At 46.6% G+C, this 144,179-nt stretch overlaps 4 protein-coding genes across 5 annotated transcripts in view; 3 read left to right on the top strand and 1 right to left on the bottom strand.

Moving 5' to 3' along the window:
• Positions 1 to 6,110, top strand: part of mipol1 (mirror-image polydactyly 1) — a 295,842-nt gene extending 289,732 nt beyond the window's left edge. For both annotated transcript variants that reach the window (XM_028821473.2, XM_051920033.1), the window contains one exon: positions 4,015 to 6,110. In XM_028821473.2, the coding sequence (XP_028677306.1) occupies positions 4,015 to 4,081 (67 nt within the window). In that variant the 3' untranslated portion in view covers positions 4,082 to 6,110. The remainder of the gene's footprint in view (positions 1 to 4,014) is intronic.
• Positions 6,111 to 23,017: 16,907 nt separating this feature from the next.
• Positions 23,018 to 27,764, bottom strand: foxa1 (forkhead box A1). Its single transcript, XM_028821883.2, has 2 exons — positions 27,385 to 27,764; positions 23,018 to 25,064 (listed from the first exon to the last, which is right to left on the bottom strand). The coding sequence occupies exons 1-2, from the start codon at positions 27,454 to 27,456 to the stop codon at positions 23,808 to 23,810; spliced, it is 1,329 nt and encodes a 442-aa protein (XP_028677716.1). The 5' UTR covers positions 27,457 to 27,764; the 3' UTR covers positions 23,018 to 23,807.
• A 10,815-nt stretch (positions 27,765 to 38,579) lies between these two features.
• ttc6 (tetratricopeptide repeat domain 6) lies at positions 38,580 to 105,476 on the top strand. The gene is made up of 33 exons (XM_028821427.2): positions 38,580 to 38,763; positions 41,984 to 42,781; positions 44,955 to 45,032; positions 47,673 to 47,783; positions 52,392 to 52,550; positions 57,778 to 57,896; positions 60,772 to 60,951; positions 63,247 to 63,406; positions 64,034 to 64,138; positions 65,155 to 65,256; positions 68,382 to 68,456; positions 69,158 to 69,555; positions 69,954 to 70,449; positions 73,914 to 74,043; positions 75,425 to 75,600; positions 77,967 to 78,103; positions 79,050 to 79,219; positions 79,301 to 79,421; positions 82,463 to 82,613; positions 83,899 to 83,981; positions 85,065 to 85,141; positions 85,902 to 86,059; positions 87,565 to 87,699; positions 87,827 to 87,976; positions 88,066 to 88,206; positions 90,604 to 90,717; positions 92,530 to 92,649; positions 93,484 to 93,557; positions 95,413 to 95,623; positions 96,502 to 96,654; positions 99,673 to 99,846; positions 100,950 to 101,175; positions 105,145 to 105,476. The coding sequence occupies exons 2-33, from the start codon at positions 42,173 to 42,175 to the stop codon at positions 105,306 to 105,308; spliced, it is 5,457 nt and encodes a 1,818-aa protein (XP_028677260.2). The 5' UTR covers positions 38,580 to 38,763; positions 41,984 to 42,172; the 3' UTR covers positions 105,309 to 105,476.
• A 24,010-nt stretch (positions 105,477 to 129,486) lies between these two features.
• Positions 129,487 to 131,180, top strand: sstr1a (somatostatin receptor 1a). Its single transcript, XM_028821493.2, has one exon. It carries the CDS (start codon positions 129,760 to 129,762, stop codon positions 130,864 to 130,866), a length of 1,107 nt encoding a protein of 368 aa, XP_028677326.1. The 5' UTR covers positions 129,487 to 129,759; the 3' UTR covers positions 130,867 to 131,180.
• The last annotated feature ends 12,999 nt before the right edge of the window (positions 131,181 to 144,179 follow it).

Genomic DNA, 144,179 nt, shown 5'->3' on the forward strand with positions numbered 1-144,179 from the left:
TCAGGCGCTATTGATAAATACAGCTGTGTGTCGCCAGCATAGCTGTGGTAGCTCACGTTATGCCTTGAGATAATCTGACCTCATGGAATCATGGAGATCCATATAGCAAAACAGGAAGTAGTAGAACTGTAAAGGATCGTTCCTGGGTATGACGTGAAACTGCCAGTGGTCCTCCAACTTGCAGGGAAATCATGGGGGTTGGTGGCAGGATTGGCACTCCAGCTAACCGTCAAATAAACTTCACGCAGCTCTAAGGTGACAGACAGGACTCCTTACTGCTCGCTGCGTGTGTAGCTCTATGGGCGGCTGATCGAATTATAAAAGGGTTTGGGTGGAAAGCCCTCGGGAGCCCCACCCCCTGAAGAGTCAAAACTGTTTGGAGAGCCAGTGGGGTCAGGCCTGTTGGCGGTCAGAACTGCTGTGGTGCTGAGGTGTCACCGGGTCACAATTTAAGGCGGCCCATCCGGGTAGGCGCCTGGAACGTCTTGTCTATAAGAAAAGTGACATCTTACAAATACAGGTACCCCACAGATAGTGCAGAACCTTGGCAAATTGGGGCACAAATAATTTGGGTTCTACTGTAATGAAGAATTTATTATTTTAGTATAAGTGGTTAAACACCTCAACAGTAAATAACTTAATACTGCTGTCCACTTGGGGCATACAAAACAACCCCAAGATACGGGCCTCCTTATAACGCTGAGGATAAATTCAAACTGGTAGAGGAGTCTGAGCCTTGAGCTACATCCACGCTTGCACTTTTTTCACAAATTAGACTCCATTTTTGTGTTTTATCCACACTGCCCTGGTGTTTTTAACCCCCGAAACAGTCACCATGGCAGGTGCTCTCCAGAGCCATATATCTCTATAACTGCAGTAAAGATGGCTGAAAATGGAAAATTTAGTAAAAGCAGACTCTAATCGCATGCTAAATGATTTGCACTTCTTCCGTGACCCTTCTCTGATTGGCTCTTACTCGGTACGTTATCTCAGCCACTTTGCTCGCCTTATATTTGTGAGTTACTCTCAATAACAGTTACACTTCATCGACAGTCCAAACAAAACATTTTTTTTTATTACCGTAGCCATTCTCCGTGTGTAAATACAAACTGCAAATGAATGTCTAGTGTGAAGGACCAATCCTCTGCCGATGCATACACACCCACTGTAGGCGAACAGCCATGTCTTGTGTTTCTGGTCATTTTAGTGTGAGCTGAGAAAGGCTCGCCTTCGTGATGTCTCATGTTGTTTTAAAGAAACCCATCTTCTGTTTGTGGGGTCCAAAACACCCACCTTCATCGTCACTGCATTACATCTACTGTACATACGAACAAGCAGTCATTGGTGATCAGCGACACGGAGCCCACCACTGAGAATAAAGACATAATAATAATAATATAATAACATAAGGCTACCGCAGGAGAGTCTCAGGAAAACACTGCGGGGGCTCCTTTAGACCAACAAACAGTGTGCCGGTATAGCCAATCACTGGGACTGGCACTGCCAAGTCAGGAGTCTTCTTTCTTTTTAATTTTCTTCCTTTTTAGTCACTCAGGTGTGTGTTCAGACTATAGTGTGTGTGCGTGTGTGTATTTCCCTCTGGGGACAAATAAAGTTATCAACTGTTAGAAAAGTGTTGTAGGTGGCTTTGAACTTCATCAAGCGGGTTAAGAGAAGTCCAAGAGTGTGTAACATTGTCATGAAGGCAAAGCGGGGGCCGCTTTGAAGGGTCTAAAATAGAAAAGAGTTTGGATCTGTTTGGTCACTACATAGAAAATAGGAAAACAATTTGATGAGTGGTGATGTCTGTCTGTCTATCTATCTATCATATAGTGCCTGTCACATCTATCTATCTATCTATCTATCTATCTATCTATCTATCATATAGTGCCTTTCATATCTATCTATCTATCTATCTATCTATCTATCTATCTATCTATCTATCTATCTATCTATCATATAGTGCCTGTCATATCTATCTATCTATCTATCTATCTATCTATCTATCTATCTATCTATCATATAGTGCCTTTCATATCTATCTATCTATCTATCTATCTATCTATCTATCTATCTATCTATCTATCTATCTATCTATCATATAGTGCCTGTCACATCTATCTATCTATCTATCTATCTATCTATCTATCTATCTATCTATCTATCTATCTATCTATCTATCTATCTATCATATAGTGCCTTTCATATCTATCTATCTATCTATCTATCTATCTATCTATCTATCTATCTATCTATCTATCTATCTATCTATCTATCATATAGTGCCTTTCATATCTATCTATCTATCTATCTATCTATCTATCTATCTATCTATCTATCTATCTATCATATAGTGCCTGTCATATCTATCTATCTATCTATCTATCTATCTATCTATCTATCTATCTATCTATCTATCTATCTATCTATCTATCTATCTATCTATCTATCTATCATATACTGCCATTCCTACCTAACTATCTGTCTATTCATCCATCCATCAATCCAGCAGCCATATTAAATATGCTTTAGAACAGATGATCTTCTTGAAGCTAAGCATGTTTAGACCCAGCCAGTTCTTGGATGGGAGACTTGCGGCTGGAAGAAGTTTTGGCGAGGCCAGCAGGGGGCACTAACCCTGTGGGCTGTGTGTGGATCCCAGTGCAGTGACAGAGGACCCTGTGTTGTAAAAATTGTGCCATCCTTTGGATGAGACACAAAACTGAGCTCCTGACTCTCTGTAGTTATAAAAGATCCCTGGGCATCTTTCCTAAAGAGTAATGTCTATCTTGATGTCCTGGTTTAAATTGCCCACCATGGCCTACTCATTCTGGACCCCTAATCATCCCCTGTCTCTAATCTCTCTCTTACCACTTCATCACCTAATAGTTCATGTGAGGTCAGTGTACTGGCACAACAATGGCTGTCGTCACATCATCCAGGTGAGTGTACACATTGGTGGTGGCTGAAGTGACTCCTCACTCAGTGAAGCACTTTAAGTAGTGAGAAAAGCACCATATAAATGTAAAGAATACGTATTATTATCTATCCAACTATCTATTATATAGTCCACTATCTATCTATCTATCTATCTATCTATCTATCTATCTATCTATCTATCTATCTATCTATCTATCTATCTATCTATCTATCTATCTATCTATCTATGTCTCTCCCTCCTTTGTTAATCTACTTATAGATGATTCATATTTGTCCCTTATTAGCATACCTAAGATTATTATCATCCTCGTTCTTTATATTTGTGCCTCTTCTTCTTGCTGCTGTAGCCCTGCCATTTCCTGCAGGATTCTCTATCAGTCTGTCTCCTCACTTACTGCTAACAGCCTTAGGGGTCATCATGAGTGGAGAGTGGAGTGTGTGTGTGTGTGTGTGTGTGTGTGTGTGTGTGTGTGTGTGTGTGTGTGTGTGTCGTATCCTATGCTCCCCTGGTTGTTGTTAGGACATTAGGTTCTCTCGATTTGTAAGCCGTCTGGCATTTGACCTCCCCGCTCGCTGTCCCACTCATGTCTGCACTGGGAGACACTTTGTGATTATTTGCTGACGAATGTGCGGTGCGTTACTCAATTTTTGTGCGTCTTCTGTGTCTGTTGTTTTACTCAGGCATGGACTGACAGATGACGTGTTACTCGAATTTGTACGCCTTTCATGTCCTCATTATCTGCCATTCTTCTTAGGATCACTTAGAATTGAAGGAAGGCCAAAGCAGAGTAAGAGGATATGTGTAAACATCATGGACGTTACTGCTGCTTCCCATCTCGTCTGTCTCTGTGTCTCACTGTGTCTGTCACTTTCTCCCATGGGGTTCTTCTGATTGTCCCCAGCCCCTAACCCCCCGACACGACCCAGGTGACCCTGCACAATGCCTGGCCTTTGCATAGAAGTGAGCCTGAGCCAGCGTTTCAATGGCAGACGGCTCGTTCTTGGTGGATGGTGACGGGCCGGGTGTCCAGCGGTGTCCCTTTTCTCACTTTTTCCTCTTTTGGTTCTTTGCAGGTTAGAGCGGCTGGTGGATGTGCTGAGGAAGAAGGTTGGAGCGGGTGCCGTCAGGACAGTGATCTGATTGAAAGGTTGAGTCTGGAGAAGTGGTCACATCTGGTGACCAGGCTGCTGCGTTTAGCGCTGTGTAAACACTGAAGCCTTAACTCAGCAAACAGTTGTTAGAAGTGGTACACTGGGACGACATTCCAGGCCGAGATCAAACTGAATCATAAATGTTTAACCACTCTGCTGCTGACTTGGGATATTTAACCTGCACCCACCCCCCTAGCGCCCCCATACAGCCCACCCTTGTCTGTAACGTCTGAGGAACTGGCGACTTTCTGTTTGCCTTAAGCCTGCATTTGAAATCCTGACTGGGTTTTGGCTGCTGCCCCCGGAGCTGCTTTGCATAATCACTAAAGAAAATGGAAATGTGGAAAGGCGGCGAGGGAGTGTGTGTGTGTGTGAGTGTGAGTGCGTGTGAGTGTGTGCCGTCCCGCCCGCTGAGCGGCTGCCCACATCCTCCACGTTTTCTCTCCCTCACCCGTGTTGTCTTTTCCCGAGTTGACGATGGACGTCTGGCTTGGGTAGAACTTGTGGTGTTCGGGACGCCAAAGCCCAAGCTGAAATGTTTCATTCGTTTCACTTGCTTACCTTTTTATTGTCCTATCTGCTGGATCAATGTGCCCCCCTCAATCAAATAAGGAATCCCATGTTGTCAGGTCCCCATGGTGATTAGGGATGGCACTGGGCACGGCAGGACAGATGACAACTTCCTTGTGGCACCGTGTTGAGGTGGATGGAGGCGATTGACTGCTGTTCTCGCCCCTTAGATTCACCAGTGTGACACACTTGGGTGGGTTCTCTTTCGTCAATGCTGCAATCTTATGGAGGGGCGTCAAGCACATCGGCGAATCTTTGGTGCACGTTTTCATACACTAAAACACCCGCGTCATCTTCATTTTCTGTTGCCAAGTGTGTTTGCGATGACGTGGTGACGTTTCACTGGACCCCCCGACTTCATTTTGGCTGGGGTCCCCGCTACTCCCTCGTTCTTCTGGGACAAGCCTTCTACCTCAAGCCTGTCAGATTGATCGGCTTCTCTTAATTGTCACAACGCGAATAAGAATTGAATTGTGCCCTGTAATAATTGGCAGGGGCTGTGTGGGTGAAAACAGCAGCTGACCAACCCGCGATCTGCACCAGGATTAGGTGGTTCAGGAAAACCAAGGCGTGGATATGAAGACGGACACTTCCTAAAAATGGTGAGCCGCCGGCTCCAATTAGTTCGTTAATTAAACTCTTTTCCAACAAATGGCGGGCCTGAGCATCGAGCACAGCAAACTCACGCAGCGTCCGTTATCATCCAGCAGTGCACCAGTAGAAGGCTGTGTGTGCAGTGAAAGTGAGTCGGAGGATCAAATAACACTCACACACTCACATGCACGTACGCACACACATACACGCACACACACACAGACGTACACACACACTCATGTACACACATACACAAACACACACATACACGTACACACACACACACAGACGTACGCACAACTTTGTGATGTTATTTTTTATAGTTTGACCCCCTGAGACACTGACACTTGGGTTTTTTTTGTCTAATTACATGAACTTTAACCTCAGCACAGCGCTCAAGTCCTTCCAGGCGTTTGTCACCATCATTCATCTTGCATTGGGTGGCTCGATGACAATCCCTTTCTGAAGACCCATCTTGTGAATGGAGCCTCATCACATACAGGATGGCTAACTGGGGCTCTGGCCGGACTGAGATGACTTTAAAATGCTAGCAGGGCAGGTGGAGGCCATTAGAGATGGAGACCTCTGGCCACCTCAATCCTGTGACCGCGCTGGCCTCGAGAGCACGTCGTCATGTGACTTTACATAACAGGTGATGGCACCGTTCAGACCGTTGTGTAATGTAGGGCTTTTCGTTTGTATTATTGTTTCTGTTTAAAAGGACACCTTTAGTTCTGGGGAGTCTGAGTAGGACTTTATTAGATTTATTTGTGTATTCGTAGCATCTGTCATTCTGCTGATTTTAAATGTTTGCTTTTCTGTTTCTATTTATTAATAAATTGTTCATATCTGTTGTTCTACCTAAAATGTCACAAATTATATAACATATGTAGATGCCACATGGGCTGGACGAGCATCCCGGCTAGAAGAGGGTTAGGGTTGGTTCCTTACGGGCAGATAGGCATCCCAGCCGGGGATCAGAAGGGATGGACGGACAGCCCACTGGAAAGGAATAACGTCGCTGGGGGCTTTTTTTTACTCCCCCACCACGCTAGATGGCAGCAGCGCCACCCAGTGACCCCAGTAGGGCTTCCCACTGGGCGCTGATATCCGGGGCTGCTTGAAGACCCTTCAGTGTCAAATGTGAAAAAAGATTCCTGCAAAGTGGTTTAAAATCATTCTAACTATACCATCCCGTGCTATGCCAGTTTCAGAACCAGCGGAATCCTGAGCAGGGGCTTAGGTGGGGCTGAAGCATGGGGCACAAGGCGGGATCACCCCCTGAATAGGGCGCCAGCTAATGAAGTGTCGACAATCCACTTAACTGGCACAGACTGTCTGGTCGCCGACGTATTCAAGTCAATACTTTAGTAGGTGGCACCCACCATGGCCTTGACTGTGTGCCCACATCTCGCTCGAGCAGCTCTGCCATTGTGTCCCCATTGCTCCAGCCCTGTCAGGTGTCATGGCTTATTGTGAACCTTTTTTTTCCACAAATTGCCAACTGGATTGAGATCTTCAGTCTGACCCCCAAAATGGCAGGACACTCGCGTTGTTGTTGTTCTTCTGAAGCCATTCCTGAGTCGCTTTGGCCTCAAGTTTGATGTTGTGGTCTTGCTGGAGAACATCTTCTCCCTGAGACGCACGTTTCTTGCAGACTGGCCTCAGCTTTTCCTCCAGGATTGCTTTGTATTTTGCTGCATTCCTTTTTCCCCCTCACAAAGTCTTTCCTGGTTCCTGATGCAGAGAAGCACCCACACAACATGCTGCTTCTGCCACCGCCGCCATGTTTCGTGTGATTCTGATAACGTGCAGCGTGACGTGGCGTTTAGGCTCAGGACCGAAGAGCTCGATTTTGATCTCGTCAGACCACAGCACCTTCATCCCCGGCTGACTTTTTAGAGTCTCCCAAGTGCCATCTTCCAAAATGTCACGATGCTTCTGCCACCACCGAGCTTCACAGTGCTGGGGATGGTGTGGTTTTGATGAAGTGCGGCATAATGTGGCATTTGGTCTGATTGGCAAAAGCTCTCATCAGACCACAGAACCTTCTTCCAGCTGATGTCCGCGACCCCAATTGGGCCTTCTGCTGAGCTGCCCTGTGTGTTTTTATCTCTTTGTCTCTCTCTAATAAAGCTGCGGCATCTGAAGCACTTGGGTTTAGTTGTTGTCTGCGCAGTCTGAGCCACTGTAGCTTGTAACTCCTTCAGCGTTCACATGGCGGCCTCCCTCACTCATCTTGCTCAATTTTTGTAGACTGACAGCGGTGCCATACTCTTTCTGTTCCTTAATGTAAAGTATCTATCTATCTATCTATCTATCTATCTATCTATCTATCTATCTATCTATCTAATGGCTGATTTAACTGAATTTTCAGTGAGTTTGATGTTTTCTCGTCTCCATCCACGGTGCTTTTCATGGAGTTGCTTGGCGTGTTCTTTAGTCTTCACTGTGTGGGTTAAGATTAGGGGAAAGAACACCCGAAGGTGTGTACTTTATACTTTTATACTTTATTCATTAGAAATTAACTTTATTTATTATTCATATTATCATATATAAGACGTTTTATTCTGCTGGCACTGCCAGGCAGGTGGCACAAGGGCATTTAGAAGGGTGGAGACTGCATTGAGAAATGAATGACCTGATCAGTTTTGTGAAGTTTTGCTCCATTTTCTAACTTTAGCTCGACCCCCCCCCCCCCCTCGTATATTTTATCTAGTTTTTAATGTAATTGTTAAGTTTGGTCAACAGGGGGCAGTCAACTTGAACCCCTGGCTACATACCCTGAATTGGGATTGTAATCGCACAGATTTTTAGACCCCATTTTTAATGAAGCTTCTTACACCTCGCCTGAAGAAGTGGCGCCTGAGTTGCCTTGAAAGCTGGCATACTGTAAACTTTCTAGTTAGCTGATCAAAGTGGTCATTTTTCTTGAATTCTCACTGCAATGAATAATAAATAAAGTTTATGATAATATGAATAATAAATAAATGAATAATAGTTTATTTCTAATGGCAAAAATAAAGTATTTTTCTAACTTTTGCTTGACTCCCCTTCGTAACGTTCAAACCGACATTAGACCTTAAAATTTTTTTTTGAATACTAAGAATAAATTATAGAGTTAACAAAATGATTTTTAAATAAGGCACTTTAAAAGTTTAAAATAAAAAACGGTAAGCATGAAGGTTCAAATTAGGGCCTTGAAGTGACATTTTTAACACTAGGGCCCTGTAAATGATTTTTTAAGATTAGGGCTCTCCTTTAGAGACTTTAAGACTAGGATTTTGGAATTTTAGGTCATTAAAAAAAAAAAGGGAAAAGGTTAAGGTTGTGATGGGGGGGGGGGGGGGGGTTTAACATCAGGGCCCCGTAAATTAATTTTGAACTCCCCACAGCCTGCACTGGCCACACTCAGGTGCCACTTGAATCCTCAGACCGGTGAGGGGTTTGGGGATCTCCTATTAAAGGTGATGAATACGTCTGTGAGCGATTCATGATGTGCTTTTTATATATGTAATTAATCGAGATGTTTCCAAGTCCCTGTGGGTCAGTGTCAGAAAAGTCCAATTAAATCCATTGGGATTTCATATGTAACAAAAACAATTAAAAACATGAAAACTGATGACATTTTAGAAGGCCGTTACACACAGGAGTATCAGCCACGGTGGGATATGCTGCACTGAACAAAATCTGAGTGGTGGTCAGTCGTGTTGCAGATGACGTTCAATGGAGGGTTTTACAGATGAGAGCCAAACGTGTGGGGTCCCCTTGCATCTCATTGAAGAAAAAGTGAGGACGTGACAAGCGGTTTGTCACCGGTGCCAATGACATGCCATCAAGTAAAGCAAAGCAAGTGTGACAAGAGATCAAGTGTGGCTTATCCTACAGCTGTGGGCAAGAGTTGTGAGAATGACACAAATATGAATTTTCACAAAGTTTGCTGCCTCTGTTTTTAGGATGGCCGTTTGCATCGACTCCAGAATGTTCTGACGAGCCATCAGATGAATTGCTAACTCCCTCTTTGCCATGAAAATGAACTTCATCCCAAAAAACCACTGCATGTCAGCCCTGCCACCAAAGCACCTGCTGACATCATCTCAGTGATGGTGAGAGTGTCGACAAGGATGAGGGTGGAGGTCACTCTGTCACGCTGATGGAGTTACAATGGAGAGGTGAAGAAGGTGTCACGGCGCCCAAGAAAGTCCATGAAGCGCCAGGTCTGTCACCCAAAGGTGATTCAGCTGCAGGCACCACCAGGGCAGAGCTTACTCAGGAATGAAGATCTAAAAACACTGAAGCAGCAAACTTTGTAAAAACCAACATTTGCATCATTCTCAAAACATTTAGGCCACGACTGTACAGAGATCTTCTGAAATGGCCTGGACACATTGGTCGGGACCTCTTAGAAGAGACCTTCAATCATAGGAATCGAGCGATTTATCAAACTGGCTGTTTTCTTGAATTTGTGTCACACGCGTCTACAAATGTCCTATTTAAATGGAGAAAAGTCGTCCCTCTGCCGTTTGGTGTCATTGTGTGACCCACCCTGAAGGTGGAGCAGAGAAAGTAAAGGAGAGAGCTGAGGAGATCGGAAAGAAAACGACAAGACCAGCATATCAAAGGCTAGAAGACCATCAATGAAGTAGCCTGATGTTCCTGTGTCAAATTATTACTTATAAAGAAGTTTACGGTCCAGGACACTGTAGCCAACCCCACCCTGATGGGACGCAAAATCAACCGAAATGTTCAAGCAAATTATGGAAAAAAAAAACCCAACCTAAATCCGTGAAGCGAACAGGCAGACAGATGTTGGATTTTATATATAAACGGCTCAATAAAATGAAAGGACCACTTTGAGAACACATCAGACCTCAATGCTGGCCATCTCTACTGCTATGGACTGATGTGGTGATGTGTGAGGAACGAAAGGATGGAAATGAAAAGGATCAACCGACAGAGGGAGACCCCGAAAATCAAAGGGAACAAAATGATGTAGCAGGCAGGCAGGCAAGTCCATTTGGCCGAAATTTCCTTACAGCGACTCCAAATGGTACTCAGTACTTTGTATGCCCCCCCGCCCTAATGAGATGACAGATGGTGTCCTGGGGGATCTCCTCCCAGATCTGGACCAGGGCATCACTAAGCTCCTGGACAGTCTGAGGCGTCGAATGGACCCAAACATAATGTCCCACCCACCCAGAGGTGGTCTATTGGATTGAGGTCAGGCAAGTGAGTGTGTGGGGGGGCAGTCAATGATATCGAGTCCTTCATCCTCTCACCACAAGAGGCCAGGCATTGTCAGGCACCAGGAGGAACCAGCATAGGGTCTGACAATGGGTCCAAGGATTTCATCCTGGTACCTAATAGCGGTCAAGGTGCCCACTGTTGTCTAGCCTGTAGAGGTCTGTGCATCCCTCCATGGATATGCCTCCCTCCCCAGACCACCAAACCGGTCATGCTGAACGATGTCACAGGCAGCAGAACGTTCTCCACAGCTTCTCCAGATCCTTTCACGTCGGTCACATGTGCTCAGGGTGAACCTTCTCTCATCTGTGAAAAGCACAGGGCGCCAATTCTGGTATTCTATGGCAAATGCCAATCTAACTCCACGGTGCCCACTAGAGGACATCGGGCCCTCAGGCCACCCTCGTGAAGTCTGTTTCTGATTGTTTGCTCATTGTAGGCTCTGCCAGTGCTCATCCTGCTCTTTCTTGGCCAAAGGAACAGATACTGGTGGGTCCTGCTGGTGGGTTAAGGACTTTCTACGAGGGGCCCTGGCCAGGCCCTGGTGTCATTAAGGTCTTGGGGGGGTGGGGGGTGACACTGCAGCAAATTGTCTTTTTGCAATGGCTTTTATGGTGTCAGTTATGTGCGCCCCCAGCGTAAGAAAACTGAACGAGGTAGGGTCTCACCAGTCAGCTAATGGCCGCCAGCACAGCAGGGCCTGCTGGAGTGAAGCTCTGCGGAGAAACTCCTGACATGTCGGCCAAGTACTGTATGAAGTGACAATGGGTGGCCGATAGAAACACACAACAAAAGATATCCTTTGGTGCAAATACGCAGCATTGGCCCCCTTAGAAGGGAACCGAAATATGGCCAGCATGTGACATTGGTGACTTTTGAGGTTTAATGTTGTGGCAGATTGCCGGGACCCTCGATAATGAAAAGGACCGGGGGGAGAGAGAGAGTTTTGTCAGGACATTATCTCCCTGGACCGATAGAGGGCAACCCCCCCCTAGTCCCCAAAAGGCTTGCAGCGAGGCCAGGGGTTTACAGCATAGAAACTCGACCCTGCTGGGGTCCGTGGCCACCACCGGGGGCACCTGGACATTTACTGAGCCCTGTTTTGCACCCACCACACCAAGAAGTGCTGCCGGAAGAAGGTCACTGGGCCCCTGGAGTCCTACTGGGTGTTTGTATTGTGCTGCTGGGGAGGGGGGGGGGGGGGAAGTGAAGCGTCGCCCCCCGGAAAGCAAAATGTGTGCTGTGCGACTGTCTGCGTCACGTGCCGGTGGTCCACAATGTGTTTGTCATGTCGATGACCTTCTAATAACAGTTTGGTGACATCACTTATTGAAAGCATCTGTTAGCCCAACGGGGTGTAATTGCATCCCACGGTACCTGTGAGGTCAGCCACATAAAGCCCCCAACATCACTCAACGCCAGTCACGAAACGGCCATCGCATTACACTGCGCTTAAGATTACAGTTCTGGGGTGGGGGGGGGTTGTCTGACTCAAAGGGCATTTCATGACTGACATTGTGGTCCATCCGTCACCTACATCATGCCTATGGTGGGCTGCAGTCAGACCCTTCTCCCTTTAAGCCAGCAGAGTGTAAATTGCACCCCACGGTACCTATGAGGTCAGGCACGTAACACCCCAACATCACAAAATGGCCGCCAAACACCGGCTTACACTGTGGCTGCATTTTTTTGGGGGGAGGGGTTGTTTCTTGAGTGATGTCATGCCTGTGGTGGGCTGCATTTAGACCCCTCTCCCTTTAAGCCAATAGTGTAATTGCAGAGACCGCAGTACCAGTGAGGCCAGCCACATAAAACCCCAACATCACAAAATGCCCACATCACCAGTCATGACAGCCATCTAATGCCCTCTAACACTACACTTACATTTTGGGAAGGGGGGGGGGTTCTTGACTAACGTTGTGGTCTATCCGTCACCTACGTCATCCCTATGGTGGGCTGCAGTCAGACCCTTCTTACTTTAAGCCAGCAGAGTGTAATTGCAGAGACCGCAGTACCAGTGGGGTCAGCCGCTCAACGCCCCCCAAACACCACCTAACATCCACACCACCAGTCATCAAAGGCCCGGTTGGGGGGGCCGGGCGCGCGTTTCTTCAGTGACGTCATGCCTATGGCAGGCTGCAGGTAGACCCTTCTCCCCTTAAGGTGGTTTGACTGCATTTCCCTACTTGACCAAAGGTGTCGTCGTTTCCCAGTTTTTCTCTGCCTGCCTGGGTCAGAGTTGCCTCTCTCTGGGCGTTACAATCAAGCTTTATAATTGAGACCCCCTGGTCATTTTCATGCAGCATATTTCTTAACCATCCCACGTCATGTTGCCCCTGCACATTAATATTTTTAATATGGCGCCTTTCTTTACTGTCCCTGCCTTACTGAAGCAGCCAACGTTAAGTGCCGGCATCGCAAAGCAATTCCAAAGCGGCCATCGGGAAGGTAAAGGCCACTTGTGCGCCCAGTCTGATGACAAGAACGTGGCCAGCTTTGACCTGGGACTGCACAGCTAAGCCAGTTCACTTCGAGCCTGAGCCACCTGATAGATAGATAGATAGATAGATATGTGAAAGGCACTATATAATAGATAGATAGATAGATACTTTATTAATCTCAAGGGGAAATTCACATTCACCTCTGCGCTTTTGGGTCCTTAATGGCAGTTTGCTTTAAACCTAGGAAGGGACCTTTGCATGTAAAGTTGGTTCTTTGGGCTTTTGAAAGGTCCCGAATATGTGGACAAGACAGAAATCTTCATTTAGCAGGATGCCAGAAAATGAAGAAAATCTGACTGCAGTCTTCGTTGTTGTATGCGGCGAGCGTCCATTTAACATCAGGAGCCCATCGGGATTCCCAGATCTGTTAACGTCGTCGTTAAAATCTGCCGGCCTCCCTCTAAAGACCCAGTTTGGCTCCTTTACTTATTTATTTTTTTTATTTTATTAAGTGATCGATTGTGGTCCTTGAAGCGCCGAAGCGGCCCCCCGACTTCAGGCCGGGCGCTAGTGGCGCCCCCTAACGGCGCAGCGCACGGCTAACTGGACCGCCGCACAAGCCCGTCTTGTTCCCCAGCCGCCCCACCGAGCTTCCCCGCCCCTCCAATAAAGGCGAACAGCCCTCCGAGCTTGTCGATTCCGCCTCCTGCCGTATCCGTGGTGATGGCACAACCTGGGTGTCCCTTTGTGCGAAGCCGCCCAGTCCCCCCGTGTGTGCGTTGTCTTTGGCGGCTAATCCCGCGAGTGCTCCATGCCGGCATTGTCACAGCTGCTCGGGCGACATCAAAAGTGCAAAAAGGGATGACAAGTGTGGGGGGGGGGGGGGGGACCAAGAACAAGACAGGACGGGATAGAGACCTGCCTTTAAGATGTGAGCGCCCCCCCCCCCCCCCAATGGGGGCTTGAAATTGAGAGCTGAAGGTGCCAAAGTGACAGGCACATCGAGTCGAGCGTACAAAACAACTTTTTTTTTAAGACGCTTTAATTAAAAAACGGGTCCGGGCGCGCATCCTGTTACCATACCAACGGGCAGCGCCGCGCGCTCCTTCACGCCCCCCCCAAACCCCCCCCCCCCCTAAAACTGCGTTCCTTTCATCTTTCGGGGAATCAAATGAGGCGCTATATAGCTGGGAGTGAGCACGAGTCCCAAAGGGTCCAAGTCGGGGGCTTGTGTGTCCGCGCAGGTCACTGAGCATCTGTGTTCGAACTAAATGCGTTAGATCCTGGTGACCGGAGCCTTTCATGGAGCCCCTGACCATAAAGCCGTTGAACGTGTCGCCGTATGGCCGCACGGCTCCGTTTTTTAACGGTCATTCCTGCTAAAATAAAAAAGAAGTGGACTGAGCGCCGACATCAATGATCGATCAATCTGAAGTGCGGGCTGATCGATTCGAAAGAGACCCTCACATAGGTGACCAAATAAAAGTCACAAAAGATGACAAAGTTAGCAAGGTGCCTCGAGGGGCGTCCGCTCCCCTTGATTCATTGTCTTGTTTGCTGTAATAGCATGGCGCTATATTCAGTCTTTCGAAAGAGGCGTCGCGCTTTTGTTGAGAAACTCGTGCGCGACACCAAAAAATACAAAGGCCCAAGAATGGAAGGCTTTGTGCCCACCCGAACAAGAGAAAAACGCTCGTCTAATTAGTGGCCGGGCTCTCCCCGGGTAATAAAGACACCACGTGACGGTGGGGCGAACGAGCGGAGACCACCAACGTCAGTGAAGCAACGCAGATAACTCGGGGGCACAAAGCCCTAATAAACTTCCTCCGTCCGTATCATTTTTAATGGAAAACCAGCTGCTTCTAAAGCTGATTTCGGATAGAGATCTCTGTCTCTTCTCTCTGGCCTTCTCAAAGCGTCTTTCTTTCGCCTGTGATTCTGAAGGGGGTATTACTTTGCTCTTTTCGTTGGCCAAGCACAATTGTGTTATTGGAGATAATGAATTCAATCCCCATCAAAAGGTATTAGGAGCGCCTCGGCCCTGTAGCGGCTTTTTAAACTCCGAATGAAAAGAGCGAGAAGAAAAGTCTCCGGGTAGCCTCACTGATGGCTGCTTTTGAAGTAAAGGGACTTCGCTATTGTTGTCGACATTTTTGTCCATAAGGCTGAAGAAAGAGCCGCAGCCTTTGATGAGTATATGAGAAATGCCTCATAAGTTGGAAAACAAGTCTCTGCTCGAGTCCCGGAGATGGACGCTGCCTGCTGATAACATATGTTAGGCATTAATAGGGGCTCCGCGAGAGAGGGGGCGAGGACGAAGGGGTTAATAAAAGAAAGAAACAGAACAAGACCCGTCGACCCCACATTTCAAATATCTGCCCCTTCGCCCCCTCACAGAGCGCTCTTCGCAATCCAGCTGTCATTTCGTTTAATTTCCTCCTCGTTAGCCGGCATCTCAGTTCTGATGATACGGGAATGCAACGCCGGCCACCGGGACCTCGTTACGCTTTGATTTGTCGTTTACATGGAAGTGCGCGTTTGTGTGCGGAAATGTTGGAAGGCATCACTGTCACCAAGTTATCAAAATGTGCGTACAGTATGTGCGAGTGACGTGAGCCGTGAAGAGCGCTATATAGGGACAGTGACGTCAGAGATGGGCTTATTGGGTGGTGTCTTATCTATTATATCATTGGGATTAATAAAGTATCTATCTATCTATCATGACACGTCTGTCTGTCTGTCTATCAATTATAGTAGGTAGATCGACATATTTGTTCCCATGGGGAATTGCGGCTTTTTAAAGAAATAAACAAATATCATTATAATATAAAAACAACCCCCCAAATACACACCAGAATGACTAAAAAGAAAGCAAAGCTTCTGACTTGGCTAAAGAGAACATCTATCTATCTATCTATCTATCTATCTATCTATCTATCTATCTATCTATCTATCTATCTATCTATCTATCTATCTATCTATCTATCTATCATACTTTCATATCTGCCTGTATTATATAGTGCCTTTCAGTTTGTCTAATTGTCTGTCTTTCTATTTAATTGTTATGTAGTGTCTTTCATATCTCTTCATTAGCTACCTAGTATGTGTCTTTCTTATCTATTTCTATTATATAATAATATTAATTTTGTATCTATCTGTCTTATGTACTGTATTTCATACCTGTTTTTTATAGTGCCTTTCATACCTATCTATTTTACTGTCTTTAATATCTACCTTTATTATATAGTACCTTTCATTTTATATTTATCTAATTGTCTTTCTATTTACTTGTTATGTAGTGTCTTTCATATCTCTTAATTAGCTATATACCTAATATGTCTTTCTTTTATATCTATTATATAGTACCTTTCATTTTATATCTACTGTATCTAATTGTTTTTTTATCTTTTATCTTATCCTCTACCTTTTATATAGTGCCTTTCATATCTATCTATCTATCTATCTATCTATCTATCTATCTATCTATCTATCTATCGTACTGTATTTCATATCTACCTCTATTATATAGTGCCTTTCATTTTATATTTATCTAACTCTGTCTTTCTATTTGTTATGTAGTGTCTTTCATATAATTATATACCTATCATGTCTTTATCTATCTCTATTATATTCATTTTATATCTACTGTATCTAATTGTTTTTATGTTTTCTTATCTTATCCTCTACCTTTTATATAGTGCCTTTCATTATCTGTCTTACTGTATTTCATATCTACCTCTATTATATAGTGCTTTTTATTTTATATTATGTAACTGTCTTTCTATTTAATTGCTGTCTTTCATATCTCTTAATTAGCTATATACCTAATATGTCTTTCTTTTATATCTATATTATATAGTACCTTTCATTTTATATCTACTGTATCTAATTGTTTTTTATCTTATCCTCTACCTTTTATATAGTGCCTTTCATATCTATCTATCTATCTATCTATCTATCTATCTATCTATCTATCTATCATACTGTATTTCATATCTACCTCTATTATATAGCCTTTCATTTTATATTTATCTAACTGTCTGTCTTTCTATTTAATTGTTATGTAGTGTCTTTCATATAACTAGCTATATACCTATCATATCTTTCTTATCTATCTCTATTATATAGTACCTTTCATTTTATATCTACTGTATCTAATTGTTTTTATGTTTTCTTATCTTATCCTCTACCTTTTATATAGTGCCTTTCATTATCTATCTTACTGTATTTCATATCTACCTCTATTATATAGTGCCTTTTATTTTATATTATGTAACTGTCTTTCTGTTTAATTGCTGTCTTTATATCTCTTATTTAATGCTTTTTATTCTCTATCGTGTGTTTTTATTTTCTATCTCTGTATTATAGTGCCTTTAATTATTTATTTAGCTATCAATCTAATTGTCTGTGCGTCTATTTAATTTCTGTGTTTTATATCTGTCTCTATCATTTATAGTGCCTTTCATTATCTATGCGTTGACTCCAGATGTTTCAGTGTTTTTTAACGTTTTAGTTAAAAGTATTAAAAGTCGATTTTGCATATTATGGATTGATTAACAATATTAACACTTTTAGTGGGCTATTGCGGAAGTGTTGTCCACAGTGGATGAGTGGGATCAGTTTACGGACTGGTGACGAAGGGTTGTTTTTGAACCGCGGCCATTTATATTTGTTTTTTGGTTTGTTTATTTGTTTGTGACGATCTTCAGGTTTGTTGTTTATTTGTAATTAGATGTGTAATTGTTCTTATGGTTCTTTTCTCTTTTAATAAAGGCATTTTAAAAATAAAATATCTGTCTATCTCGTATATAGTGCCTTTCATATTCTCTCTTTGTTGTGAAGAATTTGGCAACAGAAACTGATTCCGCTTACAAGTCGAAACCGTTGTTGTTATTAGTAGATATTGCTGCTGTTTTAGTTTAGTGTAAACATTTAAGAAGACTCCAGATTTTCAACAAATCTGACTAGTTAATATTATTTTTTTCTTTGAGAATGAAAAGAAGGTGCATAATTACATCTGCCCGTCCACTTCCTGAAGCTCCCTTCTCCTTTACAAAGTCGCGAGTCCGAGTCCGTCGTTTTAAAAAGAACTTCGAGAGAAACTGCGCGATAAAATCGAAAGTTAACCTTGGGCTACCTAAAGCTTTTCATGTGCCGAGCAAACTCCGAGCTCAACCGCCGTCTCGCACTCTTCTTGTGTCCCCTTGGACGGCTTCAAAACAGCCGAGTAGCGGGGCCTCAGAGCAAACCCGCGTGCGACAAGACCCTCCGAAAGACCGGCGCTGCTTTCTGCCGATGGGCTTTAATCCGCGACTCAACAAGCGGCCCTGGACGGGACCCCAAAGCGCGCTGTGGCTCCGTTTTAGAGTCGACACTGAATACAAGAAAACGCATCGGATAATTAGAGGAGCGAAGGCGCAGAATCGAATAATAATAAATAATAAGGAACACCGAAAATACTGCAACGTGAATGGAAGAGGAATACTTTACCAACTGGGCATTACATCTGATTGAATTAGAGGTCATATTTACTAACACATCAATTAGGTGGTAATGGGCGATTGGTTTTGTTTCAAAAATGAAATCTGAACGAAGCTGTTATCGCGATTTGATATTTACCATCTTATTACTGTTTTAAACTGGGGCGGATTTTTGTAATTCGCCTCGGGTTAAACCATTAGCAAAAAAAAAAATCATTTTATAGAGACTTTCTTTCTTTCTTTAGATATTAGTTAGTCAAATTATGTTAACAGACTTAATAACCTTTCTCAATTATTAAAATGTAATGTATTATTATTAGTAGTAGTAGTAGTATTACGGCATTTATTATTATTATTAGCATTATTATTATTATTACAAATATTGTTATTGTCATCATTATTATATCATTTCTATTGAGCAAAAATTAAATGAATAAATAGCATCTCTGCATTTAATATTAAACACAAATGTATCTTTACAGGAACAGGACGATATCTTTTATATACTTCCTTTCACATCTATCTGTTATTACTTGATATCTTTTATCCAAAGCAATTTACAACATTTGTAATATAATTGCTGATATTTCTTTCTTTCCCCAATTGCAGCACACGCGGGTGAAGTGACTCGCTCAGGGTCACACGATGTCAGTAGTCAATCTGTCTGAACCCACAACCTCGGGGGGCTGAAGTCTAGAGCCTTAACCAATACACTAATCTATCTATCTATCTATCTATCTATCTATCTATCTATCTATCTATCTATCTATCTATCTATCTATCTATCTATATTTATGTATTACTTTATATAGTGCCTTTTCTATGTATCGACCTTTTTATTATATAGTGCCTTTCATCTATCTATCTATCTATCTATCTATCTATCTATCTATCTATCTATCTATCTATCTATCTATCTATCTATCTATCACTAATATACTCAGACAATTCTTAATGCGCTGAGCTTTAAATCCTTTGTAAATATACAGGTTTCTCTGTAAGTGTGAAATATGAATGTATATAAATATAATAGAAATGTATTCGATTATTCCACTTGGACATTCCCCTTCACCCCCGTCCTTCTCTTGTCGCTCGTGTTTTCAGGTGATTTTTTCATTTCTTTTGACAGTCGTTAATCGTATTAAACGTTTATTTTTTTTAAAAACTCGGCCGTGAAGCCCCCCCCCCGATCTGCGAGTCCCCCCGTGACGCCGCTCGGTGCCCGTCTGCTCATGGATGGTCCTTTTCAGGTTCAGGTGAGCTCAGGTAAGTCAGACTGCGAGGCTCCAGCTTAGATGGGTGCTGGTGAGCAGAGGCCGCCGGACCCTACCCCACCCTAACTCCTTTCTTTATCGGTGAGTTGGTATCAAAGGATTAAAAACGCCGCCACGTTTTCTCCAGCAACGGATACCATAAAGACCACCGTCTCATAGCAAGGCGCGTGTAAAAACAGAATTCTGAATCAAATCAGAAAACGAGACGACCCTGCGAGTCCGTGCGCACGTAAAGAACCAGCGGACGGTGTGCCACACAGAAGGCTCCGAGCCCGCCGCTGATCTGGTGATGGCCCGCTCGCCCGACAGACGACTTTCTGGTTGAACTCTTCACTCTTATTGTGAGAAGTTAAATTGTTATTAAAATCCAAACGGGAAAAAAAATCTTGTGTAAAAGTCCTGGGGGTCACCTAAGGCCTTAAGGTGAAATGAAGAAAGGGGTCGTCTTTATTATTGAAGATGCTGAGATTTTATTAAATAGACTTAGTGTGTTTTATTCCTTACTGCACTGAATAAAATGTAATAACACAATAATACATTTATTATCTTTTAATGTGTTAAGTATTTCAATAGACGGGTTAGCTTTGTTTTTGTTGATTATTGTAGTTTTGCTCAACATAACGAACAATTATAACGGCACAGTGCGGCGCTTTTCTTTGTTTTCGGGCAAAACAAAACCGAACTGAATTCTTTACATTCGCTTAATCGAATTCAGGCTGGCAGGCCAAACAAAATCGGGTTAGAAAAAAAAACATAAATATTTGTTTTAAGTGTGCCATTTGACAAATAAAAGAAATGTGCACAGGACAACAATAAACTTGACATTCTGGCAGAGAAATGAATCCGCCATTCGTTATTTAATTGTCAGCCAAGAAAATGTTAACAACACCGAAAAGCAAAAGCGAAGCGAAGTGGGGCCGACAGAGCCAAGTGAACTCTAATCGTGTCGAAGTGGCCCTTAGAAGTGCAAGCTGTGCACGGAGACGTTCTTGTGTCATAAAAACACAAAAATATCACCACGGCAGTTTAAAGTGCGCGTAAAGTGGGATCGCTTTGAACTTTCGTCCCGACGGGGAAATGCGTCTTTTCGTTTTCATTTATTTTAATGAGCGCATTCTCTCTAACGTCAAAAACAGAAGATAAATGGAATTCGGTTAAAAAAAAGAAAAGGGCAAATGCAGGAAACGAATACCGGACAGGAAAATGACCAGTGCCGAAAAAACTGCCATAATGTCAAAGTAACCCTTAATAACGAATATATGGAAAGAGCGCAGCGGGAAGCCACTTGAAGGGTCCATTTAACGCAGACAGTTAGTTAGAAATCATTCATTTTTTAACGAAGATGAAAACGGATTTCCGTTGGTTTTTATTATAGCAGCCCCAATTCCTAAGAATCGAATTTCATTTCGTTTTTTAAAACAGTAAAATTTCCCCCTTGGGAAAAGTAAAGTACCGTGTGTCTGTTATATAGTGCCTTTCACTATCTATCTATCTATCTATCTATCTATCTATCTATCTATCTATCTATCTATCTATCTATCTATCTATCTATCTATCTATCTATCTATCTATCCGTCCACACTCTTAAAACTCAAAAATGATTCTCCAGAGCGATGCCATTCTTGGTTCCTAAAAGACCCATCCGCGCGAAGGTTCGAGAAAGAAGCTTATTTTATTTCGACCTGCCTCCATAAATAACCAGGAAAAGGTTAACACTTTTGTGAAATACCAATGGGCTCCTGGTTTTTAAAAGGACTCTCAAGGCATAACATAACGCTGGTTAAGTTCTGGTTTTCGCGATCTTTTGCTTTCCTGCTAGATATCTTACTATAATTTTTTTTTCTTTTGTCCACATATTAGGACCCCCTTCGCAGCCCAAAGAACTCATTTCATATGCAAAGCAGCGTTCCCAGAATTAAAAGGTCCTTTTGTCAAGCAATGGATCGACGGAGAACCACACAACCCAGTAAAGTGCAATTCAATTGTAAGAGTGTATCTATATATCTATTTATCATATAGTGCCTTTCATAACTATTTCTCTTTCTAGCATAATGCCTTTCATATTCTACCTATCTATTTAATTGCAAATATATTTATCAGTATAACTAACACTTTTATGTTCGCACATCCGTCTTTTTATGTTCTGGAGATTCTGTATGAGTCGCTCTCGTATAATATAATATAATATAATATAATATAATATAATATAATATAATATAATATAATATAATATAATATAATAATATCTAAATGCGAGCCGCTCCTGCGCTCCTTGTCCTCCCCGTGGCTCATCATTCATTCTAGGGTCCCCCCAAATGTAACGGAGCAGCAACCACCCCGGGGTCGCAGTTCAAGCCCCCTGATCTCGAGGCCCATCTTCCAGGCAGACGGCACAGATTTTAGCGGCGCACACTGAGCCGAGTGCTCAACTTCAGTTAAATTGGCAAGAAATGACAAAGGCGTTGTAACCCCATCCCCTTTATCATCCTCCCCTGATAAAGACTTGGAGGCTAAGTGGTCGTTTTGGGTTGACAACCACATCCACGTTATGAAGTAATAAACAAAAAATAAATAAAAGAGTGAAAGCTAGAAGTGCGGCGACTCTTTAAACAAGGCGACTTGTAGCTTTGTCGTCGCTGCTCGAGGGGGCCATCGTCTCACTTCATCACCTCGTGTTCTTCTCCCACTGGGGTCAATTACATGGTGATTAAACGAATGTCACGGTTATTCGGCTAATTTGCCACGCGATCAAAGGGAAAGCGCTTCGCGGTTTCAATCTCATTTTCCGGCTGCTGTGAGTTGCGCGCTGGCGGCGTGTGGGCGGCCGCGCTGCTCGTCCACACAGACACACACACGCGCGTGCACGTGCGCTCGCTCACCTGGCCCTCTCACGCGCGCACTCACTCGCTGGCTCTCCAGCGGCAGGTAATCATTTCAAAAGTGAGCCACTGTATCAGCGTATAAAACATTAAGGAACTCCCGATGTCGTTTGCATTCTCTACTAGATTGTTTTCCAGCGTGAGGTGGACCTTTGAAAACGAAGGAGTCTGTTATGGGCTCAAGAACTGAACCAAACACCCGAGTGTACGCCGAGCCGTGTGAACTACCGTTTAAAAGTGCCGATGTAACTTAATTCGCAGCTGCCAAAGGGAGCAGAGCTGTCTTGTCCTGAAATTGGCGACATTCGCACACTTTTCTTTCTTTTTTGAGAACCAAGATGCGAGATCGTGGGGGTCCCTTTCAAACCGAGTCCCTTTAATCAATGTAAAAGACACAAGACAAAGGCCGCCTCTGCCCGGGGTTTATAATAATGAAGGACCACTTGTTATTGTTTGTAGCTTTAACAGTTCAGTCCATATTTTATTTAAAATGAATGAATGTGAGCATATTCCAGTAAAAATGCTTTGTCGTTTACAACCTGTGGAAGTGTTACTGCGTGCAGACACGTTTGACATTAAAGAGCTCGATGGATACTCAAGGAAAAATGAACGGAGGCATGGAGGAAGAAGAGCAAACGGACAAACGCATCATCCACGCCGCTAGCAGGGACGCGCATACAAACAGACATTGACGCACACACAAGCGGGCGCACACGCTGACGGCCGTGCACGCGCGCGCGCCCCCACACACCGTTTCTCTTTCTCTCTCGCTTTCCCAATTCCAGCCTTCCGCGTGAATATCCATCCCGTTTCCGATTCCACATATATTGCAACATACATGTAAACAAGATTTGGACAAGGGTAACAATCCTCCTCCTTTTATCCGCCGTCGTCTTCTTTTTCATAAAGTTGAACAACACACGTGTCCCAAGTCTGCAAGTTTTCTTTCAGAGTACACTGGACCCGCACTCTCTTGCACGGATTGGGCAAGTCTTTAGGAGAGGGAATTTGTACACAATATGATTTGATATATTTATATATATGTATATATTTATATATATATACACCCGCACACACACGTGTCTTGTCTTTGTACAGTAATAAAGAAGTAACAGGTCCCCGATGAGTGCAAAAATGAAATGAAATGTTTGCATTCCATGTCTCTGCCTGTCCGTCCGTCCGTCCCCCCGCCTCTGCTCGTCTGTCCCGTGCCGGGTCTCTGGGGTGTCAAGGCTAGGAGGTGTTTAGCACGGCTCTAGAATACACACCTTGATAGTACGAGGTCTCCAGAGAGGACGCGTCCATGCCGTTCCTGCCAGCCATGGAGGCGCTGCCCAGCGGCAGGCTGGCAGAGATGGCGGAGCCGTAGGGCGAGTACTGCAGCGCCTGCTCGTAGGCTTTCAAGTCCAGCTTATGTTGCTGCTCCGAGGACGACATCAGGTTATTGATGGAGAAGGGGTGATTGAAGGAGTAGTGGGGGTCGCCTTTGAGGTGCAGCTGCGGCTCGTGAGACAGGGGGTGAGGGGTCAGCGGAATGGACGCCAGTGCCGTGGCCGAGCTGACCGCCGGGTGGACGGGCGCGCCGCTCTTCAGCTCCCCACCGCCGCCTCCGCGCTCCAGGTTGTTCTGGGGGCTGCCGGATGACTGGTTGGAGTTGGACATGGAGCTGGAATCCTGCATCTGGCTGCCTTTGCTGCCTCCGTTTTCGTGGCACGGGGACCCCGAGCCGCTGGACGGCTCCTTGCGATCCTGGGACGATTTGCCGGAGAGGCGCTTGTCGCACTTGAACCTTTTCTGTCGGCGCAGGTAGCAGCCGTTCTCGAACATGTTCCCCGAGTCGGGGTGCAGGGTCCAGTAGGAGCCTTTGCCCGGCTTGTCCGGAGAGCGGGCCACCTTGACGAAGCAGTCGTTGAAGGAGAGCGAATGTCGGATGGAGTTCTGCCACCTCTGCTGGTTCTGTCGGTAGTAAGGGAAGAGGTCCATGATCCACTGGTAGATCTCGCTCAGGGTCAGCATCTTGCTGGGCGACTGCTGGATCGCCATGGTGATGAGGGAGATGTACGAGTAGGGCGGCTTGGCGTGCGGGTAACTTCGGCGGAACGTCTTCGTGTCCCGGCTGCGGTTCAGGCTGGGCTGCGAGTAGGCCATGGGACTCATGGCCGGGCTCATGTTCGAGTACGGGGTCAGGGCGTTCATGGAAGCCTGGGGGGCCGCCATGGCGTTCATGCTGCTGGGGCTCAAGGCTGCGCCCATCGCCGACACCCCCGCCGCCATCCCGTTCATTGCGTTCGTGGCGCCGTGGGCCATACCCGCCATGGAACTGGGGCTCAGTCCTGCCCCGAGGCCGCCGTTACCGTAGGACATGTTGAAGGAGCTCGGGGTCATGTTGCCTGCGCCGCTGGACATGTTGTTCATGCTCATGTAGCCGTTCATGGAGTTCATGGAGCCGAGCCCCGGGTTCATGCCGCTGTTGGACACCGATGAGTATACCTGGGAGGGGGGAGAAGCGGAGGGGGTATAAGTGACAAAAAGGAGAAGCAGGGCATGCAGGAGACATCGCGGGCAGCACATGGGCACTGTGTCACTTCATCTTAGCCACATATAGCGACATTCGTTAAGGCGGGCGTGAGGTTACAAAGTAAAAGAGTGAAGTAGAACACAGGACTGAGAAAATGGAAAGGACAGGGACAGGCGACAAAGAAGGGACAGTCAAAGGCGACAAAGAGTGTCATCTTAGACAGATGTAGCGCCATTCATTGAGGCGTGCATAAGATAACAGAGAGCAAACTAAAAACCATAAAGGACAGGGACACAAATGACAGCTTGGCCACATAGAAAGGCATGATATGAGATTCACAGAAAATTACAAACTAAAGCAATAAAATCAGGAATAGCGCTGAACGAGAACGTAAAGGACAGGGACGCTTAAAGGGGACAGAAATGACATCTTAGATAAAGCGCCATTCTGTGAGGCGAGCGTACGATGACAAACTAAAACGGCTGACAAGAAAACAGAGCTGAACGACAACAAGGACGGGGACAAAGGTGACATTCAAAGGTGACCAAAAATGTCATCTTATAGAGCACCGCATTATCAGGTGTACAAAAAATAATGACAGCAAAATAAAGAATAAGAGCGTAAAGGACACTTGGAGGGGAGAAAACTGTCAGGCAGCTGAATAAGAACTTAGAAAAGAGAAGAGAAAAGTAAAATAATAATAATATAATAATAATAATAATATAATAATAATAATGGCGTTTTTAAAATGGATATGCGTATCATACATAATAATAATTTTATATAGTGGATGTGCAATCATAGTTTTTATTATTGTGATGATTATTATTTGTAGTAATACTAAGCAAATTACTAAATGAGTGATTTTATGATTAGAATTATTTATGCTGTTATTCTTCCTTATCATATTTGTTGTTATTATTTGGTATTATTATTATTATTCTCCGTCGATTTGCAGAACCGTCTAAACCAATTTTGTGCACTCCTGGAGTCTATCCCGGGATCTGGAGCAAGACAGGAACCATTCTTCAACAGGTCCAGTGGAGTTTCTTCTAAGTTATCGTCATTATTATTATCATTATTATTATTTGTATTATTATTATCGTTTTTATTCTTACGTCTTGCCACAGATTGGTTCCTGCTGCCGAAATAAATGTTCCACCCCATGACCATAAATTGAAATACGCAGGTTCAAAATTGTTCAATTATGTTCAGAATTATTATTATTATTATTATTATTATTATTATTATTATTATTATTATTATTATTTAGTCGTCCACTCTATTTGCTCTTCTCCTGTTATTTCATTTCTGTCCCCGCTTGTCGCCGCAGCACCTACAGACCCCCAGCTCGTTCTTTTAATCCCAAACTCGTTTCCCCGACCCTTTTCTTCACGAAAGTCGATTTTAAAACAAGCAAAGCTCAGACAGCAAACCCGAAAACTCGACTACGTCTTACAAAAAACTAAAGAAGCCACAGAAACTCAATAGTGGAAAACGAGAAAAGGCCGAAGTGCGGCGAGCCCGAGGTGGGCTGACCGCTGAATCTCGGGACTCGGCACAAAGCGGGGCAAAATAAAAAAAATAGAAAGAGAGAACGAGGCGGCTTGTGTAATGAACGACACGCACAGGTCAGTCAGCGCTCGGGTCTCCGCACAGACAATCAACGTGTAAAAACGAAAAAATGAGGTGTTAGTTAAACTCTGCGACCATCTTTGTATATCCTGAAAGACAACAAGCGCCACATCCCGCTTAAGTGGCTCGATGTGGCCTCCGGGTTGGCCTTTTCGTGTGGCCCGCCTGTGTACGGCCGGTGCCCCCGGCGGGCTGCGGGCCACTCGATGTTGGTAACTTCTACCCCGCAGGCCACTCAATCTGCCGCAACGACGTTTCTAAGTTGTGACCAAGTAGCGACTTTCTTTCTTTCTTTCTTTCTTTTTCTTTTTCTTTCTTTCTTACTAAACGAGTGCCCCGGCTGTCACAACCTGCTCGGCGTGGAGGGGACTTTTTTCACAACGAGCGGCTGCGGTGTAACAGCCGCCAAAGCCACGGGCGAGTGCGTTGAAATTCCTAATCCCGTCCATGAAGTTCCAGCTCTGAAGTGGAGCCACGCGTCTCCGCGGTCAGTGCATGTTGTGGACACCCACGTGAAGGTGCGCTGAGCGGGTGGGTTTACCCACGTATTATTATTATTATTATTATTATTATTAATAAAAACGCCACCTGGAGAGAGTGGCTCTTGGCGTACAGGTAAACCCAAACTATAAAGTAAAGCCGCCGGCCGATACGAACCTCTTGCGCGTCATTGTAGTAGCTGCTCCAGTCTGGTGTTTCGTGTCCTTCCATTTTGACGGTCCCCAGCATTTCGGAGTGAGGCTGGAAGCGACACCATCCACGGAGAAGCGGCGGAGTTGTCCGAGTTTGTCGTCCCGCTGCTGCCTGCCTGTCAAGCAGCTCTGGAAAGCCCAAGCTGGGAAGTGGCGCCTGGCGCTTAGTGCCGGCCTCTTACGTCGCAGTGCGCGGATCAGCCCACTCCCTCTCCATTCGTCCTCTTCCAATGTCTTTTTCGGAGTGAAGGAACACCTACAATTGTGTCTTTTACACCTGCAGCCCGCCGCGCCGCGTCGCACCGCAGCTCTCACGGGGGTGTCACGCGGCGTCCATTCAAAGACAGAGACGGAGAAAGAGGGCGGCGGCCGACAGACGCTATATAAGCGCTCGGCGGGCAGGAGGGGGAGCGGCTGGCACTCCGACGCGCGTGAACGGACAGTGAAGAACTTGTGGATTCACACATCCACGCCACTGAGTCGAGTCTTTTATTTATTTTTCGTTTCTTTGATTTGATTTTTTTAATAGGAGTTGAAAACGAATGACAGCAAAAGGGAAAATGGAAAGAAATAAACGTAATCCACTTAACAACACTACCTTTAGAAAGACATTAGATGGGGTGTGCCAGGATGAACACAATGAAACGAATAAAGGCGATTCATAAAACTCTCATCTGGGAGTCGCAGGTGCCCCACTTCGTACAGAAAGCCCCCAATGATGCTGACCCCCGGGATCAATGCCACTGAACGCCGTAAAGGTGGCAGACACAGAGAATGAGGGCGAGTGGCCCGGCGCTTCTCGAGGGCAGACTCGGTGTCCTGAAGCACTAAGGGTCTCTCCCACGCGTGCCCGCTGCCCCCCTTCGCATCACTTTTACTTATTGTGTGTGTGTGTATGGGGGGGGGGGGGGGGGGGGGGGGGGGATTCTAAGAAATCACATTTCGCCAGGGACGGGCACCCCACTCGCGTGATGCAGATCCCTGTCAGAACTCACAAGGACCTTAAAACGGGCAAAACATCGAAAAGCCCGGCGCAAAAGTTTGAGGACCCTCTGGGCGAGACGTGAAGACAACACACGAGCGCCCCTCTAAAAAAATAACCATTCTGACCAATGAGCCGCTCGAAGCTGTACGGTAAGGCGCTATAAACACATGACGTGTGCGGAGGACAAGTGACACGGGCATGGAACTCACTGGACGGGACGACCCCCAGCTGTAAAAAAACACGCCGTGCTGTGGAATATTCTGTGGTGGTCGCAACAATTGGAATTGCTCTGCACATGTGAGCTTATCTTAGGTGTTTATAGAGTGAACTGCGATGGGCTTCGTTAATATTAATGCTATACGGGATATTATTATTGTTATTATTATTAATATTATTATGATGAAAATTTTCGCCATGCGTTGACAAGACTGGCACACAAGGGCGACGTTTGAACTATTTCAGTACATTTTTATTATGTCGTGGTGTGCAATTCGTTCTGTTTCTGTTAACATTTTGAGCGGTAATGCAATATTGTAGTGTATCGTGTGCTTCGAATATATCAACACTTAATGGAGTGTATAATAGTAATTATTATTATTATTGATTATTGTTTATAGATGGTGAAGAAGTCATGGAGACTGACGTTTTTGAGGCTCTTAAAAATATTTGCCCAATATTAAAGTGTATTATTCGTTCTGTTTCTAATTTACACGATACTTTTATTATTATTGAAGTGAATTGTTACTTCAATAATGTTTGGCACTCACTCATTGCAATTTAATAATATTATTATTATTTAGAAGATTGCAAACATGCATAGATAATACTGGCAAGCAAGTGGAGACTGAAATTTTGAAGCGATTTCAATACAATTTTGTTTTATTATATTACAGTATGCAGTTCGATCTGTATTCATTAAAAATAGCAATCCTGTGATAAAAGTGTTAACTTTTTTTTTTTGCGGAATCCTGTGCTATATTATATTATACTAATACTATATTATACATGCATATATATACATATATGCTTCGAAAATGCACTTAAGGGAATGTATTACTCGGAACCTATTATTATAATTATTGTTGTTGTTATGATGATGATTAGATAGATAGATAGATACTTTATTAATCCCAAGGGGAAATTCACAATTATTATTATTAATAAAATATTCTTATTATAGATGGCTAATAACCGGAGACTTTGGGGCTATTAAAATACATTTTTATCTTGTAACACTGTATTTTTCGTTGTTTATTAAAAACTGTACTTTTTCATTTTGTTAACATTTTTTAAATTAACTTTACTTAATCATGTATACTATACTATACTAATACTATACTATACTATACGTCAGTACTCATGGGAATGGTAACCAATTATTTGCAGCCTATTATTATTATTATTTTTATTATTATTATTTTTATTATTATTATTATTGCGCTCTCCCAAGCCCGGATAAATGCGGATTGTTGGCGTCATGAAAGCCATCCAGCTGTAAAAGTGTCGCTGAAGCCTGTAAAACATCGACCTCACTTAGAAGTGGGACAAGATGAAGATTCTTATGATTATTGTGATTATTGTACTCTCCTGTACTCTACAGGAGCCCCGTGTACTTTTATTGATCTTTTGTTTTTCTTTCTTTTTTTTTCAAGCCGACATTTCCCGTTTTGTGTCCCCCGCTAATCCCGATTGCATTTCCGCCTTATTTTCACGGCCTTTGCCCGTTCCGGTGTTCGTATCCCATTTTTGCTGCCAGGACCCCAAACCCAGCACGCTATCGCTGATTCCCTCGCTCCCCCCCCCCTAAAGTTTATTCCATCCAATGCAGTTTTGGGCGCCAGCGTTGCTGCCAACTGTCGGCTCACAGCGCCTCCTGTCTGTTTATTGTCCTCTTTAAAGCGAGGACCTCTGTAATCGAAGAATTAAAAGAGCAAACGAATTCTTCAAATCCAAATGGTCTCCAGCGGTCTCCTCTCGCCTCCTTCTCGTTATCCGCCATTCTTAACGGCAGCACCGCACCCGTGGAGTCAGTCGCACTGCCGTTCAAGCGACTCCTTTTAAATGTCACTCGCTTTTCTAAATAAAGTCAGGCGACTGCGACAATAACAAATGACCAGAATGGCGCCCGGCAGTCACTTTCTTCATGCACCACTATGGGGGGCTCAAGTCCTGTTAAAAGCCGTCTGTCCATCTGCACTTTGGGTCAACCCTTTTTCCAAAGACGGCTAAGGGTACTTTAATGAAACATTTAAAGCTGGCAGTTTTAGTGCGTGTTACCGTGAATGCCGCAAAGTGACTTGTAATGACCGTCACCCTCACCTCATGACCAACACCAGCGGGGACGTAGAAAACCAAAGGCCGGACCGGGCTACACGGGACCCCCGCGCCTAAAGGAGATGAGGGGATTCGTACGGGGCTTGACCAGGTGATTTCGATGAACTTTTACACGCCGTGACCCTCAGGGGTGTCCGTGAACGACGCGGGCTTTAGAGCACAAGGATGAGACAGACGAGTGACGTCACGAGGTTAGCAGCCAACGAGCCTCCTGGGATAAAACGCGCGCTGAGAGTCACCTGACACCCCGCCGGACAAGCGGCCAGCAAACTGACTGACAGGCTGACCATTGAGCGCTAACGACCGCTTGAGGTTCAGATGAACGAACGGGTTAAGAAAACGGAGCCGACTCTTCAAAATGCCGGGTCAGTAATGGCACTTCACCGGGCCGTTGCTTGCCAAAGAGCCAGAAAGGTTCTTTGAAAATTTAGACGTTGGTTCTTTGGGCATAGAAAAAGATTCCTAATATTTGAAAAAAGAGAAGAAAAGGAGAGCGAGAGAGACAGACAGACAAACAAAAGACAGAAAATATAGCAGGATACCAACACGTGAAGAAAACCTGAAGGTAACTTGTGCTATGGGAGGTAGGCAGCGAGAGTCCTTTAAAAAAAACAGGAGTCCATTGGCATTTCACAAACCTGGCATCATCTATTCGTGGTTATTTATGGAGTCTGTCACCGAGCTCAGTAAATACAAGTTCTTCCTGGACCCTCCCCGTGGACGGTCCTGCAGGCCACCAAAATTGGCATCACTCAGAAAAAGCACTTTGACACCTAAAAGTGGCAGGCACTACTAAAAACTAACAAAAGAAACGTTCAATATCATGGAATGAATGACTCAGGCCTTGCTTAAAAAATAATAATAATAACAGAATATAATTATAATTATATATATAATTTCAAATAAAATAAGCGAGTGCAAGCAAAGGATGACGTATATAGCGCCTTACAGCACTACTGTAATTACTGATAATTCTGTCACCGGAACTTCACTTTGAAGCTGAGGGGTTGAGAATTTATTGACGAATGATTAGGAAAAAAAATCTGACAATTGGGGTGTTTGTCCAAATAATGATTTAACTTGACGAGGTAGAAGCACGTAATGCACAAGAGCCAACCTATCGGACATTTGAAATATTAAATCGCGTGCGTTTCATTGAAGTCTTTTAAAGTCTAAATATGAAACATTTGCCAATTTTTTCAGTCACTCGAGACGTGCTGCCTCTTTAACGGCCCGTTACTGGCTTGTGTGGCTTAACGAAGCGCAGTTTAATTCTGGGACCTGCAGCTCTCTGCATATGATGTTGGTCCATCGGGGTCTGCAAAGACCCCCCCAACATGTGGATGTCTCGTATAGACGACCTAGCAAGAAGTAAAGCTACCCGAGTGATGGTGTAGGCAGCAGGAGTCCTTTAAAAATCGGGAATCTGCTGGGATTTCGCAAGTCAGTTATGAATTCGTGGTGATTTAAAGAAAGAATCTTTCCTGAACCTCCATTCTTTACGAGAATCAACAACGGGTCCCCTGTGCACCACGTTGGCACCCTCGTTTTAAACGAAAAGTCCATAGAGGGCTAGATAGGGGGGCGAGAAATGTAAAATAACCTCATATTCGCAATCACCGACCTTGAAATAGTCGGAAACGACACCCCACATGCCTGTGTTTGAAATTAGTCACCTTCTGCTGGAGGTCCACGGACCCCTAGTAGAGGGTTAAAAAATCGAAAATACTCTCATATTTGTAATCGCTGACCTTGAAATTGTCCAAACCGATATTATGTTTGAAATTGGTCATCTTCACCCTCTGATGGTGGTCCCATGGAAAGTTAGATCCCAAGTAAAGGATCAAAAATCGAAAACGACCTCGTAGTCGTAATCCCTGACCATACCCCAGGTGCTTATACTGGAAATTGGTCGTAGTTTAATTTCTGGGAATGGCCCTTCGTGTAGGGCTACCGGTAAAGAATCACAAATGTGATCATATTCGTGTTCTTATATAAATAATTCAATAATTTCTTTTCACTATTTAACTAATTGAAGTTGATCTCACTTAAAATAATCATGTGTGTTGCTATTACGTAGCGTCTTCTGGTGACACTGAGCTCTTTCTCTTTAGATGTCACATTAACACAATTAAACGACGCTGAAACAAAACCTCCCCAATTGTTTGATTCTTTAAAGAAGACGTTTAATCAGCCTCGGAGGTCGCTGTCTTTACTCGCCTATTTTAGGTTAAATTTGGTACACTTTATTAACCCCACGGGGAAATTCAGAAGCGTACAGCAGCACAAACATAAGAAACGAGGATAAAGACTCGCAAGGGCAAATAATAATACAGCCAATCGATCGATCGATACATAAGTAAACGAATAAATGTATATTGTGCAGAAATTTCAAAATGAACTTAACGAGTGCCCCAGGAGGCAGTATTGAATTGCATGATATAAGTAGGCAGAAAAGACCCCCCACCCCCCCCCCCCCCCCCCCCCCCCCCCCCCCCCCCCCCCCCCCCCCCAAAAAAAAAAAAAAAAATCCGAGGCGCTTCTTAACACACCGCAGTGATGGAGTGAGCCTGAGTCTAAATGTGCGACATGAGAGCGCCACCTGGAGGGGATGGAGGGGATTTTTCATGATAGCATCCAATTTCCAACAAAGCGTAATTACAGACCGCAGGGGTTATGACGTCAAGTCATGTAACCCCCCCAACATCACGAAACGCCCTCAACGTCAGTCACGTGACATTAGGGCCCCGTTACACTGTCGTTAAGATTAGAGCTGTAGGAGGGCTATCGGAGTCAAAGGGCGTTTCGTGTCTGACGTTGTGGGCACTGAGTCATAGGCATTGTAAGGGGCAACTAGACCCTTCTCTCCAATTCTGCCGCCGTCCTCTTTTCCAAAACCTCTACCAGTGTGCCCACCGTGGAGCAGGCGCACCTGAGAAGTTTATTCGGGTTTTGCGCTTCTTCTGAGCTCAGGTTGCTTCCCCCAGGGGACCACAGCATTGAACACCACACTGGCTACTGTGGACTGGTAGATCATTCCCAGCCACAGACCCAATCTGTTGTTTCTACGCAGGTAGTTGTAGCTCTGCATCACTTCCATGTCCTCCCCCGCACACCTGAAGTCCTCCACGAGCTCTTTTGTCTTGCTGGTGCTGACTCTTACAATTACACGCTTTACAATTTTGTATTTTTTTTTAATACTCGAAGCACCGCGCGCCCCTCTTCACTCCACAGTTTCAGGAAGGCGATTTACCTTAAATAAACCCGCTCTCTCCACGTGGCTATCCTAAATTTGCATAAAGACCCGCCCCTTTTGTTGCATTGTGGTCCAAGGCAGCGCCACAGCTTCGCACAGCTGCCGTTTTTAAGGCTTTTTACTAAATTATTATTTTCCCCAATGCCGTGGGTTTCGTGTGGTTGTAGAAGCTCATTTTGAATACTTTTTTAAAAAAAATACACTGGCAAATGTTTGCCCACCCGCCATCAGAAAAGCATCTTTATCTTCGCTTCCTATACAACAGAGCTGTTAATGTGGGAGATTAAAAAAGTGAACTAATCCGAATTAAATTACAGCGTTATTTAAATTGGTTGAACATAATTTGGTTTAATAAAAGAGCACTTTATGTAAGTAATACTGATTTATATAAAAAATTATTAACCAGGATCTAGTTTCGTTATAAAAAGCTGGTGTTAGTAGAATTACAATTACTTTGTAACCATTGAGTGGATTTATTCGAGTTTAGTTCTGTCCGCAATCGTACTTTACGCTTACTTACAGTGGCCGTGTGTGTAAAATCAAAATATGCGATTGAATGGCGGCGCCTGACGTCACAGACAGCACTTCGTCCACCTCGGAATACGCAAAACGACCCTCCACGTGCCCACAACACCGATCCCGTTTTCCAGATGTTTTACGTAAAGAAGCCCCGTTGACCCCTCTGTGGTCCACACAACTGCAAGTCCTTTTCTGGCCGTTGGTCCTGTTGGCAGACCGTTTAACGTCAGGGGGGTCACCGCCTGCACAAATGAGGGGTTATCAGTTTTAGTGGCCAAAAATAGAGTGTGGACACCCCCCCCCCCAAAAAAAAAGCTCGACGTGCACTCTTAAAAATGAAGGTGGCAGAGTGCTTCCTCCGCACAGTGCCATAGAACAGAGGTGGGCAATGTCGGTCCTGGAGGGCCGCAGTGGCTGCAGGTTATTGTTCTAACCCAACTGCTTCATTAGAAATCAATGATTGCCAATCTCAGACCTTATTTAATTTTATGGCTTGTTAGTCTGCAATGTTAGGTTCTTATATCGAAGATTTGTTTCCTTTCCAAGGATGTCATCCAAATGATTTGAAGCCTAAAACGTTCAGTCTGTCACATTTTTCTATGAAGTGTTTTATTAAATCAAACAGTGCGTGATGAAAACACACAGAGATGTAAATGGAAACAAGCGAGATGGGGAACTGCTGACTGCTTTGTCACATCTTATTGCTAATAAGGAGCCATTAAAACACTCAATGCAGATGTTTAGGATTGAAATAAGCAGTCAAGGGTGGGGAACCTTAACAAGCGAGACCACTGCAATGAAGCATCAAAATGTCATTTAAGCAATAAGGGCTTCATCAACAAAAACCTGCAGGCACTGCGGCTTTCTAGGACCGACATTGCCCACCCCTGCCATAGAAGAACCATTTCTTGTTCCCAAACCACATACATGAAGGGTCCAAAAAGAGCTTCTTCTTTATCTATAGATCTGCAGGGTCCAGAAATGTCCACGAGGAGATGACAAAGAAATTTGTGAAACGGGTTTCTGATTTTCAATGGCCTCTCGCTTCATCCTATAGCACAGACTGAGTTCACGTCTTCTTCATCTGTTTTATGTTACTTGGTCACCCGCTGCACTTTAAAGATTCCCGTTTTTTTTTTCACCTGCTAGTAAACTTTTGAAAGCCGAAAGAAATAAATACATTTGCAAAGACTCCTGTCCAGCAAAGTTCTAAGGGGAACCACGAGACCCAGGGAAGTGTCATCATGGAAGCAGCGTGTTGGGGGGGGGCATCTAGACAAGTGGAAGGACATACGTTAATGGGGGGGGGGGGGGGTAAAGAAAGACGAAGTCATCTGAAAGCGTTCATAAATAATCAGAAAACAACATAAAACAATCAAATAGATCATCAACGTTGAGTTAAAGGAACATCCGGGGACGAGCCGCGGATCGACAGATGGTGCGCGTGCTGGGCAATCGACACGGGAAAGAATCGCGCGCTTCAGCCGCGTCTGGCAGGATTTATTTATTTATTTGATTATTTGTTTATATATTTGTTTGTTTGCTTATGTCTATGTATTTATTTTCTGACAGATATTTATTTATTTACTACTTGATTTATTTGTTTGTTTGTTTATGTGTTTAGTGATTTGTTTTCTGACCGTTATTTGTTTCTTTCTTGACAGGTTTTTATTAACTTATTTATCTGTGTTTTTTAATTATTTATTTATTTTTATTTTATTGCCGGCGACCTCGTTTGTCGGAATGTCATGGCAAAAGTCACTCGAGTCCTGCCAGCATACCTTTTCCCGGTGGTCGCGTTTACCCCATGTTGCCCCCCTTTGCATTTCAGTGCGCAGCCTCTTTGTATCCTCTGAGCTCAGAGTGCTAGAGACGAAAGAGGCCGCCTCGTCTTTTTATTTTACTTTTCTTTTCTTTTGAGATCGACGCACTTGGTGTGAAGTTCTAACGCCTTCTCATTTGACGTTGACGGTGATACGTCAGTTTAACAGACACCTCAAAGACTGAGGGACTGCAGCGGCGTCGACACACACGGACCCCCGGCCCTTCTCTTTACTTCGCAATTTCTTGTACTCGGCGCTGGCTGCTTCGTTACAAGGCATCGATATTCTAACGAATTATACCATAAAAACGCCAAATGATACGTGCACATGGCGGCTATTTAAAGAGGGGTGCAATGCAAGTCCACTTTTTATTTGCCTCCTGGGCTTCTGTGCAAAAAGCAAAGAGAAAAACTGACAGGAGGACCAAAGCGACACGCACGCCAGTCAAAGTCGAGTTTGACAGCGACAGACACGCAAACGCGCCCCTGTGTCCTGTAAATGCCGGGCCGCTTCTGCTTAGAATTCGCGGTCCTTAATAGAAAAGCAAAAATAAATAAAGGCAAGCGCAGCCTTCACACACAAACCGGTGGGCTTCTGTACGAATGAAAAGCCAAGCTAAACTGCCCGAATGCAAGTTCATCGAAATCATCTCTACCTGCAGACAGCCCACTTCAATTTACACAAACAACAACGAGTGACAAATGAAAAGAAAAATCAGTTAACCTCACTCAGTCGAAATGAGCCACGATTACCGAATTAATACAAACTTCTGAATAAAAATGGGGGTCTGCGTAAAACTTCATGCAGAATCGAAACTAACGGGAAATGCGCAGAAAGACGAAAAACAAAAGAACCGGGAAATCGCCTGTTTAAAAAAATGAAAAAGAACTGAACAGAACTGTCATCAAATGAATACTAAATAATGAAATATCGAAAACTACGAAAGACTCGTTACAGTCAAGTAGCTCGTTAAAAAAATATAAAACGTAATCATTACATGCTTGCATCTTTCTTTTCTTTCTTTCTTTCTTTCTCTTTCTTTCTTTCTATTATATATTGCCTTTAATATTTATCTATTCTTACAGTATCTATCAGTTATATAGTGCCTTTCATAATCTATCTATACAATACAATATAATTTATTTTTGTATAGGCCAAAATCACACAAGAAGTGCCGCCATGGGCTTTAACAGGCCCTGCCTCTTGACAGCCCCCCAGCCTTGACTTTCTAAGAAGACAAGGAAAAACTCCCAAAAAAACTCTTGATGGGAAAAAATGGAAGAAACCTTGGGAAAAGCAGTTCAAAGAGAGACCTCTTTCCAGGTAGGTTGGTGTGTAGTGGGTGTCAAAAACAAGGGGGTCAATACAATACAATACAATACACAGAACAGAACAAATCCTCAATATAGTATAAAAATAAAAAAAATTCAAATACGGACCAGAATTTAATAGTAGATGAAATCACATAATATGATCTATCTATCTATCTATCTATCTATCTATCTATCTATCTATCTATCTATCTATTAGTTATATAGTGCCTTGAGCATGGGAAAGGCGCTATATAAATAAAGTGTATTATCTATCTATCTATCTATCTATCTATCTATCTATCTATCTATCTATCTATCTATCATATACAGGGCCGTATTTTCCTATAGGCTAACTCGGCTTCAGCCTAGGGCCTCAAGATCAAGAGGGGCCTTCATTCAAATTGTTAGCAAAATTTTATTATCTCTCATGTAATTTACAAACTTAAAAATGGAAGGTGAAAGGGCCTCATAAGTGGAATAGCCTTGGCCTCTTTTCATATAAATCCGGCCCTGATCATATAGTGCCTTTATCTGTCTCTCTGTCTCCCGGTTTCTCCCAGACTGAGCTCCACGCACCCCGCCGGACTGCAGGTATTCCAAGTCCTCCCAAATTGTGACAGATGAGCTCGCAGAACACCAAGCGCGCCGCCCTCCAGTCACTTTAACGTTCACTTATCGGTGGGCAGGAGGCCAGCAGAAGCCCACTCAGCGGAGTGTCCGGTGTTGGACTAAACGGTGGAGTCCGTTTATATGGACGCCCTCTTTCCGCACGCGCAGTTTTCTGGGTCCCTTTCAGGCTGTCGCAGTTTGTTTCACGCGGTCCGTTTCGGCTCCCGCACGCACGCGCATAGATGAGTGACGGCGATCGGACGCGTTGACGGAAACACCCGAAGGCTTTCCCGCACTTAGCACGTGGGTACGCGTCTACTTGGTTGCTAGGTAACCGTCCGCAATCTCTGTTTGCGGCGTCCCGAGCCTGGGGGTCCTAGAAGGGAAAAAAAGTCGTCGTGAGTTTCTTTAATATTTGCACAGTTGGGGGGTACCCCCCAGGACGGGAAGCAGCAGCCCACTTTGCAAATGCTGTCTGCTCGTCTCAGGTGTTTCCTCTTTTAAGGTAAGGAGCAGCCATTTTCTCACGTTTAAATGTTTAAAACAGAAGCAGGGGGTCTCGAGTCAGCCGGGGGGTTTCAACTGTGTAACAGTAGACCTGCAATGCAGATCAGCACCTCGACCAAAGAGCAGGATGGGATGGGGGCTTGGCCTCTACACTGAGTGGTCTTTTAGTATATGCTTAAAAACCTGAAGAGTTACCTGACTAGGGGGTCCAAGCTCCAGTTCTTACAGCACAGGGTGTGACTTCAGAATTATGAAACACTAAATGCAGTTTCTTGGCGAGGGGCTGTCAGGGTCCTGGGTTCAAATCCCACGCCTAACCTTTTTCTTGGTGTTGTTTTCATGTTCTCCCTGTGCTCCTGCTGGGCACATTAAGCTAAAGGCGACCTGGTGTCACTGTCTGCATGACGTGGGTCCTCCAATGGACTGGCATCCAGGCTTTCATCTGACGCTGCCAGTGTGGGCTCTGCCCCCTGCAACCCTGAACTGGATTAAACAAGTTTCCAAATGTCATGTTATTCTGTGTTGTTCACCTTTTTATTTGAGGATGAGCAATGCTGAAGTGAATGGGCTTCAATGGCAGGGCTGGCCGGTGGTACAAGATGACAGGGTCCGGTGACAATTTTCATTTGCATCTCTCAAGGATGGTCATTATTGCCTAAATGTCTGATGCGTCACTTCACCTCAGAGGCAGAGAAGAACCACAGGAGTGAATGTGTTGTGGTGGGCCGGAGTGTTTGTCACCAGCCACCCTCATCATTTCACATTTCCTAATGTCAGTGCCCCTTTAATGTGGCACAACTTTCAAGTCACAAAGCAAAGTCCAATTGTTTTTAAAGTGAATATCAACAAGTGAGGTGGCCTCAGAACCCCAAATTTTAAACACATCCCACAAATTGTTACTTTAATAATAATAATAATAATAATACATTTTATTTATATAGTGCCTTTGTCCTGTCAGCTTCTCGGGATGGGGGGGTGACACCATACCTGTTAATGTGACTTAACTATGTCCTGACATCATTGGACACACACTGGGCACACAGCATTGTCCTTTATAGCCACTAGGGGGCACACTGTGTGGGAAAACTGTCAGTGTTTGTATGAAGCCATCACTTTATATAGCGCCTTCCTTACATGTACAGTAGAGATGTTTTCATATTTTCACAGTGGGTGGGACGCAAAGTCAAGACACCCACACTTTGATACAATATATGCCACAGCCGGGCCACAAGTGCCCGATTGCTTCAGCTAGTCCACATTTTGTAGAACTCGCCTGACCCTGTCCCAACCTGCTTTGTCACTGAAGGGGATCACTAAAGTGTGACAGCGTGATCAATAGATGAGGGGAAGCCCTACAAACCGGGCTGAGAAACCCACCCCAACTGTGCCCTCCTGATGGCACTCAAATCCGATGCTCAATGGGTTGTGGAGACAGACAGTGAAATAAAAGGAAAAGTACAAGTTGGGGGACTCGGCACAGTTAGCTGAGCTCTGGAATTAGGACCACTGAGTCACAGGGGGACACCAAAACCTGATGACAAACCTGCCGGCACTCTGCCTGTATAGCAGAGCACTAGTATGGATCTATCTATCTATCTATCTATCTATCTATCTATCTATCTATCTATCTATCTATCTATCTATCTATCTATCTATCTATCTATCTATCTATCTATCTATCTATCTATCTATCTATTGTGAGATGTTCAGCCCAGACACAACCAAACGAACACCGACAGTTTATAAAACACACGCTCTTTATTAAACAAGTGTCCCCAAACACACGTCCCACACACACAGTGCTCCTGCACCACAACACCCTTCCTCGGGCCTTTTAACGTCCGTGGGCCGCCTTTCTTCCTCTCGTCACTGGATCTTCGTCCACCTCCAGCTCCCGACTAGCTCCTCGACTGTAGGAAGGTAGCCCCTTTTATATTCACTCGGATGTGCTCCAGGTGCTTGCTGATGACCTTCTGGCGGCACTTCCTGGTGTGGCAGAAGTGCCGCACTAGCACTCCGGGCGTCCCTAGAAGGTTCTTCCTCCACCTGCCCAGGTGTGGCGGAAGATGCAGGTTTCCCGGGCTCCACAACGCTCGGGGCACCTCTTGGTGGTGGCCACGGGCCCCAATGGGTTTGAGCCTCTCTGCTCCGTCCCCGTGGACCCCTCATCATCCAGGGTGGTTGTCCCCTTGTGGCCCCGGAAACATATAGACTGCCTCCCGGTCCTTCCAGGCATCCCAGCTGGGTCTGGCCCCCAGCCTCCTGCCACACTATCTATCTATCTATCTATCTATCTATCTATCTATCTATCTATCTATCTATCTATCTATCTATCTATCTATCTATCTATCTATCTATCTATCTATCTGTCTGTCTGTCTGTCTGTCTGTCTGTCTGTCTGTCTGTCTGTCTGTCTGGTATATAGTGTCTCTATCTATCTATCTATCTATCTATCTATCTATCTATCTATCTGTCTGTCTGTCTGTCTGTCTGTCTGTCTGTCTGTCTGTCTGTCTGTCTATTATATAGTGTCTCTATCTATCTATCTATCTATCTATCTATCTATCTATCTATCTATCTATCTGTCTGTCTGTCTGTCTGTCTGTCTGTCTGTCTGTCTGTCTGTTATATAGTGTCTCTATCTATCTATCTGTCTGTCTGTCTGTCTGTCTGTCTGTCTGTCTGTCTGTCTGTCTATTATATAGTGTCTCTATCTATCTATCTATCTATCTATCTATCTATCTATCTATCTATCTGTCTGTCTGTCTGTCTGTCTGTCTGTCTGTCTGTCTGTCTGTCTATTATATAGTGTCTCTATCTATCTATCTATCTATCTATCTATCTATCTATCTATCTATCTATCTATCTATCTGTCTGTCTGTCTGTCTGTCTGTCTGTCTGTCTGTCTGTCTATTATATAGTGTCTCTATCTATCTATCTATCTATCTATCTATCTATCTATCTATCTATCTATCTATCTATCTATCTATCTATCTATCTATCTATCTTATGAAAGGCCCTTCCTATCTATCAGTACGCCCGTGTTATCTTTTCTTGTGCCGTTCATTTCTACCTTTCTCTCTAGCTGTCTATTAACTTGTGCCTCCATCTTTAGATGGCTCCCTCCATCGGACTGAAGTGTCCATAACCGATTGCCACATTTGTGCTGCTCCTGAAGTCTCTCTGTTTTTTAACTTATGGCATTTGCTTTCTTTTAGCTCCCATGCCAAGGAGAACGTCTGCCAATGGCAAGTGAAGAGTGGGAGCCACCGAGGAGCTCCGAGCCGGTGACAGTTGCAGATTCTTTCTTTGATCCCAGACTGTGGCCATCGCCATCCCACTCTGCACTTCTTATTTATTTTGCACCTTCAGACTGAATTACCTGAAGAGAATTCTCCCATAAAGTGATGACGTCGAGAAGTCATCAAGAGGACATGGACAGGTGTCTGTCACAGCTGTCTGTGCCCAATGACAATTCAGAGGGTGCTTCCCGTCGACCCGCGATAGCCGGCACTCTTGGCACTACGAGGGCAGCGGTTATCTGCAGTCGGCCGAAGCCCCCGGCTAAGCCCAGGTCTGGCCGAGGCGCTGAGTGGAGCCAAAGACGTGTCATCAAAGCTGCAGACAAGGTGGCATCTCAGATTGCAGATGGTGATCAGTCTGCCACGGGAGACCTCGGACTTGCTGTCCGCTCCGACTTGCAGGATTCAGCTGCGGGTGGTGACAGGCAAAGACAGAAAGAGGCCAAGCAGCCGTCCGGCCTCAAGAAGGCTGCAGCTGTGGAGAGTGGTGGTCACGGTGTGAGGTCCCCTCAGGAGCTGCTGGAAGAGGCCAGGGGCATCGCCGGAGTGGACTCCTTGTCTTTCAGCCCCCAAAGAGTCGAGCTGAAGGGCCGTGCGAGGACCGTGGATGAGATTATAGCATCCTTGAGGTCGGGGAGCCACACGGACTCAGTGTCGGCGTCAGAGCGTATGATTAAAGAGCTCCTGCAGCGAGTGCTTGGCCACGGCCACGAGGTAGGTCAGGCAAAACAAGGCCCCCCAGTGCCCGCCGTCGACTTTGTTATCATAGGGAAGGCAGACAAAACAAGCAGTCGGAGCGCCTGGGATCTGCAGCATTAGTCATCTGTCTCCTCGGACGACGGCCACATGGCGGGCAAGGGAAAGGATAACAAGAGCCGGGGGCTTCACACCAGCGAGAGACGCCTGGGAGTCCTTCACCTGCTTTGGCTCTCGCTGGATGGACACCCCACCATCTTTATTTAACTCATCCACCGCCGTCATGGAATTTACCCGCTAGCTGCTTGTGGGCCAGTCATAGTTGTACAGAAGGCCCTTAGTGTTCAGACTGGACACCACAGAAGTGCAGAAAGTGGGCCGACTTAGAGGGGCACGAGTGATGGGGGGGGGGGACTCATGTCACACGTACGGTAGGTGGGCGAGTCGCGCCCCTGATCTTTACGGTGATCAAAACTGAGTGTAAAAACTCCAGTGAGTTTGGGCCCTAAAACCCCAGAATGGGCATTGTGCAGGGGGTTGAAACCAAAAAAAAAATATCTCGCCAAGCCAGAAACGTAAAAACGAAAATCAGAAACCGTTGAAAGAAACGAAAGTCGGAATACCAAGAATTGCATGGAAAATAGTTTAATGCGAAACACGGATATATGAGAATCTCCTCGACTCACATCGCTCTTAGGAGCGTTGCCTTGGCAACAGGCTGACACTCCTTCCACAAAATGGCGGCACCCATGAACAATCCAAAATGGCTTTCGTGGGAAGACGATAAAAATGGTTACGTTTTAGAGGAAGCCAGATGGAGAAAAACGAATGTTGAAATCGGTTTCAGTTTACGCAAAAGAGACGTCAGAACGGAAGGTTGGGGCGTCGGGATGGTAACATCTCTTCGCCCGATGAGGGTCCCTAAGTGAACGGTTCCTTCCTAGTTGCTCTGGGAGTCCTAATTGTGGATTTCTGGAAGGGGCGGGACTACTGTGGTGAGCGATGAGGTGAGGTCAGTCGTCCTCCGGCCGACATCCTTCTGAATTGTGGGGCAAGGAAGACACTATTAAAGATGGCGTCTCCTCTTGGTTCAGGGATCCCTGGAGACACATATATGTTGCCTCTTAGATCACCAGGGAATGCAAACGGAAAGGCACAAAAAAAACAAAAATGAATAACACGTACCAATCTTAACACATTGTCGAACCGAGAAGGTTGATCACTGAAACACTACTCAGCTCTGTCCTTGAGACCCTGGGTGACCCCAGCCCTGTCTGTTCATCATGTCGGACATCTCTTTGAATTGGGTAGTCCAACTTGCAGAGGTCCCCTCTCGTCCATCTCAGCTCCCAGCATTACTCAAGGATAACCGTTGCCCTGTACTCTTATTTTAGGTGATGACCACTGAACTCGCAGTGGCCCACAAGCCTCCCTGAGGTAGCGTAGTTGGCAGGATATCCTGTGTGTTCCTTATGCACTGCCTTCTCATCTGGGTGTTGGAGTTTTTATCAAAAAGATGGCACAGTGGAGCTCCTGTCCAGCAAAATGAGGAGCGAGGTTCATGCCCCGGGTGCTTCCAGCTTGGAGCTTTGCATATTCTGATGCGGCCAGTGTGGGATTCCCCCTCACAGTTCAGATAAGTGTAGTTTAGGTGGATTGGCCCTCATGTGAGTGTGTTCATTATGAGGTGAACTGGCCCCCTGTCCAGGGATTGTCTAGATAGACTCCAGCAGCCTTGCCCTGAATCAGCGGGTTAAGGAAATGGACGTATTGATGGGCAGAGTTGGCATCGAGATATATTTTAATATGGGGGTCATTTAAAGAATGAGAAAGAATGAAGCCGAGCTGCTCAGAGTGCAGGGAGGCAGTGAACTGCACGAGACGTTGAAGTCGCCCTCCACTGGAAATAAAAAATGAGCCTCTCAACGCGGGCTCCGCTTCTGGCCTTATTTATTGCCAGGATCGCTCCCAGTGTTATTATAAGAGTGAAAAATGAGGCCGGCAGAGACGGCGGGGGCCTCCGAAAAGGCGTATAAAGTCAGTTGTTTACTGTCCGGCCAGGCCGCTAGAGCCTGAGAGAGGGGAGATGAGGGAGTTAATGGAATCCCAGAATGTCCTCGTGCCACGCTGGGCCACATCAGACGCTCGCAATGAAGTTTTAACGCCCGCTCTCATCTCATTTCTAATGCAGCAAGAAGATGAAGAAGAGCAACCAGAAAAAGATGCGAAAATGGAGGAGCTGACACTCGCCCCCAGCTCCCCAGACTCGGTAATGTCACTTCAATTTTTGTTCAATTACTTCAAAGCTGAACCACAAGATGAGTGGGACAGAAGATTGAATATTGCATTGGTTATCAATCACTTTGCATTTCTGTATTTTGTTAAAAATGTGGGTGTTAGTCGGCCATGTTTACTGCTCTGTCTCCTTTATGTGGAGCCTCAGGGGACGGGGCCACCTGCAGTCTTTACATTTGGCTGAGTGCACGGTGCTCCTTGACCATCAGAAAGGACCAGGAACAGCAAGACAGGCAGCAAGTATTTAAAGAGAGGGGCAAAATGGGGCATCAGGCAGGTGAGCAGCCCGTAATAGAAGACAGACAGGACTTCAGTAAGACCCAGGCAGGGTGCCCACTAGAGGGGGAGCCATTAAACCTCCACTAGTCACAAAAAAGGCAAGGAAGGATAAAAAAATTTATTTTCACTAAAAATGCTCTAAGGCACAAGATAAGCTTTGCGGAGCACAAGAGGCAAAAGGAGTTGCCTTAAGGAACAAAGACAAACAGTGTCCCAAATCATGAAATCAAAAAATGGTCAAAAAAGCAGAGCAAGGGTTCAAAATCCAGTACATTCACAAAAAAAGTGAATAATCAGCAATCAAAATCTCACAAACTCACTAATGGCAACGCATTCAATGAACCTCAAAGGACAGCTGGTTTTCCTCAGCCTTTAGCTATAGGGCTGAATGCTGTTCCGTGGTGATGATGGGCAGGTGACCCTCACCTCTTAGGGGACCACCAACTAAACACATGGCACATACAAAAAAGAATGATTAACACAGAAATCTAAATGACCAACACAATTAACATAAACAAAGGAATTAAAAATGAACAAAAAAGGCATCAAAAGTTCACTTGATCCTCAGCTAGGGGAGAAACCCGGAAAGAAATAAACGTGATTGCCTTTCAGTCAAGTCCTTTTTGTATTCTTTTTTAGCCACTTTTAAACTTTTTGCTTTGTTTTTTTTCCCTTTTCATTCAATATATCCTCCATTATAAAGAATTTGTGCGGCGTTGCTCTGTACAAGCCAGGGGTTGACAGTAGTCCTCTCCCTTGTGGAATGTGTTTTAGATAGATAGAAAGATAGATGGATAGAGATAGGAAAGGCACTCTAAGATAGATAGATAGATAAATACATAGGAAAGGCACTATATGATAGATAGATAAATAGATAGATAGATAGATAGATACATAGGAAAGGCACTATATGATAGATTGATAGATAGGAAAGGCACTATATGATAGATAGATATATGGATAGATAAATACAAAGATAGATACATAGGAAAGACACTATATGATAGATAGACAGATGGATAGATAAATACATAGGAAAGGCACTATATGATAGATAGATAGATGGATAGATAAATACATAGATAGATAGATACATAGGTAAGGCACTATATGATAGATAGATAGACAGATGGCTAGATAAATACATAGGAAAGGCACTATATGATAGATAAATACATAGGTAGATACATAGGAAAGGCACTATATGATAGATAGATAGATAGATAGATAGATAGATAGATAGATAGATAGATAGATAGATAGATAGATGGAAAGGCACTATATGATAGATAGATAAATAGATACATAGATAGATACATAGGTAAGGCACTATATGATAGATAGATAGATAGATAGATAGATAGATAGATAGATAGATAGATAGATAGATAGATAGATGGAAAGGCACTATATGATAGATAGATACTGTAGATAGATAGATGGATAGATAAATACATAGATAGATAGATAGATAGATAGATAGATAGATAGATAGATAGATAGATAGATAGATAGGAAAGGCACTATATGATAGATAGATAGATAGATTAGATAATAAAGGCACTATATGATAGATAGATAGATAGATAGGAAAGGCACTATATGATAGATAGATAAATAGATAGATAGATAAATGCATAGGAAAGGCACTATATGATAGATAGATAGATTAATAGATAAATACATAGATAGATAGATGGAAAGGCACTCTATGATAGATAGATAGATGGACAGATAGATAGACAGATAGATAGGAAAGGCACTAAGGACATTGGCAGAAATTCTCCTTGGCATGGGAGCTATAGGAAAGCAAATGGCATGCATTGAAGTACAGAAAAGCTTCAGAAGCAGCACAAATGTGGCAATCAGTTAGGGACACTTCAGTCCGATGGAGGGGGCCATCTAAAGATGGACGCACAAGTTAAAAGACAGCTAGAGAGAAAGGTAGAAATGAAAGGCATGAGAAAATATAACACAGGCGTACTAATAGATATGAAGGGCCTTTCATAAGATAGATAGATAGATAGATGTCAAAGGCACTATATGATAGATAGATATTAATTTTAGTATAGTGGGCAGGACAAATAGATAAATAAATAGATAAGATTATCTGGGACATTATAAAATATAGTTTTAAATTTAAGAATGACGTGTATCTTTGCCCAGTGTAAACCAATGCCGGCCACTCAAGTGGAAGTTAGGCTTTCCTTTTGATGCACCTCTGCTGGGCAGGCTGGTGGGATTCCATCTGACTTCCCCGGATGTGTTTGAAGACCCCACACCGTCTTGGCCACTTGTGAACTTTGTGTTTCCTTTTTCCCCTCCACTCCTGAAGGTGGAGCTGTTGAGTGCAGTGAAGAGTGAAGGCAGTGAGTTGGCGTCACAGGAGCCCATGGACGCTGATCTGTCAGAAAGAGCGCCGCCGAGGCTTTTCTCCTCGGATGTGGTGAGTTTCACCCTGACTGTCACATTTACTTCCTCACTTTGTTTTTATTTTCATTTTATTGTTATTTTTGAATTATTACCGCCATGTGTTTTTTGTCACTATGTAAGTATTGTTTATTTATTATGTAGTATTTTTGTATTCCGTATGTTCTTATGATCCTTGTATTTTGTGAGTGGCACCACCCAAGAGGCGGGGCCATCATGACATCACTGCTGTTTGGACCGCCCCCTGTCTGTATACTCAGGTTCATTGTTGTCAGTTGCTGTTTTTCTAAGTTCACCTCTTGATTTTCTGCTGGACTTTGTTGCATTGTCTTTAGGTAACAGATTGGACTTGTTAGGCAATAGGAGGTTTGGCTAAAATGGCTGTTTGTTTGCTCTTTTTTTCCTGTTTTACCTTATTTGCTTCTTTTTGTTATTTTAACACATTTTTCTTCATTGGACTTGTCTCTCAAGCCAGAGGTTTGATGTTTTATCCTCCCCCTTTGTGTATTGGGAATATTTAAATCATGTTTTCTGAGCTTGATTTGCCCAGTTTTACCATTTTGGGCCTAGCAGGGCAGGCCGAAGCCTGCCTGTGAAGTTTGTGGCCAGGCTGCCTGGGGTGGGGCATATGTCTAGGCAGGTCAGTGAAGGTCATGTTTGAGGTCTTTCACACTACATTTGTGTCACCTATTTGTGTCACTGACTACCTAGCTCATATGTGAGTGGCACCAGGCCACCAGTCACGAGAGGCCATTCAGTCTCTCCGACTGTATTATGGTAATAACGCGTGGCATTTTAGTTTTCTGTCTTTTCTCTTTATGTTGAGCCACAGGGGGCAGGGCCACCTTTAGCCTTTACATTGGGCTGGGTGCTTACAGTCCCTCACTTTGAGAATTTTTTCTCTTAGAAATAATTTTTCGGGACAAGAGCATACATTGGGGATGTGGGTTTCTTTCTGTTGGGTACATTTCTGTGTAGTTGCCATTGCCGTCTAATGTTCCTGATCATCGTCCTGATTGTTTATTTGTTTCATTTTGCCACAGCGCTATTTTCTTTTGCCATGTGGGCACTGCCATGTTCTCATTCCCATTACAGAGCTGAAAAGGAACGTGGTTTCAAATGGCACTGCATCGTACATCATCAGTGTGCCCTCTGAAATACCAGCATGGCGACTCATTCATATCTGGGATTTGGATAACAACAACTAACTTTGGGCAAATTTCTTTCTCGAATTTCTGCTTTTTGAACTTTCGTGTTTTCCCCTCTGGCTGTAATTTCTGATGAGCGAGTCGGCTTTGGTGCAGCAGGTCTCGTCTTTGTGGTGTGAACTTCTCTCTGGTTTTGATGACGTTTCACCTCCTGCTCTTCTTCCACCCTTCGGGCACTGAGGTTGTTCTCCCGTGTTTTGCGTTTTGTCCGTGGGTTTCGCTCTAAGGCACTGCTGCTGGATTTCGATTGGCTTTGCTCATTTTCACGTTTGCACGTCTCTGTTTCTTTTATTGCTATCTTTTCTTCCTTGTTTGTAGTAGGAGGGTGTTGTACCGGGTTAGCCATGAGACGTCAAGCAAAATGATGCCTTTGATTGGCTAACTGAACCGATTACAATATGCAGGCTTACAAGGCAACTCAGGCATATTTCAATCTTTCGAGTTAGCCAATCAGGTGCCATTTTGTCTTGGCGTCTCATTAATTCGTTTTTGTAAATTTTTTCAAATAACCCTTTTAGGGCAGATTCAAGGGGTTGAGGGCAGGTGTCGACTAAAGATGACAATCAGTGGCACACGGTGAAAAATAAAATCTGTTAACATCGATAAAACTCGTAATGTTACGTTATGGGCGGGCCCGCTTTGCTAGGTAGACTGTTTGACTCGTCGATTTGACGTTGAATCCCTAACTTGTGTAGGAATAGCGCAGAGTCAGTAACATCTAAGATGGCATCGACATCGGGCGAGAGAGCCAATGCGTAAAGCCAAACACTCTGTGTGTATTCTTTATTGTGCATAACTGCCGAATCGCACTCTGACTTATCGATCTCCTATTTTGATGTACGTGATCTGGAGATCGAAAACGAAAGTTGGGTACTTGCATCAGCTGATCATTCCCCAGCTGACGTGCCGCCTGGGAGGACGACACAGACATCGATTTGCGGGAGGCAAGCTTTTGTAATGCAGGAAGAAGATGAAGAAGAGTAACCAAAAAAAGATGCGAAAATGGAGGAGCTGACACTCGTCCCCGGCTCCCCGGACTCGGTAATGTCACGTCAATTTTTGTTCGATTACTTCAAAGCTGAACCACAAGATGAGTGGGACAGAAGATTGAATATTGCATTGGTTATCAATTGCTTTGCCTTTCTGTATTTTGTTAAAAATGTGGATGTTAGTCGGCCATGTTTACTGCCCTGTCTCCTTTATGTGGAGCCTCAGGGGACGGGGCCACCTGCAGTCTTTACATTCGACCAGAAACAATAGGACAGGGAGCAAGTATTTAAAGAGAGGGGCAAGATGGGGGCATCAGGCAGGTGAGCAGCCCGTAGTAGAAGGCAGACAGGCCTTCAGTAAGACCCAGGCAGGGTGGGACGGCAGACACCGTTGTTTTCTTGTGTGGTGGGTCAAAAAAGCTATTTACGCATTACCAGCCACTCGACTACTTCAAGCTGTTTATTTTTTTCCAGAAAGTGCTTTTCCTTTTATGTGGGATGAGACAAACAAAAATGTAATAAGTACCGTGTATATACTCACGTATAAGTCGGGTCTTAAAACCCGGAAAATCGATCATAAAATCAGACTCCGACTTATATGCCCGTTCAAAAATACAACATTTATAATTTTTTTTTTTTACATCTTCTTGCCTCCTCTAATCTCACATCAGTTTCTCAGACACATTGAGTTTTCTTGCAGCAGCACAGTTGCTAATTTCTTTCACCACTTCAATGACTTCATATTTTCTTCTGATCGAACGCTCCATCGTAGATAAGGGATGCTCTTATGATAAAGGTGTATGAGGGTGTGAGATACAAAAAACACAAATCAGTACCAACGTCACTTTGGAATAGTTTGGGTATCACTGTGTGGTCACGTGGGCACAATACACGGTGTGCTCCGTGGTGACTCTCTCAGGTGGGCGTTAGCATATCGTAATCTCTTGGACCAATAGCGTGAGTTTTCCACATTCGACTTAAACGACCGACATTATAAAATACCGGGAATTATACAATAAAATCAAGGCCCGACTTATCTGTGGGAGAACTTAAGCACGAGTACATACGGTAAGTAATAAGTATGTAATAAGCATGTGAACTCATATACTGGCTCATGGAACATAAAACAAGGTGACATTTGTCATAAATAAGTGTTTTATGTTAATTTATGTATGAAACTATTACGTTCATACTTTTTTTTTTAAGTTTTTTTGAAAAATCTTCAGCCCTAAAAAAGTTAAACTGTTTAAAGACTTTTTTCTTTGTCATAGGCCAAAAGTTCTTACTGTGTTTCCTCTCTCCCCTGTGATATTATTTTGTACTCCATAACCCTTTGCCCCATTATTTATTTATTTATTTTTGGGCCACTGCAGGCCATACGCCTGCAGCTAGAGTTTGGGGGCCAGGCTGATTCGAAGTGGTGAGGCCTACACTTTACGTTCCATCGTGGCTGTTGTTTTTCAGTCCTGCCCTCCTACTTGAGATTTATCAGCAGGCAGATCGCAATAGCGGTGACCACTGGGTGGCAGTATTGGTGAGACAGATTTGTATTAACCCTTAAACCACCATAACTGGCTATAGTCGGTCGCCAGTGCAATTTGCCAGCACGCCAGAGATGATCAGTCCGTGCCGTATATTTGTTGAGCAGCCCCCTCATGAACACTGGTGCCCCCTAGCCAATCAGCATCACTGTCCCTGGGATTGAGCCGCTGCACTAGACTGGCCTGCCAGCATCAGTGTTTACCTCTGTGTGCTCACGTGCAGCTCATTCAAGTGCAGTTGGCTCAGTGATTTACTGAAATTCATCAATGGCGTCAGTCACACCTTGTACTTATCATAATAAATTGTTGCAGTAGTTTTTTTATAGATTTAATAGTTCATTGGCAGTGTGTAAAATGATCAGCATTGCTAGTAATTGTGATGTTCTTCCCATGAAAAAAATATGTGATCCATTAAAATTTCACTTTTTCTTGGTGAATTGTGATGTTTCCTTAAAAAAAATACAGCAAAAAAGTATTAGGCGTCCGGGGGTGCATTAACCCCCCCCCTCCCCCCAAGTATGTGGCGATTTAAGGGTTAAAACAGAGATGTGCACACTGACACCTAGTGGCAGGGTGGGTTGTGAGAGCCTCAGAAGCCCACTTGCTCATTTGAGTGTGCGGACCTCCATTTAGCTCGAGCTCAGGGTCAGCCTGTCTGTGTGAGGATGTGAAATGGAGAGAGAGAGAGAGATGGGCACTGAGCAGCTGCCATGCAGGGTCGAGGAGTCGTCATCGTCCACAGCTATGGGTTGTCCTTCCGTCTTCGTCCAGTAGGCGGTGACACGTTGTGTTGGCATGAAGATGATGGGACTTTGTTGCCTGCATGAGTTTGTGTATCCTTGTAGGAAGTGAGAGTTTTAATCGTCTGCTTCTGTTCTTGTTGCAGGCGCAGATTTCCATGACCTCCACTGGACAGATCCTTGAACCGCATTTTCAAGAAGCCGAGGACAGTCCACCTGAGAAGATACCACTGCTGTCCGCTTGCTCCGACGACGACCATCTTACCACCGAAGAGCTCGCCCGGATCATGGCGCTTCCCTCACAGGTGAGCTGCTCCTCCTCCATCCCAGCTAATAGTGAAAGGATCAGGAGACAGTCGAGGCCAAAATTGTAGTGGGAAACCATGGGGAGATGATGTGTGTCAGGATTAAAAATGCAGACCAGCGTCATAACTACTGTGGATGGCGGAGCCGGTGAGTAAGAATCCATAGAACTAAAAATATTTGGGGTGCCAACCGGACCACCCCATTTAGTGCAGAACAGAAATAAGCATGCGGTGGCACTTAATATATGCCACTTTAGCCTCAATGGCCTGAATGGGTCAGCGTCGGGATGCTCGTGTATTCGGGACGAAGTTTCGTCAACTGAGACGCCGTCCTCCCACAAGCTGTCAGTTTGATTCTGTCCAGACCTTAAAGGGGCGTGGTTTACTTGTCAGGGGGCGTGGCTGGGTTGCCCTCCATGGGCGGTTTCTCTGGGCTAGGGAAGAGAAAAGAGAAGATACGGTGAGCTTTGGCGCCCTCTCCTGTCCCAGGGTGTTATTCCATACCTGATGATTCTCTGGCGCCCTCATGTGGCACTACATTGTAATGCAATGCATATGCATGTGGCACATTTCATTTTGCTGTGGTTTTATTGTGTCATAATTTAAAACAGATTACTTTCTTTTTACTATGGCATGCAATTTATGTGTCCTAATTGCACTTTCACTCATGTCCACAGATTGCTTGTCGTAGCTTAAAAGCAAAGCAAACATTTCAATTAGCAGCTGCTCCGAATTTATTACATTTCGATCAAAGACCTCGCATTACTTGTGACAAATGACCAATCAGTGTCAAGAGGCGGGGCTGGGGGCGTCAACTGTTGGGCTTTGCGATGTATTAAAATGTATTATAAGTTCACTTTGTCATTTTAGAACATCACCAAATTACAATACCTGTCTGGGGGGCAGCTGGGGGGATCTGGGAGATGGAGAAGCCAGAATGAGTGCAGAGAGTTCAAAAGCTCAACAAATGAAACAAAGACATTTTTCTAAAAGGTTTGAAGAGTTTAGGGATCCATGTAGTCGGATGGGGAAGCAGAACCCCTGGATGACCCCTTTTTTCCCTTTGTGTCAAGATTGGCGGGTCGTGACCTCTGAGGACACGCCCACCCCAGGACGGTGCTAGCAATGGGAACCAACAATAGAAGCATCAAAATGGCGACAAAACCGCTGGCCAAATCAAAATAAAATGAAACCGAAGGGGATAAAGCCCACCCAAAATAGATACCAAAAATAGGAGACCCTGACACCCTGCCGACTTCATGGGGCTGCATGAGCAGGCGGCGTGTGACATGTGTGTCTGATTTGAGCATCTGATGCTGCTCTTGGGAGTGCCATCGTGCCCAATTGGGGTCCTGGCAATATCAGGTGTCAGGTCTCACCCAGGGTCTGGGGTCCAAATTCATACTTGATGTCTCTTTTGTTAATTTTTTGATTTTTTGGATTTATGTCTATGTCCATCACTCTTTATTTTTGGCTTTGTCTGTGTTATATTCCTCGTGTTTTGTGGGTGGTCCCCCAAGAGGCGGGGATGCCTGCCAATCACCGCCGGGCACTGCCCTCTCTGCTATAAATCCGGAGGGTCTGAATGTGCTTGGGAGTTGGTGAGCTATTTGTATTTTTGCTGTGCCTTTGCTATACTTTTAGAATTTTGATCTTCCTGCTCTGCGTTTGACTACATTTCTGGATTTCTGGATTGGGACTTTACTTCATTGGTTCGTCTTTGTGTTTTTGTGCAGTTCCTTTGTTTCTTGTGCTTCACGGAGGTTCATTGTTATTGCAGAGCATTTTTTGGGAATGAATTTTTAATTGTATAAAAATTCGGTACTTGCCCTTATTACTAGCCAGGGGTTTGATGGTGACATCCCCCTCTAGTGGGCATTTTTCGGAAGTACATTTGGAACTTGTTAGGACTTATGTGGTGTGGGACTTTAAGGTCCAGCTGGCACAACTGCAGTTGCAAAATGGGCTCCCAGAATTGCAAATCTTCATTGGCCAGGTCTCCATCAAGAGGTCTCACTTTAGCCAGTGAACTCTTAGGTAAGCCCCGCCTATTTCTAAATGGTAGAAGGTCACGATGACTCCTCCCCCTCATATATGATTGGACAAGAGTGACTGTCCTTTACATCTCAAGCGTTCTGATCAAACTCTCACACTGCCTGGTCTACTGTGGCCATCTGAGTGAAGTAAATGACTGAGCCGCCATATAACTCCTTGTTCATGGCACACCTTGAACCCTTAAACTGCTGAGTCCTAACACTGACCTAAGAGAAATGAAAGGCAAAGGAAGGTCCATGAGGAGACTGAGCAGCACTCCAACAAAAGTGACTGTCACTCACATCCTCCTGTGTCTTGGACACGATGTTAGCGCTGGTCCTGGGGGTCGTGTGATGGGTGCAGCAGCACACTCAGTTAGTGCAAGTCCCAACCTCCTCCTCCTCCATCTGCTGGTGCTCCATGTTTGAGCGGAGTGCTCATTATAACAGTGATGCCTTTGGCAGCATTGCCATCTGCTGGTGGTGAAGGTTACTGCATTAGATGTAATTAGTCCCGCTCTAGAAACTGTCACAATTACAGGTTACATTATGACAGGCGACTGTTTTTATGCTCATGCGCCTCTTTATTCAGACGCTGTCTTCATCGTGAGCCACAACTCACTGCACTTGTTGTTCAGGACCCATCAGTGATCAGGTGGCATGTAACCATAGTAACCACATTTAAACATGTATGTCCTGGGATGGTCATGCGGTGGTCTCTAGTGTTGGGAGGGTCCCATGCCACCCCATAGATGGTCTCATTCCACTTCTGTTCAATTGTCCTCAATGTAAGAAGGTCACAATCTCTACCACAGCTCTTAGCATCAGGGGCTCCCATTTCATTGCATCCCACAGTCCTTAGCGTGAGGTGGTATGCTTTTTTTTCCAATAGATAGATAGATATATACTTTATTAATCCCAAGGGGAAATTCACAAAGCACCTAATGTATGTCTGTCTTATTCCATCCCATAGTTCTCACCATAAGAAGGTCCTAATTTATATGTCTTCTATATAAACGTCTACGCGTGTAAGTGTGTGTGTCTGTCTGTCCGGCCCGGAAATGAAAGACTACAGCATGACGCTCACAGAAAGCAACTCTGTCACCAAAGTGAAACCGGCAAGAAAAGAGAGAAGCTCGCTTAGCCGCCGATACACAAGCAAGGAGATTGATTGATTGAAGTACCAGAATCCATGGCTTCTAGGAGTCCAAGAGTTTTACAGCACAGGCTTATACAGCTAGTAATTTATATACACTGCCTGGCCAAAAAAAAAGTCGCCACCAAAAAAAAAGGTCACACACTCCAATATTTGATTGGACCGCCTTTAGCTTTGATTACGGTACACATTCGCTGTGGCATTGTTTCGATAAGCTTCTGCAATGTCACAAGATTTAGTTCCATCCAGTGTTGCATTAATTTTTCACCAAGATCTTGCATTGATGATGGTAGAGTCTGACCGCTGCACAAAGTCTTCTCCAGCACATCCCAAAGATTCTCAATGGGGTTAAGGTCTGGGCTCTGTGGTGGCCAATCCATGTGTTACAATGATGTCTCATGCTCCCTGAACCACTCTTTCACAATTTGAGCCCGATGAATCCTGGCATTGTCATCTTGGAATATGCCCGTGCCATCAGGGAAGAAAAAATCCATTGATGGAATAACCTGGTCATTCAGTATATTCAGGTAAGTCAGCTGACCTCATTCTTGGAGCACATACTGTTGCTGAACCTAGACCTGACCAACTGCAGCAACCCCAGATCATAGCACTGCCCCCACAGGCTTGTACAGTAGGCACTAGGCATGATGGGTGCACCACTTCATCTGCCTCTCTTCTTACCCTGATGCGCCCATCACTCTGGAACAGGGTAAATCTGGACTCGTCAGACCACACGACCTTCTTCCATTGCTCCAGAGTCCAATCTTTATGCTCCCTAGCAAACTGAAGCCTTTTTTCCCGGTTTGCCTCACTGATTAGTGGTTTTCTTACGGCTACACGGCTGTTCAGTCCCAATCCCTTGAGTTCCCTTCGCATTGTGCGTGTGGAAATGCTCTTACTTTCACTATTAAACATAGACCCGAGTTCTAATGTTGTTTTTCTTCGATTTGATTTCACCAAACGTTTAAGTGATCGTCGATCACGATCATTCAGGATTTTTTTCCGGCCACATTTCTTCCTCGAAGACGATGGGTCCCCACTATCCTTCCAGTTTTTAATAATAATAATAATAATTCTTTGCATTTATATAGCGCTTTTCTCATTACTCAAAGCGCTCAGCAATTGCAGGTTAAGGGCCTTGCTGAAGGGCCCAACAGAGCAGAGTACCTTTTGGCATTTACGGGATTCGAACCGGCAACCTTCCGATTGCCAGGGCAGATCCCTAGCCTCAGAGCCACCACTCCGTCATTTTTAATAATGCGTTGGACAGTTCTTAACCCAATTTTAGTAGTTTCTGCAATCTCCTTAGATGTTTTCTCTGCTTGATGCATGCCAATGATTTGACCCTTCTCAAATTCTGATCCATCATCTGTCCCCCCTGAATTTACGGGGATGACATTCACTGACGCACACATTAAACAGCAAACGGAACGATGGAAACAAAACACACTCAGTACAAACATTGAAAACACTTACTATGTAGCCCCGCTACAACCCTAACCTCCTTGGCTTGTAATCCCCTCATTTGATGTTGTTGTTGGATTCTTGAGATCTCCAAGTGTTTTTTGATTGTCCAATATGGACAACTCCATTAACTCTTCATAACGAGATCTTTGGTGCATGCCGTAATAAAACATACGAGTAGTGTTGGCCAAGTCCGTATCATTCATCTCTGTTGACTCCATAGCTCTCCCCTGGACTTTCTCTGGTGCTGCTATGTCTCTTTTTGTAATATGGAGACCAAACCTGCATAGAGTTCTCCAGGTGAGTCCCCACTAGTGTGCTGTAAGCCTTCCCCAAAGCCTTCCTCATTTGACTGCGTTGTTGGTTTCTTGTGATCTCGCGGTGTTGATCTTTGCCTCATTTACAGTATTTATCTGACTGTCCATTTTGGACAACCCCATTGAGTCTTTTCCTACCAAAGACTTCATAACGAGTCCTTTGGTCCTTCAGCTGGCCGAGTCACTCACTTCTATGGAGTCTCTGGCGCCATCGTGTGGCACGTTCTGTCATTTTTCTCTTTTCTTTTCCCCTTCAGGTTTCCTATTCTGAGCTCATCCACATTACAGGAGTTCCTGCCTCAACCCACGTGAAGTCGGGCAGAAGACCCCCAGAGTCACAAGTATCATTTCTTGGAACGTGGACCCCCAAAGTCAAGTAAGTCTGAATTGGAAATGACGCGGTGGCCTAGTAATCATTTTTAGTGCACGTAACGTGACGAGCCAATGACTTTCTTTCTTTGTAATCAAATCTTTATTGAAAAGAATTGAAAGTATAACACGATACCGGTGGGCAATGCCATGAGACAAAGGACCACCTGGGAGAGTGACAGAGGCAGGAAAGTGACAAGGGGGGTCAAAACCTTTATGAGGGGCTGATCAGCTGATATTTTCCATTTCCATCAGATGCATGGCAGGCGTGAGGAGACGGGAGGGCACACGGATGCTCCTTCCACCTGGCATTCAGATTTCTTTCCGCCGAGGGAGTAAATCGCAGCACAGGTGTAGCCCACACCTTCGTCCAAAGGGGCTTGAAGACCTCCTTTATCCATAACACTGAATACAGCAGACCAGGCATCCCCATTAGCTCTCAGGTCAAATCCCTCCAGCGTTTCCAGGCTCTGCCCTCCTAGAGGGGCACCTCAGTGAGCCCCCCTGAATATTTTATACAGCACCTTTGTCACTGAGTGTGTAGTCTGACCATCCGATGTCTCATTCATGGGGCACTGAGTCAAAATGGAGGTGCACCAAGGTCACCATAGTGCAGCCACGAACGCCTTGTAGCGCATTGGCACTGCACAGCTAACGACGGGCCGCCATGAGGCAGCAAGGAAGTCATCAAAAATGGACGGTCGACTCCAAAGCAAATTTCAGATGGGGGTGCGAGAAAAGGCACAGCATGCTTTAAATCCTCGTCCCCTCACTGTATGAATGAGGGGACATGCGGTGGGTCTCTTCCCACATCCTAAAGACACGTGTATGAAAATGGCTGCCAACTGCGCCAATCACCCAGTCCAGAGCTGGGCCTATCAGCCGTCTCCACCTACCCCACGATGGTCAAACTGGGCTCAGAAAATAATGGAAGGAAGGATTTTCTTTTTTTTATTTTATTTGGAGAAGACAACATTCCACAGCATCAAGTCAAACTTAACAAACTAGAATTTTCATTTTTTACAACAACAACAACATTTATTTCAATGGTATATTTTCATACAAACGATGGAGCTCAAAGTAGTAAGAAGATACATGCAAAGACAAACAAATTAAAATTAGATAAGAAAAACAATGCAAAAGCGTACACACACACACACCAATAAGGCACCCTTACATAAGACAGATAGATAATTACGAAAAAGAGAAGCTGAGTTGAATAGAATTGTTTCTTTTAAAACTGCTTCTGTTCTTTTCTTGTTGCTCAGTTTCTTTAACAATTTCATAGCAACAAAAAAAGAAAGGAAAGTGACAGGCAGGACAAAAGTCTTTTCTATTGACTGACGCTGCCCCCTAGTGGACAAGATGTCACATCGTAAATAACAGGGCCACCAAAGGGGTTTTGTGCAATCGCAAAAATGAAGGCACCGCATGTGGGGGCCCGTGAAGCGTCTTCTGGTCAAGTTGAATAAAAATAAAATGAGGTTTGAGTCACTTCACCCGCCAGCCTTCACAGTCTTCGAAGAGGAACCTTATAGTGCCTTCAAATTGGACGAGATTAGGTATACAGGGTGGTCCAGATCTAATTATGCAAGTATGCAGTTTTCATTACGCTGTAACTTATTAAGTTTATCCATCCATCCATTATCCAACCCGCTATATCCTAACTACAGGGTCACGGGGGTCTGCTGGAGCCAATCCCAGCCAACACAGGGCACAAGGCAGGAAACAAACCCCGGACAGGGCGCCAGCCCACTGCAGACTTATTAAGTTTATTACATAGAAAATTCACAAAAAAATATTTTTGTTGCCGATAGATGGCAGCACCTGCCCTGCATTCGTTCATTGCAAGATATTTCGAACAATTATTTTGTCTTGCATTGTTTTCTTGCATTACAAGTTGCATAGTTAGATCTGGACCACCCTACACTTTATTTGTCTCCAAGGGGAAATTAAAATGTTGCAGAATCTCAAGAGAAAAAAAAATATATATGTATATAAGGCAAAGGCGCTATATAGGCGTCGACCCGACAAAGACTGAGAGCAGAGGCACGTATAAAAATGAAACAAAGGATTTTATTTTGTCTTCCCCGTGTCCCACAGGCCTTACACAGTCCCAAAAACACCAAAAGAAAAACACCCCCAAAACACACTCCTCTTCTTTCTCCTCCACTAATCCCAGACAGATTTGTCGTCCTCGTCCTCGTCCCGAGTCGTAGCGCCTCTTGAGTTACAAACCCCCCACCCCTAAGGGTCTATTGGACGGGGACGGGTGGTGTTGCGAATTCTGGAGCGCGCGCGCCCGCGCCCCTTACCTTTTATCAACGGCGCCCTTCAGGTGAATAGACTGACAGAAAAATGGGAAAATGGATTGATGTTGTGACCCACAAACCCTCATCATGGTCACGGGGAGCGCATACTCATTGATACCGAGCTAGTGAAGATTCTCCTGTTAACGGTAAATGCACACCCCGAATAAAATTTGCAGAAGAACATGGAAGTAGCACACAGGAAAAGAGCGCGATAAGTGAAACACAAACTAATTCAAACAAAAGTCCGCGCGCAGAAATAACGCTACAAAGCCCGAAATGCGCACAGCGGAGTCCACACATCTCCAGATAAACATTTCTTCTAAAATACCCGTGGAAGTACTCTAAGTGTGCCCTGGCATGTACTGACACACCAAACCGTCCAGAATTGGTTGCCCCTTTTAGCCCGGTGCTCTAAAACTCCTCCACCCCCCACCCCCCACCCAAGAGAAGGGGGCTCCACAGAAATCTGCACGTGTGAACTGGTGGCATTTTCATTAATGACCTCCCGTTGTCTTGTAAACCGAAAATGTACGACTTTGTTAACACTGGTTGATGTCTTTTTCTGTCCAGGTCCAAGGAGTATAAAACCATCCATCATCTTTGCACCGCTTCTCCTCCTAACCTGCTGCCTGTGCCTTTCCAGTTCGCCTCACGCATTCAACACGCGTCAAACCACAAACTGGCGGCTGACGGCGTCCTCCAGCAGATGGCAGCAGAGAGCTTCTTGAAGACGCCCGTTGATCTGAGCAGGTGCGCCTTTGTGAATTCTCCGAGCTGAGTGTGAGGGTCACACGGCGGTCCCGTTGTCGGTAGGAGAGCGTGACACGTGTGTTCCTTTTAATCCGTCGGTAAATGTGTCTCCTGTGTCGATTATTGAAGAAAGGGGCTTTATTATTACAAAGTGGCACATTCAAGACATAAAAAGGTGGGTAGGGGAAACAACAAATACAGCGGAGCCGAGCGGTCTGCCTTGTCAAGGGGGCTCTCCACTTCTCTACTTTTTTGGACCTCCTGCTTACTTTTTCTACTCTTCTGCCCTTTCTTTGTCCTCTCCTCCTCTAGCCAGGTGAGCTCTCACCAGCACCATTGCTGCTGACTCTAAGCTCCCTTACATAGATATATAGATATTAATTTTAGTATAGTCGGCATGATAGATAGATAGATAGATAGATAGATAGATAGCTAGATAGATAGATAGATAGATAGATAGATAGATAGATAGATAGATAGATAGGAAAGGCACTATATGAGAGATGGATAGATATGAAAGTCACTATATAAAAGAAAGATTGATGGATGAAAGGCACTATATAAAACATAGATGGATAGATGTGAAAGGCATTATATGATTCATAGACAGATATGAAAGGCACTATATAGTAGACAGATCGATATGAAAGGCACTATATAATAGATAGGTAATGTGGTGGATGGGTAGAGAGTGGCCCCCGGTGAGAACCCGACAGACTCAACTTCCAACCCTTCCTTAAAGGACCAGGCCAGTGTCGGTTACCTGCCCCATTTAGGAGCCCACAGGAGGCCATCTTTAGATTACTGGGCCTCTCTACTGCCCCCTATCTATCTGGGTCGGTCCACTCCATTCATTCTCTCCCCTAACAGTTTGTGCCCCTGAAGCGATTCGCTCCCGTATGGACTGCACAGTTAGGGCATCACAGCCCCCTTGTTGATGGTGTCCTGAGCCCACCAGAACTTCTTACAGCCTGCCCTGCATCCTCTCACTGTCTATACCAATGCCCCTTGTGATGCCTCTGTGTCCACACTCATGGGCACCAACCTTCACGTAACTCAACAGAGCCAATGTGGCCTGTCGTTTCTCGTCAGCACAGGGAACTCGTCAAGCTAAACTCCGCCGAGCGATCGCCTCTTCTCTTTACGTTTTCATCCCCTCAGTCTGTCTTGCCTTTCTCTCCCTTAGCACTAAGCCACCTCCATTTCATTTTTTTATTTTCTCACTTCTCCACAATTAGCTAAACACAAGCGGTCAGAGGCATTCACGTGCGCCACACATCACTGGGGTTTAAAACCATTATGCAACGTTAATAAATAGAACAAAAGATCACAGAAAAGTCAGTTGATGATCAAAGAAAAGCACGAAAAATAAGAGGAGAGCTCGCCACCCAGCTGGTGCATCCAATGAACCACAGGGGACTGCAGCCTTAATAGGGGAGAGGGCGGTGCCTAGCGGTGATTGGCAGGTGGCCCCGCCCCTTGGTGGCACACCCACTTAACACGAGGAGACACAGCAGAAGCCACACAGACATAAAGGAACTAAATAACCCACAATGTTAACATAAAAAAACGAAACAAACTGACGTCAAGTGAGCCGTCTGAACTTCAGCCAGCCAGCCCTTTCCTCAGACGTTGCACTTCTCTTTTTCTTTCTCGTTCTCTTTTGTTTGTCTTTCTTTTCTCTTCCACAGCACTAACCCACCTTCTGTTTTTTAATTCTATGGCAACCCCAGCTGATGCTCGTTTATTACGCCGTTTCTCCGCCATTAACTGAACCCAAGCGATCGCAGGCATTCGTGTGTGCTCTGTGTGTCGGAAGTTAAGCCATCGGGCTGAGCTTAAAAACCATTCAAACCAATAAAAAATGAATGAAATAAAAGACCCCCTGGACTTGTCTTACCGCCCCTCCTTTACACTCGGCGGCTACGGCACTGGACTGTAAAGTGCAAGGCTGTCTGTTCGATCCTGTCTGTGCCCCACTTCACATGTAGACGTAATACGCTGTAACCGTGAGCCTCTAAAGCACCTTGAGAGAGAGTGTTTAGAAACTAAAGGCGCTATATACAATACCGATGAGCTAGTCGTACAGTATAACTTTTCTTACTTTTATTTCACTTGTTAAATCGTCAGCTTTAAAGAACTGTGTTGAAATTCAGCCATTCAAAGCACAAAATCTCATTGCAGTGACCTGGAGTTTCCCAGCAGTTCTTCACTTTGGCCACTAGATGTCACTAAACGCCACCCTACTAATGCATGGCTGCCTTTTCCTTTTGGGTTTCTTCTCTTATTTTGTAGACTCCTGGAGGATGGAGTTCCTGCCACAGACGTGTATGGAATTGGGAAGGAGGACGGCATGAGGGTCCTGCCGCAGCCTTCCAGGAGTAGCCTGGCCGAGTGGCAGCGCATCGCCGAGTACTACGTAGAGAGGCCGCGGGTGCTGCTGACGGGACAACGGGTAGGTGGCATGTGATTTCTGTTCGCTTCGTCCAGACACGTGGCATGGCTGTCTGTGGGTCCCTGGCTTAACGTGTCTCCATCACCCGTGGGCTTTGCACTCACAGCCCATTTATACATTTTGGGTGTATGGAGTGGCTCAGTTGTTCATGTCCTAACTCTGCCAGCCTCCCTTCACTTTTTCTCTTTGGTATGCTGGAGCCCATCCACATGCATGACTGGAGTCAATCTGCAGGGGGCGCCAAGCACAGTTAGTAAGTTACGTTTTTCTCTTCACTTCCCAAGCGAGGACTACAGGAGAAAGCAAGAGCAGGATCCGGATATGTCCGATACTACCTGGCAGCAATTGAAAACCAAACCAAGTCCTCCGTGGTGCCCAAAAAGTGCCACTCACGTCACATCTGGAGACCAATTCCTATTGTTGACCATTGATGTTTGATAGGACTAATGATGAGTTTGCCGTCTCACTCTGCCTGCTGTTGGCTGCTTCGTTATGTTCTCATCCATGGCATTGTGGGCACTGGTGCTGGTGCCAGTCTCTTACTCTGCAGAGCTTAAGTGCCCTTCTTCCATAGACATTTGATCTTCCTTTTTCCAGACTAAAGCCATTCTTCTTTTCTTCCCACAGGTTTCCATGTATCTGAACGAATCCAGAATGTTTTGGAAGCCAGCGCCGGCCAAGTTTGCCTTCACGCCATCTTACATCCAAGAAAAAATGTTCCCCAAGTTCCAGGTAGGGGGGCTCCATTTGTTCTGAGCAAGTCTGTTGCTGTCTGTCAGGGACTGAGTGGCACCAGGGGCCTGGTGGCCCTGCGGTTGCTGCCCACTCATCTTCCGGCCTCGATGTTATATAGCGCCTTTTCTATCCCTCAAATCTTAGAGAGGCTGGGAAGGCACAAGTGATAAAAAAGAAGGGTCACCTGCTGAGTCCCTCACTGCAGGCACTGCAGTCCTAGTGGTCCGCTAATGACCCTCATCAGCCTGAGTGACTAGAGGCCCCCTGAATGGGCCTGGCAGGGCTAGGAAAATATGGCAGTAATAGCAGCTGAGAGCATCTCAAGTAGGTGACAATGGGCTTGAAGGCCTAGCCATGGGTGTCAGGGTGCCTATGCTGGTCAGGGGGCACACTGTGAGGGAGCGGGGGTCAGGAGAGACTGCTGAGATGGTGCTGGCATCAGAAAAGGGTGCACCGCCTGTTGGCAGGCGGATATCCTTGAGTTGGTGGGAAATGGCAAAGAGTTAAACAGTGGTGAGCCAGGGAAGTGGGCACTGGGATGGTGCCAGTCAAGCTGCCATCACATCCTACATAGTGAACACAAAGCACCATCTACAACTGCTGGCACTACTCAAGTCCTCCCCACTCGGGTTTGGATGGGTGAATGTGCCCACCGTCTGTTCAAATGGGTGCGTCTTCTGCTCCTTCATTGCCTTTGTGTCACTTTGTGCCCATTGGAAGCATCCTTGTGATGTCATTTATGCTAGACCAGGTGGATGGGCACTGAGGTTATTAAAGTCATGTGAATGGTGCGGTGTGCCAGATGGGACCTCCTGCCCCCCCTCCGGCCTCCTTTTAATTTGAAGGATTTGCGAATTGCAGATTAGAGTTGAAATTGAGTTTGTGCAGCTGACAAAGGAATAGAAAAAGAAATTTAATAAGCTGAAGAAAACGGAGAGCGGAGAGACTGGCGTGACGTCACCACTCAAGGACTTTCAGGGGTGGACGCTGACGTCTTTTGCCGATCTTCACAGGCACTCAAGTGTGACGTGGCAGAGGAATGGAGACACGGTGACCTGCCAGAAGCAGATGAGGCCGAGCGGGATGCCTGGGACGCCGAAGCGAGAGATGCCAGGGTCAGTGAGCAACCTGCAGGGGGCACCACGTGGGCTTGACTGGAAGACTTACATTTGAAGTGTGTGGGTGTGTGGGTGTGTGTGTGTGTGTGTGTATGCATATGTGTGGGGACCTGGCTCCTCAATCCTTAGATAGAAGGTGAGTATGTGTGTATGCCAGCAGGTGCCCGTTTGGGCATGAGTGAGTGAGCTGGCACATGTGCTTGTTGGTCTGTGGGAATACCTGTGCATCACACTGGAAGACTTACATTTGAAGTGTGTGGGTGTGTGTGTGTGTATGCATATGTGTGGGGACCTGGCTCCTCAATCCTTAGATAGAAGGTGAGTATGTGTGTGTGCCAGCAGGTGCCCGTTTGGGCGTGAGTGAGTGAGCTGGCACATGTGCTTGTTGGTCTGCGGGAATACTTGTGCACCACATTGGAAGACTCGTGTTTGAGTGTGTGTGTTTGGGGGCACTTACACTTATCTGTGTGTGTGATTGGGTGTGTCAGCGCATGTTTACAGGGCTGTGAACCTCATTAGATGACTGTTGTGTGAGTGTGTGTGTCCATAAAGCTGTGCAGCACAATGACACGTGTGTGTGTGTGTGTGTGTGTGTGTGTGTGTGTGTGAGTACACACGTAACTATGTAGCTCCACAGTGCTGGGCACCTCACAGGATCATCGGTGTGAATGTGGGGTGCCAAAGAGTGCATTAGTGTGTGTGAGCCCACATTGACATGAGTGTGTGTGTGTGTGTGTCTTAAGTATCGCTATGTGCTTTTATGTGTGTTTTATGTTTTATTGTTGTTATTGTTAATTGTGAGTTATTATTTATAGTAAGGGAGATCATTTTGTCATGCAGTGAAGTCTTCCATGTTAACAAAATGGCGTGAGATCTTCCCAACGCCTCACAAAGCCCAAGCCAGGATATTTGCTCTCCTTCCCAGATGAAGGACACCTTAACCCACCAGGCCACCAAATTCTACCTGCAGCCCCCACCCCCCCAAAAAATGGGAAACTGACAACAAAAAAAAAGTCCCACAAGAGAAGGGATGACCGTAAACCCCTGGCTTGTGTTATAAAGGGCCAGCAAAGAAATTGAAGATTTATTGATCAAAAGTACAAAAGTCGAAAAACATACAGGGAAATGCACCAATAAGCAAAAAGAGACAAAAGGGTTTGCCCAAAGAGACAATCCGTGGCAAACGAGTCCAATAACCTTCAGCTAGAACTTACAGTAAGTTACTGTACCAACTAGTGCTGGTCCCTTGAGGTGAAGGTTGTCTTCTTAGAGAGTCAGGGCTCGAGGGGGCTGTCAAAGCCCATGGCAGCACTCCTTGGGTGATTTTGGGCGATACAAGAAATAAATTGTGTTGTATAAACCGCCACTGCCCTCCGCCCTGCATATCTAGGGGGTCCCCCACAGTCCCTGACGGTTCATTTTGAATGCGCTAGGAAGTTCTGGCAAGTTCTTCTTCTTGTTCTTGCTTTCCTTTTATGAATTTCTGGATTGTTGTTCGTCTTTTGATTTATTTTTGGGGCCATTCTCTCGATTTGTGTTTTGGGGGGGCTTTGCTTGGATTGCCTCGTGTTTTAGGCAGCTCCATTTTGCCACGCTGCCCTTCGGAGTTTCATCGTATCACAGAGCGTCTTCTGCGGAAATAAAGACTTTCTATTTTTACGAAGTTCCTGTGTTTTCAGTTATTACGATACACAGAGAAATGAGACACCAGCAAAAACGGACATGACAAGCCAGGGTGGTGTCTGTGCAGAAACGGATGTCGGGGGGTGGTAGGTATTGGTTGTTGGTGAGGATGTTAATAAAGAAAAGATAGGTAAGCATTACACGTAGGTGAACCACTATTTCGGATACAACAGCCAGCACTTCAGAAGACAATGGTGTCTGTGCCACCCTCAAATCGGAGCACATTTTGACACCACAACAAGCACACAATTAATGATGTCACCGACGAAGCCAACAAAAATAACATAAAGACATTTTGAGGCAAAGTGATGTGACGCTGGTTGAACCCCCCCCCCCCTCCATGTCCCCAAGGCAGGCAGCGGTTAAGTCTTTGAACTTCAAATCCCACCACCGACCCCACCATGTGACCCTGAGCAGGTCACATGACCCGCCTGCGCTCCAACTGGAAAAAACAAAAGAAATGGAACCAACTGTGTGGCCGAGGTGTTGCAAGTTACTTTGGGTAAAAGTGGCGGCCAAATAAATAAACGTGAATGTTTCACGTGGAACTGCGCGAAGGGAATTCCACGAGACGCAGAGAAAGGTTTGGGGGCAGCCGCCCGTAGGCTTTAAATAGGCTGCCACATCGGTAGTTGGGGTTCAAATGGCACAGGTCTTGGCAGACTTCGGTCCAACACAGAACAGAACAGACAGGCAGACAAGAAGTGATGTCATCGGGGGCTGGGGACCGGAAGTGATGTCATCAGGAGCTGGGAACCGGAAGTGATGTCATCAAGTCCAGGCAGAATTTCCCGTAGTCGGTCTGCCGATGAAAAAGAGGAAGGACGATCAGTGCACCCTGCCACCCCTTGGTCTTATCCCTTTGTGAGCCCTTCAGCTGCCTCCCATTCGCACATGTGTGACAACTGGCATTATGTGTGCCAGGTGGTAGCGGCTACCCGCTCAGTCGTTGGCATCTTATCACCTTTCCCAGACCCCTAGAACACGGAGGTGTGCCACATGTGGTCTTGCGCTCTCAGTACAGCTGGATACTCTCTAATGCAGGGGGCGGAGTCTCGATGCATCCAGTGGGGAGGCTGCTCTACCAGCCAATGACGTTCTGCAGCACTGTGATTGCATATGCATGAGGTTGATTTGCATGCTCCAATACTGTAAATGGATGTTTCAGGTCAGCATTTTAGTCGCCTTCACATTTAGAAAGTGATTGTGATTTATAAAGATTGAATTGCGTAGAAATGTGCATACGCCAGGTTTTATAAGTTGGATTTTTTTCCCCTGTTTCCTGCATACTTTTATGCTCAAATCTATGAAAAGTTTTATATATGAGGCACCTGTGTGATTCGGGCCTGCATGTGTGTGTGTGTGTGTGAGTGTGCTGGTGGCTGTCCGGTCAGGTGGAGTGACAATGTCTCACTCTCGGGCTCTCTCTCTCCTTACAGGCCAGATGCTATCTGAGGAAACACGGGTCAGAGATGGAGCTGAGGTCATTGGACGAGTCCCAAAGAGACCCCAAGGTGCACCTTCTTGTTAAAGTTCTCTCTTCTTGATGCCCAGTGTGTGTGTGTGTGTGTGTGTGTGTGTGTGTGTGTCTTTGGGGGTGTGGTGATAATGGTCAGCTGACCTGTGTCGGGTGGGGTGGTGATTGGATATGGCTGTGTGTGAGGGGGCGGGGCTCTACTTTCTGGGCTTTTACTTTTGTCCCCTGCCATTTTCTGTCGCCACCTGCTGGTGTTCTGTTTCCCTGCATTCCCAATTTCCCAAGTCAGCTGCAGTGTTTGAGAAATGGCCTGCAGGGGGCGCCATCTTCATCCGTATCCACAATACTTATTGTCACCTGGGTCCGGCTGCAGTTTTCCCAGCCTGCTCTCTTGGTCTGACCGTCTCTCCTATGCACACAGTCAGATAGGTGCTGCCCCCAGGTGGCCATGGAGTTCATGCACTCACCAGAGGCTGGTCTTCTGTGAAGGTGTGGTAGATTACCACATGGTGGTCTTTGCCAACTAGTGTTGTTTTTTGCCTTATCCCTGGGCCAGTAGGACCCCTAAAGGGGATCGAGTTTTGAAGGATGGTCAAACAGAGTCAGTTTGTTCAATATCCCTCTGTCCTTCCTTAAGGGCATTTCCTCCCAAACCAGGGACCTCTATCGGCGAGACAGTGGTGTTTGGTTTCTCTCTCTCTCTGCCGCGTCTCCTAAACTTCCCTTTGCTGGTTTCAGGTGCGGATGCCGAAGCGAGCTTCCTCAGCTCCTGATCTCTCGGGCCCATCAGACGCCATCCTCAAAGTTCCTACCGACTTTAAGTCCCTTTGGAAGGAGATGGCACTGCTAAAGGAGCAGCTCACCAGGCCTGGCGCTCCAGCGAAGAACGACTCTGGCTCCTCGGTGCCCATCCTGGTCAAAGCCCCCGCCACTGATCTGACTCATCCGGACACCCGGGGTCAAGCTGTACGCTCAGGGGTGGAGAAGAAGTTCTCCATAGTGGAAAAAGCAAGGGGTGCAGGATTAAAATACGTCATCCACCCGAAAAAGAAGAAACGGAAAAGGAGGAGGCTGAGTCCTGAGAAGATGGCCGATGTCTACAGGGCCCTCAGCCAGCCTCCGCTGGCCATCAACAGGTTGTACCCTATACTTGTTAGCTAAGTGCATGGCACCTACTTGGGGAGGTCACTAGAGGGTCCCTAGAATGCCCTTCCTCTTTGAGGTGACCCTGCTGAGGCATCAGGGGGCTCTCTATCCCCCCCTTTGCTTATTGCCATTTCTGCTCAGGCGCCAGGATAGTCAAAACGAATGCCTACATTTATACCTTCACCAGTCACTCTTGGGTCTTGGCATGGCACCTTTAGCAGGACATGGCAGGGACCTGACCTGGCCTTGGCTTGGCCTGAGGCTCACCGACCCTCCTTAGGTGACACCTCAGTGAGGTTCCTCTAGGGGGCTCTCATTTTGTAACGTCACTTGTGTTGTCTCAACTGTTATAATAATGCATAATGTTTCTTGGTGGTCTCTTCCCCAGGTGGCAATCCCTTCCCAACGTGAACCGGAAACCTCGCTCTCCATTAAGAGTCCCCCGTGGGATTAACCGATCTCGATGCTCCAGCCTCCCGCTGGCTCTCGATTTTGAGGCCTACGCCAGCAATCACGGGGGAATTCCTGAAGACACTCCATCCAGGGAGTGGGTCAGGGACATCTGGAACATCTGGTTTGACGAAGTGTTTCCTCCTCCTCCTGAGGCGACGGTAATGGAAACTCCAGCTGAGGCGCCTTGCGCTAGGACGAAGAAATCGGATGAGAAGACTGAAAGTTCCAAGGAGGTCGTGGTACCGGACCACGTGGACATGTCCCTCGCTCTCGAGCCATCCCTCACCGGAGAAGACCTGCAGGCTGAAGTGGGCCGGCTGACTGAGCTGATGAACCGAGAGGAAGCGCCGAACGCCTTCTACTTCTGCCGCCGTGGAGCTCTGCACAGAAAGTTGGGTCTCCTGAAGGAGGCGCTAGAAGATCTCAACACGGTACGTACCGAGACCCGGGTACCCATCTCACCCTGTCCCCAAGGTTACCATTAGGCGTTTTAGTGCGGCAAGTCAGTAAACTTTATGAGGTGAATAATCAGCAGCAGGCTGTTAGGACCAGAGCCCGGTGGGCCAAACACCCTTGAGCGCAGTGTCGTCCTATATATTAGCCCTCTTACCGCCCGCCACTCACGTCACTCAAAACAATTGTGATGGTGCGGGTCGGCTCCACCCTCCCGCTTCTGTCTTGGGAGCCCCTTGAACCCGATGCCATCGATCGTCATGACCGGGATGGGCAAGGCAGATGAGGACACAACACGAAACAAGGGGCCGGTACTAAAAGTGCTTTTATTTCAAACAAGTCAACAAACAAATAAGCAGTGCAGTGTAATGGCTTCAATAAATAAATAAAGAAACAATCCATTAAAATATTTAGGGTGCTGGTGGAGGTGAAAAGCCCAATACATAAAAATGAGGTTAAAAAAATGGTGCGGGAAGTCATCCTTTAAAACATGAGCTCTGTTTCCCTCCCTTCAAACTGATGTCCCCTCAGCTTACCCCGAGTGGACCATGAAGTAGCTAAGGAGACGCCCACCCGACAGACCCTGCCTTCCATTCAAGTATGGTCAACCGGTCCGCGTCCCTGCTGTTGCCATGGTTCAATTGCAGGGCTCCCAATGCAGACCCGGACTCGGGTCCTTCCCATCCATGGACACAGAAAGACCACACCATCCGATCCTCTGTTGCCCACCTCCTGGTCGCTCAGCCAGAGTGATCGAGTACTGCAGCTTGAGCACCAGCCACACACATGCACTCCATGGCTCTCCACCTCATGGCTGCCTGCTTCACTCTCCATTTCCGGTTTCCATTCTTCTCCTCATTTTCCTCTTTTTTCTCTTCTTTTCCCTCTCTTCTAACACTCACCCTTCCCTTTCAAAACATGGGTGAGGCACAGCTGCGGCAACAATTTAGGACTAATTGGGCGCTAATTAGGGCCATGGGTGCACAAAGTGGTGGGCCTTCTGCTCCCACATCCCGCACTGCAACCACTCCCACCACGTTACCATGCCCTACCCAAAGATGTGAGTGTCAATTATTTGTTTAGGGCTCCTGATTCTTAAGCCTCAGACCAATGATAAGCTGCAGGGAGCAGACCGGCAGTGCCCGGTGACTTCTCATTATCAATGTGTGCATTACAGTACATTACAAGCGGCCTGCATTTCTCCGAAATGGCCACTAGAGGGGCGTATACCGGCTATATAGAAGGGCAAAGAGAGGATCTATTAAAAAAACAAAAGGATTTATTGTTTCAGGAAATGCTCTTGAGCAAGAATGAAGCTCTGTGGAGCACAGAAGTAAAAGAAGTTGTCTAAAGCAATAATGCAATCCAAGCAAATAAAATCCCGATACACAATCCAATGGCAAAGCAAAAAAAAAAAAAAAATAGAACGAAATGGTGGAAAATTCCAGAAATCACAAAGCACACGTACGTAAAAGACACGTGCAAACTCACTGACTCCCAAGCGCATTCAAAATGAACCGCCAGGAATTGTGGGAAACCCTCACCTCTACAGAGTAGACAAAAAACGACACCAGACAAGAACTTGAACCCCCTGCCTGGGGAGGAATTCCTGCCTGAACATAAGAGTGTGTGGGGCATAGACCGGTGGTGCCCAGTTTGGTGTGCCTTTTGAGCCAAGGGCATGAAACAGCTGTCCATCTTCATGAGCTGTTGTGTCACCTTGTTACTCTCACGGAGGCACAGCCTGAGGTTTTAGAGTGGCCGGCCCACTGTCCTCACCCCTCAAAATAATTTGTGTTTTCTGTTGACTTTTGGGATTTTTCCCATTGGTGCCTGGCAACTGATTGGGGGGTGGGGTGGGCTTGAGCTGATGGCCGAATGACATGTACACCCATTTGGCTGACCTCACTGTCCTGGACTTCTGGTGAGATGTCCACCTCTGAAATGTTGCCAGGAAATGAAGGCGACAAGCGGCAGGTTCAGTTTAACGATTTAACGTGTGTGCTCCGTCAGGTCCCAGTGTCCCGTGTGCACAGGAAGGGAAAAATGAATCCCTCATATCCGCTTGCACTACGGGCACAGGAAGGGAAAAATGAATCCCTCATATCCGCTTGCACTACGGGCACCCGATGCGCTGACCCCTAGAGGCACCTCACGAGAGTTCAAACACTTCCGTATTCATCCTGTTCTTGAGACAGAAAATTGTACAACTTGACAACAGGACTCAAAAAACTGAGCTGTAATGTAAGTCACCGATGGCACTTGAGTGACAGACATGACATGGGAGGACATGACATACCTGGATAGGTAGGCTCTGCACCCCTTCAGGAATCATAAAGTAAATCGGGACGCTGATGGTTCACACCTCACCACTGCCCCTCTGTGTAACACTGAAACAGTTATGTGTCCCAAAACTGGGAAGGTGCTATATTAAGTAGATAGGCAGTAAGTAATTTATTCGTTCCCAAGAGCGGAGGTGACTCCCCTTGTGACCTCACGGTGCTCACATTGTAGAGGCCGGGATGCGTTTGTTCTGTGGCTGGGATGGTGTTCACTCTGAAAGGCGCTATATTCAATCACAAGGATCAGTTCTCTGTGAGCCTCAATGAGTCCCTTCATCTGCTGGTGCTCTCCTTATCAAATAGGATGACAGCACAATAGTAATATTGTACTATAGAAAAGGCGCTATATTTGATGATAAGGGTCAATTTGCAGTCAGCCTTAATGAGTTGCATCACCCACCAGGGCTCTAATCATCAAATAGGATGACGACAGTATTAACAGTGTACTAGTGAAGTACTTCAAGATACAGTAGCAACGGTGCTATATTCAATCACAAGGACCAAGTATCTGTGAGCCACAATGAGTCCCCTCACCTGTCAATGCTAATCTTGTCAAAAAGGGTGACAACAGCATAATAAAGTACTAGTAATGTGCCTTGGAATGGAAAAGGCGTTATATTTGATGACAAGGGTCCATTCTCTGTGAGCCTCGATGAGTGACATCAGCCATTAGGGCTCTAAACCTCAAGTAAAGTAACAGCATTATAATAAAGTGCTTTGAGATAGAAAAGGCGCTATATTTGATGACAAGGATCACTTCTCAGTGAGGCTTAAGGAGTTCCATAACCTGTTGGCGGTCTTCTTATCAAAGGGGGTGGCAGCACAATAATCATAGTGTACTAGTGAAGTGCCTTTGCAGTAGAAAAGGCGCTATATTTGATCACAAGAATCACTCCTTAAGGAGTCACCTCACCAGCCTTGGGTGACAGGGTGACGGCGCTATAATAATCTTGTTGTATTTGTAAAGAACCTTGGGGTAGAAAAGGCACTATATGAGGTCAAGGTTGCTACATTGTGGGATGGATGTGTGTAGCTGTGTGCCTGGCAAGAGTGCCCTCATCATGTCACACCTCACGTCACTCTTGCCGTCTGTCCTGCAGGCCATCCATGCTGAGCCCCTCTTACTCGATGCCTACTGGCACAGACACGCCGTTTACCTGCTGAAAGGGAGGCATGCCGAGGCACTGGATGACCTGAATTTTATAACCAAGCACAATAAAAGCCATGCAGGTGAGTTGAGTTGAGATGGGGGGGTTTGCACACTACAAGGTCTCGAAGAGCACCAATGGACTGGCTACGGCAGGGTGGGCTGCTTGTTGACTCCTTACATTTTTTTGATCGCACCGTGTGTTGAAGTTGCATCACTGAGGCTGAGACCCAGTGGGTCAATTCATCAGTTTTGGCGCCCCCTTCTGTTTACACCACGTAAGTTTGTGAAGCAGTCGGTTGGCACAGGCATTGGTACAGCCAGTTAGAATTTGATGTGGGGTGTCCACAGTCCATCTGCTCTCATCTGCTTGCTGTTGGTCCTACAATAGTCCTTGTCAAATGACCTTGGTGACGGGGTGTCGCCAGCACTTACCTGGGGTGCCACAGGCCATTCAGTCCATCATAGACTGTGGACTTTATATAGCACCTTTCCCAGCAAGCACCAATTTGTGCCCCTTTCTGGTCCAGTCTGGCATTACAGCTTCTGTGCGGTGAACTAAACAGGTGTCTCCTATAAGCCTACCTAATGCCCGCTGCCCTCATTGTTACTATTTAGGGATGTGACACGGGCACATACCATGACCTGACAAAAGTCCCTTTGGGTACTAAGCCTCAGGTGTTGGCATCTGCCTTGCTTTATAACTGGCATGTTTGCCATGCTGGATTGTGGTTGCCCAGCTTCACCATGATGTGTGTGGCAAACTGGGTAAGTTGGTGCGCCAGGTGATGCCAAGTGGGCTATGGTGTCTTCACCAAAGTGGGGATATCATGAGGGACCACAGGAGGTTTGTCACATCTTCTTCAGTGCCAGCCTGCTCACCCACACACACCCACTCAACCTCCATCTCTCTGGACCCGAGTGACCAAAGAGCACCCTGACTGGATGTCCAGTTCCCGATGTCTGTGAACGTGAACTCGGAAGGCATGGTGCTGCCCTCGGGTGGCTCCTGTTTGTACAACACCTTTGGTTTAGCTGGATGAATTCCACTAGGGGGCATCCTCCGACTCCCCAAATGGCTTTCACCAATCCAGCGGTGTGTCGCCACCTAGTGGCCACCCAGGAATATTTGATGAGTTCCAGGCTGTTATGGGGTGGTGTCCCTGTGAAAGGCGCTAGATTAAGACGAGACTTGATGGGGACCTGAATCATCAGGCTGCTTTATCAGCACATAATGAGTTGAGCAAATTCAAAATGAGTAACAAGGACTACGGGAGGAAGCCGTGTGCCATCCAAGTGTCTGCTTCCCTTAGCAACCAATCGATCTCAGCAAAGAACAATGAAGAGACAAAAAAAAAAAACTGAGTGGCACTTGTCGATGACACAACCACCCCTCTCTCATAAAGTCGGCTCGGCTCTGCTTGTTATTTTTCTAACTATTGATTTTTTCTTCCTCCCCACAAGATGCCTACAAGTCAAAAGCCGAAATCTACAGAAACAACGGAGATGCGACACTGGCAGTGGTCAACTACACGCAGGCGATTAAACGCAACCCCGCCGACGATGAGAACTACGTCAGACGGGCCGAGATTTACCAGAAGAAGGATGAGATCCTGCTGGCCATGGAGGACTACGCCAAGGTAGCGTGGTGGGGATGCCAGCAGGGAGAACTGGTAGACGAGTTGACAGGCAGGCGTTACTCTCGTGTGCCTCCATGGGGCAGACAGCTCAGCATTAAAGAGGATCTAATGGTCACCCTTGTGACCAACATCGGGGATGGTGACACCTGCTGGCAATTAGTGGGCATACATGGATCTATGGGACCCCGCTTGCCCTATTAAACAAAGACTCAGGTGAGCTGCTTTCATAAGTCAAGTAGAAAAACGTTTTCGGGTAAACAGTTTGTCACCGTCAAAAAAGTTCACTAAATTGTCATCGCTTCACAAAACCGAAATCGGGAGTGGAACTCCTCAGGAGATAGTTTACTCAGGGCTAACGCTCTCACCAGACCTCTCCTTCACTTTACAATAAAATTCAGACACCACTTTAAACACATGGACACCTTATACAACATGATGTCTTGGGTCAGGGGGCACGGGCATCAAGAGCCCAGCAAACACCCGGGAGAGAGGTTGGAACTTTACAAAGGAAGAAACAAAATGGCAGGTGTCTGACATATTGACACGCACAAGCAATGGTGGAGACCATAGGAACAAATACGCCAACTAGAGGAGCCCATGCATACAAACTCACAAAATGGCAGTGCCCATGAAATTAGGAGCACAGAATGGCAGGACTGATACAAAGAAATACACAAAATACAAAGAATGATGGTGCCCGTCCACACAAACACACAAAATGGCAGTGCCCATGAAATTAGGAGCACAAAATACAGAGAATGACGGTGCCCGCCCACACAAACACATATAATGGCAGTGCCAATGAAATTAGGAGCAAAATATACAGAGAACAACAATGCCCGTCCACACAAACATACAAAATGGCAGTGTCTATGAAATTAGGAGCACAAAATGGCAGGTATGATACAAAGGAATACACAAAATACAGAGAATGATGGTGCCCACCAACACAAACACACGTAATGGCAGTGCCCATGAAATTAGGAGCACAAAATACAGAGAGCAACAGTGCCTGTCCACACAAACACACAAAATGGCAGTGCCCATGAAATTAGGAGCACAAAATACCGAGAATGACGGTGCCCACCCACACAAACACACACAATATCAGCGCGTATACGCCACACCACACACAGAGTGGTGACATCCACACACACTCACATGTTAAACGGGTGCCTGCATAGACACTGACACACATACCCAAACACAATAAGGTAAACACAAACACACACAGAATGGGAGCGAGTCCACACAAATACATAAAATGGTGTCGTACACAGCCACTAACACACAAAATGACTGCAAAATGGTGGCACTCGTCCTAATAAGTACACAGAACTGGGGGGACATGTGTACAAAACATAGTCACGGGGGGGCCTGGAGCCTCTCCCAGCTAGCATTGGGAGAACGGCAGGAACAAACCCTGGAGAAGGTGCCAGTCCATCACAAGATATGAAAGATTCCATATAAGAGAGAACATGAAAGGCACTATATAATGGGCTATGGACTCCTTGTTGAGTACAGTGGACTTCCTACCTGAATGCACTAATCAACGTTGACACGTCTTTACTCTCCGGGGCCCGAGATTAGTGATAATATGATTAATCCATGTGAAAGACACTATACAGTATGATGGATTATCGGTGCAGTGATTAGTAATAAATTGACATGAAAAGCCATATCATGTAATTTTCTAACCAGATTAATCCAGACCAGGGTCACTTTGGGGGGGCAAGCAGAGAGGTTGCTGAGGGGTCTGGAGTCCATCCCAATTAGCATAGGGTGGAGGGCAGGAGCAATCCTTGGTGAGGGTACCAGTTCATCACAGGATATGAAAGGTCCTGTATAATATAGACGTGTGAAAGGCACTATATAATGGGTTATAGGCATCTTTTTGAGTACAGTGAACTTCTTACCTGTATGTGCTAATCGACATGGCACCGTGATTAGTGAGGAGGACTACCCGACCTCTGCATGTTGGCTTACTTGAAGCTGATGCCCGGGCTGTGGCTCAGCTATAAGACTACCAGCTGAATGCCAATTAGACTGCCAGGCACAATTTGGGCTCTATTGATTCCAGCAGCAGTGGCAGCCTTGTCACCTAGGACTGTACGTTTGCTCTGTCCCCGTGAGCTCTCATGGCAGTGCCATCAAATGCCCACGCCGAGTTCCTGTCTGATTTAGGCCCCGCCTCTCCTATTCTTATCAAGTGGGCGGAGCCTCAGTCCATCAACTTTCCATTCTTTTCAGTTCTTAGATATTAGATTTACAGTATGTGTTAGGCTTGCAAACGCTAGGGGGCACCCCAGTCACACATTTTGCACATTATTGTCTTCCATGACCCTTTGCTCCTTTCCTGTTTACAGGCATTTTCAGTTAACCCTCGCAGGACGGATGCTTTGATGATCCACGGTTTGCACCATTTTGAAAATTCCAGTTGGATGACAGCGATTCAGGATTTCTCCGCTCTGATCAACATCGAGCCCCACAATTCTCAAGCAAGGTAAGAGAGAGAGAGAGAAAGAGAGAGGTTGAACCCAGCAGAAAATGTGGGCATTGGGACCATGTGGAGTGGGCGGCCTGTGCTGCCATCGTCCCATCTTGTCCGACTCATCAAAAGAAAGGCGAAGAAACACAAAACCCACTGGAACACTTCAGAATGTCACCCAAACGACGAGCAGGCCGGGTGTTAGGGCAGTCTGGCCCATTTTCACTCCTGGGTGGCACACAGTACTGATGCCAGCTCTATAGAAGGTCCCGCATGGAAGACAGCTGGGTCTCCAGTATGTGATAATGGCCCAGCAGCTTTCATTACTGCAGATGGTATTGGCTCTGGCATAGCTTGGCTTTGTGGCCATGATGACTAGGATTTGGGCTGAAACCCTTCTATGGCCACGAAGCTCTTTGCTACTAAAATAAAAGCAGGCACCACTCGAGCTGTCCAGTGCTGGTGCCCTCAGGCATGTTGTGCTTTTAAGCCCTGGCACTACTGAAGCATGACGTCCTTGATGCCTGACGCCACTTGTGTTCTTGAATTCAGATGACTTGAGCTGTACCTTAGTTTTGCCACAGTGGTCTGATGCCCTTCAGTCTTGATATTGTGGAGCTTGATGTCAATCGCCAATGAGCCTGGTACCCTTGAGCCATAGCATTTAGATCCACCTGAGTGCGGATGCCATTGAGGTGTTGTGCTTTTGAGCTGTGACATTACTAAACCTTGATGCCCCTTGATACCACTGAGCTCTTGTGTCCTTGAATTCAGATAAATTGAGCCTTGGCACTACTTTGGTGCCCTTGAGTCTTAATGCCATCTTAATACCTTTTACAGAAGGTGACCTCAAAATGTGTAGATTCTGTCCTGAAATGGCATTCACTTTCTAGGAGGTGCCATATAAAATAGAAGTCCACTACGGGCATCTCAAATCTCTGTTTTGCCACTTTATTCGCAGGACTTACAGAGGAAGAGCCTATGCCAGCCAAGGGCACTACCGCCAGGCTCTGGAGGACCTCTCGGCTGCTGTGCACCTGGACCCCAACAACTGGACAGCCTTTTACCACAGAGGCTGTATCTTGAGGATGTGTGACCCCGATGGTGCCCTGCGGGACCTAAGCATCTCTGGTAGGCAGATTGGCACTTCTTTATCGAGAAACTAAACAGAAGACCCTCATTGACCACCCTCCTGTTCCTTTTCTTGTGCAGTCCTCATCAATGACAACTTTGAGAATCTGGGTGCCCTCCTACATCGTGGTATCCTGTATGCTGAGCTGGAGCAGTGGGCACAAGCGATCTGCGACTTTGAGAATGTGCTCAGGCTGGACAGGTTGGGCGTTTCTTTATATTATTTATTATCTTTTTCTTTATATTATTATTATTATTATTATTATTATTATTATTATATTATTTCCGCATCATCTTAGCTTTATGAATCACCTTGGAATAGGGCTGGAATAGTATGGCATGGCAGCAGATTAGAAAATATAAATGTGGGGCGAAGTGTGGGCGGGGTGTGGGATGACATGGGTGGGGTCACTGTAGGCGTGGGCGGGGTTTGACATTTCATTTGCATTTTGCTCATATTCACTGCGCCTTCATCAATTGCTCCGTTAGTTTCTTATAGTGCCTTACACATTAATCTCAGTTTCATAGCTGTTTGCACTGAAATAGGTGGGCATTTTGGGGGGTCAGGCAGTAGTTCAATTTATATCTGCTGCCCCATGTTGTCAACCCACCTCAACAGGAACAGCAGCACACCCGCTGGTGCAGGGTGTCTGTCAGGTGCCACTTTGAGGCAGTATTCACTGCACCACAGAGACATGCCACCAACCCGTTTATGAATGCCACCTTACCATCTCCTTCTCAACCCTCTTTTATGAATGATGCCCTTCAATGCCCCCAAAAAGAAGACCAACATTCACAAAAAGAAGAATCGAGTTACGCAGCCCATAGAGACAGGTAGACATAGACATGTCTGGCCACTTTATATCTGAGGGGTTTTCTCATTTGAGACCCCCTCTCTTGTGTTTCCTTTGAAGCTGGCATTCAGCTTAAGAGGAGACGTGAGCCCAGCAGACTGCAGTTGAGTCCACCAAGGGTGACTCCTCAGTGATGGCCGTCAATTGAAGGAGGCCCATCTGAAATTAAAGGTGGCTGACCTGTACTGGAAAATAATAATAATAATAATAGTAATTCATTACATAAAATGACCAAGACCCCCTCTTTTTTAGCAATCCACCGGGGGCCACATTTTTGTAATGGCTGTCAAATGACCATCAACCTGAACTGGCTGCTTTGTATTGGCTTTACAGCAGGGGTGGCTATTCTGTATTGGCCCACAATCTAATGCCCCGCTGTGCCAGTCATCCACTTTTTAAAAAAATGTCCATCCACTCAGGGCAGGTCCACCATGTTAGCTGTCCACCAAAGGTGGCATCTCTAAAATGGCCAATCACCAAGGGCAGCTCCTCCATATCCACTGAGAGCTTCTCTTTTGCAATGGATGTCCACCAAGGATGGCACCTCTGCACTGCCCGTCAGTTCAGGGTGACTCATCTCTATTGGCTGCCCACCAAGTGCCCGTCTATGTTGTCTGCCTCTTTTTATAATGGACCGGTCACCAAGGATGACTAATCTGCATCCATTGAGTGCTGCTCTTTTATAATGGCTGTCCACTGAGAGAGGCTCCACTCTGTTGGCCGTCCAGTGAGGGCTCATCATCTAACGTGGCTGCCCACCAAGGATGGCTCCTCTGTACTGATCATCAATTGATGGTGACTCATCTCTCTTGCCTCAAGTGGCCCTCTATATTGGCCGTCCATTCAGACAGCTCTTTTATAATGACCAATCCCCAAGGATGACTCCTCTGCGTCCACTGAGTGCTGTTCTGAGGACAGCCCCACTGTAAGGACCACCAACTCAAAGACGTTGCTTTGACTTAGCTCTTCACCAAAGGTGGCTCTTCAATATTAGCCAACAATCGATGGCTGCTCTGTACTGGTCATCCACTGAGGGCTGCCCACTAAGGAGTCCCACCATATCATCTGTCCAACAAGGGTGGCACTTCTCTGTATTGGCTGTCCACCCAGATTGTCTCACCCCTATTGGCTTGCATGACGGCATAAACACACTCAATGGCTGTCCACTATGGGCAGCTCCACCATATTAGCTGTCCACCAAGGCTGGCTCTTTTAAAATGGCCATTCCAGTAAGGGTGGCTCTTTTGTACTGGCTAGACATCGAGTGGCTGTCAAATGACCCTCAACCCGAACAGGTTGCTTTGTATTGGCTTTACAGCAGGGGTCGCTATTCTGTATTGGCCAACAATCGAATGCCCCGCTGTGCCAGTCATCCACTTTTTTAAAAAACATGACTGTCCACTCAGGGCAGCTCCACCATATTAGCTGTTCACCAAAGGTGGCTTTTCTAAAATGGCCATTCCAGTTAAGGGTGGCTCTTCTGTACTGGCACTCCAATGAGTGCCCCTCTGTGTCATCTGTCCACCCAACTGTATTGACCATCTTGTATAGCAGTTTGCCACCAACTGTGACTGGCCATCAATGACGGGTGACTCATCTGTATTGGCTGTCTAGTACAGCGCCCCTCTGTATTGGCCATATGTATATATGCCATTCACTGAGGGGGTCCCTCCACTGTGATGACCACCTGCTGGGGGTTACTCTTCTATAATCGACGACCGCCAAGGGCTGCTTCTCGGTGCTGGCTGTCCTCCTACAGTGGCTGACCACTGAAGCAGTTCTTGTAGAATGGCCAGCCAATAAGGACTGTTCTACAGTAATGCCCGCGCTCATCTTCTTTTTAAAGACTTCTTGTAGGCTGGCACCTTAGCATTTCTTCGCTCCACATGTCGTTGCTGATGGCTCCACGGCCCTTGAATGTCATTCTAAAGGCTTGTCAGCTCCCGGCTGATGTTCAAGATGGCCTTTGTAAGGCACTGGCCAGACGCTCTTAGTCTTCCTGGCTAAACTTCAGTGGTCTGTACCAACCATTCAAGGCGCTATATAGCACCAACGTGAGTCTGTAAGTCGACAGTTCAAGGTGCCCCTGCTGACTGATGCATTAAAAGCAGTCCTTCGTAGAGGACATAGGGGGCACCGTGGTGCCCTTTCACATGCCCTTTGATGATAAACCTGACACATGGCACCATATCAGATCCAAGCTTTGGGCTCCCATGCCATCTTTTCTACCCTTCCACATGAGCTGCTTGCTCTCCTTCATCAGTCGTTTTGAGAGGCATGCCACCGACTTGGATGGCAGATGTTTTAGTTGTTCCTGTTTTGAACTCCTGGCCAGCGGACAGACGGATGCCTCTGTCTGCCCCTCACGTTTTCATTTTCCCGAGTGCAGGAGTGTCGCCATGGCTCATGTCAACTTGGGACTCATCTACTTGCTGAAAATGGAACATTATTACGAAGCGATTCGCCGATTCTCGGACGCCCTGAAAGTCGAGCCTACGTACACCAGAGCTTATATCTGCCGCGCTCAAGCATATCACAAAGTAAGTGTTCCTGTAATGTCCATGTTATGATAAAAAAGGTGTTGGGGGGCGTGGGGGTGGGCTTCAATATGAGGCTTCAATGACACCTAGAGACACAAAGTGGCCAGACCCCCCAAATCGAGAAGAAGGCTTCACAGCCTGCACTGGCAAAACAAAGGCAACTCTGAAAATCAAAGGGAGAGGAGAACCATGAAATCCCTGGCCCCAAATACCAAAATAGGAGATCCTTAATATTTGTATAGAATTTATTATAGAGTTAATTCAAAAAAACAAGAAGCGGAATCGAGATGATTACCCCAAATAGGTAATCGGTGTTCAAAAACCAGAAATTCTCGAAAGTACTTAAAAACAAGGGAGTGGCAAAGAAACACAAGTGGACGTCCATGTCACAGGCTTATATAGGCCTGGGGGCGGTCCCAAGGCTGCGGTGTCATAAGGCCCCGCCCCTTTTGGTTCAACATAATGAGGATAAGAAACATAAGAGAGCCTAACAGTCCAGATCAGTCATGGCCCCCAGAGCAGCAGCAGCACCCCCTACTGCCTGTGCTGAACTAACTTAAGGATTACGTTTATGTGCTTCCGTACATCATGTTTGGACCCTCAGCTTGGGCATCCAAAGAATGGCCCACTTGGTATCTCATGCCAGAGGTGCAGTAATACTGTAAGTGCCATGATGACAGCCATTGCACCCCAGAGTAATGCTGAAGGGGGCGGCTGTGGCCATCTTACTGTTTTTTCGGGGCTGTGCTATCCAGTCCTTAGAAAGTAGAGACCCCCAAAGAGGACAATATACAGTATGTAGTGGAACGTGAAGATACAGGTGACCCACCCAGAAGGACTGGACTGCCAGGCAGCAGTCTCCATCTTTTAATGAGAGCCGACCTGGCAGCATAGGGATCTCCTAAGGTGTGGTGTGCCCTCTAGTGGCACAGGACATATTTGAGTGGAAAGGCATTGTGTGTGGGTGTAGACCCTTTAAGCCCCCATTCTCAACCTTCTGTTTTTGAATAAAGTGCCCCACGCTGTGACGGCTGCCCCTCAGTCAGGCCATCCCTGTAAATGTGTGCCACCCTCCACCCATCCTGCCTACCACTATCTAGTAATGGTCCAATTTTCAGCCTTTGTGAAGGCTGGTATGGTTATGTTGGCACAGCACCCACGCCATCCCTGATCAAGTGGCATTTAACTGGGGGAATGTAATTGTGCATCACCTGGTCGCACCTCTTTATTGTCCAGGGCACACTGCGGTATGATTAATGTGTCTCCTTTATGTTTGAACACACAGGTGCATGACCTGCAGAGGGCACTGAAGGACTTATCTCATGCCATCCACCTGCAGCCTGACCTCCAGCACCTGTACCTCATGAGGTAGGCTGTGTCTCCGCTTTCACCTCCGTGACATCGGTGGCCACAGAGCAACTTTAAGGATGGCACTGGGGACCAAAGCAGGCAGCTGACCATCTGTCCCTACTTCGTCAGAGGCTGGAGACTGAGCCAGTGTATAGCGCCTTTCAGTTTTGGGCAGTGGTGTAGTTTGCCCATTTGTACATTGCCCATCTGTCCCTACCCCTGGGTCACAAAGCGGCAGTAAATGTTGTGTGTGCTGTCAGATGACGAGACTCAATGAGGGTCACACAGTAAGTCAAGGCTGTTAACTGAGCCAGTGTACAGCGCCTTTCATAGTGGGCGCCATCCCCAGGTGCTTCACAAGGACAGTTTGGCTGTCTCCACTTTGTCCGCCTATTCCCACTCCTGGGTCACAAAGTGACAGTGTCTGTGCTTTTGTGTGGTGGCACTCATGGAAGGTCGCAGAAAAGTCAGGAATGATGACTAAGTCAGCATATAGCACTTTTCATTTTGAGCACAATTCACAGGTGCAGTTTGTCATTTCCACGTTGTCCATCTGTCCCAACTCCTGGGTCACAAAGTGCCAGTAATGGCCGTGTGCTTTTGGGTGGTAAAACTTACTGAGGGTCATACAACAAGTTAATGCGGGAGACCGAGCCAGTATATAACGCCTTTCATAGTGCGCACCATTCCCAGGTGCTTCACAGGTGCAATATGGTTCTTGACGCATCCCTCCTGGCACAGTGCGTAAGGAATAGGACTTCAGACCCTGAGGCTGTGGGTTGTGTGACCTTACTAAGTCACTTCACCTGCCTGTGCTGCACTTGGAACAACTGGGTCTCAGTTGTCGTAAATGGCTTTGGATGATAGCCAAATAAATAAATTAATAATGAGAGGGTGGAAGGGACAGAACCTGCAGTCTTACACACTTTCACCACTAGAGGGCCACAGTTCTTACCTTGAAGCAGGCTGGCTTGTTCAGTTTGAAAATTGAAGGGGACTTTGTGGCGATGGCAGGCGATCATAAGAGAGGGTGGCATCTCGGCGTCACCAGGGCTGGTTGGTCAGTCTGTCTCTCACAGGGGTCTGTCTTCTTCGTTTCAGGGGGCAGTATTTGTGCGAGATGAAGAAGTTTGACCTGGCACGCTTCTGCATCCACTATGCAGCAGAAATGAATAACGGTAAGGTGGTGGTGGGGGGGGGGGGGGCATATAACCAGCACCCAGGATAGTCCGGGGGTCTGTGCAGCTGTGTTACTGGGGCTCATCATGTTCTCTAATTTCTTTTTGGCTCCCTGGTCCACCCATTCCATTCTTTGAGTTTCATTCACAATGGTCTGGATGGTGGCTTTGTCCTGTCACCAGGGGGCGCCAATTAGTAACTGTTTATTTGCCCTCAGAAAAAGAACTCTGACATCTTCTTTTCTTCCATTAAATGGGCAGTTGGCAAATGACCCAACACTCCCATTAAAGTCCTCAAATCCACCACCAACACCTTATCCCAGAAGGAGGCACCAAACCTCCATCATGTCCCTGTCATTTAGGATGTGGAGGAGCATCAAGTATCTGCTGTAACAGAAGCAGGATAGAAACACATTAGAAGTTCAAAAAATGAACAACAGGGGGCAGCATTAATAAAGCTGTTGCATTCAATCATTTTTTATGCAGTTAGTAATTTGATTCAATCTCCATACGGGTTAAGTGTGTAGGAGTTTGGGATAAGAAACAGTGAAGGTGCTGAAGTCAAGAACAATGGCGGACACTGAATACACATAAGGGTATGATGAGCAGGCGGAGGGGTACCACTGTGTATGGCTCAAGAACATGGCACCAGCCACTAGAGGGCGCTATAAACAGGCAACAGTGGACACGCACTTGAACACTGGGGTGTGCGTGTCGTCAGCAAGTCGCACCCGTCTAAAGCAGACTGTCTCTTTCTCAGCATTGGGGTCTTCAGCTGTGCAGCAAGCGGCCGTCCAGTCATTCCTGCAAAACCACGAGAAGGCCATCGAGTGCCTGACCTCCGTCACGCTGACCCATCCAACGGCATCCGTGTTTGTTCTTCTCGGAAAAACTCAGATGAAGGCCAAGAAATACCAGGTGGGTATTATAAGGACCTCTTACGTGTGTGCCCTTGATGCCCATCTTGCCCTCTCACTGAGTGACTGGTGACCCAGTGGAAGGAGAAGGGCAGACATGTCGGCCAGCTTAGCACCTGAGTTTGGGTCTTGTTGTCTTACCTCAATAAAGAGCGACACCCCAAAGTCCCTTCCTCTAAGGTTGGTCTTTAAGTGACGTTGTGTTGGGTTTGAGGTGGGGCTGGAGGGGGGAGGGTGGTCTGCAGTAAGCTCATGGGTCCAAATAACAACAGCATTTATTTATATAGCGCCTTATAATTCAAGGTGCTTTACAGTTGATAAAGCAAATCGTACCCCTCACTGCCAGATAGGGTGTGGACTGATGTTAGAAATTCTCACCCCTCACTGTGGGACATGCGATGGGCTCCCCTGTAAATGGGTGAGGAGCATGGACTGATGTGGGAGGGGATCTGATGTGGGTGGAGTCAGATGTCAGACCCCACCCACATTCAGTAACTGTCTCATCACTGCAGAATATTGGATAGGATGAGGACTGATGTGGGGGGATATTAGGTGGGCACGGTCTGATGTCAGACCCCTCCCATAGTCCCTAATCGTCACCCCTCACTGTGAGACATGGGATGGGTTCCATTGTAAATGGGAAGGGGAGCATGGACTGATGTGGGTGGGGGTCTGATTTGGGTGGAGTCAGATGTCAGACCCCACCCACATTCAGTGATTGCCTCATCCCCGTGCTAAATGGGACTGATGTGGGTGGGGAATTAAAGGGGCAGGGTCTGATGTCAGACCCCCTGCCACATTTAGTAATCCTCACCCATCATTGTGTGATATGGGATGGGAAAAGAGTCCTTTGTAGACAGATGAGGGGGTGGAAACTGATGTGGGTGTGGTCAGATGTGGGTGGAGCCTGCCCATACTCAGTAATTCTCCCCTCACTGTGGGGTATCTGGGTTTCACCGTATAAAGAAGGCAGAATGCTAGATGTCTATTTATTTAATAAATTTGCTAGTCAGGTCCCCAGTGCCAGGACGTCTGGATGGAAGTTAAGGTTAAGGGTCACTGTGGTCAGCATGAACATGAAAGCCAACCCTGCCTACATCTGACCCCTTTGCACCCCATATCCTACAGTGAGGACCCCCCTCCATGGGTCTTTTCCGGTGATCGTGGTCTTCATATCTGAGGAAAACAGTCACAAAGGTCCAAATCCCACCCTTCCAAAAAGGCACTTCAGGTCGTCCCACATTTCCTCCCTGACGCACATCATACCGTCATATGAGCGACGCCCCCTGCTGGTGTTGCTGCATACACGTAATAAGACCCCCCAGTATCCCCATTTTCCTCTGGTCTTCATACCGTTTCCTCTGCCCTGTGTTTTCACAGCCCTTTCGACTCTCCTCATGGCTGGTCAGCTGCAGGTCAGCACTGACCGGTCATCACTATGGCGGTGTGTGTGTTATGTGTGCGTTTTATCGCTTTTCCTCCATTTGTGGATCCCTGTTTTCTCAGGATGCGGTGGAAAGCTTTCAGACATCCCTGAAGATGCTGAGTGTGAATGTCAAGCTCATGCCAGCTCTGCCCGAAGCTGCGGAAATATTCTACCTCATCGGCCTGTGCCATAAGGCACTGGCACACCTGCCCGAGGTATGGCCCACTGCAGGGTGGGTGTTCTGACTGAAAGGTTGCAGAGACCACAAAAAGCAGCCATTCATTTTTTTTCCCCCCCTCGTCACGTTCGGCTCTCAGCGGTCAGTAAAATGTCATCTTTCAGGCGCTGGAAGCTTTCACGAATTCCGTGAAGATGAATCCCGACTTAGCGGACGCCTTCTACCAGCGTGGGCTTTGCAGAATGCGTCTCCAGCCCGCCAAAAGCATTCAGGACTTCAACCAGGCGCTGGCTGTCAATCCTGTCCTCTTTCAGGTAAGTCTGTCAGGTGGGGTGAGGGGTGGGGTTTCAAGACAGAGGCAGTGTGACGAATCGACTGTCCCGTGTGTGTGTCCCCGCCGCAGGTCTACCTGAGCCGAGCCATCTTCTACGGTCTCAAAGGACGATACTCCAAAGCCATCCTGAACTGCAATGAGGCCATCCGCATCCAGCCGGCCAGCGTTCGTGCCTACCTCTACAGGGGGGCCTTCAAGTTCTTCATGAAGGTAAGCTGCTTCACCCTTCATCCATCAGCAGAGTTGGCCTTTGGAAATGCCGGTGGTCACCTGGCACCCTAGCTATTAGTCACACACTCAAATCGGTCTCCATTGAGGGTCTTTGTGAAGCTGAGGGATCAGGGCACCCTCTTCCTGATGAGATCCGTGACCTCAGACTTGGAGATGCTGATCCTCATCCTGAGCGCTTCACATTCAGCTGCAAATCGCCCCAGTGTGCCCGGACGTCACCACCCGATGACGCCAACAGGACCCAATCATCAACAAAAAAGCAGAGATTCAATAATTCTGAGATCACCAAACTGGACCCTTTCCACTATTTGGTTGTTGTGGCATATGGTCGGGGCCCTTGCCCGGCCGGGACGTCTTCACACCGGAATGACCAGGGGAGGGAGCGTATCCAGAGCATTACCTTCCCCCAGAGCACTAAGTGGCAGCCCACCCTGGGTTGCAGCGGAGCCACAAATTCCAGCTCCCAGAGAGCCCTGTGGGAGTCCGAGACACCGCTGAAACCAAGGGGGGACTGCCACCTAGTGCTCCGAGGGAGGTAATACTCTGGATACGCTCCCTCCTCTGGGCTGCAGTGCTTCCAGGTGTACACCACATTGTGCTTAGAAGTTCTGTCCATAAAAATTCTGAACAGGATCAGCGACAAACGGTGGCCATGGAGGAGTTCCAAGCCCAGCTGGAACGAGTCTGACTTAATGCGAGCCAAGCTCTTGCTCCACTTGTATAGGGTCCGAAAAGCCCGTCACAGTAGGACTAGTACCCCAATATTCCCAAAGCACCCTCCAACAGGGCACCCTGAAGACTACATTTGTATGCCATTCCCAAGTCCTTAAAACCCATGGAGACTGGATACTGTCATGGACCCTCAAGAATTCTTGTGAGAGTAAAAGAGCTGATGGAGCTCACTGGGCACAGGAAGGAGCCTGAGCAGGTCTGGGAGGCCCAGTTGGCACCGTCCACCTCAACATCCAGCGTGGGCTCTGGAACCCAATTCCTGGATGAGGTTTGGACTCTCTGTCACTCTGGAGATCACCAGGGAGAGAGGTGGTGGGCAGGTGTGGGGACTGGAGGGTGCGCAGCAACTTCAGGGGGATCACACTGCTAGGCATCCCTGGGAAGGTCCATGCCAGGGCGGCGAGAAAGGAGAGAGAACCTCAGACTCTGGAAGAACATTGTGGACTTCTTCCCAGTTGAGGAGCACTTGATCAGCTCTCTACCCTCATGAAAATTCCAGAGGTTTCATGGGATTATGTGCAGCCAGTCCATGTGTGTTGTATGGACTTGGAAAAGGAATCCAACCGTATCCATCCCTCAAGGTGTCCTATGTGGGGGGGTACTAGTCCTGCTGCGGTGGGCTATTTGGACCCTTTACAACTGAAACGAGAGCTTGATTCGCATTACTGGCAGTAAGTCAGACTGGTTCCTGGTGGATGTGGGAGCCCACCAGGGCTGCCCTTGTTCCCCGATCCTATCCATAATCTTTATGGGGAGAGGGGTTCCAGCAATGTGACCTGAGGATCGCATCTCTGAATTTAGCAAATGAGGGGGTCCTGATGGCTTCATAGGGTGGTGACCTCAGGTGTGCACTGGGCTGAGTGTGACACAGTTGGGATGAAGATCGGCATCTCATGGTTCTTGGCAGGAAGAGGGCAGAGTGCCCTTTATAGGTTGGGGAGGAGGTGCTACCTCAGGCGATGGAGTTTTAGTGTTTCGGGGATCTCGTTCACAAGTGAAGGAAGAAGGGAGCATGGGATCAGCTGGCAGGTGGGAGTGGCGTCCTCGGTCATGTGATTGTTGTACTGGTCAGTTATGGCGAAGAGGGAATGCTGAGCAGAAAGGCTTGCCAATCAGTCTATGTGCCCCCCACTCTAACCTCACCTCTGCCCATGAGCTTTTGTGGTTGGGGGGGAGGTGGGGTGGGGGGGCTGACTGAATGAACTCAATCACAAATACAAATGGTGGAAACAAGCTTCCTTCACAGGGTTTGTTGGAGTTCAGTCATAGAGATCGGGTTAGGAGCTCAGACATTCGGGAGAAGCTCCAAGTAGAGCCGCTGTTCCTCCACATCAAAGGAAGCCAGATGAGGTGGTCCAGGCATCTGAGTAGGATGGACACCTTCCTGCCAGTGGTATTTCGGGCACTGGAGGAGACCTCAGACACACTGGAGATATATGTTCCAGGTGGCCTGGGAACACCTTGGTATTCCAGCAGAGGAGTGGCACAGAGAAGGGGCGCCTGGGCATCTTAGCTTTGACTGCTGCCCCTGCGACGATGAGCAGTAGACGATGGAGGGATGTGAATAGAGATGGGGGAGGCTTTGTAAGGTGGGAACACTGCCACGTACAGGCAGCCTCAGTGCCCACTTTGTGTTTGTGTCAGACTTACAGGTTTGCCATTGATGACCTGGGCACCGCGATCCACCTGGATGGCACCTGCCCGCTGGCCTACTACAACAGAGGCGTGTGCTACCAGCAGACCGAGGAGTATGACAAGGTGGGTCCTGATAGCCACACTGATAGACTGACAGACTGGAGGAAAATCAGACAGACAGCCAGACAAGTGTGCCATCTGACATGCAGGTGGGATGGTAGACAGCTGGGTAGATGGACAGACAGACGGATAAAACAACAGAAATACAGACCAGCATTTAGACAATCAGACAATCAGTTAGACAGGAAGACCACTTGACAGGCAGATTGGTAGAGAGATGGACAGACTGACAGGTGGGCAAAGGGACAAAAAAAATCAGATGGGCAGACAGACAGGTGGACAATTAGACAGACACATAAACAGAGAGGCAGACGACTGAAGGGACATAAAACGACAGGTGGACAGCCAGACAGACAGAGAGGTGGACCACTGGATAGACAGATGGACAGACAGCGAGAAAAACAGACAGGCATGCAGTCAAGACGATATTCAAACAGACAGACAGACAGACACACCAACTGGCAGGAAGACAACTGGACAGGCAGACAGACAGATGGAAAGACAGACCAGCAGGTAGCAAAATAGACCGACAGCAAGACAGACGGACGACCAGACAGAGACGACTATGGACAAGCAGACAATTAGATAGTGTGATGGAAACCGGGGTGCCAGCGAGTCCCAAACCCCAAACACGAGGACACAAATGCCGTCCCGGACAGTTTATTATCCCACAATCTTCAGTTAAACACAAAGCACAAAGTGCAGGTTCTCTTTCTTCACCTCTTATCTCACCACCACACTGCCCTCCTCCAGTCGAGTGTTGCTTTCCGTCCTCCCAGCTCCGACTCGCCTTCTACCGCACACCCAGGAGAATTTACAGTGCCAGGGCTGCTGCCCATTGGAAGTGCTTCCAGGTCATACAGAAGTCCAATATAGCAGGATGCACATCTCCCTGCAGACGGAACCCAGCAGGGCTGCTCTGCTAGACTACATCTCCCAGCATGCCCTACTGGTTTCTGAATGGGTACTGAGAGCCAGGGCTGCTGACGTCTAGCGTTCGGGGGAATGAAGAGTCTCCGGTGACATCCACTTCCTATGGGCTGTCTGTCCATCCACTTTGGCCAACGCTTCTAGTCTGGCACCTTTCTCTCCCCTGGCTTCTAGGAGCCTCCCGTCCATGTAAGGAACCATCCCCTCTCCTGGTAAGGATGCCCGTCCAACCCACGTGGCACTTACAGATAAGAAGAGAGACAAGTGGACAATTAGACAGACAGACAGACAAGCACACTGATTGACAGCAATGGCAAACTGGAGAGACAGATGGACAGATAAACCGGTAGAGAAATTGATGGCTGGTCAGTCAGAAAGGCAGATGGACAGGTAGGTGGACAACCAGATGGCGCGAGGCTCTAAGAGAGAAATGGGTGGGCAAGTAGGAATACAGACAAACAGTCAATGAATTAGACAGACAGACAGACGGGCAGGTGCAGAAACAGACAGAAAGTCTGACAGATACATGGACAAGTAGACAGACAGGTGGAACATCAGATTGAGAAGGACACAAGGGGACACAAAGGGACAGATGCATAGAATGACAGGCAGAGAGGTGGGCAGACATTCTGCCAGGTAGAATAGCAGACAGCTTGGCAGGCACATGGAGGATCAGGTGGGCAGACAGAGAGATGGACAGGTGAGCAGCCGGGTGGCTTAAGTCTCTGCCAGGTAGGGAGGCAGGCAGTGGTAGAGATGGACGGGAGGTGAGATGGACAGATAGACAGACGGATGAAAAGATGGACAGCTGCTCTCTTTTTCCCCTGCTAGTCTTTTTATATTTTAGCAGACTGCCCCCTCGTTCATCCCACTCTTTATCTTCAGGCTTTAAAGGACTACGGGATCGTTCTGCTTCTGGGCAACAGTAAGGAAGTGGACCTTAAAGTCCTCATTAATCGAGGTCTCCTCTACGTGGCTCTCGACGACTATGAAAACGCACTTCACGTGAGTAGAGCATTGCTGGCGACTCATCTCTGGCATCTCGAGTCTCCCATGGGTGGGGTGGGCAGTAACAGTCATGCCTTTTGGGGGGTATTGCTACACCTGTTTTGAAGCTCCACGTCGAACATTCAGCCCAAGTTTTTTTTGTCCCATCAAATGTGCCATGTGGCTGTAGGACATTTTCAGGCAGTACAATATAGCACCTTGCATTTATTAAAACTGCAGCAGCCTTACTGGTCAGTTCATTGTGGACAAGTACCTACTGGTTCACACCGTGAGCTGACCAGTTCAGTTTTGCTGTCTAATACTGGGTGGCCATCCTTCTTGCCTGCTCCTTCAGTACTTGATGTAGGACCTCAAAGCAGCCAGTGAGGGTCCGAGCCCTGCATGAGCCCACTGGGGGCTCACAGGCCATGGCTCTGGTGCTTACCATGCAGACAAAGAGACAGAAGGCAATGTCCTGAAGTTTCTTCTGTCATGCTATGCAAGGCGCTATATGACTTGAACGTACCCTCTGGTGGATGATGCTCCTCACAATCACCAGTCAACCCTTTGGAGGGTCACTTTAACATACTATGAGTTCATTGAAGGCTGGCAGTTTTGCTCTTTGGCCTTCTGCCTCTGTGTCCACTTGGTGCTCCTCCATTGCTGTTCACTCAAATTTCATTTTAGACCACATGTTACATTATGGTTTTCTCTGTGTCTGCTGCTTCCCCTCCTTTGGAGTGGAGTACACGAAAGGTGCTATATGACCCCCAAAAAGTTCCAGTGGACAGCACAAGAAGCCCATAGCCTGAGTGGTCACCACGATCTCACTGATCTCTTTGTCCATTGCAGGATTTCAGAGCTGCAGCCCTCCGGAGCCCCGAGGACGCAAACATCTTTCATGCCGTCGGAGTTTGCCACCACAGGTACGTCGTCTTATTTCATATAGTGCCTTTCAAAATGAGGTGCTGTTGTGCCATCACAGCGCAGTGATAGAAATGCTGCTGCTGGTGGCCATCGGAGAGTTCCACCCATTGTGCATCTTCACAATGACCGGTTCAGATTGCCAAATGAATGGCACTTAGGGCGCCCATCCTCCAGGTGCCACCGCAGGTACGGATCTCGGCACATTAACTGCAACTCCGTCTTGGCCTTGCTGACCTCACGTCCTCATATATGCTATGCAGTGTTGTGCCCCCTTCAGCAACAGTGACAGAAATGCTGCCGGTGGTGGGCATCAGAGAGTTCAGATGTCCACCACGTGTGTCTTCACAATGATAGGTTTGGGTTGCAAAATGACTGGCACTTGTGGGGGCTGTCCAGCAGGTGGCGGTGTTGGGATGCACAAAGGCGGATGAAGACCCCATTCTTGAATGGGAAATAAAATGGGGGTATAGACTGACAGCTAAAGACCTCTCTGACTGCTCATCTCAACTGAGGACATTGTGTCCAGTGCTGTGGGGTCTCCTTGACCCTGAACTGGACAGAAAATGGATGGATCCGTTAACAATTGACCACACTTGGATATAGTGCCTTTCTGGAGTGAAATACCCTTCTGGGGTGTTTTATAATTAGATGAATATGAAACAACAGCAATGTAGAAAGGCGCTATATAAGGCAAAGGGTGTTTTATAATTAGAGGAATATGAAACAACAGCAATGTAGAAAGGCGCTATATAAGGCAAAGTATTGGTGTATGTTAGCTGAGCTGTTAACCCCGTCCTGTCTGCAGCAATATGGAGAGGCACTATATAATACCAGATATTGGTGTATGTTTGCCTGGTTGTTAACCCCTTCCTGCCCCACTCTGCATATTTAATTACAGATGAAGCACAGGCGCATTCCGGGATCTGCTCAGGGACACACTGAGGGTTGAACCGGCGACCGAGGGGTATAAAGTCCTGATCCTTAATGTCAATTAGCTGTCTACAGCTACATACAAAGTGTTGGTGAATGTTGCCTGGCTGTTAACCCCAATCTGCAGTGATATAAAAAGGCGCTATATAAGGCAAAAGTATTTTTGTGTGTTAGCTCAGCTGTTAACCCCATCCTGACTGCAGCAATGTAAAAAGGTGCTATATAACAAAAATGGTGGATGCTGCTTGGCTGTTAATCCTGTTCTGTTTGAAGGAATGGAGAAAGGCACTCTATAAGACAAAGTGTTAATGTGTATTGCTGTGGCTGTTAATTCCATTCTCTCTGTAGAAAGGTAGAAAGGCACTATATAATGCAAATTGATGGTGGACGTTACTTGGTTGTCAGGCCCACTCTGTCTGCAGTAGTTTACAAAGGCGCTATATAAAGTAAAGTATGTTTGTGTGTTAGCTCAGCTGTTAACCCCATCCTGACTGCAGAAATGTTAAAAGGCGCTATATAACACAAAATATCAGTGTATGTTTGCTTGGCTGTTAACCCCTTCCTGTCCCACTCTCCATTTTTAATTACAAAGCACAGGCACCTTACATGATCTGCTCAGGGACACACTGATAGTTGAACCGGCGACCGAGGGGTACAAAGTCCTGAGCCTTGTTGTTAATTAGATGTGGGTGGGGGAGTCATGGCGGCTCTTTTGCTCACTTTCTACAGGCTTCTGCTTTACTTGCTGACCTCACCAGTTTGATCTGTGACTGTATATAGTGCCTTTAGGAGGGCACCACACTGTTTTGAGAGTCATTGCTGCCAGTAGCCTTTGACCCACTTGTCCCGGATGGCATCCTGGGTCACAAGGAGGTGGGCGAGAAGCTTCGAGACTTGACACTGTCTCTCTGTCCCCATCTTCAGGATTGGGGCTCTGGAGGACGCAGTCAAGGCCTTCTGCCAAGCGGTTCGCCGAGATCGTTTCTTCCTCGACGCCTACGTGGGACGCGGTAATGTATACATGGACTTTGGCCACCAGGAGGCGACCAAGGCGGCTCAGAAGGATTTTCTTCAGGCCCTGCACCTCAATCCGTTGTGTTCCAAAGCGAGAATAAACCTGGGCTACAATCTGCAGGTAAGGAGTGTGGGATGCATTATAGCGCCCTGCACTGTGAGATTTGAACTCTTTCCAATGGTATCGAATGCATTTTAATTCTTTTTTTGAGGCCTGAGGAGATCCACCAGGGGGCGGTATGGAGGGGAGAGACCCCCTGCTTGTCATTTACGTATTTTGGTGGACTCCTTCATCCAGTTGAAGCTCCGCTAGATGAGCTGACCGACTGACTTTCTAAATCCGCTTCTAGCTGGTTTGGGTCACGGGAGGCGGAGCCTGTTTTGTTTTCTTGGGTTCAGGGTGTGTGTGTGTGTGTGTAAACCAGACCAAGACATCAGACATCAAATCATAACGTGTGACGTGCGACTGGATGTCACATTTCAAAGTGGATGGGTGTGGCTAGTCTGTCCCTCTCGATTGTCACCATAAAGTGTCCATCTACACCTTCGATACGACTAATGACAGTCATGATCCCACTTCTAATGGCCACACCTCCTCTTTTGGGGATTTTGGGACCACTAAGTGGTATCCCTTTTCTCTTCCTTTGAATGGTTAGGGGGGCCTTGAAGGCAGTGCGTATTGTTGCTAGGCAACAGTTACTGGGGCAACTATGGCTCATTTTGTGCCCCTCCCTGGGTCTCCACTCCGGACTGCGTCAGTGTATACGGGTTGCCGTGGTGACCTTTGTGACAGTTTCCTTTCCCTTTTCGTCCATCAAGTAATGGCCGTTCCCCCAACACCTCTGCTTAGAATACATTGCAACATGTTACATTCCTTTGGTGTTGCTCAATAATTCCACAAGGGGGAGCTCTTAATGACAAAACATATTTAAGACTTTCGAACAGCCACGCCTTGCCATGGACACATCACACTGACCAGACTATTGCTGTCTTCATAAGGTTTGTGGAAAGTTCCAGAAGGCCTGGCAGCAGTTCACCGTTGCCGCGGACTTGGAGCCCATCTGCTCTGCAGCTTACGAGGGGAGAGCCATCGTGAACCTTCAAATGGGTGACACCTATGCGGCGTTCCTGGACATCACCACAGCCCTAAAGGTAGGTGCTCAGAAGCACCCCCCTGCTGCTCACTGTGGATAGAGCTACAGCCCCCTTGAATAGGGGGGGACAGCGGTGGTAAGCCACTGAGGGGCAGTAGGGGGCTGTCCCACATATATGGGGGGAGGAGTGTAAAAGGAAGACCTCCGCTATTTCTTAAAGAACTCACCATCCCACCCAAGACAACACACAATTAGGGTCTTTCACCAAGAAATATGAAGGGTCTGCATGATATGCATATGGATATGCAGTTCACAGGCTGCAGTGTTAAATGGGGGCCACTAGGAGGCAACCTGTCCTTTTATGACTGAAAGATGACCCACCACCTGAGACTGGACCCTCAGTGAGTGGGAAGCCAGGCCCCCCAGTGGCCCGCAATGGCTAAAGTGTTCAACAGCATAACCCACATTTTCTGGTTCAGTCCTCCCAAAATTTTTACTTGCTGGAGCCCACTTTAGGCAGCACCCTGCACCGGGCCCACCCTGGACTGGTCACTTGTCCTTCAGTGGGCACATTTGCATGCAGACCACTTTAGCCTCTCTGGTTAAATTCACATGCATGTCTCTGGAGTTTGATTGTTAAAAATGTGGACACAGGGAGAAAATGAAAACTCCATAGTGGCACCGACCCGACCAGAACAACTGAACCCGAGTCTGGGGGTCTGCAAGGCAGCAGTGCTAACCACTGGACTAAGAAACAATTCTGCTCGGTTTCTGTGGTTTGTGAAGCTCCCCTGCCAGTGGCTCACAGTAGAAAGGTGCCCAACAACCTTCTACTGGCAGCACTTCCGTGTATGGTGGAAAAAATAGGGCCCTGTCAAGGCGCCCACTGGTTGTGGCCACGGACCCCAGCAGGTAAGTTTAGTGCCCATGCTCATGAAACTGTGGCCCCACTGCCCTCTGTTGGTCCGGTGGAGAAACTGTCCTGAAAATCCTCTCTCCCCCTGGGCATCCCAACCGGGTAAGCGCCCCTGCCGTGATGTAGAAAGGCACCATATAATGCAGATTATTGGTGTATATTGATTGGCTGTTAATGCAGCAATGTAGAAAGGTGCTATATAATACAAAGTGGTGTTTATTTTGGGGGGGGGGGGGATTGGCTGTTAACCCCATCCTGTCTGCAGCAATGAAGAAAGGCACTATATTAACACAAAGTGTTGTTTTTTGTTTCCTTAGCTGTTAATCCCATCCTGTCTGCAGCTATGTAAGAAGGCGCTATATAATATAAAATGGTGGACTGGGCTGCTTGGCTGTTAGCCGCACTCTGCAGCAATTTTGAAAGGCACTAATAGAAAATGTTAATGGACAGTGCTTCGCTGTTACTGCTGCAATGAAAGTTGCTATTTAAATAAAATGAATTATTATTATTATTAACTAGCTGTCCCCCGCGGCTCCTCCCACATAGTAGTGAAAAAGGACAAACTTTAAAAACCAATAAGAAAATTAATAAAAATGAAATTCTGGCCAAGCAGAAGGTTTGGTACACTCATCGTCAAACGTTGCCACCGTATCTGATCGTGTTCAGCTCTGATGGGAGCGTCCCCCGCGTGGGGAGATGAGCACGTGGCTGTGATATCTGTGCCAATCAGCAGCTACCCTCTAAAACACACCTAGCTCTGATCTCTCTCTCTCTCTCAAAAACGTCAAGCGTTACTCCTTAACAATCAGCACGTGAGTGAGGAGGGCCCCGCCCCTCTCCCCAGTCCTGAGGCCCCGCCCCGCTACCCTCGGCCCGCAGCCTCTTTCGGATTCGCGCAAAAAAATCGGCGCCGCCAGCGAACTGTTACACTTAGCGTGATGTGAGAAGTCGCAAAATCAACCGGAATGTTCGAGCAAATTACAGAAAAAAACCGATCTAAATCCGTTAAGTAGTTCTCACGTGAAAAGCGGACAGATATACAGACAGACAGACGTTGGATTTTATATATATAAATGTTGAAAGGCACTATATATTTGGTGTTCATTGCTTGGCTGTTAATACAGCAATGAAAGGCGCTATATAAATAAAATGTATTATTAATGTAGAAAGGCAGAACAGTATATAATATAAAATGTTAATATACTTTGCTTGGCTGTTAATGAGGCAATGTAGAAAGGCGCTATAAAATATAAAGTGTTGGTTTTTGTTTGCTCCGCAGTTAACCCCATCCTGTCTGTCTATACAGAAAGGCGCTATATAATATAGTTGATGATGTATGTTTGTTTGGCTGTTAACCCCATCCTGTCTGCAGCAATGTAGAAAAGCACTATATAATAGAAGATGTTGCTGTACATTGCTTGGCTGTTCATGCAGTAGTGTAGAAAGGCGCTATATAACACAACGTGTTGGCATATGTTTACTGGGCTGTTAACCCCTTGTCCTGTCTGCAACAACGAGGAAATGCGTCATATAATACAAAATGCCGATGTGTGTTGCTGGGCTGTTAACCCCATTGCATCTACAGAAAGGCGCTATATAATATAATTGACGTTGTATATTTGCATGACTATTAACCTCATTCAACCTGTAGCAATTTTGAAAGGCACTATATAATACAAAAGGCTGGTGTACATTACTGTTAACGCAGTAATGTAGAAAGGCGCTATATAAGACAATGTGTTTATTTGCTTGGCTGTTAACCCCATCCTGCCTGCAGCTCATGTAATCTTCTGATCAGACTAGAGAGGACGTTTGCTTTGACCCCTAAGCTGACAGCCCATTAGCTGTTAAAACTGGCTTGGAGATGGGGGTGGCACAGTGCCTTACAGCCCGGACCATCATGGCTTTGTGGTGAAACAGACCTGGCATGGGTAGGAGGGGGTCATGAGCTTCATGCTACTGAAGTGCTTACCAGAATCGACTCTACACTGGGATGACACATGTCCAGTCCAGTGGCCAGCAGGTTCGGTGGGCATTGGAGTTGGGGGAGTCACTATAGAGTCTTAAGCTTTTTCGTTTCAGGGTGAAATCAGCTGGTCACCTTGCCCACTTTGGCACACCACTCCCCCACATTCATCTGCTTTCTCTTGTGATTCACAGTACGACGCCGCACGTGATCAGCTGCTCACAAACCGAGGGGTCATCAACCAGTTCATGGGCGACATCGTGGGCGCCATGAGAGACTACCAGCAGGCCATTCGGCTGAACCCTCGGAATGCCCTCGCCCACTTCAACGCCGCCAATCTCTACTTCCACAGCAGGCAGTTTCAGCAGGTGAGACCCGCCCACTCCTTCCTGACTCCTCATTGGCTGCTTGTCTTGTAGTGAGTCCGTCTGATTGGTGACAGACTGAGGGCAGCAGGTGTGTGAGGGGGGCCACTGGGGTGAGTGATGGTGTAGTGTGTATGACAGCACATTCTTTACCATACAAGTCATAACAATATCGGGATGAAGAGGTCAACAGAAAATTAAATTAGAAAATGGAGACACCTTAGAATCACAGCAGCGGCGATGTACCACGGACCCCCTGACCAAACTGAGGTAACGATCAGTAGGACGATTTATTGATTGAGTAACCAAATGGAACAAACGGACGAGAATTGTTGGGCTTTGAACTGTGTGGAATTTTATTTTTAGTTCCGTTGTTATTGTTTTATGTGAGAGAAATGCGCTTAATGGAAATAAAAATGGTGGGCCGTGTTTTGTTAAGTGGCCTTTGTTACTTGTCTGTGTGTGGCTCTGCAGTCATTACGGTCTCGATCCTCTTCCCGGGTCCCCACATGGCACTAATTTTCTTTTTTGAGTCATCAGATTAAAATGTTTTAAAGCCCCCAGTTTTGGAGAAATGTGAAACGCAGGGGGAAAAAAAAGTCTGAATTAGCAGAAGTCGGCCGAATTCTTGGGTATTCATAAGAAATACGCACTGTGAGGGGTGGCACGCTGGGACTGGCATCCCGGCCAGAGCTGAGCTGAGATATTTACCCGACCGGGATGCCAGAATTACCCGGAGTTGAAGGGCAGGGGAAGGCAAAGCATTTGGGCAATTATCGAAGTTTAGTGACACAGAGGAAAGACAAAGCAGAGTAGTGACATCTGCTGAGTATCAAGCAAATGGCAGAGGCTGAAGCTGCAAGGAAGATCACCATAACGTGCGAGATAACGAATGCAAGAATGACAGAGATGGAGAAATACGAGCAGGCAGATGTCCTCGTGTTTCTCTACCCTTTAATAATTTTGTTTATTTGTGTATCAATGAAAAGACCACCACCGGGTCTCATTTTTAAGAAACGGAAGGAAGGGGATGTCACTGGGTGGGCATTTGTAACATTTTTGGCGCTCATTTTCTTTTCTCTTTTTCCTTCCTTCCTTTGCCTTAGGCTTGCGAGTACTACACCAAGGCGGTCCACCTCGATCCCCACAACGACTGTGCCTTTCTAAACCGCGCCATCACTCGCTCTTTACTCAGGGATATTCGCGGAGCCATGGAGGATTTCCAAGAAGCACTGAGGCTCAGCCCGTTCTCCGCTCCTGCTTACTTCAACCGAGCAAATTTATACATTTCCTTAAAAAAATTTAAGCAAGCTGAGCAGGACCTCTCTCAGGGTAAGAAACGGTGGGAGGTGCGGTTGGGGGGTTTATTGGGTTGGTGCCAGGTCACCGGTGTAACACATGGGATTGGGTCACGTATGATTTGCGGGGGACGGTTTTCATTGTGACACGTGCCATTTGATTCTCCAGCTACTCTCCAGACTCTTTTGTCACTTCGTCGCAGCCCCAAATTCTGCTTGAAATTCAACAGATGGACAGATGAATCATGGCACCCTTACATTCCTGTTGTAGGTTTTAGTGTAGCGCTGGGCATGCTGGGAGATGTGGCCATCAGTGCGTCCTGTCACCTCTCTTATGATGTCACATCATATCAGGATGTGCCACCAGTCACAAGTTTTTTTTGTTAGATCTGAAAGGGTCACCTCTGTTCAAACGAGGACATCTGATGGTTGCTAGGAGACACTGCAGATGACCCCACCCAGCTCAAGCCGGCTCCTCTTATTTCTATTTCCTGTTTGTGACACCACTCACAGGGCTGCACTGAGGTCACATGGGAGACAGTCCAGAGCCATTCATTCCACCTGGCACTCCCACTCTGCAGGTCAGGTTGGGGGGGCAGGCACTGGTACAGAGCATAGCCGCACCCCCCTCATGACGAAACCGCTCGGGAGCCTGGTTGGCATGCGGTCAAGTCCCACCCTCTGGAAATGACCCTCTATCTGCTGCAGTCAGGTGTTACGTGGATGTCCCCTTGTCCTGGTCCAGCCACTCAGGTCCTCAACAATGAGGATCATCCTCGGGTAATCGTGCCACATGGCTGTAGTGCTGTAACTGACACTCCCTCACAATGCAGGTCATGTGCCTCATTCGGGACTCCGTGAGCAACACAAAGTCACACCAGCGGGACCCAAGGATTCTCTGAAGAGACACAGATGAAGGAGTCCAGTCTCAGGTCACTGGATGGCGTCCATGACTCACAAACAGGGGGCACCAGGACTCTAAAGACTTGGAACTTCGTCCTTTTGCAGAGATATCAGGAGAGCCACACACCCCTTTCCAGTGACCTAGCACTGTGGCACTTTGTAAACAATGGCACAAGATGGCACTGCCACATTGGCATTGTTACTGTGTGGGCACAGTAAAGTAAAATGCCTGTCTATACAGCAGGCCTGACCTGATGATGTAGCACCCCTTAATGTCTCTCACTGTAAATAGTGTATGGAGTAGTTCTGAAGGGTGGATATAGCGCCCCCCAAACTCCTCCTGCTGTAACTGCACTGTTGGCCTGTCCTGAGCTGGGGATAGAAGAGAACGCTTTACATAAAACTCTTTCTTGAAATGTTCATATAGCGCCCCCTAACTTTTAATACTGTAAATGCTCTATTGAATAGGACTGAACTGATGCTATGGTGCTCCTGTCACTGCCAGTCTTTCTTTACTACTGATATGGCGCCTCCTAACTACTGTCATTATATATCTACTCTAACTGTAAATGCTGCACGGAGCAACGCTTAACAGTTTATATAGCGCCCCTAACTCCTCTTACTGTAGATTCTGTCAATCAGGCCTGAACTGATGGCCCCAATCTTTTCCTAATGAACTGTTGTTATAGCGCCCCCTAACTTTTAATACTGTAAATGTTCTATCGAATAGGACTGAACCGATGCTATGGTGCTCCCTAACACTTGTCACTGGCAGTCTTTTTCTTCATTACTGACATGGCGCCCCCTAACTACTGCCACTGTAAATGCCCACTCTATTGACCAGGCCGGAGCTGATGGTATAGCCCACCCCAGCAACTCTGACTGCAGACGCTTATGGAGCACCGCTAAACAGTTTATATACTGTAGCTCCTCTATCAATCAGGCCTGAACTGATAGCCCCAATCTTTTGCTTCCAAATTGTTGTTATAGCGCCCCCTAACTTTTCCCACTGGAAATGCTGTATGGAATGCTTCAGAACTGTTGATTAATAGTATAGCGCCCCCTAACTTCTCTCACTGGACATCCTCTATTGATAAGTTCTGAACTTTTGATAAAGTGCCCCCAATGTCGCTCAAGGTAAATTCTCTATCGATCACACCCAGACTGTTAATATAGCGTCCCACATCTTCTCTCAGAATAAACTCTCAATTAGCCAGCTGTAGATATAGCGCCCTCTAACTGCTAAGTGCTGTTAATATAGTGCCCCACGGTAAAATGTTTTGCTGAGGAGACCTGAAATGATGATATAGCGCCTTCCAGCTACTCTAACTGCATATACAATATGGAGACTTATGAAACTATGACTAGAGCGCTCTCTACCCTCTCTCACTATCACCCCTAAATTGTCAATACAGCACCCCCTAGCTTCTTTACTGGTAACTTCTCCTCCTAACCTTGTGAAGGGTAAATTTCATACAAACGTTAGGAAGTTTTTCTTTACGCAAAGAACGACAGAAACTTGGAATAAGCGACCAAGTAGTGTGGTAGACAGTAAGACTTTAGGGACTTTCAAAACTCGACTTGATGTCATTTTAAAAGAATTAAGTGGACAGGACTGGCAAGCTTTGTTGGGCTGAATGGCCTGCTCTCATCTGGAATGTTCTAATGTTCTAACCTCTTTACTGGTCATTTCTCTATTGATCAGATCTGAACTGTCAACACAGCGCCCCCTAACAAATCTCACAGCAGCTCCTCTTTTGTTCAGTCCTGAACGGTTGATGCACTGGAGCGCCCCCTAGCTTCTCTGATGATAAACTGTCCATTGATCCGACCTGAACTGTCGCTATGGCAGTAAATTCAGGAGTGGACTTGTTGATATGGCGCCCCCTACCTCACTATAAATGCTCCACTGACCAGACCTGGACTGGTGGTGCGGCTCCTTCCAGCCATCTGAACTGCAAATCCTATAGGGAGCATTTATGAACGTTTACTATTGTGCCCTGTGGGATCCCCTCAAAGTTGCTGGATGTCATGGCCGGCCTGTACACTCATACTGTGAGTGCTGTGCAGAGTGGAAGCAGAACCTCTGCATTTTTCCCCAGTTGATTCTGGGGTCTGTCAGGGGTCTGTTCTGCTCCCACTCTGTTCAATGCTGGCATGGACTGGGTGTTGGGCAGGGTGGTGGGGTCTAGCGGCTGTGGGGCGTCTGTTGGCGAAGAAAGATTCACTGATCTTGACTTGGCTGACGATGCTGTGATGAGGGGTCTCGACAAACTGAGTGAGGAGTCTGAGTGTCTGATCTTGTGAGGGTCCTGATAAAAACGAAGAGCGAGGCCTTTAATGACTTCCTGGGCACGGCCATCAGCAGTGTGTCTGTCTGCGGAGAGAGTGTCAACCTCGTCATTGAGAGGTTTACTTACCTCGGCAGTGACATTCATGTGACTCTGGTGACTCTTCATATGAAGTCAGTAGACGGATTGGGAGAGCATGGGGGGGGGTCATGAGGTCACTGGAAAGGGGTGTGTGGTGGTCCTGATATCTCAGGAAAATGATGAAGGTCCAAGTCTTTAGAGTCCTGGTGCTCCCTGTTTGTGAGTCATGGACACCATCCAGTGACCCGAGTTGAAGACTGGACTCCTTCATGTGTCTCTTTAGAGGGTCCTTGGGTCCCAGTGGTGTGACTTTGTGTTGCTCATGGAGTCATGAATGAGGCACATGACCTGCATGGTGAGGGAGTGTCAGTTACGGCACTACAGCCATATGGCGCCATTACCCGAGGGTGATCCGGCTCCTTGTTGAGGACCAGGCCAAGGGGACACCCATGTAACACCTCGCTGCAGCAGATAGAGGGTCATGTCTGGGGGGTGGGACTGGACTGAGGGGTTGCCAACTGGGATCCCGAGTCGTTTCGTCGTGTGGTGGGTGCAGCGACGTGTTGTACCAGTGCATGCCCCCCAACCTGACCTGACTTGCTCTTGAGCCTCACTCCTTGGCTCTCGCTGTGCGTGTTTTGTTTTTTATTTTGTATTCTTCTGACCCAAAGCAGACTCTAATGGACGTGACCCTAATGGATGGCATGTTGTCTCTTTGTCTTCTCCAGCACTCGTCCTGCAGCCCGATGACGCCCTGCTGTATAAACTCCGGGCTGACGTCAGAGGTCACCTTGGCTTGACGGAGCTCGCCGTCCTGGACTACAAGCAGGCCCTATGGCTTGAAGAAGAAGAAGAAGAGGGGCCACCTCACGTAGGAATGGCCAGCCGATGATGACCCCCCTCCACTTCCTGCACCATGTGGTGCCACTCTCTAATTCATTGAGGGGACACTTGGGTGTTGACAGGTGCTTCTCCAAACGTTCAATTACCTTTCAGCATGGCGTGGTGACCTCGATGTGACCCTGAGGGGTGTATGTGTGACCCCGAGGGTGACGCTGCTCTCAGCCAGGCAGGCATCACCAAGTGGGTGACGGCACTTTGATCTTTTCTAATATGTGTTCAAATTCAGTGTATGTTTATTTATTCATTTGTTGTTTTTGGTTCAGCAAATGCGATTGCATCCCATAATGTCACACAACAAATAAAGACAAAGCTGGCACAAGGCTGTGTGGCGAGTTCCCGTCTGGGTGTTTAGGTGCAGCCCCTCGCCTACACGTTGAGCCCCCCGTCTGTGTTTTGACTGTTTTTCTTCTCCTTTCAAGCGCCTTACCTACACAGCTGATCATGCCCCCCCACTCTGTCAGCAGGCGGCCCATCTCTCTCTCTCTCTTGTCACCATCATCTGATGTTACCATAGCAACTGCTGTTACATTTTGTATAGCGCCTTTTTGGGTGACTGGCCCACTTAAAAGCCATGATGGCTGTAATGATACTAAGTAATGTGGGGTGGGCTTTACACTGATTGACAGAAAGCCCCCCACTGCTCCCAAACACCACCCCCCTGCCACCTGGGGGGTCGGCTGCCCCACTACACTGAGGATTTCATTCAAGTGCCTAAAGTTAAGATAAAAACAGAAAATGGACCTTGAAAATGCCCCGAAGGCTGGCACGGTGCAGCTCAGTGCCCACGTCACTCAGTGCCAGTGTGTGTTTTGCGTGTTCTTCGCCATGTTCACGTGCTTTAGGCTGACTAGCTAGTCATGTGTCACTGTGTCTGCATCCCCGCTGTTTTTGTTCCTGCCTTGCACCCGGTGCAGTAATCGCGACCCTGGGGCTTCTTGTGTCTGTGCCATCTGATGGCAGCAACCTGAATGCTGCCAGTCTATGTGATCAAACAGGAGTGGTCAGCCCACACACTGTACACTGCCCACACTTCTCAGAGTGGCCTTCTGCCCCACTGCACTCACTTTACAAGAAGGGTCGTGGGGGGGGCTAAAACTACAGGGTCCATTAAACAAGACTACCCTTGGGTGGGTGGCACATAAGGGAAGTGCACTCCTCATCCCCCGAATGTAGGACTAGCACCCCCCTCCCCTGAGACTTGTCTCCCACTCTGCAAGCCTCTCTCAAAGTGAACAGCAGGTCAGGTGCCACTGGGCGGGGCATTAAATTAAGGGTGGAGTTTACCTGACAGCAACACTCCGGAAGCTTCTTCTCTTTAATACTGCAATTCACGGACTGTCTCTTCTGAGCGGATGATCTCTGCGGCTGGGGTAAAGAAAAAAAAATTCAAATTAAAAAAAAATAAAATGAAATAAAAAACTATAAGCCACCTGTCAAGTTTAGGGTGTGCGGAGTTGGCACATTTTTGGGCATGGTGCCATTGGTGTTGGCGTTTGCAGAGATTGGCGCCCCCTACAGGTCATATAACTGAGGGGGTATAAATGGATTTTCTCCAATTCATAACCCATCCAATATGCAGAGACATCTGGGAGGATCCTGAAGATTTATGAGGACAAAGAAGTGCTTATGATGATTAAAAATACATCAATATTATTGAATAATAAGACAATAAAAACAGGGAGGGGTCATCATATTAGACAGATAGATAATGAAAGACAGTATATAATATATGGATAGATACATGTGAAAGGTTCTATAAGATAGAGAGATAGATAGGAATGGCAGTATATAATAAACATATACTGTATATATGAAAGACAATACATAAATGATAGGCAGAAAAGACACTACATGATAAATATACACTATATATGAAAGATATACAGGAATGGCACCATATAATAGATACTTAGCTGGTGAAAGGCACTATATAATAGATAATAGACAGAAAAGGTACTATATAATAAATATATTCTGTACATATGAAAGGCACTAAATGAAAAAGATAGATATGAAAGGCTCTATATTATAGATAGAAATTGCAGTATATAATAAATAGCCATACTTTATAATTGATAGATACTAAATAATAAATATATTCTGTACATATGTAAGGCACTACATTACAGATAGGCAATAAAAGGCACTATATAATAGATGGACAGCACATTTGATAGGTGCTATATTATAGAGAGAAAGATAGTAATGGCACTATATAATAAATATATACTGTACATATGAAAGAGAGAGAGGTTAGGAGCAGGCACTGATGCAGCGCATTGCCGCACCCACCACACGACAAACCAACTCAGGGTCCCAGATTAAGGCTGGAGTGCAGCCATGCAAGGGGTGACACCTCAGCACCACATTAGTTCAGGTGGAGTGGAACAGAGTGAGGTTTTTTTATGGAGTCTGAAGTGCTAATTCTGCCCCCCACCCACTAAGTTTTTCCCTGCAGGTTGGAGGGCTCACACGCAGGGCTGGATGCAGATTAACGTCACACCCAGGATGGAGGTTAAGAGCCTTGCTCAAGGGCCCAACAGAGCAGAGTCCCTTTTGGCATTTATGGGATTCGAACCGGCAACCTTCTGATTGCTAGTGTAGATCCCTAGCCTCAGAACCACCACTCTGCCCATGAAAGACAGAGTATAACATATATATGATAGAAAAGGCACTATATAATATATACTCTATATATGGAAGGCACTACATGATTAATAGAAATATATATAGGAATAGCACTACATAATAGATTGATAGATATAATAGACAGAAAAGGTACTATCCATCTATTATCCAACCCGCTATATCCTAACTACAGGGTCATGGGGGTCTGCTGGAGCCAATCCCAGCCAACACAGGGCGCAAGGCAGGAAACAAACCCCGGGCAGGGTGCGAGCCCACCACAGGGCACACACACACACCAAGCACACACTAGGGACAATTTAAGATCACCAATGCACCTAACCTGCATGTCTTTGGACTGTGGGAGGAAACCCACGCAGGGAGGACCCGGGAAGTCTCCTAACTGTGAGGCAGCAGCGCTACCCACTGCGCCACCGTGCTGCCCAAAACGTACAATAAATATTTTCTGTATGTATGAAAGGCACTACATCACAGATAAGATATATAGATAGACAGATAGATAGGAATGACACTATTTAATATATAGATATACTTAGACATAATAAAAGGCACTATATAATAGAGAATAATATGGAAGACACTATAATAAATAAATTAACAGAATGACAGGTAGGCAGCTATATAGATAGTTAGGAATGGCACCATATCATATACTGTATATATGAAAGGGCTATATAATAGATACATATGAAAGGCACTATATAATCGAGAGTAGATGGACAGATATATGTGAAAGGTGCTACAGTATATGATATTAGCTTTTTAAAGAAACTCAAGAAATACAGAAGTGTTATAGCAAACACCAAATTAGTTTGTACTAATAATAATAATCATAATCATCATCGAGTGGCATGTTGGTGTAGTTAATAATATGTCCCTACAACAAGCCTCATAAAGGTTCCAGGCACTATATCAAGTATAGACTGACTATATAGCGCATCCTCCCTCAGGCTGGCAGTGCTATTTGTTTTCCCCGCTTGAGGATGAGGATGCCACCCCAAATGCCACTCTGTGATGGGGACTGGCATCAGGGAGGGGTGGATGTGCCATCACCCCAAGTCTCCTTGAAGTGACTCAGAGTCGAGAAAAGAAGGAGACAGCCGTGGTGCCAGCAAGCGGGTGGTGCGGCTCGCCACTTTCACAGACCCTCTCGCCTCGTTGGAGCGCGCAGGGTCAGGTGCCATAATTAGCATGTTTAGCTGCAGGCCTCTCAACTCTTTAATAATGAATCGTGCGCCTCGCGTTGCCACCATCTGTAGAGGAAAAGAAAAAAAAAAAGAAAGGCGCCCGCCGACTTGCATTTCCATAGCGACGCTGAAGCTGGCAGATGGAGTTGAAGCAGCTTCGTTTTTTTATATCCTCCAACATGAAACTAAAACTGAAAACATTTGACCTTCTGTGGCTTTTATCAGGCAAACGCAAGTCTGTTTCAAAGGGAAGTCACTCAGGTCTGGCAAATGCCAGAACTAAAGGTAAAGGGGCTGTCGTGTAACCCATTCGCCCACCTCTACGGTTTGACTTGCCCGGTTCATTCCAGTCCATGCCAGCTGCTTCTAGCTACAGCTCCTCCCCAATGCCGCTAGGCCCACCTTGCCCAATGCCAACTGAGAATGACTAGCTCACCTTTCCCTCTGACTCCACCCATTCCTCTGAGCTGTCCAATCCCACCCTTTCCGCTTGCCCTAGCAAACATCAGCTGATCATAACCCCTTCACTGTCCAGCCCACTTCCTTTGACCAGACAGTTCACCTTAACTGTCCTCCTCCTCCAGCTTATCCTACCTGCCTTCTTTTGAACTTTCCAGTTCAGCTCAGCTAGCCCCAGTTCACATCAGCTGATCTTAGCTCCCCTTTCCCAGGACCTCGGCTGACACTCCTTCCCAGCCACCTTTGACCTGCTTAGCCCTCCAGAACTAGCCCCGTCCAGCTTGCCACACCTTTCTGCCCCACTCCTCTAAACTCCACCCCCCCCCCCCCCCTTGTTCTCCCCCACTGAATTGTCTGTGGCCCCCTCGTCTCCCTGGTAGAGTCTTCTGCTAAACATGATGCAGTGTCCTAACAGGCCACTAGATGGCAGCACTGACAGTTATAAAGGGATGTGAGACCCCCATGTCATGCAGAACCACCTTGAACATCAGAACCCCCTTCTGAGAATACAAAACTGCACTTTAGCTTCTGTGCCACACGGCCACCAGTTATCTGCCCACCCATCACTTTTGTCAATCTCTGATGTCCTCAGAGATTCAAGTGAAGGCTGCCAGCCTAATGCCACACCACCTGTCATACCACTGTGCCATCCCTATTTAAACTTTTGTCTTAAAATATCAAAGACGGCTGAAGAGGAATGTCCCATGAGGCCTTATCACAAGGGCTGTGAGTCATGTCATCTGTGGGGATTGCGGGGGCATTTGAGGTGACAGTGTAGGTGACACAGGAAGAGTGAAATCTGGGGAAGCCATCTTACTTACTGATCACGGCTATGAGGACTGACTGGTCTGCCATGCTTTCAGAGGGTAAAGCGAGAACAGAAGAGAATGGCCAGCTTCAGCATCGAAGTGGTCAACCGGTTAGTGACCCCCCCCTTTCTTAGGATCCCACACAGACCATCCAATCCAACCTCTAACTTCTTCTTCATCACCTTTGACCTGCCTAATTCACCTCAGGTGGCCCTGCCTAGCTGCCCCAATATTCAGATTGACTTCCTTTGCCTTTGACTCCTCCCCAAACCCCTTTGATTGGCTCAGTCCACCTCAGCTGTCCCCACTCAGCTCACCTCAACTGAGACTGACTTCCCTACTCCTTTGACTCCTCCTCCATTACCTTTGACCTCTGCACTTCGTCTCAGCTCACATTAGATGATCTTAGCTTCTACTTTCCAGGACCCTACCCAGACCAGACCTATAGAGGGCACTCTTTCAGTAGGGTCTCCTGTCAGAGGCCACCACTTGTAGGGTAAAGAGAGGGAGTCCCCCCCAAACCCCCATCAATGGGTTCACAGCCCATTGTGTGCCTGAGGCACAAGGCAGCAGGGTGGCACAGTGCCTCATGGTGCCTCAATCCTGGACCTAATCATTGTCTGCATGGGGTTGATGTGCCATCTCTGTGCTCATGTCAGCTTGTCTCCTGGTACTCCAGTCCAGTTAGATCATTTAAACTGGTGCTGTGTGGGAATGGGTGTCAGCAGACCCTGCAGTGGATGGGTGCCCTGTCTAGTCCTGGACTTGTACCTTGTGCCCAATGATGCTTAGAGGAGGTGGGTTTAAGACTTTAACATTATGTGGATGGTGCGCCAGTTTAGCATGGTGACCCGCCTTAGTCAGCCTCCAGTAAGCACCACACATTGCCCACATGTCACCTTATAGTTTCATGACATGTATTTATTGAGGTGGTCCTAACCCATCACTAAGCTGCTCCCGAAGTGGACCTCGACAGACTTAAACAAAACAAAAAAAAAAACAAATACCAATAACATAAAGTGCCCAGCACATCCTGCAGCCAACCAGGCGTAGTGGGTGGGTCTCACCCACTAGCTGGTATCTCCTGTCTTTCTGAGCCAACGCTTTCTCCCACTGTCGAGTGGCAGGTCGTGTTTCCCAAATTGGCACATCGCTGCAGTTATTTATAGCGCTTGATATTTTGCTTTGACTTCTTAATGATTGCGGGCACAGAGAAAAGATAAAAGATGTGTGAAAACGGCAGTGACGCCGCAACTCATTAAAGGAAAAGCCGAAGGCGCCATCCAGTCTTAGCAAAATCCAGGAGTGGACTCCAGGTGGCGCCACTCCTTTCAGTCAGTTCAGTCCCAGGCTATTATTTTATAACGCCATTCAGGCAAACAAAAGGGCATCTCAGACACGCGGACCCTCGGCTTGAGCAGGAGGAGCCCTGGAGATCACTAGTGCCACACTAACCATTCAAAGGCCCACCTAACAAGTGAGGATCTGCTCAGACCATCCAGCTGCGGTGGAACCCCAAGGTGGGGGGGGGGGGGGGTCACTCCATCTCAGAGCAAACATCAGCTGATTATAACCACATCAGCGTCCACTCCACTTCCTTTGACCTGGCAGTTCACCTTATCGGTCTCTGTCCTCTTCCTCCTCCTCTGACTTCACCCACCTGCCTTCCTTTGACCTTTGCAGTTCAGCTCAGCAGATCTTAGCTCCCCCTTCCCAGGACCACCATCTAGATCACCCAGCCTAGCCTCGGCTGACACTTCTCCTGAGCCAGTCCCCCACCCAATCCCACCTTTCTGCCCCACACCTCAACCCCCCCGTTCTCACCCACTGGATTGTCCATGGCCCCCCACGTCGAGTCCACTTCACTGCGGACACATCAAACTCCCTATTAGTGAGGATCTGCTCAGACCACACAGCTGAGGTGGAACCCCCACATCCAGTCCACTTCCTTTGACCTGACAGTTCACCTTAACTGTCTTCCTCCTCCTCCGGCTTCACCTACCTGCATTCCTTCAACCTTTCCAATTCAGCTCAGCTGATCTTAGCTCCCCCTTCCCAGGACCCATCTAGACCACCCAGCCTAGGCTCGGCTGACACTACTCCCCAGCCACCTTTGACCTGTGTAGTCCACCAGAGTACACTTCACTTCTGACACATTGAACTCCCTAATAGTGAAGATCTGCTAAGACCATCCAGCTGAGGTGGAACCCCCATGTTGGGGGTCACCCCATATCAGAGTCCAGTGATCTGTCCTTGCTCTACATGCAAAATGCTTTGATGAGCACTTCGGAATGGGACAGTCCTAAGGAACTTCTCAAGCACTATGGACACTTTGGAGTGGGACTACCCTTTGCATCTCCGCTGTATTTTAGTGAAGCTGAATATCCTAAAGATGACCGGAAATATTGGACATCAATGGATGACCACCTTGTGATGTGCACTTGGAGTGTGGCCAGAGATTGACCTTGTTTGTTGTTCACACGGTGAAGGACCATCTCCTAAAGATGGGGTCAATGAGTGCCCACCATGTATGTGTGTTGGGGGGTGGGGGCCTCATTAAAATGTACTTGCCAATGGGCTGGTCCTGGAGATGGCCTTGACCGCAGCTCCTCCACAGATGGTGAATTTTTGCTTTGCCCTTTAAACTTGAGATTCTCCTAAACTGGGGCTGCCCACTCAATGAGGGACCCCCCATGCAAGGTGGAATTTAGATTAGGACAATCCCAAGGACGGTCTCAACCTTTCTCCACATTTTCCCACTGTAAATTCTCATGATTTCTTCAACCTGTGTCCACTATTTGTGATGCCCACCTTAACGTGGTCTTGACTGTTGTCCACCTATTGAACGTTATGTTGGTCAAAGTTGGTCCTAAGCAGTGAACTTCAGATTGGGATACTCTGGAAGGTGGTCTCCGCCTTTGACCATTTAGTGAAGGGCCCATTTGCAGAGGGTATTTTGTTATAAATGGTCCTAACCACTACAGGGTCCTGGTGCACTTTGGATTGGGATGTCCCAAAAAGGGACGTTGACCATTGCCTTTCTTTGGAAGGTTGTTTTATGGCATTCACTTTAGACTGGGACACAACTCAGGGTGGCCTTATCCACTGTCCACCTGTGGGGGAATTCACATTAAGACAGCACTAAGGGTGGTCTCCACCTTTATCCACACCTTATTTGCTAGGTGCACTTTCTTAACATGACACACCTTCTACGATGGCCTCATTTGGTGTCCACTATGCGTAGATGTACCCCTAAGGATGGCCTCAGTCATGGTGTGCACATCACATTGGGACACTCCATCAATCCACTGTGGATTCAGCAAATGGCCGGACAATAGGGTGGACCCTTTGAGATGTGGACTTTAGAATGGGATACACCTAAAGATGGCCTTAACCACCATCCACTACTGATGGGGTTCACATTAAGACTGCACGAAGGGTGGTCTCCGCCTTTGAGCACTCCACGAGGGGCCATTTGCATGTTCCTTTCACTGAATATTTTACGATGGTCTCAACCAGCATCCCCTTTGTGTAGAGGCCTAGTGCACGTCACATTGGGATGCCCTTAATGGTGACCTCGACCATAGTCCACTGATGGAAGGTCACTTTAGACAGGGACACCCCCTGGAAACAAATGGACCCAAGCAGTGCACAGAGCTATTTGTGGAATGGACTTTAGATTGGGACACTCCTAAAGGTGGTCTTAGCCGGTGCCCACACCATGAAGGCCCCTTGGAAGACCCAATCAGTGCACAGAGCGCTTTGTGGAATGGATACTCCTAAAGATGGTGTTGTGATGTGAAATTTTGCATACAAGTTGATAAATATTTTGTAATCCTTTATTTGTAATTTAGGCAAAGCAAATGTAATATTAGTGTTACATTAGTGAGAGGCATTCATGTTTTACCCCCCCCCCCTTTTTAGGAAGGGGTCTCTTTGGATTTTACGACAGGGTTGGGTGAAGTGCCTCAAACCAGTTTGGCATGTGCTTCTCTGTTAAAGTCTCTCAGCCAACCCCCACACAATGCCAGTCTACCCAACTGCCAAGCTTTACCTTAACATATGGTTTGGGGGGATGGCAGGTGTGAAGGTGTTCTGCGCCCCCCCCCCCATTGGTCTGAAGTATGGCTGTTTGGAACTGGCTTGTATCAGAAGCCTTTAAGTACCACAACGCCCTATTGGCTGTAGGGGTTGGACAGAAAACCTATAAATGTGCCAGTTTCACCTCACCCTCTCTCTCTCTTACCAAACTGACGAAGACCATCACACACCAAGAACTGAAAAGGACAACACAATGAAGAGCGCAGCTCGGCAGCCATATTGAGACAGGCATGCGGCCCGTCCTGAAGAAAGTGGACCACCAATGAGGACATTTTAAAGAACTAACAAGTCTGTGTGCCGCCTGAAACTACACATCACCATTTATCAGGTTGTATGGTTGCCAATATTCAAATGTACTTTGCATATTATTATTATTTATGAATATTATCAATAATACATTATTTAAATTGTAACTTAACTCCTGCTTGTCTTTTACTACACCTAATTGCCTGATGGTATAGATGTAGAAGGGAACGTGGGGAGAAGTTATAAAGTACAATACCTTATAAAAGAGTCGCAAGTCTGGGAGATTTGAGGCATTCTGATAAAGGCTACATATTGATAATACAAAAGGGGAAAGTCGAGGAAAATATTATTCTACCAAGACAAAACAGAGCCAGCCTTTGTCCACTCTTTGAAAGGCCCACTTCCAGGGTGTATTTCACTATCATGTCACACGCCCTAAAGATGTGCCCACCCCGTGTAGGGTTCTTTGTGCACTTGATGCCCCAACAGCCTCATCCAGTATCCATCTAATGAGCAGCTCTTGGCAGGGTGGGCTTTACATTAGGACAGCCCCTAAAATGGACTCTGTAAACTTAATTTGCAGGGTGTACTTGAGTTAAATGAAGACCATTTCAAAAGGTGGTCCCAAGCAGCGTCCACTATAAATAGCTAGGAACACCCCTACACATGGTCTCAGCTTGTGCCCACACCATGAAGGCCCCAAGCAGTACACAGAGCTCTTTGATAGAGGTTCCTGGCTCCACTTGGCACAGTTAAGTTTTACCCTGCCATCCATGAAAGGCATTATATACAGCTAAGAATGATGGACACCCCAGCTGCCTCCAGCATGTCAGGGTCTTAATTAGAGTGACAACCACTGAGTTCCTTAGAATGTGACTCAACTGGAATGGAGTAGACCTGACCAAGTCATCCCACCGCTGACACCTTAACTGTGTCCAGAACTGTCCATAATTGTGCCAAGTGGAGCCAGGTACCTCTAAGTTTACCCGGCAATCCTTGACGTGCAGTACTTGAAAGGCACTGTATACAACTAAGAATGATGGACATGCCCTAGGGAGCCTCAGGTATGTCAGGATCTTAATGAGAGTGACAGCCATTGAGGTCCTGAGAATGTGACTCAACTGGAACCAAGTAGACCTGACCAAATCATCCAATCAGTACAGAGAGCTCTTTGTGGTATGGACTTTAGACTGGGACACGCTCCTAAAGGTGGTCTCAACCCATGTCCACTCTGTGAAGGCCCCTTTTGAGGGTGTATTTTTCTATCATGTGACCCCCCCCCCCCAAAGATGTGTCCACCAGGTGTAGGACTCTTTGTGGACTTTAGATTGGGAAGCCCCTAAAGATGGCCTTGTATGCTTTCTGTTCAGTGAATAGCCAGTTGCAGGGTGGGCTTCACGTTAAGTCAGTTGAAGAGATGGCATCAGCCATCAGTCCACTCAGGGAAGGGCTGCTTGTAGGGTCTATTGTAAGATAATGAGACCTTCAGAGATGGTCTCAAGTAGTGCCCACTATGTGCAAGGCCGACACCCTTGCCTGTGCGCACCCACTCAGTGAAGAGCCCTCTCTATGGTAATGAAGCGCTGCCCTGCTTTAACCCTTCGCCAGCTTTGCCCCCACTTTTTGATCAGACCCTGGCAGTCCATGTCAAAGTGTCATCAGAACTGGTGCACAGTGGCAGCTCGACGGCGACGCTTGCTCATTAAACCGCCCATTAATTATTCAGATTCGGAGAGATGGCTGCCCGCTGTTCATATGGCAATTAAAAACAATGGGGGGGTGGCAGGACGCAAAGCGACGTGGGGGGGTGCTAATTAGAGGTGCTGGGCATACAGAAGTGCAATACAAGAAGGTGGGCGGGCCTTACCCCTTTATACTTTGTGAACTTCTCAAGGACTCGTTACATGTGCCGACTGTGAAAGGCGCTATATAAAAATCAAGCAGTCAAAAATGAAGACAAACAGTCGCTCACCCCTTGGTGTTCTCTCCATCCATGCTTCTCCCCACATGAACCATTCAGATTAGTTCGGCAGCTAGTGACGCCCCTCTGTGGCTGGCAGTGGTATGGCACACAATCAGAAATCCCAGTTCTCCACTCTATAATGACGGGGGCTTGTTGAAAATGGTGTGATGGGTAACTAACTCACAGGCACAGGAAAAAATGTGTCCCCTGCCCCTTATGTGAGCTATGTGACCTCAGGATGGGCACAGGCACACATACTACATACGCCAGGCCTGAAGAGTACCCCATAGCACAGAACGAGACAGCCGGCTTTAGGTAACTGGCATGCGCTGTGCAGCAGGAGGGCACCAGCCAGTGAAGTGACCCTCGCAGCTGGCAGTCAATTGGAATTACAAGCGAGAGAAGGTCGAGCAGGCTGAAGCTGACTGTGAGCAGATGGTCCTACAATCGGGGGGTTGGGGGGGCAAGATATCATATCAGATATTGATAAATGTCATTGGAGAATTAATAGAGGCACTTAAGGTGTGCCACAGGATCCAAGACTGCTGGGATTGGCTTCAGCATTAGCCACACTGGTCTGAATTACAAAGAATGGATGGATGGATGAAGGAATGGACACAGTGTATTGTTTATTATGGGATGCCCACTGGCATCGAATTCCTGCTCTTACAGTTGGTCTCAATTCACGAAGTGACAGAAGCCAGCGTTGGAGCGTGTCAGGCGGGTGTTGCACTTCATTGCTCTTTTCACCCTTGGGAAGTGCGTTTATTCCCCTGCCATTCTTAATGTGGGGCACTTGTAAGGCACTACATACGACTACGAATGACAGACAGGCCCAGGGTGCCTCAAGCATGGCAGGCACCTAATGAAACTGAAGGCCACTGAAGTCCTCCGAAGGCAAGTCCACTGGAATTGAATAAGCCTGACCAACTCATCCCACTGCTGACACCTGGACTGTGTTCACAACGGACAATGACATTGGTCACCACCGATGCCACTGTGCCAAGTGAAGCTAGGAATCTTTAACCTTACCCTGCCATCCTTTATGTGCAATACCTGAAAGGCACTACATACAGTACAACTAAAAAATGATGGACGGGCCCTAGGGAGCCTCAAGTATGTCGGGGTCTCAAATAGGGTGATGGCCATTAGAATGTGACACACCTGGAACTGGGTAGACGTAACCAAGTCATCCCACTGCTGACACCTTAACTGTGTCCAGAACTGATAAAAATGTTCTTTAGTTGCAAATCTCATCACAGATGACATTGTGCTGAGTAGAGCCAGGAGTCTCCAAGTTTATCCTGCCATCCTTGATGCGAGGTTCTTGAAAGGCGCTATATACAACTAAGAATGATGGACACCCCCAGCTGCCTCAAGCATGTCAGGGTCTTAATAAGAGTGACAACCACTGAGGTCCTTAGAATGTGACAGGAACTCAAATGGAACGGAGTAGGCCTGACCGACTCATCCCACCGCCGACACCTTAACTGTGTCCAGAATTGTCGATAGAGGTTCCTGGCTCCACTTGGCACAGTTAAGTTTTACACTGCCATCCATGAAAGGTATTATATACAACTAAAAATGATGGACAACCCCAGATGGCTCCAGCATGTCAGGGTCTTAATTAGAGGGACAACCACTGAGGTCCTTAGAATGTGACTCAACTGGAATGGAGTAGACCAGACCAAATCATCCCACCGCTGACACCTTAACTGTGTCCAGAACTGTCCATAATTGTGCCAAGTGGAGCCAAGTACCTCTAAGTTTACCCTGCCTTCCTTGACGTGCAGTACTTGAAAGGCACTGTATACAATTAAGAATGATGGACAGGCCCTAGGGAGTCTCAGGTATGTCGGGATCTTAATGAGAGTGACAGCCATTGAGGTCCTGAGAATGCGACTCAACTGGAACGAAGTAGACCTGACCAAATCATCCCACCTCTGACACCTTAACTGCATCCAAAACTGACAATAACGTTCTTCAGTTGCAAATCTCATCACAAATGCCACTGTGTTGAGTGGAGCCAGGAGTCTCTAAGTTTACCCTGCCATCCTTGATTTGAGGTTCTTGAAAGGCACTATATACAACTAAGAATCATGGACACACCCAGCATATCAGGATCTTAACAAGAGTGACGCCCATTGAGATTCTTAGAATGTGACTCAACTGGAACGGAGTAGACCTGACTGACTCATCCCATCGCTGACACCTTAACTGTGTCCAGAACTGTCCATAATTGTGCCAAGTGGAGCCAGGTGCCTGTAAGTTTACCCGGCAATCCTTGAAAGGCACTATATACAAATAAGAATGATGGACACCCTCAGCTGCCTCCAGCATGTCATGGTCAGAGTGAAGGGGACGGCCACTGCATTGCTCAGATTAAGACTCAACTGGAATTGAGCAGACCTGAGCAACTCATCCCACTGCTGACACCTTGACTGTGACTAGAGCAGACAATGCAATTCTTTAGTCACAAATCTCACGCCAAAAGTCACTGTGCTGAGCGTAGCCAGGAATTCAATGACATCAATTAAGAAGAAGGTCTTTGTGACTCTGGTGACAATTGAAAAGTAATAAACATACAGGCAACCACTGATGCACCAGGGATCAAGAGGCTCACTTGTCTCCAGATAAACCACCAGGTGGCAGCACTGTGTGAAGCGAACGGGTCACATGACATTTATATTGCCATTTATGGAAAGCAGCAGCCTGACTTAGCAGCATCAGGCACAAGCAGGACCCAAACCTGGATCACAGGCCGTGTTATCACGCACACACAAACCTGGTCCGCTTGTCGTTGAGATTACACGAGGAAACAAGAAAACCTTCATCCAAAAGGGGATGGGATTGGAGCGCAGGTCCCTGGGGTAGTGAGGCTAATCACTGAGACACCCAGCACCTCAAACAGTTTTGTTATTTCACGCAGTTTCAGCAAAGGCAGGAAGGTGGCAGCACTCTCTGGATGATGAACCCTGGTACTGAACCGCAAATTAAAACAAGGGGGAATTTGAACCTCCAATGTGCACCTTGACGCCAGCACACTTGAAGGACAGGCTCAAAGATGGTGGGTCACTAAACCTTTGAAGCTCGACTGTCACGTGTCTGCAGATTCCATTCAAAGTCAAGGCTGTTTATTCCAAATCACTCAGGAAAAACAACCCCGGACAGGACTCCGGTCTATTAGAGGACCCGCCTTCTTCTCATTTTGACCCAAAATGCACTTTGTTGGCACTGAGCCTGGGGCCCAACTTGATTGGGGATGGTGACCAAAGTGAAGGGACAAATGAAGTTGCCACCCCCCCCCCCCCGACATCTTAATCTAGAGATCTGAACTATGTTTGCTCTGCAATGAGCCACAAAAAAATGAAAATGAACTGGGCATGCGGAACGTACATCACCCATGGGCATAGAGTAGCATGGCACCACGGCAGGCTACTTTTTATTACTGCAGAGGTAAGTGTCTCAAAGTGCTAGGAAGGGGTTCTGTCCTCATTAGTACGCATCCAGTGGTAACAAAAGTGAGTGTCACAAGGTGCCAGCAGAAAGCCACTGTCCTTATTGCTACACGTCCATCACGCGAGTATCACTGGATGCCAGGATGGGGCACTATCATTGACATACCTGTGCGAGGGTCACTGGGACGAGGAGGGAGGAACTCTTCTCATTGTTACATCTCATGTGGTTGTAATGCTGTTAGAAGTGTTACAATCGGTCCTCCAAATGTCACAGGGGCAAATGTCAAGAGGTGCCAGCAGGGGGCGCCATCCTTATTGCTGTGTTATATAAGCAGAATGAAGAGGCTCCTGCTAAAAGGACTAGTTAAGTAACCAGACTGGGAACTGAAGCTGCTGTCCAGGAGAGGGTACTCTTCTCAATGCTGGACCCCCAGTACTACCAGAGGCAAATGCCACTGGGTGCCAGAAGGGAGCACTGCCCTCATTGCTGGACCCCCCAGCTCTCAGAGAGGAGTGTCATGTGCTGGCAGAAGGGGCTGAACTTGCTGCTCCTTCAGTGGTCACAGAAGCAAATGGTACTAGGTGCCTGGAAAGGGGGGGGGGGGCTCTCCTTCTTATTACACCTCCAGTTGAACTACAAGCACATGCCACTTGGTCTCAGGACAGGGGCGCTGTCTTCATTGACTGGACCTCCAGCCATCATAGATTTTACTTTCACATGGTGCCAGGTGAGGGCACTGTCCTCTATGCAGCACCTCCAGCAATCAGAGAGATAAAAGTCACTGGGTGGCAGGAGAGGGCACTCCCCTCATTGCTGCACCTTCTAGTGGTCATAATGCTGCATCACAAGGCACCAGGAGGGGGCTCTTGTCTTCATTGCTGGACCTCCAGTAGTACCAGAGACAAATGCCACTTGGTCTCAGGAGGAGGGCTCTGTCCTCATTGACTGAAACTGCAGCTTTCCCAGAAAAGAGTGGCATGTACCACCTTCAGTGCAAGGAAATATTACTAGGTGCCTGGTAGGGGTGCTGTTTTCATTGCTGCACCTCTAGCAGTGCCACTAGGTGGCAGGAATGGGCACTCTGGTCACTGCTGCACCTCCAGTGGCAACAGAAGTGAGTGGCATGATGTGCTGGGTGGGAAGCTCTCTTTGCTGCGCCCACACTTTGTGCCATGACCTGTGCCATGCTCCTTGCCATGCTCAGGCCGCACCTTCCATGTTCTGTGTGTGCCACCGGATGCTCCTCAATCCCTGCTGGTCTTTGTTTTCTTTCCTTTATGCCCCCTCATCTTCCAGCTGAAGCCCCTTTGGTTCCCTTACTCTTGACGGAGATCTCGGTATTCGCCATCGACTCCTCTTCTCACGGAAAGCGAGAGCCAAAGAGGGAGTGAAGGTCGGCCAGCTGGCTGTGTAGTGACGTGACCCCCCCCCCCCCCCACCCCAGCAAAGGGCACCCTCTCCTCTGTTCTCATCCTGATGGTCATCACTCCTGTCAGTGAGAGGTCAGGGTGGGCAGCAGCTGTGATTAACCACCAATCGATTGATCAATTGATCCGGCAGTTTCTGTTCTGCTAGTCCCTGTGAGGGTCACCAAGTCAATCAATCAATCAATCCACTGTTATTTTAAATATGGATTATCAATAGCAGCTGCCGGGCATTATGACCACCTCACTAGACAGAAGAGCCACCGCTAGCTGGTCCAAGGAGTGTGTGAAAAGCTGGGAGGTTAGATGTGATACTCGTGTCCCCTGTGCCTCCAGTCTCATAGTCTGAGCTCCACCTCGGTGGCTTAAATGACAAAGATTTGTCACCAGCTCGTGTCGCCTCTGCTGTGAGCCGCAATTGGACGTGCAGAACTTCCATCACCCATGGGCATAGAGTGGCACTGCTTGGGGGGGGGGGGTGGCGGGGGCTACTTATTATTACTTCATAGAGGTAAGTGTCACAAGGTGCCATGACAGGGGGGTTCTGCCTTCATTAGTATACTCATCCAGTAGTAACAAAAGTGAGTGTCACAAGGTGCCAGCAGAGGGCGCAGCCATTAATACACACCGTTTTGTCAAAGACGTGAGGGTCACTGGGGGCTAGGAGGGGGCACTGTCCTCACTTCCACTCACTGGGCACTGTTGGTCCTCCAGTTGGCACAGAGGCGAGTGTCATAAAGTGCCAGGAGGAGGTGCTGTCCTTTATAGAACTAATTAAAGTAACCAGACTGGGAGTTGAAGTTGCTGTCCAGGAGGGGGTGCCGTCCTCAGTACTGGACCTTCATAAGTACCAGAAGCAAATACCAGTGGGTGCCAAGAGGGGGTGCTGTCCTTAAAAGGACTAATTAAATAATCAGACTGGCAGTTAAAGTTGCTGTCCTCATTGCTGGATCACCAGTATTACTGGTGGCAGATACCACTGGGTGCCACGAGGGGGTGCTGTCCTCATTGCTGGACCTCCAGCTTTCACAGAGGTGAGTAATGTACTGGCATAAGGGGGTGATTTTTTCCTTGTGGCACCTTCAGTGCTCACAGAAGCAGATGTTACTGGGTACCTGAAGGGGGTGCTGTCCTTGTTATTACATCCCCAGCAGTGCCAGAGGCAAATGTCACTGGGTGCCAAGAAGGCGCACCATTGTCATTGATGGACCTCATGTTACTATCACAAGGTGTTATGTGCCACCCTGAGTCACACATCCTGTGCCCTCCATTTGCGTTCTCAGTTCACGACATCTGCACACAAAAAAAACTGCCATGGAGGTGCAGCACTGAGAGTTTCCTACCCTGCACACCATGGCATTCACTTTTATGGCCACTAGGAGGTGCAGCAGTGAAGAGAGCACCTACTCCTGCCACCTAGTGGCACTCAAACCCAGTGACTGTTAGAGGGGCAGTAATAAGAGCAGCGCTCCCTCCGGGTGTCTAGTGTCACCACATCCTTGCTGCTACCCTGGTCAAATGAAGAGGTCCGTCTCAAACTGGCACTTCCCAACTTCCTCACCCATGTCTCTTGGACCTCAGCTCTGCTATGGTGACCACTTAAGGTCATACATACTGACCACAATGGCACCGGACACGATCTTCAGCTGTTGTCACCATCTGAGACAAAGTCCAGCATTCAGAGATGACCTTCTGCACGCCAGCATTGATGTGCCTACTTGTTGTCCATCTTTTGCCCTTCTTTTTTGCCAGCCTGTTTGCATCAGGTTTTTGTTCTTCATGCCATTCTCGGTAAACTCTTCAAGCAGGGTGGCAGAGTGTGGTGTACATCAGGCATTTAGCATTTCCAGCTGGGCAGCTTGAGTGTCTTTAGTGACTTTGAAGGTGACTTTTCACCATTTGAAGGGTTTACCAAGAATGGCATGAAGTGCAAAAAAAAGAAAAACAGGGCAAATGGATGGACCACAATCAGGTAAATATCGTACTCTGTTGTTCACCGCCATCGATGACAGTCACTCTTCACACACAGAGGTGGCCCTCCATAGTCCATCAGTGGCTGGAGAAACACTGAGAGGTTGTGCATTGATTGGATGTCTACATTGCATTATTTGCATACATAAGGAACAACTAAATGAGAATTGTGGGTAAAAATTCCTAGTTAAAAATAATCATTATACTCCAAATTCACTGAATTTTATGATTATATTAAGTTTTCCCATTTGTTTTTTATAATTTAAGTGACGTGTATATTATAAAGCTGCCTTGATAAAATTATAACTAGAATGTCACCATCACTGTCAAGCACATGCTCTGCTGGAGATTTAAATAACGATCTAAAAATACACTGTCAAATAGTATAGTTAATGAGGTAATTGCATTGAATGATTTAATCAATTATATAATTATGTACAGCAGACTTTTTTTTTCTTTTAGAGAAACGTTAAGTGCATTAAATAAATAAATAAAGCCCGCTAACACAGCCCAATTCCTTCTTCTTTGCCAAAATGGGACCCCTTTTTCTGAGACAGTCTTGCCTATAATTAGTCAACTGCCCCCCTCAACATTCTCAAATTTATAAAACCGAGGTCCTCCTTACTTCAGTGTCCCCAGTCCTGTCTCCATTTGCCAAAGTGCAGGGCCACCAGTGACGATTCCACTCAAAGCCCAAGGGGTGGCGCGACGCCCTTTACAACTTCGCCTAGGGCAGCAAAATGCTCGAGTCGGCTCTGCCTGCTGCAACGCAATAAAATGTGCAGAAAGTGACCGGGTCTCGACGGATTCTGAATCGGCCGCCTATGTCTAACCTAGAGTGATTTAATGATAATACACACGTGTGACTTGGTATGACAGGTACCATGTAATTATAATAAACGACTGTTATAAACATGGAGAAGCAAAGCTCATCTGACCGCCACTTTCGGCCCTGCTCCACGTGGAGATGCCCACAGCCGCTCTGTTCATCGCTGAACGAAAACAAAGTGCAGAAGATGCTGCGCTCCTGAACCTTCATTAAGAGGTTTAGGCCAGCAAAGCTTTCATTAGAAATGTGATTAATCAGCGGGGAATAAAAGGGACCCCAGTGTGTGTGGCCGAGTCTGGATTAAGACCCCCATAGCCACCTGGGAGGCTTAGTTCTAACGGTGAGTTGGTCTTTACTTAACACTGCACTGGATATTCAACTGTTTCATCAATGGGGGGGCATTGGTCACGTGGTGCCATGCAGATGATCGTTTCATGTTTGGTCCCCACTGATCATTTAGGTTGCACGCCATTTACTTAGTCGTTTCATCAAGTTTGGTCCCCATTGGTCACTTGGGCCTGCAGATATCAAACAGGTTTGGAGTTGCACAGTGCCTGTCAAAGCCCACCCCTCGGTGTCCATACCACATTCCACTTTGCAATATAAGTGGACAAGGGGACGGAACCCGGATCCCCCCTATAGGGTCATCGAAGTCGAGTAAAACTGTATGAGCGCCATCAACCGAAGTGGGGCCGTTTATCAAAGCTAGGGGGCGCGCGCTCTGTAAATGCCGTGGTATGTATGTATGTATAAATGGCGCCCCTAGTGGATTGTAATTACCACTCCGATTGTTTTGGTGCGTGTGCCACCATGGGCGACTGCCTATGTCACCCATACTTTGAAATTGGAAAAATGTCCTCTTGCCGTCATGGACCCCTGGAAGCGCACCCTGATGGTGGATCAACCCGTGCGTGTGGCTGTCTGATCAAGAACCTTAGGCACCATCGTTGAATTCCCAGGACAATAAACTCCATATATCAGATTTTTTTTTAAGTTAGTAGGATCATTCAAACTCAATGTACTTGTAAAGCGCCTTTCGCAAAACCCTGATCGATTTCAAACAGACTGAGCACATTTGATTAGAACGTAACGAACAGGGCGGGTGAGCGCCGCCTGAGGGGTTTCCATTCCACTTCCCTTGCACGCTTTGGTGGGGTTGTCACTTTCCACGTGACCTTTACCTTCTATCAGGTTAGGTTGTTGTCCGGAAGCCCTTCCAATGCGAGTAGAATTGCCTTTCATTTCTCTTTTCCTTTTCTGGGGACGGACTTTCAATGTTCGCCACCTTCTCACTTTTTATGACCAGCCTGGGTGCGCTGTAATCAGCGCATGCGCCCAACCTGAGCCATCAACGCGTGAAAGTCAACAGAAAGCACAATTTCCTGTGTTTATCTAACGCAGGATGTATCGTTCGAGTTGGGGACAGTGAAGTGTCTGAAGTCGCACAAGGGAACAGGTGTCGCCGCAGCAGCTGCGTGTTCACGTGAGCAGGTGTCGCCTTCGTCACGCCCACGACTGAAGTGCATCGCAGTGTTGCAGGTGCGCGCAGGTGGCAAGGGGTCCGACATTGTCGGAGATTCAGATTTGGACTTCATTTACTGTCTTCTTTTTCCCCCAATTTTATATGAGATCGCTGTTGTCAGCGTGGTTAATTAATTCCTCGTGTGATTATCTGTCGTCTTTACGTTCCTCACAAACACATCTTCATATTTACTTTTTTTTTCTTTCTGTTAGCTGGCGTCGAGGAGACGCAACGGGGCGCCTGCCCACTCGACCCGGCTTCATTCCAGGACTGCTGTTCCTCCACTGTGCCGCTCGACGGCTGATGGCACTGTGATGGTCGCCAATGGGGCGCTTTCCACGTGTTCATGATGTTCGCTGCTGGGACAGACTCCAGCTCCACGGAGTCCATTGTGAGATCACCGGCTCGGTTGTTAAACGGTTCGGATTCCACGTCAGAATTAAAGTTATCTCCCCTTTATGCCGAATTTATGTGTGCCCTCAAATCTTTTCGGTCATTGACAGGTGGGCGCTCCGATATTCTCAGTTTAGAAGCTCACCGTCATGTTAAAACATGAAGCCACAACCTATGGAGTAATGAGTGGCATTCGCCCTGCATGGCTCTGATGGGACTGGCGGTCTTAGGTGATACCAGTCCCACACGGAGCCCCCCCAAAAAACTTGACTTAGTCGGCATTGAAAATGTTACGTTAACATTAAGTGAACCGGGCTGAGCCGGTCTAGATAGTGGACCTCATAATCCGACATCACTGGAGTCGGAGCTGAAGCGCTGCATTTATCAGGCGTATTACGGATGGCATTTCCATGGTTACGTTCAGCCGCTTTTCCCTTTGTATTGTGAAGCCATCCCTTATCTCGCAGGAGCTTCTCCCGATAAGCGGCACGAAGCCCAGCAGGCAGTCGACACTAAATTGGGGGAAGACCTCTACCGTCACATCCATCCCGTCATTTCTGGAAAATACTCGTCCATTCAGTACAACCCCATCTCTCCTGTCACATATGGGTCCAAGGCACTGGAAGGAGGAGGATGCAGTTTTATCAGGACCATGAAAGCCCCGCGCCATCGCCGTTTTATATTGCTGTGTGCCAACTGATTGTTTGTGCCCAGCTACTTAATGGGCGCGTGTTTTTCTATTGAATCCCAAGTGCTTATAAATAGCGGACACTTCAAAGAATACACCTGAAAGGCGGCAGCACAGCATAACAGAATCAACCCTTTAACTTCCATTTTGCGAACTCGGTTAGTCCATACGGTGTCACAGGGAGCCACAGCGTAAGATTGGAGGATGAAATAAACCCTGGACGGGCGACATTCTGAAATATTTACCCAACTGGGACAATTTAGGGTCCATTCATCCATCTTCTATACACCCGCTTATCTGCAGCAGGGTCGCGGGGAAGCTGGAGCGCATCCTGACAAGCTTATGGTGCAAGGCAGGAATAAAACCCGCACAGAGCACCAGTCCATCACCGGGTGAACACACACAATTGGGCCTGCTTCACAAACAAAATCCAACTAGCAGGCATGTCTTTGGACTGCGTGTCATCAATTCAAACAGGCAGGGACATGGCCACACTGGGAGAATCGGGAGATTCGCTAGATAAGAACAGAAGCAGAGTGGGAGTCGAGGTCGAGTCCCTGGAGCCCTGAGGCATCAGCGTGAAGTCGTCTTTACTGGGGTACCCTGAAAATAAACTCCAATATTCTGGATTTTTTGTACTGGTTTTAGTTTACCTTGCCGCATTACGCTGGGAAGACACTCCTCCTCTGACGAATACTGCTACTAAAAATAATAATTCCCAACCGGGGAACTAATAAAGATCTGTCTATCTGTTATATAGTGCCTTTCACATCGCTCTCTCTGTCTATATTATATACTGACTTTTAGATTTGTCATATAGTGCCTTTCACATTTGTATTTCTGTCTATTATATGCTACCTTTTATATCTATCGTATAGTCCCTTTCTATCTACTCATTATATAGTGCCTTTCACATCTATCTATATACCATATATTACCTTTCACATATCTAATATTACCCTTCATATCTATCTATTTTTCCATATACTGTAGTACCTTTCACATTTGTATCTCTGTCTATTATATGCTGCCCTTTATATCTATCAATCACATGGTACCCTTCACATCGATCTATGTCTCTATTATATAGTCCTTTCCACATCTATCTTTCATGTATTTCATTTCACAACTGTCTACCTATAATATAGTGCCTCTCACATCTGTCTGTATATTGTTTTTCACATCTATCTATCTTTCATATAGTGCCTTTCACATTTGTATCCCTGTCTATTATATGGTGCCTTTAATATCTACATCTGTCCATCACAGAGCGCCTTTCACATTTGTATTTGTCTGTTTTATGGTGCCTTTTATATCTCTACCATATAGTGCTTTTCACATCTCTCTCTCTCTCTTTCATATGGGGCCTTTCACATCTATCTATCTTTGTCTATATGAATACTGACTTTTACATCTGTCTGTCTATCATGTAGTCACTTTCACATTTATCTACTCATTATATAGTGTATTTCACATCTATCGATATAACTTATGTTACTTTCACATACATCTAAATTTTACTCTTCACATCTATCTATTTTTCCATATGGTGCCTTTCACATTTGTATCTCTGTCTATTATATGGTGCCTTTAATATCTATCAATCACATGGTACCCTTCACATCCATATCTCTATTATTTGTATTATATATTTCACATCTATCTACTTATTATATAGTGCCTTTCACATTTAACTACTCATTATATAGTGCATTTCACATCTATCTATATATCTTGCGTTACCTTTCACATACATCTAATTTTAACCTTCACATCTATATTTTTCCATATAGTGCCTTTCACATTTGTATCTCCATTATATGGTGCCTTTTATATCTATCAATTACATGGTACCCTTCACATCCATATCTCTATTATATAGTGTCTTTCACATCTATTTATCTTTTATATAGTGCCTTTCACAGTTATCTCTCTGTCTATTTATTATATGGTGCCTTTCACACCTAATTATAGTGCCTATCACATACAGTGCCTTCAGAAAGTATTCAGGACCCTTCGCTCTTTACACCTTTTGTCATTTGTAGCCTTGATTTTTTGGGGTTTAGTAAAAATGACAGACTGACTTTTTAACCCTTTGCATTCTTAGAAATAATGTACACATACTTTGCTGTTCGCTTGGCAGGTTTTGAGATTTCGGACAGGTTTGGAATTTATCCAGGCCTCCATTGAATATAAATACTAATAAATAAGTATTTCTGTAGAGGATATCTGACAGATATCTTGAGCATGGAGAAAACAATCGTGCTCCTTTCATACAGAGAGTCTCCCTAGGGAGACACAAGTTTAAATATAAATGACAAATTACAAGTGAACAGAAGCTTCTAGCTGAAGGGAAGTCTTTCATTTTCCGATTCGCTGCGCCGTCACATACGCCGCGTCTCGAAGTTGTGTCAGGGTGGCGGAGTCCAAGCTAAACCTGTCACTTTTTTTTTTTTTGTTCTTACGGCTCCGACGTCATTTTGCCGCGGCTGACGTCGCTGCTATTAATCTTTAGCGTGCTACGAGCCGGCGCTTCATAGGCGCGCATCGGATCTGCGATGAGCTGTCCGTGGTGCTGAAGCGGATCGACCGGAGGAGCGCGGCTGCAGCAGCAGGGAGCCGATAGCTTTAGTCCCGCAGCGCTTCTGGCACAGCACGTCCGAGCAGGTGTCGGGCTCCAGACTGAAGATGAGTGGCCGGACGAGCTGAGAAGACGAGTCGACTGGCACATTCCGAGGGCACGATGCTGCCCAACAACTCGTCCAGACATCTGAACATAGACGACGGGTTTTATTCGCTAAACAGCTCGGGGAACGAGACGCAGAGCGGCGACTCTCACGGCAGTGCCATCCTCATCTCCTTCATCTATTCGGTGGTTTGTCTGGTCGGGCTATGCGGGAATTCCATGGTAATTTATGTCATCTTGCGCTACGCTAAAATGAAGACAGCCACGAACATTTACATCCTCAATCTGGCAGTCGCCGACGAGCTGCTGATGCTCAGCGTGCCGTTTCTGGTGACCTCGTCGCTGCTGCACCACTGGCCCTTTGGATCACTGCTGTGCCGCCTTGTCCTCAGCGTAGATGCCATCAACATGTTTACGAGTATTTACTGCCTTACGGTTCTCAGTATAGATCGCTATATTGCCGTGGTGCACCCGATCAAAGCCGCCCGATACAGGCGACCCACTATAGCAAAGATGGTCAACTTGGGGGTATGGATATTCTCTATCATGGTCATTTTGCCAATTATCATTTTTTCCACAACTACACCGAACTCGGATGGCTCAGTCGCGTGCAACATGCAGATGCCTAAACCCGAGCGCCAGTGGATGGCCGTGTTTGTGATTTACACTTTTCTAATGGGCTTTCTGTTTCCCGTCGTTGCCATCTGTATGTGCTACGTCCTCATCATAGTTAAAATGAGAGTGGTGGCACTCAAGGCAGGCTGGCAGCAGCGCAAGAAGTCGGAAAGAAAGATCACCCTGATGGTCATGATGGTGGTGACCGTGTTTGTCATCTGCTGGATGCCTTTCTACATCGTTCAGCTGCTGAACGTCTTCGTGGGGCAGCACAATGCCACCGTCAGCCAACTTTCTGTCATACTGGGCTATGCCAACAGCTGTGCCAATCCAATCCTCTACGGATTTCTCTCGGACAATTTCAAGAGGTCGTTCCAAAGGATATTGTGTTTGAGTTGGATGGACAATGCGACCGAGGAGCCCATCGATTACTACGCGACCGCCCTGAAAAGCCGAGCCTACAGTGTGGACGACTTTCAGCCGGACAATCTGGAGTCGGATAGCATGTACAGGAACGGCACGTGCACCTCAAGGACTACCACTCTGTGACGATGGACACCAGAGATGAGAAAAAAAAAGAACAGCAAACGTGAAGTGCTCCCCAATAGCGAACGCCTACTAATGCTTGTTTGACTGTATGTCTGCCGCTTTAATGTCATTAAATTTGCACAAACGACACGCTTTTACTGTTGTGGCTCTGTAGTTTACCAAAATCTTAACCAGCCTTATTGTGTTTTTTTATGTTTATACTGAAATAACAAGGAAAAGGGACCCCGAATGACGGATAAAATACTTTCAGAGATTTGGCTACAAGTAAGGGAGCACAGGGGGAAAAAATTATAATGACATCACTTCAAATGTCGCGGACACGTCTGCTAGTCTGTAAACGCGCTGTCATAACTGCCCTCATCTTCACTCCTTCAATACTCCGCAAGTGCCTTTAGGGACTAAATGGCCGTTTTCTGCATATTTCCGAAGACGTCCTAATTACTTGGCACTAAATGAAAAAGATGGATGTGTAGACCTCCGTCTACGAGACGGGATTTTTTTCCCGTTTCAATGGAGACGCGCTGTCAGGCTTTCCGGAACTCACAGGAAGCGCTGCGGTTTCCGAGCCGCCAGCCCATGCAGCGCGCTGATTCGACTTTGACCGCCGGCTTCTTCTTTCCGTTCCTCGCCTTTCCTTATTGCTTCACCAGAGCCGAGGGGAGTGCGAAGAGAGCCAGGAGCCCCCCTCCCGCTTTCCAGGCAGGTTCGTTTTACACCATTTATCTCTAACAAGCAATTTGTGCGCACTTACCGCGTATTGTACAAATCCAGACCGAATTAAGACTATTAAGAATTAAGACCGAATTAAGGGGGGGGGGGCCTCCTAGAACCCCAGGGTGTCGAAACTCAAACAAGGAGAACAATTTATTTCTTGTATAGCCGGAAACCACACAATGATTCCCTTAATGGGATTTAACAGGCGGGCGGCACGGTGGCGCAGTGGGTAGCACTGCTGCCTCGCAGTTGGGAGACCTGGGGACCTGGGTTCGCTTCCCGGGTCCTCCCTGCGTGGAGTTTGCATGTTCTCCCCGTGTCTGCGTGGGTTTCCTCCCACAGTCCAAAGACATGCAGGTTAGGTGGATTGGTAATTCTAAATTGGCCTTGGTGTGTGGGTGTGTGTGTGTGTGTCCTGCGGTGGGTTGGCACCCTGCCCGGGATTGGTTCCTGCCTTGTGCCCTGGGATTGGCTCCAGCAGACCCCCGTGACCCTGTGTTCGGATTCAGCGGGTTGGAAAATGAATGGATGGATGGATTTAACAGGCCCTGTTTTTGACAGCACCCCGGGCTTGTCTCCCGAAGAAGAGAAGAAAACCCCAAAAAGCGCCCCAGGTACTTCCAACTGGCATACACATCATGGACTCGCATATTATAAACATCATCACATGTGTAAATAATGAATCAGGCAGACATTGAAAAATAAAAAAATGACATCGGGTCAGTCTCACCTTCCTTTTCGTTAATTTGCCCATTTATAGTAACACCAACATTTTTTTCTGCAGCACCTTTTCTTGTATTGATTGTCACTCAGATGAGGGAAGAGTACAACGGCACATCTGCGGGACACCAGCCGCCTTCTCACAGCGCAGTTAACGAACTTTAAGGAAACCTCGGAAAGACCTGGGCCATCTTATGCGTACGGGGGGTGGGGGTCATGGGGTGTATATTGTTTACATTCAACGTCTAATTTAAGGTTATCGTAACTTAAAATAATCACGTTTGCTGGTACATGGTTGCTTTATCATTGACAATAAATAAAAATAAATGCGGCTGTCCCGTTAACGCAATTCATTGATGTGCGCTCTTAACAATAAAAAAAGCGCCAGATCGGTTCATCACAGCGGTGCCATAGGAGACCCATTCTTGGTTCCCTAAAGTTCCATCCAATTGAAGGTTCCATGCAGAAAGAACTATAACAGAGTCCATACAGCGAAGAACTACAAATTGATGGTAACAGATCTGTGAAATAACAATGGGTCTTGATTTTAAAAGGACTCCTGCTGAATACAAGAACTCGGGCAAAGTTCCGGCTTTCTTCGTCTGTTAGTGCCCTGCGCCTGCCAAGATTTCGGTTTTTTTTTTTCTCTCTACATATTAGAAAGTTTTCAAAGCACAAAAAACAACTTTATTCACAAATAACCCGTCCCAGACTGAAGTGCTCGGTCAAGGAATTGCTCTATGAAGAACCACACAAACCAGTAAAGATCCATCAAGTGCCATTAAAAAGAAGCCAGCATTTTAAATTGAGTGCTGAGCCATTTGCTTGACCGAAACGCCATTCCATCTTGGGGAGGGCTCTTTGCATGTGAAGTTGGTTCTTTAAGCTTTGTAATAAAAAAAAAAAAAAACTGACATCTTTAATGTTTTGTAGGCTACCTATAGCAGGACAATAAAAAGATGAAGAAAATCTGAACTTAGCCTGTGGTATTTATTGCGTGCAGCAGAGGGTCCCTTTAAAATTAGGAACCCACACCATCTCTCCTTGGTTATTTCCTATATGGAGCCTGACACAGATCTGCTTCTGGAACATTCACTGGACGGGTCTTTTCGGAACTAAGAATGGTTCCCCATATGGCATTGTTTGGGAGAACCACTCATGGCACCTTTTAGTTTTAATCGTGCGCAATGAATGAAATTGTGCTTTGTCAAGCACTACGGTGAACCATACAACCCAGTTTAAAAACACACACACACATGCAAATAAAGTGCCGTTAAAGAAAGAACCAGCGTTTTTATGAGTGCTAGAGACAAATCCACTACATTTTTTTTCCTCTTAATAAAAGCGTTATCAGCCTTGGCGACTGTTCTCATTATTTTATCTTTCTAAAAATGAATGCTTTTCTAATCCTCAAAGCACAATATTCCGATTTTCCCGACACACAGTTGAATTACTGGGAAGTGCCTTCAGCTTCAAAGAAATGCGCTCTACGGACGCGACTCTCTGATATTTGCATAAAGTCTGCTGTTTTGCATAAAGCCCCGCCCCCTTGGTTTCATTGTAGTCCTGAAGATCCCCACACGTACAGCTGGAAAGAAAGTTCAAGATTGTTCGTAAATTGTTTTTATGTTTAATGCCGTCGGTCTTGTGTGGTCGTGGAGGTTGATTTGCGATCCTTTTTTGGCAAACTTGTCACGCCCCCTGCACCACAAAAACGTCATTTTCTTTGCTTCTAGTACAACACGATAATTAAACGTTGAGACTCCGCGAAAAGCACACAGTCAGCCGACATAAATGAACGCGTGTTAAGGACTTGGCATGGCAGGCGATACGTGACAAGCAATAATCTCGTCAGAAAAGTGCCCACATAAGAGATGCCACGAGGTGGAATCTGCTAAACACGCGTTATATGAATGCAAAAAAAAGCAAAAGTTAAACGGATCCTTCAGTCTCTCTTAAAAACGCTGCTTCTTTAATGGTACGTGATAGTTCTCTACTGGGTTGTGTGGTTCCTGGTAGCTCCATTTTTTGACTGAGCACCATTTCATCCAGGGACGGTTTCTTTGCGTGTGAAGTTGTTTTTTGTGCTTTGAAAAAAAAAAAAAACGCCTTAAAATATAGAAGGGACCTGAAATTTTTAGTGTATGGTGGGCTACCTAGCAGGACACTAACCAGATGAAGAACACTTGACGTAGTCTTTAGCGTTTAGTGCCTTTAAAATCAGGACCCGTTAGGATTTCACACCATCTGTTCGTAGCTATTTGTCGGCTGGCGTATGGCGACTGTCACAGACCTAACGGTTCTTTCTGGAACCTTCTTGTGCGGATGGGACCTCTGGGAACCAAGAAAGGTCCTCCTATGGAATCGCTCGGACACCTTCACGATTGTGGAGCTTTAGGTCGAGAAAGGAACACAAGAGAAAAACAACACAATATAAGGAAGGAACAATGGCTGAGAATAAACTACAACAAAGAAATGCTAACGATACGCCAAGGAGGTGCTTCTGTGTCACGAAGAGAAAATGACCGCCTTGAGAGAGGGCTTGGAGATGGCCATGGACCACATCAGATGCTTCAAGGCACGGTAGACGTAAAGTGGTCGAAAAAGTAACCACAAATGGAAACAAATAGGAAATCTCGGAGAGAAAAATGAATCTCTTTTTAAAGAAAATAAAGGGAACTGAAGAAGAAAAGAAAAGAGTATTTCTTAATCATTGTTTTTTGTTGAATACTTTATTGCAGCCAATTTGTTTTTATTTTATATATGTATTTTTAGTATTTCTGATTTAATCTATGTGGGAATTACTCAGTTTCACCAGGCCTTAAATGTATTTAGTAAACACAACAGATTACTTCCAGTGAAATTGGTTTAATTTATTTAGGTGGAAAAAAGTGACAAGTTAATTAACCCCCCGCAATTCTTTTGAGAGAGATGCAATTACCTAACAAACTATTGTGAACTTTACTCAGAACACTTGATCAGATATTGGTTAAAAACAACTGGTAAATTGAACCTAATTATACATTGGTGTGTTTAAATGAAACAATTCACACAACCACTCACCTAAAACCAAACCGAATTATTTCCAATGAGACATTTTTTCAGTGTAGTGTGGAACGAGCGAGACTCCTTCGTTCGGATTTGCCCTGCTTTGGTGCGTCTTCTCTCCGGCGGTGTCCTTGTTGTGCTCCGTCACGTCTAATCGGTTCAGATTAGCGGACCGCAGGCGCTGCGCGTGTCTGCTTTCCCGACCAGCCTACAACTGTCCACCCCAGCGCAGTCGTGCCCGCCCCTTTTTCTGAGAGCCAATAGCGTGCTGCCTGACGGGCTGACACTGTAGGAAGGGTTCACAGCTGCGCGAGTTGAGCTGCCCTTATTTTTCCATTCTGATGTAGAATGCGTAAAACCTGAGAGATCAGAAATACGAGCATCTCTTCTGTTCAAACCACGCGTGTTTTCTTTTTCCTCCTCGCTACATTCTATACGTTGCAATTCCCGACGAACATTCATTGGTTTTCAGCTCTCTCACGTGTACAGTACGCCCCTCCGACTAACAAGAAAACCAAACAGGTTTGAGTTTATTTTAGCTGGTCTCCGTCATTAGGCAGACAGACGAGCTTCTTTTTAATATCGTTTGAGGTTTCAAAACACGCGTGTTCCTCATTCCTCGGCTGAACGCGCCTTGGTTCTCAACTCTCGCACGCAAAGAGGTCAACCCTCCGACCAAGGAGAACATCAAAGCTGATTGATTTAATTTTGTTAGTTACCAGGTGGTCTGAGTCATTGGGTGGGTCAAATTAGGCGATGGGCTTCACACGCCGCCAACTGCCTCTGACTCGCTAAGATTCCACAAACGAAGGCTACGATTTATGAAAACGCTAGAAATGTCGTCTAATGTCACACGGGCTTTACCAGACTGCGTGCTGCTGCTCAATCTGACAGAAGCGGACATATTCACCTCATTAGTCTGCCACAGGGGGCGTAGCCAGGGATAGATTTTAGGGTGGGCCTGTGTAAAAATGGACGTTCTAGTTTTTAGAAGGATATGTAAGAGCACTTTTCCAGAACTTTATACTGTGGTACATTCACATAGCTGAATTGTTAGGACCATGCAAAAGCTGAGTTGTTACGCCACGGCGCGCGCACGCGCACGCGCACACACACACACAATCAGCCCCTACCTGTCCCGTAAAGTTTTATGCCAGGCGCAGGCGTTGGGGCTTTTAGATTGAACTGATCAAAGATTTTGTCACGATCAAAGATTTTCAGCAAGATCAGGTTCAAATAATAAGGTAGTCAAGTGGCCGTGACGACCTGGTGACACTGATGATCTCGTGACATCATACTTTACTTGCCTTTTGGGGCCGCTAAAGCCAGACGTAGACGCGATTGAAATATTTGCTCCAGTCATTTTCTCAGCCGCACACTGTTGTTGTATATTGTGTGTCTCATTTGTGCCCGGGTGATCCTCTTCATCTAAACCAGGGGTTCTTAACCTTTTGATGACTCCAGACCCCCAATGGATTGTCCAATATGGTCCCATACCCCTTTACTTGACTGTCAAAATAATCATCACTATTCCTTATACTGTATTAGTTGCCTGAATGAATGTTGGCGCACAGTCGCCGCCTTTATATACAATGCAAAACGCGCTTCTAGAGTCTTCGAGATACGTACGTTGCCAATAAACGAGTAAATACACGCTTGTTCACTAAATACACATTTATTAAGTTAAAATATTAAAAATGAAACGTATTAAATTTAAAATTAAAGTTGTAGTAAATACACACGTGTGAAATTAAATGCAAGCATTTGCAGGAAATGTCGAATGTTCTCGAAGATTCTATCGCGTTCCATTCACGTACTACCCAAGTATAAATTAATACATTAAATAAAATAAATACCAGTACCCAGAGATCGAGTCCCATACCCCCAGCATTTGCCCGGTTAATAACCCCTGATCTAAACGAAGCCTTTTGAAAAAGACTTGATATTTCTGTTTGTTTTCCCATGTCAGAAATAATCCCACAAAATAAGAAGCTATCTCTTGGTGTTCGTCAAAAAATACGCAATCAAGCAACTTACAGTTCTGTTACCTGTCTAATTACGACTACCAATCAGGTTACAGGTACACCGTAACCCCGCCCCATTTATTTATTGATTGAAATTTCAGTAAGCCAAAGGGATTTGATATACTGAAGCTCTTTGAAACCGAAGGAAAGGTAAAACAACAAACGCCCAATCCGAATATTTCATATACAATGAACTGATTGGCTGGGTCCATAGCCAATCAGGGTGTCCAGCCAGGCCCACCCTTCCCTACGCCCCTGCCCTGTTCAAATCATCATTTCGGACATTTTTTTTTTTAAGCCATTTTCAGCAAAACGTCTTTTGCATCCGTTCCTTTAATTCCCCCTGTTGCTGCGTCACCAGGCTCTTTTGGAGGCTTATTTCCACCATTCCGTCCTGGATAGGACGTCATTCTGCAACTTGCAGGGGAAACTTGGGGCTTGGTGGCAGGATTGGCACCCCCAGCCAGCGCACAAAGTGTGGTGCTGAGGGGTCGCTCGCTGCACGGCTGCACTCGGGTCCCAATCCGGGTGGTGGGTGCGGCAAGGCGTTGGTAATCAGCGCATGCTCCCAACATAAAAGAAACAAAGTTTTATTTTGCAAAACTAATACGTTATTTCACAGAAGTATTTCATTACTATTATTCATAAACAGTTAATATTATGTCATTTTGCAAATGTATTGTCTTCTTATGCAAAAGATTCTGTCTGGTGCGCTCAGTCGGTGTCACTGTGCACGTGTGCGGCTCAGACGTCATATGACGGCTACGGAGGGTGGGCTGAGGTGGGGGATGAATGTTATTAACTTCACAGCTCATGAAGGGCTAATCGTTTTATTCGTAAACTGAGACATATTGCTGACGCATTTCCGCCATTCAGAGATCTTGCAGGTTTGGTAACGTGCGTGGTGGGAGATGTTAAGCTCGCACTTCGCATTCAAGCAACTGAAATGCACAGGGAGAACATGCAAACCTCAGGAGAGCCGGGTGGCGCGAATCACAGATGTCAGTTCTGCAACTCCCCCTCTGCCTGTGTGAAGGCATCTGCACTGCATTTACTAAACTTCACCTCGTTAAAATGAAATGTATGGCTGGACATGTTTGTTCTGGGATTGTCACTTGACTGCACGCTCTGTGCGTTCTTAACTTCTCCCTGTCACGCTCACGCCCCATGGTACCAGCAGATGGTTGCTTCTTGCCGAACACCCAGGGTTGCTACGGAGACCACTGGCTCCATGGCACCTCCACCCATTGGTCAAACTATGATGATAACGAGGGGCCTGACGCTACCCACTATGCACCGTTTATGAAAGTAAAAGAGTGCGCATGCTCCGTACACCAAGGGGTGCGCATCACTTAAAGTGGGCAGTTTATGCACAAAAGGGGTGCCGTTTGTGCTCCTGAAGGGGCATGCAGGACCCGCCCATTGTCAAAGTTTAATGATAACGAGGGGCCACATCTGTCAACACCACCTGTAGGGCTCCGCATGGGCTTCCACCAGGAAAGACCCCTCAGCACACGCAGGATTAAATGTGTGACTTTAACTCAGCACACTCCTCACATCCTGAATCCGCCTTTCGTAAGCCTTCACAGGACGCCCAGAGAGCACACACGTGCGCCAAGATGCCAACCACACCATGCAGTACCTCTGGCATAATGTTCGAAAAATAATGCAATGTGTTTGTGAAATGACACACTGGTTGGGAAAAGCTTCTGTCATCTCTCACTTCGAGTGATGATCCAATTTTTAATTTCTTTTGTGAGGCAACTTCCATCCTCAGACCGAGTTCTTCCTACACCCGGGGCTGCACTTGGCAGCAACATCAGCTCTTCATTTGTCCCCGGGTCTGTTGCTGTGATCTTCACCTCATCCCAAGTTGTGCCCGTCTCCTTCTGGTGGCTGGATGTCATGGCCAGCCTGTCCACTGGTACTGTGAGTGCTGTGCAGAGTGGAGGAGGACCTCTGCGTCTTTCCCAGTTGAGTCAGGGGTCTGTTCTGCTCCTACTCTGTTCAATGCTTGCGTGGACTGGGTGTTGGGCACAGCTGTGGGGTCCAGCGGCTGGGGGGTATCTGTTGGTGAAGAGAGACTCACTGGTCTTGACTTAGCTGATGATGCTGTGATCTTCAATGGAGGCTCTGATCGGGGGTCTCGAGAGACTGAGAGAGGAATCTGAGTGTCTGGGCTTGCGAGGGTCCTGATAAAAACCAAGAGCCAGGCCTTTAATGACCTCTTGGGCATTGCCATCAGCAGGGAGTCTGTCTGAGTGTCAACCTCGTCATTGAGAGGTTTACTTACCTCGGCAGTGACATTCATGTGACTCTGGTGACTCTTCCTATGAAGTCAGTAGATGGATTGGTAGAGCATGGGGGGGTCATGAGGTCACCATAAAGGGGTGTGTGGCGCTCCTGATATCTCAACAAAAGGACAGAGGTCCAAGGCTTTCGAGTCCTGGTGCTTCCTGTTTGTGAGACATGGCCACTATCCTGTGACCTGAGATGAAGACTGGACTCCTTTGATCTCGTCAGAGAATCCTTGGGTCCCGCTGGTTTGACTTTGTGTTGCTCATGGAGTCCAGAATGAGGCACACGGCCTGCATTGTGAGGGAGCGTCAGTTATGGCATTGCAGACCCGAGTGGCTGGACCAGGCCAAGGGGGACGCCCACGTAACACTGGGCTGCAGCAGGGTGAGACTGGACTGCATGTCTGCCTTGAAGGTTGCTAACTGGCATCCCGAGCTATTTTGTCTTGTGGTGGGTGCAGCTACGTGTTGAACCAGTGCCTGCTCCCCAACCTGACCTGACCTTTTCCATGTCCTTTTTGGTGGTCCTTTAATTCTGTTTCCTCCTGGTGGACCCCATTCCAATGTATTTGTACAGCATCTTCCTTCTGGCATTCTTAAGGTGGGCCTCAGCATTCTTAGTCATCTTTCTTTCAGCATATCACTTGGACGCCATTGTTCTGTTGTTTGCAATATTGACTCCTTGGTAACTCGGTCTCTCCAGGTGACTCCTGTCACCCAATAAGCATGTCTGCTGGCACACATCCATCTTAGGAGTGATGTGGCTTGTCATCCTCCAGGTCTCACTAGCATAAACAGCCATAGGTACTACAGTAGACTATGACTGGAGCTATATATAAGCTTTGTCAATGACCAGATCTTGTGCAGTTGTCAGAATACGATTTTTTGTTGTGAGGTATGTCAGATTGGCCGATCGCAGTCACTGACCTTGACTGTGCACACTGTCAGATTATTGCAGCTCATGCCACATTTACAGATGGAGCGCCGATCTTCCAGTGCACTTGTGCCCCGTCCCTTTTTCAGACAGCCAATAGTGTGCTGCCTGGGGGAGCGACGTCTTAATAAAGGTCAACAGCTGTAGAAAGTTCATCAGCAGTCTCTGCCCTTTCATTCTTTTACCCCATTCTGTTATGGTGTGTAAAACACGAGGCATCAGACAGACGGGCTTCTCTACTGTTTGTGAGGTTCAAGACATGCCTGTTCCTTATTCCTCATCATTACATCCTGGGCTTGTACTTCTGGATGAGCATTCATTGGTTCAATTGCTTGTCAGCTCTCCAGCATACAAGGCCAGCCCCTCACACCAAAGAGAAAAATCAGACTTGGTTGATTTTATCGTAGCCTGTCACAGACTGGTCACCTGTGCCAATCAAAGCCCATTTAGAGCCCTGGGGGAAATTCCCCTTGGGGACAAAAAAAAAAATCTATCTATCTATTATATAGTGCCTTTCACATCTATCTGTTATATAGTCAGTCAGTCAGTCATTATTCAACCCACTATATCCTAACACAGGGTCACAGGGGTCTGCTGGAGCCAATCCCAGCCAACACAGGGCACAAAGCAGGAACAAATTCCCGGGCAGGGCACCAGCCCACTGCAGCTGTTATATAGTGCCTTATCTATCTATCTATTATACAGTGCCTTTCCTATCTATCTATCTATCTATCTATCTTATATATAGTGCCTTTCACATCTATCTGTTATATAGTGCCTTATCTATTTATCTATTATATAGTGCCTTTCCTATCTATCTATCTTATACAATGGTGCATCCGGAAAGTATTCACAGCGCATCACTTTTTCCACATTTTGTGATGTTACAGCCTTATTCCAAAATGGATTAAATTCATTTTTTTCCTCAGAATTCTACACACAACACCCCATACTGACAACGTGAAAAAGTTTACTTGAGATTTTTGCAAATTTCTTAAAAATAAAACAATTGAGAAAGCACATGTACATAAGTATTCACAGCCTTTGCCGTGTAGCTCAAAATTGAGCTCAGGTGCATCCTGTTTCCCCTGATCATCCTTGAGATGTTTCTGCAGCTTCATTGGAGTCCATCTGTGGTAAATTCAGTTGACTGGACATGATTTGGAAAGGCACACACCTGTCTATAGAAGGTCCCACAGTTGATAGTTCATGTCAGAGCACAAACCAAGCATGAAGTCAAAGGAATTGTCTGTAGACCTCCGAGACAGGATTGTCTCGAGGCACAAATCTGGGGAAGGTTACAGAAAAATTTCTGCTGCTTTGAAGGTCCCAGTGAGCACAGTGGCCTCCATCATCCGTACGTGGAAGAAGTTCGAAATCACCAGGACTCTTCCTAGAGCTGGCCGGCCATCTAAACTGAGCGATCGGGAGAGAAGGGCCTTAGTCAGGGAGGTGACCAAGAACCCAATGGTCACTCTGTGAGAGATCCAGAGGTCCTCTGTGGAGAGAGGAGAACCTTCCAGAAGGACAACCATCTCTGCAGCAATCCACCAATCAGGACTGTATGGTAGAGTGGCCAGACGGAAGCCACTCCTTAGTAAAAGGCACATGGCAGCCCGCCTGGAGTTTGGCAAAAGGCACCTGAAGGACTCTCAGACCATGAGAAAGAAAATTCTCTGGTCTGATGAGACAAAGATTGAACTCTTTGGTGTGAATGCCAGGTGTCACGTTTGGAGGAAACCAGGCACCGCTCATCACCAGGTCAATACCATCCCTACAGTGAAGCATGGTGGTGGCAGCATCATGCTGTGGGGATGGGGATTGGGAGACTAGTCAGGATAAAGGGAAAGATGACTGCAGCAATGTACAGAGACATCCTAGATGAAAACCTGCTCCAGAGTGCTCTTGACCTCAGACTGGGGCGACGGTTCATCTTTCAGCAGGACAACGACCCTAAGCACACAGCCAAGATATCAAAGGAGTGGCTTCAGGACAACTCTGTGAATGTCCTTGAGTGGCCCAGCCAGAGCCCAGACTTGAATCTGATTGAACATCTCTGGAGAGATCTTAAAATGGCTGTGCACCGACGCTTCCCATCCAGCCTGATGGAGCTTGAGAGGTGCTGCAAAGAGGAATGCAGCGAACCTGGCCAAGGATAGGTGTGCCAAGCTTGTGGCATCATATTCAACAAGACTTGAGGCTGGAATTGCTGCCAAAGGTGCGTCGACAAAGTATTGAGCAAAGGCTGTGAATACTTATGGACATGGGATTTCTCCGTTTTTTTTATTTTTAATAAATTTGCAAAAACCTCAAGTAAACTTTCTTCACGTTGTCATTATGGGGTGTTGTGTGTAGAATTCTGAGGAAAAAAATGAATTTAATCCATTTTGGAATAAGGCTGTAACATAACAAAATGTGGGAAAAGTGATGAAGCGCTGGGAATACTTTCCGGATGCACTGTATATACTGCCTTTCCTATCTATCTATCTATCTATTATATAGTGCCTTGTTAGGCACAGTGCTGCAGTAACAGCGCCACTGCCTTGAAGTACAGAGATCAGGGTTCACGTCCCTCCTCCTCCTCCTCCCTGTGTGGAGTTTGTGTGTTCTCCCCATGTCTGCTTGTGTTTCCAGCTGGGGCTCTGGTTTCCTCTCACTGTCCAAAGACATGCAGGTTAGGTGAATTGGGGATGTTTAATTGGCCCAAGTGTGTATTTCGTGTGTGTGTGTGTTTGCCCTGTGCTGGACTGGCACCCTGTCCAGGGTTTGTTCCTGCCTTGTGCCTTGGGATAGGCTCCAGCACCCCCCAGTGGCCCTGGCCGGGATAATGCAGGATAGATAATGACATGCCATGTAGAGCCTTTCCTATCTATCTATCTATCTATCTATCTTTTACATTTTACCCATCCTATGTATCTATATGCAATATAGTGCCTTTCATATCCATCTGTCTACTTTCACATTTTATCTTTCTATATGCCATATACTGCTTTTCATCTCTATTATATTTCGCCTTTCCTATCCATCTATAATGTAATGCCTTTCGCATCTATTTGTCTATTATATAGTTCATTTCACAATCACAACATATCTGTTTATTATATTTTGCCTTTCCTATCTCCCTATCTATCGCGGTGCCGACCCTCGGTGCACCTAACGGGTAATCAGTATTAGACTTCGACGTGTCCCTCAGTGTGCATATCGCGGAATTTACAGTGCGCGAGCCCCTTAGATTTCATAAATGATGCGCAAACAACATTACTAGAAACGGACGACTGGGCAGCGGGGTGCCCCTCGGTGTCTGGAGCGCGCGTCCCTACGGTTGCATAACTGGCGCCCATCTCTGTACATAATAGAGACTTTACTGAGCGCGCGGCCCTAAACAATATTGGTAGACTTTAAGGACCCCCTGAGTGTCCGCAGCACGCGACTCTTCCCCTCTCCTCTATACAGATGTTGCTCCACAGGTATAACTTTGCAACTCCTCCAACACCTGTTAGCGGTGACGCGATCTCATAAAACACGTGATGTGATCGGGCCAACTCGCTCAGGTCTTTTTTTAAAAGAGTTTTATTT

Source organism: Erpetoichthys calabaricus, chromosome 16 (genome assembly GCF_900747795.2).
Source record: "Erpetoichthys calabaricus chromosome 16, fErpCal1.3, whole genome shotgun sequence".
Classification (NCBI taxonomy): Eukaryota; Metazoa; Chordata; class Cladistia; order Polypteriformes; family Polypteridae; genus Erpetoichthys; species Erpetoichthys calabaricus.

Excerpts from the sequence above, each read along its gene's own strand:
- foxa1 (XM_028821883.2), bottom strand. The coding sequence starts at position 27,456 with ATGCTGGGGACCGTCAAAATGGAAGGACACGAAACACCAGACTGGAGC. Across the intron at positions 25,065-27,384 it reads ACTACAATGACGCGCAAGAG|GTATACTCATCGGTGTCCAA; the intron begins GTTCGTATCGGC and ends CCCCCCTCCCAG.
- ttc6 (XM_028821427.2), top strand. The coding sequence starts at position 42,173 with ATGACGTCGAGAAGTCATCAAGAGGACATGGACAGGTGTCTGTCACAG. Across the intron at positions 57,897-60,771 it reads ACGTGGACCCCCAAAGTCAA|GTCCAAGGAGTATAAAACCA; the intron begins GTAAGTCTGAAT and ends TTTTCTGTCCAG. Across the intron at positions 101,176-105,144 it reads TGAGCAGGACCTCTCTCAGG|CACTCGTCCTGCAGCCCGAT; the intron begins GTAAGAAACGGT and ends TGTCTTCTCCAG.
- sstr1a (XM_028821493.2), top strand. The coding sequence starts at position 129,760 with ATGCTGCCCAACAACTCGTCCAGACATCTGAACATAGACGACGGGTTT.